The sequence below is a fragment of the Theropithecus gelada genome, chromosome 9 (assembly GCF_003255815.1).
Source record: "Theropithecus gelada isolate Dixy chromosome 9, Tgel_1.0, whole genome shotgun sequence".
NCBI classification, from domain to species: Eukaryota; Metazoa; Chordata; class Mammalia; order Primates; family Cercopithecidae; genus Theropithecus; species Theropithecus gelada.
The window spans coordinates 14,664,707-14,808,885 of record NC_037677.1 but is presented as its reverse complement, the minus strand read 5'-3'; the positions used below and the strand labels follow the sequence as shown (position 1 = coordinate 14,808,885).

At 42.1% G+C, this 144,179-nt stretch overlaps 1 protein-coding gene and 1 pseudogene across 6 annotated transcripts; one reads left to right on the top strand and one right to left on the bottom strand.

The window, feature by feature from the left end:
- The first annotated feature begins 6,699 nt into the window (after positions 1-6,699).
- On the top strand, positions 6,700-7,884 carry LOC112631986 (annotated as a pseudogene).
- A 34,396-nt stretch (positions 7,885-42,280) lies between these two features.
- Positions 42,281-131,392, bottom strand: CUL2 (cullin 2). 6 transcript variants are annotated; one of them, XM_025397105.1, is made up of 22 exons: positions 130,939-131,123; positions 130,656-130,663; positions 111,278-111,418; positions 102,304-102,406; positions 99,973-100,067; positions 93,271-93,376; positions 89,558-89,640; positions 79,226-79,322; positions 79,018-79,128; positions 72,712-72,874; positions 68,908-69,032; positions 66,299-66,406; positions 65,580-65,639; positions 64,634-64,762; positions 64,443-64,529; positions 62,293-62,445; positions 61,621-61,698; positions 58,165-58,231; positions 49,919-50,121; positions 47,408-47,509; positions 45,561-45,677; positions 43,571-44,155 (listed from the first exon to the last, which is right to left on the bottom strand). In XM_025397105.1, the coding sequence occupies exons 3-22, from the start codon at positions 111,394-111,396 to the stop codon at positions 44,024-44,026; spliced, it is 2,238 nt and encodes a 745-aa protein (XP_025252890.1). In that variant the 5' UTR covers positions 111,397-111,418; positions 130,656-130,663; positions 130,939-131,123; the 3' UTR covers positions 43,571-44,023. The 6 variants fall into 6 exon arrangements, with proteins under 6 accessions (XP_025252888.1, XP_025252889.1, XP_025252886.1 ...); XM_025397107.1 differs by lacking the exons at positions 130,656-130,663; positions 130,939-131,123 and adding exons at positions 93,561-93,675; positions 113,835-114,087; XM_025397103.1 differs by lacking the exons at positions 130,656-130,663; positions 130,939-131,123 and adding an exon at positions 131,187-131,392 and having other exon boundaries at positions 42,281-44,155.
- Positions 131,393-144,179: the final 12,787 nt, after the last annotated feature.

Genomic DNA, 144,179 nt, shown 5'->3' with positions numbered 1-144,179 from the left:
TATCAAAGTAATATGCATACTTAGCCCAGGCTGGAGTATAGTGGCAAAATCATAGCTCATTGCAGCCTTGAACTCCTGGGCTCAAGTGATCATCCCACTTCAGCCTCTTGAGTAGCTAGGACTACAGGCATGCACCACCACACCCCGCTAATGTTTTTGTTTTGTTGTAGAGACAGGATCTCACTATATTGCCCAGGCTGGTCTTGAACTCCTGGCCTCAAGCAATTGTCTCACCCTAGCCTCCCAAAGTGCTGGGATTGCAGGCATGAGCTACCACGCTGCATAAAATTCTACTGAATAGTTCCACATATAGTAAAGCCACTTTCCCAACAGAGCATTTAAAAATCACTTCCATTCCCAGCATCTCTCACCACTAAGGGACGGCTTTGGGGGGTGGGTTTCACCTATCACCTGGACCTTTGTCCCTCGTTGATTTGGAACTGAGTGGGGAGGGAGGCAGCGCGACAGGCCTGCGTTTTGCAGGTGTGGGTTGTGGAGTACAGGCTGGCCTGCTGCTGACAGCTGGGGCAGTGACCATCGGGCACAGTGGTCCCTGGTTTTGGTAGTGGCTGTCACTCCCTTGGTGGCCATTTCTGAGTGCACTTAGGAACCTGTGTGGAAGCACAGTCTAGAGTCTCCCTCTTCAGGTCTCCCTATGAGTCCTGCAGCTGTAGATATTTATTTTTTTATTTCTTTTTCTTTTTTTTTGTTTTTTGGTTTTTGTTTTTTTGAGATGGAGTCTTGCTCTGTCACCCAGGCTGGAGTGCAATGGCACAATCTCGGCTCACTGCAACCTCCGTCTCTTGGGTTCAAGCGATTCTCCTGTCTCAGCCTTTCAAGTAGCTGAGATTACAGGCACATGCCGCCACGCCCAACTAATTTTCTGTATTTTAGTAGAGATGGGGTTTCACCGAGTTGCCCAGCTGGTCTCGAACTCCTGAGCTCAGGCAATCCACCTGCCTTGGCCTCCCAAAGTGCTAGAATTACAGGCATGAGCCACCGCGCCCGGCCGATATTTCTTAATAAACTCATGTCTTGCTGAGTGCTGAGTGCGGTGGCTCATGCCTATAATCTCAGCACTTTGGGAGTCCAAGGCAGGAGGATCGCTTGAGGTCAGGAGTTCAAGACCAGCCTGGGCAATGTAAGAAGACCCCATTTCTGTTTTAAAAATGTTTTAAATAAATAAATAAATACGCTTGTCTTGGTGCTCGAGACCAGCCTAGGCAACATAGCCAGTCCCCCATTTCTACAAAAAATAAGAAAATTAGCCAGGTGCAGGGGCACATGCCTGTAGTACCAGCTACGCGAGAGGCAGAGGTGGGAGGATCACTTGAGCCCAGGAGTTTGAGGCTGCAGTGAGCTATGATTATACCACAGCACTCCAGGATGACTGACAGGGGGACACCCATCTCTAAGAGTAAATAAATAAATAATAAACTCCCGTCTTTATTTTTGAGACGGAGTCTTGCTCTGTCACACAGGCTGGAGTGCAATGGCACAATGTCAGCTCACTGCAACCTGCACCTCCCAGGTTCAAGCGATTCTCCTGCATCAGCCTCCTGACTAGCCAGGATTATAGGTTCGTGCCACCAGGCCCGGCTAATTTTTGTATTTTTAGTAGAGACAGGGTTTCGCCATGTTGGCCAGGCTGGTCTCGAACTCCTGACCTCAAATGATCCGCCTACCTTGGCCTCCCAAAGTGCTGGGATTACAGGCGTGAGCCACCACGCCAGCCATAAAAAATATTTTGAGAAGTCCTTTGAGTTCTTATCTGCCTAACAAGCAGAGCCTCCCCAAAAATAACATGAAAAACATTCCCTTCAGAGAAGCGGGCAGGGAAGACTGACTTCTATCACTGGAGACAAAGAGAAGCTGTCACCACACCTAGACGTTGTCATAAAACTCTCCTATTTCCCATCTGTTCTAAGGACCCATATATCTTTCTTAAAAATAATTTGTCACCTAGGCAAACAGATCACCTGAGGTCAAGAGTTCGAGACCAGCCTGACCAACATGGAGAAACCCCGTCTCTACGAAAAATACAAAAATTAGCCGGGTGTGGTGGCGCATGCCTATAATCCCAGCTATTCCAGAGGCTGAGGCAGGAGAATCACTTGAACCCGGGAGGCAGAGGTTGTGGCGAGCCGAGATCGTACCATTGCACTCCAGCCTGAGCAACAAGAGTGAAACTCTGTCTCAAAACAAAAAAAGTCATTGGTCTTCCCTTAAGTGCCCTGCTCCCCTCCCTTCACCTATGAAGGTGGTATTTAACCCCCAAATTCTAACCACTCGCTGGAGTCACATTTTTCTGCAAAATCCCAGATGCACATAATTAAATCTGTCTTTCCTCTTGCTAATCTGTATTGTCAGTTTAATTCGCAAGGCTCTAATTTCTTTTCTTTCTTTTTTTCTTTTTCTTTTTTTTTTTTTTTTTTCCTGAGACGGAGTTTTGCTCTTATTGCCCAGGTGTGAGTGCATCAACGCCACCTCGGCTCACCGCAACCTCCGCCTCCCAGGTTCAAGCGATTCTCCTGCCTCAGCCTCCTGAGTAGCTGGGATTACAGACATATGCCACCACACCTGGCTAATTTTTTTTTTTTTTTTTTGAGACAAAGTCTCACTCTATTGCCCAGGCTGGAGTGCAGTGGCATGATCTTGGCTCACTGCATCCTCCACCTCCCAGGTTCAAGCAGTTCTCTGCCTCAGCCTCCCAAGTAGCTGGGATTACAGGCAACCACCACCACGCCCAGCTAATTTTTGTATTTTCATTAGAGACAGGGTTTCACCACCTTGGCCAGGATGGTCTTGAACTCCTGACCTCGTGATCCACCCGGCTCAGCCTCCCAAAGTGCTAAGGTTACAGGCGTGAGCCACCGCACCCGGCCTAATTTTGTATTTTCAGTAGAGACGGGGTTTCTCCATGTTGGTGAGGCTGGTCTCGAACTCCCGACCTCAGGTGATCCGCCTGCCTCGGCCTCCCAAACTGCTGAGATTACTGGCATGAGCCACTGCACTCAGCCTGGGTTCCAATTTCCAAACCTAAGAGGATTGAGAAAAAGTTTTTTCTTCCCAGTACAACATATTCCTATTTTCCCTCTTTCACTCCCAGTATATTTATACATTAAGGATCCATTTTCCTGGATGTAGTGGCTCATGACTGTAATCCCAGCACTTTGAGAGGCTGAGGCAAGAGGATGGCTTGAGCCCAGGAGTTTGAGTCCAGCCTGACCGACATGGTGAAACCCTGTCTCTACTAAAAATACAAAATTAGCCAGGCTTGGTGGCGGGCACCTGTAATCCCAACTACTCAGAAGGCTGAGGCAGGAGAATCACTTGAACCCAGGAGATGGAAGTTGTAATGAGCCAAGATTGTTCCACTGCACTGCAGCCTGGGCAAAAGAGAGCAAAACTCTGTCTCAAAAAAGAAAAGAAAATAAAATCCTCTTCTGGTGATTGAGGAAATTGCCAGAGAAGTAGGAAATCCTTGAGAGGTTGGATGGATGGTTCTGCAGGGACCCAGGGCGGGTGAGGACAGTTGTGTGAATTTCAGGAACACAGCCCGGGGACAGGGCCACAGAGGGGTGAGTGTTGGGCCTCCAGCTTCTCACACACAGCTATCCTGCCCCAACCTACCCAGGGCATTATTTGCCACCAGCTCCTGCCTCTGGACAATATGTATATATATTGTCCAGGAGTTCAAGACCAGCCTGGCCAACATGGTGAAACCCTGTCTCTACTAAAAATACAGAAAAAATTAGCTGGGCGTGGTGGCGGGGGCCTGTAATCCCAGCTACTCGGGAGGCTGAGGCAGGAGAATCGCTTGAACCCGGGAGGCGGAGGTTGTAGTGAGCCAAGATCGCGCCACTGCACTCCAGTCTGGGTGACAAGAGCGAAACTCCTTTCTTTATATATAAAAAGGAGTTAACTGTGTTGCCCAGGCTGGAGTGCAGTGGTGTAATCAGGAAAACCTCCACCTCCCAGGTTCAAGCAATTCTCTTGCCTCAGCTTCCCAGATAGCTGGGAAGACAGGCAGGCACCACCATAACCAGCTAATTTTTGTATTTTTAGTACAGTCAGGGTTTTACCATGTTGGCCAGGCTTTGATCCGCCCACCTCAGCCTCCCAAAGTGCTGGGATTATAGGCATGAGCCACCACGTCCAGCCTGCCTCTGGGCATTTTGTCTTTCTCCCTCTGTCCGCACTCTCACATCCCACCTCACATGCACAGAACCCATTCCCTCCACCCTTCCTCTGTGCTTATTCTTGGAAAAAGACACAACAAACCCATGTACACTCACACTGGTGATAAGACTGTCACCTGCTCCCCAGCAAAGCCTAAGCTGTGGTCACAGTTACAAAGTCCTATGGAAATCCACACTTTTCTGATTTTCGTCTGTTAAATACGAACCAGTGTGTGTTAAAATGTTTTGTTCATGGGCAGCCTCTGGCCCACAAGACAGGGGAGAATGCCATGTGACAAAAGAAGGTAGGAGAGACCTGTCAGAAGCCAAGGAATGCCAAAGGTGACCAGCAAACCACCAGAAGTTAGGCTGAGTCAAGGAAGCGTTTTCCCCTGCAGGCGTCAGAGGGAGCACGACCCTGCCAACACCTTGATTTTGGACTCCTGGGCTCCAGAACTGGGAGACAATAGATTTATGTGGCTTTAAGCCATTCAGTTGGTGGTGTTTTGTCATGGCAGACCAGCAAACAAACACAGATTTGGTACTTTATGTCCTCTGGCTGAAGGTCAGACTTTAACAGGTCACAGGGAGGCATCTTTGTGTCCCATCTTGGAGGCTACCAGCTGGCAGGATGGCCCCATTCACATGGCCTGCCATTGCAAGGGAGTCCCAGGGCATTCGGTCGTTGAGTGAGCGTGTGTCCCCAGGAGCCAGCAGAGCATCTGGCATCACAAAGAGATCCAGAAGTGAGTTTGAATTCTGTTTTCTTGGATGCCACAGCTCTCTCTAAGGACTCTGGCCCAGACTCTATTGGAGACTCACCTGCTGAGCCAGAATAAAAGTGCAGAAGGTGCCCCCCAGTCGCTGCCGCCCCTGAGCAAAGCAAGCCCATGGAGAGGGTGCTGGCTGGGACTCTGCCTGGCTGCACATGGACTCCTGCCTTCAGAATTGGCTCAGGGCTTTCGATAACAGGATTTCAAGGAGAGTGGCTGGGTTTATGGAAGTAGGGCCTCTGGACTGATAGTGGCTGCTGCTTCTTAAAAACAAAAATCCTCTCTGAGCTACACTCTAACATCAAGTCAGCAGGCAGAACCATTTTAAGAGGACAGGGTAGGGCGCGGTGGCTCACACCTGTAATCCCAGCACTTTGGGAGCCCGAGGCAGTTGGATCGCTTGAGGTCAGGAGTTCGAGACCAACCTGGCTAACATGGTGGAACCCCCCCTCCACTAAAAATACAAAAATTAGCTGGGCATGGAGGCGTGTGCCTGTAATCCCAGCTACTCGGGAGGCTGAGGCAGGAGAATCGCTTGAACCCAGGAGGCAGAGGTTGTAGTGCGCTGAGGTCGTGCCATTGCACTCCAGCCTGGGTGACAGAGCAAAACTCCATCTTTTTTTTTTTTTTTTTGAGATGGAGTTTCGCTCTTGTCGCCCAGGCTGGAGTGCAGTGGCACGATCTCGGCTCACTACAACCTGGTCTTGAACTCCTGACCTCAGGTGATCTGCCCGCCTCAACCTCCCAAAGTGCTGGGATTACAGGCTTGAGCCACCGCGCCTGGCATAAAACTCCATCTTAAAACAAAAACAAAAACAAAAACAAAAACAAAAAAACAGGACAGGACAGATCTGTTGAGAGCTAGGGTCACAGGATCTAGAATCCGAGCAGGGTCTCAGATTGCACGGAATCAGGAATCAGGCTGAATTATTCCTCAGAGCGGACACATAAGAAACCCAGGGGGAAACCAAGTGTGGATGTGTCGCTAAAGAGGGAGCCTGGCAGCCCCAGCAGAGCCACATGGGCGGATCCTAGGCACAGGCAGAGCGGCAGCCGCAGGACTTGGAGGTTAGGCGGGCTCTGGAAGTGGGCGCCAGGCAGGGCGAGGCCCCGTGCACAGTAGAGAGTGCCAGTCAAATCAAGTGCACTGGGGCCTTGTCCCTACAGGGGTTCTCATGTTGTGACCCAGGAGTGGAGAGTTGGGCTAGAGAAGCCAGCTCAGGCCAGATTGGGCACAGTGGCTCACACCTGTAATTTCAGCACTTTGGGAGGTTGAGGTGGGAGGATCATTTGAGGCCAGAAGTTCAAGAGCAGCCTGGGCAACAGAGCAAGACCTTGTTTCTAGAAGAAATTTAAAAAATAATAATAATTAGCCAGGCGTGGTAGTGTGTGCCTGTAGTCCCAGCTACTCTGGAGGTTGAGGTGGGAGGATCGCTTGAGCCAGGAGTTAGAGGCTGCAGTGAGTCATGATCATGCCACTGAACTTGAGACTGGGCAGCAGAGTGAGATCATCTCTAAATAATAATAATAATAAAAAATAATAAGAAAATAAAGAAGCAGGCTCAGGCCGGAGAACAAGAGGAGCGGGCCTCCTGTCTCCTCTGCATGACTCAAGAGAATTCTGCTCGTGTCTTTTACAGGCAGAGTGGCCAGGTAAATAGATACAGGGTGCCCAGAGTGCTGAGAACGCAGGTCCACACATCTGGTTATCCTGCGTCTGGCCTTTGCCCATGGAGCTTTCAGTCATGGCCTCCGGTAACGTGCACATCGGAAAGCTCACCCCTGACTTCAGGGCCACTGCTGTGGTGGATGGAGCCTACAGGAGGTAAAGCTGTTGGACTACAGAGGGAAGCACGTGATCCTCTTTTTCCATCCTCTGGACTTCACTTTTTTTGTTTGAAACAGAGTCTGGCTCTGTTGCCCAAGCTGGAGTGCAGTGGCTCGATCTCGGCTCACTGCAACCTCTGCCTCCTGGGTTCAAGCGATTCTCCTGCCTCAGCCTCCCAAGTAGCTGGGACACCCATGTGCCACCCCGCCCTGCTAATTTTGTATTTTTAGTAGAGATGGGATTTCACCACGTTGGTCAGGTCAGTCTTGAACTCCTGACCTCAGGTGATCTGCCAGCCTCGGCCTCCCAAAGTGCTGGGATTACAGGTTGAGCCACTGAGCCTTGGACTTCACTTTCGTGTGCCCCCACAGAGATCATCGCATTCAGCGACTATGCTGAGGACTTCTGAAAGCTGCGAAGTGCTAGGGACCTCAGTGGACTCAGTTCACCCGTCTGGCTTGGAGCAACAGCCCCTGGAAGGAGGGAGGCAGGCTTGGGCCCCCTGGACAACCCTCTGCTTGCTGACGTGACCTGAAGTGTGTCTGAGAAGTATGACGTGCCGAAAACAGACGAGGGCATTGTCTGCAGGGGCCTCTTTTTTTTTTTTTGAGACGGAGTGGTCCAGGCTGGAGTGCAATGGCACAATCTCGGCTCACTGCAACCTCCGCCTCCCCAGTTCAAGCGATTCTCCTGCCTCAGCCTCCTGAGTAGCTGGGATTACAGGAGTGTGCCAGCACGCCTGGCTAATTTTTGTATTTTTAGTAGAGACGGGGTTTCTTGATGTCGGTCAGGCTGGTCTCAAACTCCCCACCTCAGGTGATCTGCCTGCCTTGGCCTCCCAAAGTGTTGGGATTACAGCTGTGAGCCACCACGCCTGGCCTGCAGGGGCCTCTTTATCATCCATGGCAAGGATGTCCTTCCCTAGATCACTGTTGATGATTGGCCTGTGGGACAATTTGTGGATGAGGCCCTGCGGCTGGTCCAGGCCTTTCAGTACACAGATGAACACCCGGAAGTTTGTCCTGCTGGCTGGAAGCTTGGCAGTGACATGATCAAGCCCAGCGTGAATGACAGCAAGGAATCCTTCTTCAAACACAACTAGGCTGGCTGATGGATCGTGAGCTTGTGCCCCTACACGGGTGCCCTATGTTGACCCAGGAAAGGCCAGATCTGCCCCTCCAAACTCCACAGTTTGGGACCGTGAAAAGTTAGGCCAAGGCCTTCTCATGCCTCCAACTGGGAGCTGGTGAATAGTGACACCCTCCCCCAAACCCACCCAGCTGCACACAGGCCTAGAGATGACCAATAAAGTATTAGGGACAGAAAATAAATAAATAAATAAATTCAGTAAATACAGGACATCCAGTTAAATCTGAATTTCAGAGAAACAGTGAATAATTTACAATGTGAGTATGTACAAATACTCCACGGGAGGCCCAAGCATGGTGACTCACACCTGTAATCCCAGCACTTTGGGAGTCTGAGGCAGAAGGATTGTTTGAACCAAGGAGTTAGAGACCAGCCTGGGCAACATAGAAAGACCCTATCTCCGAAAACCTTTAGAAATTAGCCAGGCATGGTGTTGTGCACCTGTAATCCCGGCTACACGAGAAGCTGAGGCGGGAGGATTGCTTGAGCCCAGGAGGTCGAGGCTGCAGTGAGTTGGGATTATGCCACTGCACTCCAACCTGGGCAGCAGAGTAAGGCCTTGTCTCAAAAAACAAAGGCAAAAATAAATAAATAAATAAATAAATAAATAAATAACTCAAACCAACAGAAAAACAGATATTGCGTGGGACATATTTATATACTAAAACAATAAATAATTTCAATGTATGTCCTAAAAATTGCATGGGACATACTTATACTAAAAAATTCTTCATTACCTGGAATTCTGATGTAACTGGGGATCCTGCGTTTTCATTTGCCAAATCTGGCAACCCTATCCCAGGCAACAAAGAAAGCAGTGGCTCGCGCATGTAATCTGTCTCCAAAAAAAAAAGCACCGCCTTCAGCATCACAGTTTGCGTCGACACTCAATAAATATCCACATCAAGGAGGAAAACAAAAGCCACTGGGCTGCAGAGAAGAGCAGGGTTATTGGAATCAGCAGAAACATGGTAAATTAAGCTCCTCTTCCTGCCTCAAGCATTTTGAAGGTCATAGTGATGACAACTCTCTAGAAACTCAACCCAAACAGCTCCTCATTGCTCCAGACCAAACCCGAGGAAGTCGCAGGAGTTTTCAACTTCTCATAATTACTACCCGAAGGCACCATATTGAATGCAGCTTGGGATGCCAGCAGCGTGGTTTGGGACGAGGCCCAGTGCAGTTTTTCCCAGAGCTATTATAGGGAAGTAGTCATGAAACAAGACGGATGTGCTATGGTTGAGAACTGCAGAGCTGACCCAAAATATTTCTAATGTGTGGAACTAGCTGGCAAGCGGAGAGCCTGAGAAAACAAAAAGAGCTGCTTGGCTGCTTTGAAATGCCCAGATCCTCGAAGTGTGGCTTTTCCTCCTTGCTATTAGCTATGTTCCAACAGGCAGAGAGCCAAGGGAGGGATTCCAGTGGGGGCCATCTTGGCAGGCACACAGTTTGGCCTTGACAGCTTCATTTGGAGGGCAAGAGAGGGTGAGAAGGAGGAGGGCCCAGGGGAATCGGGAGGCCAGAGGACAAGCCCTTACCTCTGTGGGGTGCCTCAGAGGGTCACCAAAGACACTCACATGTCACTCGTTTCTTGCAAAGACTGCCTGAAACAGGTACTGTTTTCTCCATTTTACAGATGGGGAAAGTGATGTTTCCAAAGTTATCTAGTGGCTCAGAATTCAAACTCAACACTTTTGTTTTGTTTTGTTGAGAGGGTGTCTCACTATGCTGCCCAGGCTGGACTCGAATTCTTGGCCTCAAGCAATCCTCCCTCCTCAGCCTCCCAAAGTGCTGGGATTACAGATGTGAGCCACTACTCCCAGCCTCAAATCTTTTTTATTTATACTTTTTAATATTTATAATAAATATATGTATAGTTTTTAATTTATTTTTTGCATAGGTAATACATTCACAGAGTTCAAAATCGAAAGTATAGTTGGGGATATAGTGGAAATCCTATCTCCCTGGGCCCCAGCCTCCTGCCTCTTCTCTGCAGAAGCCTTTGATGTTTTTCATTTCTTATGTAACCTTCCAGATTTTTTTTTTTTTTTTGAGACAGAGTTTTTCTCTGTCACCCAGGCTGGAGTGCAGTGGTACAGTCTCAGCTCACTGCAACCTCTGCCTTTCAGGTTCAAGTGATTCTCCGGCCTCAGCCTCCCTAGAAGCTGAGATTACAGGTGCCCGCCACCACGCCCAGCTAATTCTTTTGTATTTTTATTAGAGATGGGGTTTCTCCATGTTGGCCCATTTGGTCTTGAACTCCTGACCTCAGGTGATCTGCCCACCTTGGCCCCCCAAAGTGCTGGGATTACAGGCGTGAGCCACCACACCCAGCCTATAGAGATTTTATAAATACATATTTTTCTGCTTTTCTTTTTTTAGACAGACGATATTTACTATACACACTACTCTGCTATTCTCACTTAAATCAAGCTCTTTCAGTCTTGATCTAGTGCTCCATCTTTTATTATTATTACTATTATTATTTTAGAGATGGAGTCTCACTGTGTTGCCCAAGCTGGAGTGCAGTGGCACAATCATAGCCCACTGTAACCTCGAATTCCTGGGCTCAAGTGATCCTCCTGCCTCAGCCTCCTGAGTAGAGTAGCTGGGATTACAGGCATGTGCCACCATGCCAAGCTAATTTTCTTTAGAGACAAGGCCTTGCCATGTTGCCCAGAGCAGTCTCAAACTCCTGGGCCCTTGGCCTCTCAAAATGTTGGATTTTAGGATTATAGGCATGAGCCACTGCACCCGGACTGTTCTTTCTTACCAAAAAAAAAAAAGAAAGTATTTTCCCTTTAGAAAATATAGTGAATTTGATAAATACAAAAAAAGGTGGAAAGAATATTGTCTCTTGTCTTGCCCCCGAGAGTCACCTCTGTTAACCATTTGCTGTTTCACTCCAGGCTTTGTTCGTAAATGATTTTGTGTGGACTCTTTCTGCTATACCACAGTCACCTCTTGGGCAGAACTAGGGACAGAAAGACAATGGGGCCAGGTCAGGTTGCTCACACCTGTAATCTCAGGAATTTTGGAGGCCAAGGCGAGAGAATCCTTTGAGCTCAGGAGTTCAAGACCAGGCTGGACAACATAGTGAAACCCTGTCTCTTTTAAATAATTAAAATATTAACTGGGCATGGCAGTGGACACCTGTAATTTTGGGGGGCTGAAGTGGGAGGATTGCTTGAGCCCAGGATGCCAAGGCTGCAGTGGGTCATGATGGTGCCACTGCACTCCAGCCTGGGCAACAGAGTGAGACCCTGTCTCAGGAAAAAAAAAAAAAAATGATGGGAAGAGAAGAAAGAAAGAAGCAAATTTGCCCAGCGGGTATGGGACTGACATGAGCCAGGAGAGGTCAGCTGAGAAAGTGGGTGGGTATTTTATCCATCTTTTTGAGGACCTCTTTTTTTTTGAGCCCCTAGTACCTGCACTGTGAAAATAGAGATGCTAAGATAAAGCCAGGGCTGGGCATGGTGGTGCACACCTGTGATCCCAGCTACTCAGGAGGCTGAGTCTGGAGATAAAGCCAGGGCTGGGCATGGTGGCACACACTTGTAGTCCCAGTTACTCAGGAGGCTGAGTCTGGAGATAAAGCCAGGGCTGGGCGTGGTGGTGCACACCTGTAATCCCAGCTACTCAGGAGGCTGAGTCTGGAGAATTGCTTGAACCTGGGAGGTGGAGGTTGCAGTGAACCAAGATCGTGCTCCAGCCTGGGTGACAGAGTGAGACTCTGTCTCAAAAAACAAATAAGTAAAAAATAAAAAATAAAACCGAGAGCAGAGGAAAAATGAAGGAACTGGCCGCTGTTTCAACACTACGACAGGTGCTAGGACAGACAGTGAGAAGCACAGTGCACTGACGAAGCCCGAGAAGGAGGTGGGAGTCAGAGAGGCCGCTGGGGAGCCGCCCAGAGCTGAGCCGTGGTCACTAGGTGATGGGTGGAGTGGCATTCCTGCAGAAGGGATTGCAGAAGTAGAGACAGTTTGGTGTAGTGGAGCTGGGAAGGGCCAGGTGTGTAATATACAAGGAATTTTGACTTGATCCCAAGGGTAACATGAAGCTCTTGAAAGTTCCAAGGCAGGAAACTGACGCAATTGGATTTGGACTTTGACAACAACTAAGTCTGGCTGCTGGGGGGAAACCCTTAGGAGTGGAGGGGGCGGCGGGGAGTCTGGAGATTGGAGAATTTGTTATGGGACTGTTGTATGTATCCCAGTGAGACAAGGTGGTGGCGTGAACTAAGGTTGTAGGGATGGAGGGACATGGGTGGATTCTTAAGAGGCTACAGATATAAAATTGGTGACTGAGTGGGGATCAGAATGACTCACACATGGAGGCCTGGGCATTTATTGACTCAAGATTCCTCACTGGCTCTCCTTTATCTACAAAGATTTAGGCTTCTTGGCTTGACATGGGGATCCTCAGTGACATCACTTCAACCTTGCTTTGTCATCTCTCTCTCTGTCTTTCCCTTCTCTACTTGTACTTGAAGCACGTTGGAATTCAGTGATTCCCTGGACATGCTGTCCCTTCATCTCATGTCCCTCTCCCCACACCTGGGCTTCTGAAAGCATCTCCATCCTTCAAGCCCAGCCCAATGCCACATCTCTAAAGAAAGCCTTGGGAAGCCTGCTCTCCCCTCCTTCCCGCTACTCTTTTGTAACGAATCTCCTAACAAGTTGCTTCTCCATCTGCGGAAATACTCACCACATTCTGCATTGTACTTTTTGTGGAGAAAAAAAAAAAGTACTTTTCGTGGCTTTTTTTTTTTGAGACAGAGTCTTATTTTGTTGCCCAGGCTGGAGTGCAGTGGCGCGATCTTGGCCCACTGCAACCTCTGCCTCTCAGGTCCAAGCGATTCTCTTGCCTCAGCCTCCGAAGTAGCTGGGATTATGGGCACACGACATCACACCCAGCTGTATTTTTGTATTTTTAGTAGAGATGGGGTTTCACCATGTTGGCCAGGCTGGTCTCAAACTCCTGACCTCAGGTGATCCGCCTGCCTCAGCTTCCTAAAGTGTTGGGATTACAGGCGTGAGCCATGGTGCCTGGCCAGCTGATTTTTACTACAAAGTTAAAGCCTCCTCCAAGGCTGACACCATACCTGTCTTTGAAGCTCAAAGAATGTTTGTCAAATTCAAATGAGCACTCCCCAGAAAACCTAAATTCAGAGCCAAGAAGGTTTGTGAAATAAAAAAGAATCAGGTGGGCACAGGGGTTTAGCTGGGGAAACAGAGTAAAACCGTGAGAAGACCCCGAAGGCAGGAAGGACCAGCAAGGGTAAGGTTGGTGATAAGGTCGTGACCTTGGGCACAGGATACAGGATGATGCCCTGGTTTGAGGCCCCGGCTGTGTGCTGTGGTCCTTAGGATTGTGAGGGCCTCCACCCAGAAGCAGAGACCTCGGATGCTGGTAGACCCCAAATAGCACGGAGGGGAATGTGTGGAGTCAGACCCTAAGCCGCTGGCTTAGAGAACACAGAGGGTTCCTGAAACAGTGAAATCCCATTATCTCCTTCCAGAATAAGAACAATGCCTCCTCCTCCAAACTTCCCTGAGCGTTTGTTTGTTTGTTTGTTTTTAAGACACGGTCTTGCTTTGTCATCCAGGCTGGAGTGCATTAGTGCCATCGTGGCTCACTGCAGCCTTGAACTCCTGGGCTCACGCGATCTTCTTGCCTTACCCTCCCAAGTAATTAGGCCCACAGGTGTGTGCCACTACACCTGGCTACATTTCTGATTTTTTGTGGAGATGGGGTTCTCACTATGTTGCCCAGGCTGCTCTCAAACTCCTGAGCTCAAGCCATCCTTCCACTTCAGCCTCCCAAAGTGCTGGGTGAGCTGGGCAGGAGCCATTGAACCTGGCTCCCTTACTATCAACTTTCACCACATGTAGGGCCCTGCAGTGACCACAGGCCAGGCTGCCACTGTCAGGAGCTCTCATAACTTAGCCTCAAAGCAACTCTTTCAGCTGAGCATCTCTCTTTCAAAATAGAGATGGAGGAAGCAGGTGAGGAAGAGAACTGCATTGAGAGGGTGTTCTAAGGACAATCCTGGCCTGGGTAGAGGTCTGATGTTCTGGGTGTCACCTTATGAGCCATCAGAAACTAAGGTAAACCTTTGTTCTTCTCAGATTGTACCTTCTGAACAGAGAAACGAAGGACCAATTAAGAGAAAAGAGACGTTCCACAAGATGCATTCTAGATAAGAAATCTAGGGCCAGGTACAGTGGCTCATGCCTGTAAATTCAGCTCTTTGGGAGGCCAAGGCAGGAGGATCGCTTGGGGCCAGGAGTTTGAGACCACCCTGGGCAACATTGACTGACTCCTGTCTCTACAAAAAGATATTTTAAAAACTAGCCCAATGTGGTGGTGTGCACCTGTGGTCCCAGCTACTCAGGAGTCTGAGGCAGGACGATCACTTGAGCCCAGGAGTTTGAGGCTGCAGTGAGCTGTGATCACATCACTACACTCCAACCTGGGTGACAAAGTGAGACCCTATCTCTAAAAAAAATCAAAAAATTAAAAATTAATTTTTTTTTTCAAGACAGAGTCTCGCTTTGTCGCCCAGGCTGGAGTGCAGTGGTGCGATCTCAGCTCACTGCAGCCTCTGCCTCCTGGGGTCAAGCAATTCTCCTGCCTCAGCCCCTGAGTAGCTGGGATTACAGGCACACGCCACCACACCCGGCTAATTTTGTATTTTTAGTAGAGATAAGGTTTCCATGTTGGCCAGGCTGGTCTCAAACTCCTGACCTCTAATGATCCCCCGCCTCGGCCTCCCAAAGTGCTGGGATTACAGGCGTGAGCCACTGTGCCCGGCAAACATTTTAAATAATGCTGCCTAGCACTGTGGGTATTATATCACAGAGGCCAGAGGCAGCAACCGAGAGAATGTGGGATTCTGGAGTAGAGATGGGAACGATGGGAATAGAGGAAAGAGTAAGACCATGGCAAAGCGTCCCAAACCCTGCATGCATCAGACAACTGCAGTCTCTGAGCCCCATCCTTGTGGCCAGGCACAGCTCAGGTCAGCAGGAACAAACAGTAAATAAATAACTGCTAAGATAAGGAACCCTGGGAGAAGAGGGGGCACCCATCAAGAGGGCGAGTTGAAGATACAAGAATGGGAAGGAATCCACAGCATGAGAGATGGAAAAATGAATACCCCTTCTATTGTAAGAAAGAGGAGGTGGTGTGAGCCAGGCAGAAGCTGGTAGGGCTGCAGGTTTGGGGGCTGGAAACAGAGGCATCTCCAAATAAGTGCTTCGCTGTGTGGCGTGTTCACTTTTCTCTAGTTCACATGAGACTCCTCCTGTGACTTTGGTTGTTACTGGAGCCCATTCACCCACGTTGCTGCACGTAGCTGGAGTTTATCTTTATTGTTTCCGATGAATACAATTTTCATTGTACCACTTATCCATTCTGCTGCTGATGGACATTTGAGTTCCTTCCAGTCTTGGGATATTTCAAATAATGCTGCTATGTATATTCTTTAATTTTTTTATGTGTTCTTAAATTTATCTTTATTAATTCTTTTTCTTTAGAGATAAGGTTTTGCTCTGTTGCTCAGGCTAGAGTGCAGTGGTACCATCATAGCTCACTGTAACTTCAAACTGCTGGGCTCAAGCGATCCTCCCACCTCAGCCTCCTGAATAGCTGGGACTACAGGTAAGTGCCATGACACTCAACTAATTTTTAAAATTTTTGTAGAGATGGGGGTCTCACTGTGTTGCCCAGGCTGCTCTTGAACTCCTGGACTCAAGCGATCCTGATGACTTGGCCTCCCAAACTGTTGGAATTACAGTTGTGAGTCATTGCACCTGGCTTATGTACATTCTTATACACCTCTTTTCATTGCTACGAGCATATTTTGGGGGGGGGGGTGTATATCTAGGAGTAGAACTGCTGAATCACGGGGTATGCACATTTTCAACTTTAGAAGACAGTGCCACACTGTTTCCTAAAGAGACTGTTCCAACTAACTCCCACCAGTAATGCGTGACATTTTCAGTTGCTTCACTCCTCAAATAGCCTGTTTTTAAAATTCTAACCATTCTGGTGAGTGGGTAATGGTATTTCATTGTGATTTAAATTTTTATTTCCCCAATTACTAATGAAGTTGAGCATTATTTCATAGGTTTATTGACCATCTGGATTTCTGCTTTTGTAAAATTCAGTCTCTTCCCAAAATTTCAGTTGGGTTATCTGTCCTTTTCTTAATGATTTGTAGCAATTCTTTCAATATTCTTGGTATAATCCTTTTGTCAGTTACACCTGTTCTCAGTATCTTTTCCCAGTCTGTGGCAGGCTGGCCTTATTTATTTTGCTCATAGTGTCTTTTCATGATCAGAAGCCTTTAATTTTAATGTAGGCAAATGTATTGATCTTTTTTAAAAAAAGAGCATTAATGCAAGATCATGAAATTCTATATCATCCTCTAAAAGCTTTTTCTGCCTATCACATTTTTTTCTACAGCCTCTCTAGGATCGACTTTTATGCATGGTGTTAGGTGGGGGACAAGTTTCTTTTTTTTTTTTCCTTGTGGATGCCCAGTTATTCCAGGATCATTTATTTTAAAGTATATTTTCCCCCCACTTCTTTGCAGTGACACCTCTGTCAAGAATCAGCCAGGTGTGGTGGCTCACACCTGTAATCCCAGCACTTTGGGAGGCTGAGGCGGGCAGATCATGACATCAGGAGATCGAGACCATCCTGGCCAACATGGTGAAACCCCATCTCTACTAAAGATACAAATAATTAGCTGGGTGTGGTGGCACACACCTGTAGTCCCAGCAACTCTGGAGGCTGAGGCACGAGAATCGCTTGAACCCAGGAGGCGGAAGTTGCAGCGAGCCAAGATCGCACCATTGCATTCCAGCCTGGGTGACAGTGCAAGACTCCATCTCAAAAAAAAAAGAAAAAAGGTATCAATGTCTATGTATTTAAGGATCTGTGTTTGGGCCCTCTATTCTGTTCTATTGCTAATTGTTAGACCATCACAGCATTGGCTTATTATTGTACAATTTTATAAGTCTCGATGCTTAGAAGAGTAACTCTTTCCATCTTGCTTTACTTCAAAGAGGGATCTTCTTTTCTTTTTCCTTTTTTTTTCTTTTCTTTTTTTTTTTTTTTTTTTTTTTTTTTTTTTGAGATGGAGTTTCACTCTTGTCACCCAGGCTGGAGTGCAGTGGCAAGATCTCAGGTCACTGCAACCTCCGCCTACCAGGTTCAAGTGATTCTTTTGCCTCAGTCTCCCGAGTAGCTGCGATTACAGATGCCTGCCATCATACCCAGCTAATTTTTTGTATTTTTAGTAGAGATGGGGTTTCAACATGTTGGCCAGGCTAGTCTACAACTCTTGACTTTAGGTGATCCACCAGCCTCGGCTTCCCAAAGTACTGTGATTAGAGGAATGAGCCACCATACCTGGCACTCTTTTGTTTTTGTTCTTTTAATTGAGACAGGGTCTCACTGTCACCCAGGCTGGACCACAGTGGTGCAACCGCAGCTCATTGCACCCTTGAATTCTTGGGCTCAAGAGATCCTCCTGCCTCAGACTCCTGAGTAGCTAGGACTACGGGCATGTGCCATCATGCCCAGTTAACTTTAAAAAAATACTTTGGCCGGGTGTGGTGGCTCACGCCTGTAATCCCAGCACTTTGGGAGGCCAAGGCAGGTGGATCACAAGATCAGGAGGTCAAGATCATCCTGGCCAACATGGTGAAACCCCATCTCTACTAAAAATACAAAAATTAGCTGGGCATGGCAGCACATGCCTGTAGTCCCAGCCACTTGGGAAGCTGAGGCAGGAGAATTGCTTGAACCTGGGAGGCGGAGACTGCAGTGAGCTGAGATCATGCCACTGCACTCCAGCCTGGGCGACAGAGCAAGACTCTATCTAAAAAAAAAAATTGTAGAGACAGGGTCTCACTATGTTGCTCAGGCTGGTTTTGAAACCCTGAGCTCAAGCAATCTTCCTGCCTCGGCCTCCCACAGTGCTGGGATTACAGGTGTGAGTCACTGTTCCTGGCTGAGGGTCTCAATTATTGTTGGCCCTTTGTATTTCATATAAATTTAAAAATCAGATTGTCAAAAGAAACTCTTGAGATAGAATAGCACTGCATCTATTCATCAATTTAGGGATACCTATATCTTTACAATAGTGAGTCAGTCAGTTCATAAGCATGGCATATCTCTCTCCATTTATTTAGCTGTTTTTAGTTTCCTGAAAAGCTATTTTATAGTTCTCTATATAGGGATCTTACTCATGTTTTATAAGATTTATTTTTAGGTACTTTATATTTTTCATATCACTGTAAGTGGTATTCTATTTCAAATCATTTAACCACCATTTGTAACGAAATTTTTGTATACTGACTTTGTATTCAGCAACTTATTGATTTTAACAAGTTCTCTGTAAATCTTAAAAGATTTTCTAAGTACATAATAGCATTGCCTTCAAATAACAGTTGGTCTTTTCTTTGCAGTTGTGGTGCCTCTGATTTCCTTTTCTTGATTTATGACACTGGCCAAGAAATGTTGAATAGCCATGGTGACAGCAGATATCCTTATCTTGTTTCTGACATTAAAGAGAAAGCTTTCAACTCTTTGCCACTAAGTCTTTGGTATTCCCGGAGATTTACTAGGTCTGGCTGTAGATTTCTTTTTTATTTATCCTGTTTGGATTTGGGGGTTTTCAATCTTCTGAAAACTGTGGCTTTATGTCTTTTGTTTTGGAAACTGTTCAGCTAAAACTCCTCAAATATTGCTTCTGCTCCCTTTTCTCCTTTATTTGTGGAACTCCAATTAAATCAATTTAGACCAGCACTAATACAACCTACTGAATCTGTGTCCATGCTGGGGCTATTAAGCATTTGTGTTATATATCAGTATGTGACTATTAAGCATTTGAAATGTGATTAGTGCAATCGAGAAACTGAATTTTTATATTTTATTTAACTGCAATTAATTTAAATTTAAATAACCACATATAGCTAGTGGCTACCCTATTGAATGGTGCAGATATAGAACCTTCCAACTCTGTCATAAATGTCTTTTGCTCTCTCCTCTGTATGTTCTATCCTTCCCATCTATCTTCCAGTACCCTTATTCTCTTTTCAGTTGTGTCTAATCTATGTTACATCTTTCTATTATGTTCTGAATTTTATCTATTTTACTTTTCACTTCGAAAATTTCTTCTGATTTCTTGTTCTGGTTATCAATGTATTGCTTCTTGCCTCCAAATTCATCCTTTTAGGCCAGGCATGGTGGCTCATGCCTGTAATCCCAGCACTTTGGGAGGCCAATGTAGGCAGATCACCTGAGCTCAGGAATTTGAGACCAGCCTGGCTAACATGGTGAAACCCCGTCTCTACTAAAAATACAAAAATTAACTGGGCATGGTGGTGGGCACCTGTAATCCCAGCTACTCAGGAGGCTGAGGCAGGAGTATCACTTGAACCCAGGAGGCAGAGGTTGCAGTGAGCCGAGATTGTGCCATTGCACTCCAGCCTGGGCAAGAAGCGTGAAACTCCATCTCAAAAACAAAACAAAACAAAGCAAATTCACCCCTTTCGATGCTCTGTGAAAGTGGATCTTGTCCCTTAACTATTTTTTCCCATGCTAGCAGACACCAAGGCTTTCTCAGTGGAGAATGATGGACAGACACTGCAGGTGAAGGTCCCAGTGTACTCGGCTGGGCAGGCTCTTGCAGAGGGCATGGTTTTTCCGGTGCAGGCTTCTGCAGTGAGTGCAGCTTCCTCAGCACCCAGCTCCAGCAATGCACCCAGTACTCCCTCCCCTGGCACTTTTGTAGTAGAGCATCTCATCTCTAGTGACGTCCTTCCCTGTAGACAGCTTTCCCCAGCACCCTAAAGGGCAGTGTATTGGTCTGTTTTCACACTGCTGATAAAGACATACTTGAGACTGGGCAACTTACCAAAGAAAGAGATTTAATGGATTTACAGTTCCACCTGGCTGGGGAGGCCTCACAATCGTGGCAGAAGGCAAAAGACACATCTCACGGGGCAGCAGACAATAGAAGAGGGCTTGTGCAGGGGAACTCCTCTTTTTAAAACCATCAGATCTCATAAGACTTATTCACTATCACGAGACCTGCCCCCATGATTCAATTACCTCCCACTGGGTCCCTCCCACAACATGTGGGAATTCAAGATGAGATTTGGGTGGGGACACAGCCAAATCACATCAGGCAGATTTCCAGCATTTCCACCAGTGCAGCAGCTCAGCAACTTCTCTGCCTTCCAGTGAGGCAGAGCTATCCATGGCCTCTCAACAGGGTCAGAATCTGAGCCCTGGACATGGGCTAAGGTGCTCTCAGTCCTGGAGTTAGCGACTGCTCTTCAAATCTGCCAGTTCTATATTTTTTAGAGGCATTTACTTCTTGCTAGTCAATCCCTTGCTACTCTAATGCTTTTATTTTTGTTGTTGTTGTTTGGAGACAGAGTTTCACTCTTGTTATTTAGACTGGAGTGCAGTGGCACAATCTCGGCTCACTGCAACCTCCGCCACCTGGGTTCAAACGATTCTCTTGCTTCAGACTCCCGAGTAGCTGGGATTACAGGTGCCTGCCACCACACCCTGCTAATTTTTTATATTTTTAGTAGAGACGGGGTTTCACCATGTTGGCCAGGCTGGTCAGGCTGGTCTCGAACTCCTGACCTCAGGTGATCCACCCACCTCAGCCTCCCAAGTGTTGGGATTACAGGCATGAGCCACTGCACCCAGCTCTAATCCTTTGTTATAGTAATTTTTTTTTTTTTTTCCTAGACAGGGCCTTGCTCTGTCACCCAGGCTTGAATGCAGTGGTATGATCATGGCTCACTACAGCCTTGACTGGGCTCAATCGATCCACTCATCTCAGCCTCCTGAGTAGCTGGGATTACAGGCATACATCACTGGACCTGGCTAATTTTTGTATTTTTTTTTTTGTGGAGATGGGGTGTTGCCATGTTTCTCAGGGTGGTCTCAAACTCCTCAGCTCAAGCCCTCCTCCTGCCTTGGCCTTTGAAAGTGCTGGGATTACAGGTGTGAGCCACCGTGCCTGGCCAATAATTCTTTATATTAAGTTTCCCTGTTTAAATTACAATGTGTTTTCTCTCTTGTACTTGGACCTAGGCAGATATAATTTTTTTGTTCAAATATGCATGTCACTTTTTTTTTTTCCTTAAACAGGGTCTCGCTCTGTCCCCCAGACTGGAGTGCAGTTACAGCTTACTGCAGCCCCAAATTTCTGGGTTCAAGTGAGCCTCCCACCTTAGCCTCTCATAATGCTGGGGTAACAGGTGTGAGTCACTATGCCCAGCTAATTAAAAAAGTTTTTTTTTTGACCTGGAGCAGTGGCTCATGCCTGTAATCCGAGCACTTTGGGAGGCTGAGGCGGGCAGATCACTTAAGGTCAGGAGTTTGAGACTAGCCTGGTCGACATGGTGAAACCCCATCACTACTAAAAATACAAAAATTAGCCAGGCATGGTGGTGTGAGCCTGTAATCCCAGCTTCTTGGGGTGCTGAGACACAAGAATTGCTTGAACCTGGGAGGTAGAGGTTGCAATGAGCCAAGATCACGCCACTGCACTCCAGCCTGAATGACAGGGTGAGACTCTGTCTCAAAAAAAAAAAAAAAAAAAAGTAGAGACAGGGTTGCTTAGGCTGGCCTTGAACACCTGGGTTGAAGTGATCCTCCTGCCTTAGCCTCCAAAATTGCTGGGATTATAGGCCTGAGCCACTGTGCCCAGCCCAGTGTAACTTTTTATAGATATAATTCCTTCCTGAAAATGTTGGTTTCCATCTCCATGAACATAATAGGCATAGGGATTTTACAGTTTGTATCTAGTAGTTGCGCTATCAGGAGTAGCTGTGAGTCTGTCCCTACTGTCTGCTGATACTGATTCTCATTATTTGGCCTTGTTCCCTCAAGTAGTAAATTGGATCTGATTTTGTGTTGGTCATTACAGTTTTGTTTTGTTTTTTTGAGACAGAGTTTTGCTCTATAGCCCAGGCTGGAGTGCAGTGGCGTGACCTCAGCTCCCTGAAACCTCCACTTCCCACGTCCCAGTTCAAGTGATTCTCCTGCCTCAGCTTCCCGAGTAGCTGGGATTACAGGCACGCACCACCATACCCAGCGAATTTTTTTATTTGAGTACAGACAGGGTTTTACAATGTTGGTCAGGCTGGTCTCCAACTCCTGGCCTCAAGTGATCCGCTCACCTCAGCCTCACGAAGTGCTGGGATTACAGGTGTGAGCTACCATGCCTGGCTAATTCTCTATTTAATCCTATCTAGACTGTGAGTTACTTGAGGACAAGTAACTCTTTGTGTCCGTGGTGTCTATCACGGTGCCCTGCTCCTAGGAGACCTCCAATAACTGCTACATGAATGAAGGAATGGTTAAGAAAGGATTTATTCTGATTTCTTAAATTTTGACATTTCCTCCAAAAGGGTGATCTTATCTTTGGGAGTAAGAGTTCAATCTGTTTTTCAAGGACTGACTCTTAAGGACTGAACCTACAGAGCCTGCTCAGGCTTGCCGTAGATGCCTTTCTTCCTCTTTCTCATAGCACTAATCTCTGCTTCACAGAGAACTTTTCTTTCCAGGTATTCGTGTTTCAACAAGTCAGGAAGCAAATGATTTGACGTTAATTTGGTGTCAAAAAGACGTCAGCCCAGGATCCCAAAATTAGATTTAAAAAAAATCAACGCATGGAGATTAATTTACTTTAAAATACTGTAACTTTCTTTAAGGTACTTTGGCAAGGATAATGTGATGTGTGTAGGCATGCCTGCTTCTCTGTGTGTGTGCGTGTGTGTGTGTCTGTGTATGTTCATTTAAGATACACTTCAGGGAAGTCAATGTCTTTAATCAGGAACTCGCTCTTCAAGAGTGGTCAGCTAACATTTCACCTTAAGGCCGCACAGCAGAGTCAGTTACCACAAAGCCTTCACTGTACATATGTTGATTGATAGAGCAGGGTTTTAGTAGCAAAATGAATGTCATAAATAGGTTTCATTTGTAAAATTGGTGGCTTGCTAAACAGTATGATGAATGTCAGAAATGGTCTCTTTTTCTACATAGAAAATACCAAGCCCAGTTAGTTTCACAGACAAGTCAACTTTTTTGAAAAATGTCATTCTAATTTTATAGATTTTCCTAGAGAGGAGAGAAAAATAGATTACTCCCCAACTCATTTCATGAGGCCTATATAAATTCCATTAAAATAATTAGTATCCTTTAAAATCAGGAAGAAGACAAAGATGTGCCCCATAGGACCATGTCTGTTCCACATATTCCGGCCAATACAAAGAAAACAAATTCGAGTCAAAGGCCTGAAAGGGAGGAAAGAAAACTGTAATTATTTTGTGATTGTATGAATTCTCTCCTAGAAGACTGAATATATAAGGGAGAGAGTTTAGCAAGATGATAAACAGAAGATCCACATATAATATGCCACAATGCATTCTATTCATTAGCAACAATATTACTAATATTGTTAGTAATATTACGTCTTTACTATTTATTTCATTTATTTTACACTGGCATTTCCTCTCTTTACTTTTTTTCTTTTTTCTTTTTTCTTTGCTGATGTGATCACATCCTCCTTTATTTTACCCTTCCTGCTTGTTATTTTGGAGACTGGCCAGCAAGATGCTTTCCAGCTGGAAAGATGGTGAGGGACCACTCAGTGATGCCGAGGAACTGACCCTGATCCCTACTCCCACTCCAAAGATGTGACCTTCCTGGCTCTAAAATTAACTCAAGAAACTGCAGACCCCCAAAATTAGATTGTAAAAGTTCTCACCACAAAGATCTGGGTGTGATGGCTCATGCCTGTAATCCCAGCATTTTGGGAGGCCAAGATGGGCAGATCACTTGAGGTCAGAGTTCAAAACCAGCCTGGGTAACATAATGAAACCCTGTCTCTACTAAAAATACAAAAATTAGCTGAGTGTGGTGGCGTGTGCCTGTAATTCCAGCTACTCGGGAATCCGAGGTGGAAGGCTCGCTTGAACCTGGGAGGCGGAGGTTGCAGTGGGTCTACACAGCCTCACTGCACTCTAGCCTGGGCAGAGAGCGAGATCCGTCTCAAAAAAAGTTCTCGCCACAAAGGAATGACAGTATGTGAGGTGATGGATATGTTCATTAGCTTGATTTAATCAGTCTGCATTGTCAACATGTATCAAATCATCACATTGTACTCCATGAATATATACAATTATTACTTTGTAAATTAAAAATAAAATTAGGGGCCTGGCGTGGTTGCTCACACCTGTAATCCCAGCACTTTGGGAGGCTGAGGTGGGCAGATCACGAGGTCAGGAGATCAAGACCCTCCTGGCTAACACAGTGAAACCCTGTCTCTACTAAAAATACAAAAATTAGCCAGGCATGGTGGCAGGCGCCTGTATTCCCAGCTACTCAGGAAGCTGAGGCAGAAGAATCGTTTGAACCCGGGAGGCAGAGGTTGCAGTGAGCTGAAATTGTGCCACTGCACTCCAGCCTGGGTGACAGAGCGAGACTCTGTCTCAAAAAAATAAAATAAAATAAAATAAAATAAATAAGATTAGGTCAGGTTCTGTGGCTCCTATCTGTAATCCCAGTGCTTTGGTTTGTTTGTTTATTTGTTTATTTATTTTTCAGACAAGTTTTCCTCTTGTCGCCCAGGCTGGAGTCTAATGGTGGGATCTCGGCTCACTGCAACTTCTGCCTCTCGGGTTCAAGTAATTCTTTTGCCTCAGCCTCCTGAGTAGCTGGGATTACAGGCAAGTGCTACCACACCCGGCTAATTTTGTATTTTTAGTAGAGACAGGGTGACAGGGTTTCACCATGTTGGTCAGGCTGGTCTTGAACTCCTGACCTCAGGTGATCTGCATGCCTCAGCCTCCCACAGTGCTGCAATTACAGGTATGAGCTACCGAACCTGGCCTGTAATCCCAGGGCTTTAGGAAGCCCAGGCAGAAAAAATACTTGAGGCCAGGAGTTGGAAACCAGCCTGGGCAACACAGCAAGACCCCATCTTTACAAAAAATTTTAAAATTGGCCAAGTATGGTGGCACATGCCTGTGGTCCCAGCTACTCAGGGGTTCAGGCAGGAGAATTGTTTGAGCCCAGGAGTTTGAGGCTGCAGTGAACTATGATCATGCCACTGTACTCCAGTGTGGGTGACAGAGGGAGACCCTGTCTCTAAAAAAAAAATGAAATAAAATAAAAACAAATTAAAATTTAAAGACCCTCATAACTAGATGGTACATTTAAACCTAAATAGATCAATACTTTTATTAAACATTAATGTCATAAATACTCCAATAGACATAGATTGTCACACACACACACATACAAACACACACACACAACAAGCAGCCCCTCATGTTTGTATTCGTTCATTACACAGAAGTATTAAGGTCGTTTATATAAATTTTTCCTGAACAGAATGCAAGTCCTAAAAAATAAAGGGCTGTTAAACACCCTAGAATTAAACCTCTCAAATCAGGCAAGATTCTATCAGCACCAAAAAACACATCTTTTTTAGTCCTGCATTGTATCTTTAATTTGTTGAGCTTCTGTGTCCTTGGCTAAAGAAATCAAGAATTTCCAGTGTATGGATGTGGAAATCGGAAGTGGGGATGGAGCAAGGAATGGGTGTGTCATTCTGTCATTCCTTAACAGACCTGAAAAATGCAAAGTTCTGATGTAATTTTCCATTTCACTAATGATTCCATTTTATACTGGATACACATAAACAAATATTTCTCTACCATTACCTGTGAAAAGAAAAACAAAAGCACACTATCAAATATTTCTGTTCACCAAGGCACTCCATTCCTTGGGCAGTAAGATAAAATCTTAAGAATGCTGTAACTATCCTTCTGCTCCCTTACCCAGTATTGCAACACACACACACACACACACACACACACACACACTCACACACACACAAGTTCATTACTCATCATGACAATCTTGTGGTCTTCTTTCTGATTTACTTATCATTTAATTAGAGTTCTTCTGGAATATTTTCATCAAACAGAAGTAGGTGTAGGATTTATTTTCTAAATCTTGTGTAATTTTGAATATATTTCTTTTACCTTAACAGTTACATAGGCTGGGCGCAGTGGCTCACACCTGTAATCCCAGCACTGAGGGAGGCTGAGGTAGGCAGATCACTTTAGGTCAGAAGTTCAAGACCAGCCTGGCCAAAGTGCTGGGATTACAGGCATGAGCCACCGCGCCCAGTTCACCAGGATATCCCTTAAGTGTTTTATTAATCCAGATTGGGATTTGGTGAATTCTTTCATTTTGAATACTCAATTTCTTTTTAGTACATAGGATTTATTGTTATTATTATGATTATTATTGATTTGGTTTAATTATAGCTTCTCTTCTACATTTCTTTTTTTAAAACATTTCTAGGCATTATATCATTTACATGTAAGGTTGTCTGAATCTAGACTTCAAAGACTTTGTCAGTTTCTTCAATATTTCCATCTGCTTGTAATTTTATGTTTTGAGATTTTTCTCTCACTGAATCTTCTGGGCCACTAATTTAGCCTGCAACTATCCTCTTCTTCAATCATCAACTGAAATTTAAAATGAAAAACTCATGTTTCTTATTTATTTTTCTTTCTTTTTTTTTTTTAGACAGTCTTGCTCTGTCGCCCAGGCTGGAGTGCAGTGGCATGATCTCGGATCACTGCAACCTCCGCCTCCTGGGTTCAAGTGATTCTCCTGCCTCAGCCTCCTGAGTAGCTGGGACTACAGGCGCGTGCCACCACGCCCGGCTAATTTTTGTACTTTTAGTAGAAACGGGGTTTCACCATGTTAGCCAGGATGGTCTCGATCTCCTGACCTCGTGATCCGCCCACCTCGGCCTCTTAAAGTGTTGGGATTACAGGCATGAGCTACTGCGCCCGGACTTGTTTCTTATTTCCGCAAAGTATTTTATGCTGTAATAGAATCTCTTCTATTCTGGCTGGGCACAGTGGCTCACAACTGTAATCCCAGCACTTTGGGAGGCTGAGGCAGGCAGATCACTTGAGGTCAGGCATACGAGACTAGCCTAGCCAACATGGTGAAACCCTGTCTCTACTAAACATACAAAAATTAGCTGGGCGTGATGGCATGCACCTGTAGTCTCAGCTACTGGGGAGGCTGAGTTGGGAGAATTGCTTGAACCCAGGAGGAGGAGGTTGCAGTGAGCTGAGATGGCACCACTGCACTCCAGGCCTGGGTGACAGAGTGAGACTCAAAAACAAAATGAAAAGGAATCTCTTCTATTTTATTTTATTTTAGTATATAAATTCAAGGGGTACAGTACGTGCAGTTTTGTTACATAGATATATCTTGTGGGGAAATCTAGGCTTTTAGTGTAACCATCACCCAAATATTCAATTTTACTTTCTTGTTCCTTTTTGGTCCAAGTTATTGAATGCCTTCATAGATTCCTGCTTTTCCTTGGGCCGGTTCCTTTCAGATGGGCCAGTTCCTTTCCTTAGCTCACTCGTGAGTCTATTTATCATTGTGGTCCAGACCGAGCTAACTGGATACTTTTGCAATCTCTCAAGTAGTGCAAAGTCTAGGATTGGCTTTCCCTATGGTAGGTGACATGCCAGCTGGCAGGTTGAAAGGGGATCTGGGAAGCTTTATTGTCCCTGCTGTCCTCAATGGCAAAAGCTAGATCTGTACAGCCTCAGGCCTGTGGGACACCATTTTTTCATCCTTGAAATTCTCTCCTTAGGAGATCAGCAGTGCATAGATTTTCTCCAGCCCAGCTCTCCCCAGAAAGGGAGCTCTGGTCATTGCTCTGGGCTTCTTACTGCTGGTCCCACCCCCATCCTGCTTCAGTCATTCCTGTTGGTTGAACAGGAGGCACCAAGCTTCACCTGCCTGATGGCCACAGCTTTAGCTGCACTCAGGAAGGGGAGTTAAGCTGGTGGTTGAAATAGAGGTAGGAAGAAAAACTTGCCATTGTGTCTCATTGGTTTAGGGATGTGGAACCATGGCAACTTCCATGAAAGGCTGCAGAGAGAAAAAGAGAAATATTTAGAGCAGTAATTTTTTATTGTTGCCTGTGGAGTCTGAATCAACGGGAAGGCAAGTATTATTTATTGAACACTTAAAATAGTATGTCAGGCATGGCGCTAGGAACTTCAGATAAATTATCTCATACAATCTTCACGACAACACTATAGTTTTTGTTCGTTAAGAGATGTGAAGGAACTTGCTCAGGGTCACCTCGGTAAGCTATTCAATGGACTAGAATGATTCAACTTCCAAATGTCTACAGTTCCCCATTGAGCTGGAGAGAGAGGGCAGCCTCCCTAACGAGCCAGCTCTACAGCTTCAGCTCTCAAAGCTTGCAGAGAACCAGTTGCCATGACAACAGGACAAAATGCAGAGACCCTAGTTGCTGGGAGAAAATGACATGAGCCAAAAGATTAAAAACTTACCCCGGTACTGGAATGTACGAGTTACTTACAAAGAATGCCTGTAATTTTGAGAGCTTAAACCACCAGAGGGAGACAGAGATTGCCACAGGCGGGGGAATCTGTATTCCAAATGTAGCTGCCTCCCAGCGCTCCCACCTTTTCCCCACACTAAGGACCTCTGCCCAGTCTCCAGGGTTGACCCTCGCTCTTTCAGAGCTCCTCAGACTATCTCCTCCCAACCAGAGCTCAGGACTTGGGACCTGGCCTCTTGAGGGTGACAGAAAGGTGACTTGCATCTGCTGGGGGAAAAAGCAGAGGCATTCAGAAACGAGAGCCCTTCCAGTAAACCAGTTTGCACAATGACCAGGAACTCTGACACCCTAAACCCATGGGAATCTTGAGTAGAGAAATCTTAGACACTGAGGTAAGGGTGGTGCTCAGAAAGTATTTTCGTCGAGATTTTTCCAGACCCTTCGATTCATAGTGGCATAGATGCTGGCAACCTGCTTGCTAGTCACCCAAGCAATTCCAGCCTGGCGTCAGGGAGGAAGATGCCCTCCGTCCTCGTTCATCTGGAAAAAGCAGGGTAACATGTGTTAACTCTTACATATCAAATTCCTCTAGGAATTCTGGGGATTCCTTTTATTTGGCTCAGAGAGCAAACACCTAGAACATTTATACTCTAACCCAGAGAACTGAGGTGGCTTCCTGGGTATTTCTGCTGTGCATGAAGAAAGAAGCTATTTCATTTCGGCCAGAAACATAAGTGGGGGCTGGATTCAAAAGCAGATTCTCCCCTTAAAACAGCTTCTTTCTTTGCTTCTAGTCATTAAGAGACAAGTCATGAGTCTCTTAAGCAGTAAGCACGTGAACAATTGGTCTGGTTCTAATTAGTGGCCCTTCCAGCAGCACTTTCGGGAGCAGAAGTGTATGCACTGCTGCAGAAAACGAGTTAGAAACTATCATAAAGGAGGAATGTTGCGCTTGCAGGAAAAAAGTTATGAAGAATTACCAGATAGCAGGGGAATGACATGTCTTCACTGCTGCTCCAGAGAACTAGACTAGAACCAAAGGGTGGTCCTGGGCATGAGGCATGAGGAGAACTAGGTAGGGAAGAGGTCTGTGGAGAAGTAGTAGAACCAGATAATGGAAACAAACAAACAAAAATAATCAATGCAGATAGAGTCTGATTCTAGCCAGGGCTTCTAGGCAGCTCAAAGCCTAGTGTCAGAGGATGTAATAAACTCAGCACCATTTGGGACAATCACTGGGACCAGGCACTCCCCTCCAGCAGGCAGGACAAAGGATGCCAGGAAGCTTTCCAAAGATCTTTCCTCAAAGGACCGTCACAGCTGGTGGTGGGGTATGTGGAGGGCAGGAGGCAAAAAAGAGAACGCATGGTACCGGCATTCCATCACCAGGACAAGGCCTGGTGAAGGCCTGGCAGGAAGCTAGGTCACTAAATAGAAACTAAGGGGCTAGGTTCAGTGGCTCAAATCTGTGGTTTAAAAAAAAAAAATTAAAATTTGACTTTAGTCAAATTACATTTAAAGGAGTTTAATTGAGCAAAGAATGACTGGCAATTTGGGCCATCTCCTGAACCAGAGTAGACTCAGAGACGCCAGTGTAGTCACGTGGTGGAAGATTTATGGGCAGAAAAAGGAAAGTGACATACAGAAAATGGAAAAGAAGTGCAAAAACAGCCAGATTGGTTATAGCTCAGCCTTTGCCTTATTAGAACATGGTTGGAACAGTTGACCACATTTGATTGGCCAAAACTGATTGATTGGCACAAGAGTAGGCTATAGTCTGTTTACAATTCCATTTAGCTTATAGTCCACAATGTACAGAGAAACCTTTAGGTTGAACTTAAAATATGTAAGGAGGTAGCTTTAGGCTAAATTTGATTTAATACTTATAATCCCAGCACGTTAGGAAGTTGAGGCAGGAGGATCTCTTGAGGCCAGGAATTCAAGACCAGCCTGGGCAACACGGGGAGACCCCATCTCTATAAAAAAAATTAGCCAGGGCATGGTGGTGTGTGCCTGTAGTCCCAGCTACTCGGGAGGCTGAGGTGACTGCTTGAGCCCAGGAGCTTGAGGCTGCAGTGAGCTATGATGGTACCATTATACTCCAGCCTGGGTGACAGAGCAAGACCTTGTCTCTAAAAATTGAAGAAAGAAAAAGGAACTAGGGGAGTAGATTCTTGTTTAAAGCCCAGCTGGTGGACTCAGCCAATAAAACAGGAGGATTAGGCAGGAAGGAGAAGCACGAGGCACGCTGTGGCTTGAGCTTCACATGGCCCAGGATGCACGAGGCCTGTGGTGCCCTGCCGTGAGAGCTGTGGCAGAGCGTGTGGCATTCTGGAGTCTCTGATCTTCTTCTCACAGTAATGTTTTTCAGTGCTTGAAATAAAATACCCAGGATTATAAAGGAAACCAACAACATTGAAAGATTGTTATCAAAATAGTATTAGAAAACACATTTTTGAGTCCAGGCACGGTGGCTCATGCCTGTAACCCGAGCCCTTTGGGAGGCCAAGGAAGGCAGATCACCTGAGGTCAGGAGTTCAAGACCAGCCTGGCCAATGTGGTGAAACTCCATCTCTACTAAAAGTATGAAAATTAGCCAGGCATGGTGGCGTGTGCCTGTAGCGCTAGCTATTCAGGAGTCTGAGGCAGGAGAATCGCTTGAACCCAGGAGGTGGAGGTTACAATGAGCCAAGATCACACCACTGCCCTTCATCCTGGGCGACAGAGTGAGACTCTGTCTCAAAAAAGAAAAAAGAAAAAATTTTGACTTAGGGACATGTAGCAACAACAGATATTCCTATGTATTAAAGTATCTAGGGGCTGGTGAGAGGTGTGGCAGAACATGTGGGTCTGGGGAATGGAGAGCAGCATGCAGAGCTGGGGAAGACCAGGAAAGACAGAGGGAGGGACCACAACGTGGAGTCCACTGAAGAGGCAACTTTGGAAGGTGATAATGACTTAAATACCAGGAAAGTTACTATAGAGGTCAGAGGACTTGCTGTCGGGCTGCTGGGAAGAGGGTTTTTCGGTGTGTGAAAGGTTAAGCCTTTAAGACTCAACTCAACCTCCATCCTCCTGGGGCCCAGGAGACACAAGACCCAGGAAATACCATCTGTAGATCCTCACTATAGCCACCCAACTGTCTTCCATGCTTTTTGTTTGGGAGCTGAGTGCTTCAGAAGCAGGATTCTGTGGCATTTCTTGTTTGAATGGTGTCCAGTCAGCTTGACTGCCAGATCAGCTTCCCCCAGTCTCCCCAGCCTGGGACCTGCTGACCTCCCTTGCAGGCATTTGTCCATTCTAGCCTCCAGGTTCATTCCCTGCTTTGGGGTAAGAGGCCCATAGCCCAGCACTGCTCATTCAGGCTTATTTGGTGCCCAATGATGATGCATGAATTTCCTCCTGCTTCGGAGACCTACAGGCCCTAGTTGAGTGAACTAGACATCTGCCTTGCTTCTTCCACTTGGATCTCTGTCATGGAAGCCTGCCTGGTGCTTCAGTTCCTCCAGTCCTGTGCCTGGCTTGCCCATTCTGGGCTCAGTAGCTGGGGCCCTGGTAACTGTGGACTTCCTTCCTGATGGCACCTTCTGCTTGTCCACCCTGCTGAACATCCCTTGCCTCTAGTCATCCTGATATATTGATCTGGCAGCCTACTGCTTGACACACATCTGCTATTCTGCTGGCCTACCGTCATTGTCTCTGGTGGGACCTGTCTGCCAGGTGCTGAATATGTTCTGAAAGTAGACCTGGCCATGCATGGTGGCTCATGCCAGTAATCCTAGCACTTTGGGAGGCCAAGGTGGGAGGATCGTTTGAGTCTGGGAGTCCAAGACCAGCCTGGGCAACATAGCCTCCTGAAAAAATAAAATAAGAAAATGAAAATAGAGCCAACAGGGTTTCAAGATGAATTACATGTAGAGTGTGAAAGACATGAGTAAAGAGCCGGGTGCAGTGGCTCACGCCTGTAATCCCAGCACTTTGGGAGGCCGAGGCAGGTGGATCATCTGGGGTCAGGAACTCCAGACCAGTCTGGCCAACATGGTGAAACCCCATCTCTACTAAAAATACAAAAATTAGCCAGGTGCAGTAGCGCGTGCCTATAGTCCCAGCTACTTGGGAAGCTCAGGCAGGAGAACACTTGAACCCGAGAGGCCTTGCACTCTAGCCTGGGTGACAGAGTGAGACTCCGTCAAAAAAAAATGAGTAAAGAAAAACTCCGAGGTTTTTGGCCTGAAAAACTGGAAGGAAGGAGTTGCCATCAACCAAGATGGGAAAGGCTGGAGAAAGATTGTCTTGACTAGCTCAGATTACTGTAACAAAATACCTTAGGCTGCATAATTTATAAACAACAGAAATTTATGTCTTACAGTTCTAGAGGCTGGGAAGTCCCAGATCAAGGCAGCAGTCAGTTCTGTATCTGGTGAGGGCTCATTTGCTCTGCTTCATAGATAAGGGTGCCTTCTCACCCTTATTCCCTATAGCTGCAGGGCTGAGATTGCTGAAAATCAAACACAGAATTTCACCCTGTGTCTGGCTAAATCTCATTGCAAGTTGTACTCCTGGCCTTGCAGAGTGCCCACTATTAAAGTGAGAGCATTGATTGAGAAAGAATGGAGTCTTGTTAGTTGAGGTGGGAATGTATGGCAAGATCCTGGCAAAGCAGGGGGCACTGAGTCCCTAAATTCTGATGAGTCTTTTTGCCAGTGGAAGAGGTCTCTACAACCCTAGTGGTATCAGCCTCTCCTCTCACAGTAGTATCAGCCTTTCCACCCAGTCAGGACTCACAGGTCCAGGAATCAAGGGGTGAAAGTGACAGCATCACTGTTTACTATTACCCCTGGTAACCCATTAGCAAAATCTTTGCTTCCTGGCCCCGTAATCTTATGCTCTGGTGACCTAGAGGTCTTAGTTCCGGAGGGAAGAATGCTTCAACCGGGAAACACAGCAATGATTTCATTGAACTGGAAGAGTATCCCCAGCCACTTTGAACTTCTCATGGCTCTGAATCAACAGGCAAAGAAGGGAGTTCCTGTGATGGCTGGGGTGACTGATGCTGAATACCAGGAGGAAATTGGACAACTACTCCACAGTGAAGATCAGGAAGAGTATATCTGGATTACAGGAGATCCCTTAAGGTTGTCTCTTGGTACCACCTATGATTAGGGTCAATGGAAAACCACAACTCCTCAATTCAGGCAGGACTCTTAATGGCCTAGACTCTTCAAAAATAAAGGTTTGGGTCACCCTACCAGATGAAGAGCTACAACCAGCTGCAAAGGGAATATACAGTGGGTAGTAGAAACAAGGTGGTTACAAATACCAGCTATGGCCATGTGACCAGTTACAAAAACAAGGAATGTAATTGTCCTATTTCCTCCTCATCTTGTTATGAATGTTTGTGTTTCTATTTTTCATCTCTTATTCCCTTACCATATAACATAAATACTGACTTTATATCATAGTATTTATTAATTTTACACCATAGTATTTAAGTTATGGGCTATCAACAGAAGAATAAACATCACTGATGGATTTTACCTCCTCTTTTGGGGAAAGGATTGGTGCGTTTTCAGTTGCATATAGGGTAGTTAGTTGTATCATGTTAGGTGGAACTATGACCTTGTTATTGACTTTTTTTGTTTGTTTTGAGGAGTCTCGCTCTGTCACCCAGGCTGGAGTACAGTGGCATGATCTCGGTTCACTGCAACCTCCACCTCCTGAGTTCAAGCAATTCTCCTGTCTCAGCCTCCTGAGTAGCTAGGCATATGCCAACACACCTGGCTAAGTTTTTGTATTTTTAGTAGAGATGGGGTGTCATCATGTTGGTCAAGCTGGTCTCAAACTCCTGACCTCAAATAATCCACCCTCCCTGGCCACCCAAAGTGCTGGGATTATAGGCATGAGCCACTGTGTCCAGCCTGTTACTGTTTTCATTTGGAGATTAAATATGTTTTACAGCAAGGCATACAGGTGCCAAGTTGACAAGAGGTAGACTTGTGATGGTTAATTTTATGTGTCAACCTTACTAGCCCTCAGGATGCCCAGATATCTGCTTAAACATTATTTCTGGGTATGTCTGTGAGGAGGTTCTGGAAAAGAGTAGCATTTCAATCAGTGGACTGACTAAAGTAGATTGTCCTCTCCAATATGGGTAGGCATAATTCAACGCTTTGAGGGCCCAAGCAGAAGAAAAAGGTGAAAGAAGGTTGAATTCTGTCTCTCCACTTGAGTGCTTGAGCTGAGACATCAGTCTTTTCCTTATCTTGGAATGTGAGTTATGCCATTAGCACTCCTCCTTCTCAGGCCTTCAGACTCAGACTGGAATTCATGCCATTGGCTTTCCTGGGTCTCTAGCTAGAAGACAGCAGATTGTGGGATTAGTCAACCACCAATATCTTGTGAGTCAATTCCTTATAATAAATCTCATTTTGGGCCAGGCATGGCGGCTCATGCCTATGAGCCCAGCATTTTGGGAGGCCAAGGCAGGGGGATCACCTGAGGTCAGAAGTTCGAGACCAGCCTGGCCAACATGGTGAAACCTCGTCTCTATTAAAAAAATAAAAAATTAGCCAAGTGTGGTGGCACACACCTGTAATCCCAGCCACTATGGAGGCTGAGGCAGGAGAATCGCTTGAACCCGGGAGGTGGAGGTTGCAGTGAGCCAAGATTGCGCCATTGCACTCCAGCCTGGGCCATAAGAGTGAAACTCTGTCTCAAAAATAAATAAATAAATAAATAAATAAATAAATAAATAAAAATAAGTAAATCTCATCTTACATGAACAGTCAGCCCTCTGTATTCATGGGTTCCACATCCATGGATTCAACCAACTACAGATCAAAAACATTTAAAAAAAAGAACAGAACAGTTGCATCTGTAATGAACATGTACAGACTTCTTTTTCTTCTTATAATTTCCTAAACAACACAGTATAACAACTACTTACATAGCCTTTACCTTGTGTTAGAGATTATAAGTAATCTAGAGATAATTTAAAGCATACAGGAAGATGTGCATAGGTTCTATGCAAATACTACATCATTTTGTATAAGGGACTTGAGCATCTGTGGATTTTGATATCCGTGAGGGGTCCTGGAAGCAATCCCCCATGTAAACTGAGAGACAACTGTGTGTGTGCGTGTGTGTGTGTGTATGTGTGTGTGTGTGTGTGTGTGTGTATCCTGTGGGTTCTGTTTCTCTGGAAAACTCGAATACACAGATGATTTTCATAAAAATGAACATTCACACCCATGCAAATACCCTAATTTTGAGTTCATATCACACTTCACATTACACTTGTATTTTTCAAGTGTATTTTTGGAAACCACAGCACTACAATACTGTGTTCTGCTGCATCCCAGGAGATTCCTTGGTTGGTCACGTACTTGCCCTTTTATGGATAGTCCCTGGTGGGTTTGATGATCTAGCAGGGATCAAAATGAGCTGGTTGTCTGACCTTTCTCTGCTTTCTCTCCCCTCATCTCTGCTTCCTAAAGAATCCCACATTGGTTGCTTCAAGGACTTCCAATTGCTGTCAGAACTTTCAGATCTAATTAGATTGAACTTTAATTACTGGGTCAGCAGTGAGCCTGATCTGACTTTTGGAGAGCTAAGGTTGACCCCCACTAAGGGTGCAACTGCCCAAGAAATGCAAACTGGCTCACTCCATTTAGACTTGGAGGTCAAATGCCAGAAATAGTTCAGAAAAGTAGTGGTGGCTGGCTATTGAAGCCTCTTCCTTAATTTGAGTAGCTCTCTTCCCTACTTTACGGAGCAGTGGAGATGGCAGCCCAAACCAGAGCCAAGTAAGTAACTTACAAGTGAAGGCACATGCACCTTCCTGACGGCTGACACCATGTATTTCCAATTTACCATTACCAAGTGGCTGGAGGTCCTCATCTTTCTTGGCTGTCAACAGTTAGACACGATTATTTTAAAATATATAATCTAGGGTGGGTGTGGTGGCTCAGTCTATAATCCCAACACTTTGGGAAGCTGAGGCAGGTGGATCACCTCAGATAAGGAGTTCGAGACCAGCCTGGCCAACATGGTGAAACCCTGTCTCTACTAAAAATTTAAAAATTAGCCGGGGTGGCCAGGCACAGTGGCTCATACCTGTAATCCCAGCACTTTGGGAGGCCGAGGCTAGTGGATCACTTGAGGTCAGGAATTTGAGAGCAGCCTGACCAACATGGAGAAACCCCATCTCTATTAAAAATACAAAATTAGCCGGGCATGGTGGTGCATGCCTGTAATCCCAGCTACTTGGGAGGCTAAGGCAGGAGAATCGCTTGAACCTCAGAGGCAGAGGTTGCAGTGAGCCAAGATCGCACCACTGCACTCCAGCCTGGGAAACAAGAGCAATACTTCATCTCAAAAATAAAATAAAATAAAATAAAAATTAACCGGGACTGATGGCACACGTCTGTAATCCCAGTGACTTGGAGGCTGAGGCAGGAGAATTGCTTGAACCCAGGAGGCAGAGGCAGCAGTGAGCTGAGACTATGCCACTGTACTCCAGCCCGGAGGACAGAATGAGACTCTATTTCAAAAAACAAAAAAAATAAAATGTACAATTTAAACAAGGTGTCTCAGATATCTACTTTGCAGCACTGCATTGATATGCATTTGGCAAGTTTCCTTTAACATCAGTATACTTCTCCTGCATCACTGACCTCCTCAGGCCAAAATTTGGTCCACCTGATGCTAGACCAGCGTTCTTTCTTTCGTGTGTGTGTGTGTGTGTGTGTGTGTGTGTGTGTGTGTGTGTTTTGAGACGGCTCTGTCACCCTGGCTGGAGCACAGTGGCAGGATCTCAGTTCACTGCAGCCTCTGTCTACTGGATTCAAGTGATTCTCATGCCTCGGCCTCCCGACTAGCTGGGACTACAAGTGTGTGCCACGCCCTGCTAATTTTTGTATTTTTAGTAGAGACTGGGTTTCACCACATTGGCCAGGCTGGTCTTGAACTCCTGACTTCAAATGATCTGCCCACTTCAGCCTCCCAAAGTGTTGGGATTACAGGTGTGAGCCACTGCGCCCGGCCACTAGACCAGCTTTGTTTCTGCTAAAAGTAGATCTGAGCTTATCATACCTGTTTTTTCCCCTAAAGACAAACAGCCTGAAAACCATCCATTTAAGAATGCTGAGGCTCTCGGCATAGGATTGAGTACTACTGAGCTAGGGACAGTCCCATAAGCTAGTTGATACCTGAACAGGGCTGCTTATGAAAGTCACAGAAAATTTTCATCTTTTTTTCTGCAACATCAAAGTTCCTCCAAGGAAAATATCAGTCTGGCCATCGAAGTACAAAAATAGCAACCCACTAAGTTTACTCCTTACCCAAGGCTGCAAACTTCAACACAGTCTACAATTCTTCAATTACTAGAACTATAAATAGCAAGCTACTAACAATGGAAAAAAGGAAAACAATAACAAAACATCTAATACCGCCCTTTGTTATTCAAATTCTTTTCCACATGTTGGTTTCCAAAGGTTTCTTCCTTTGCTGATGACTCATTTTAAGCTTGCCAGGAGTACAGTGCAAAAGCAGTAGTGAGCAAAGATTTATGAATATAAGAAAGAACCAGCCGGGCGCGGTGGCTCACGCCTGTCATCCTAGCACTTTGGGAGTCCCAGGAGGGTGGATCACGAGGTCAAGAGATAGAGACCATCCTGGCCAACATGGTGAAACCCTGTCTCTATGAAAAATACAAAAAAATTAGCTGGGGGTAGTGGTGCACACCTGTGGTCCCAGCGACTCGGGAGGCTGAGGCAGGAGAATCACTTGAACCTGGAGGTGCAGGCTGCAGTGAGCCGAGATCACGTCACTGCCCTCCAGCCTGGTGACAGAGAATCCGGCAGGTTCACCTTGGGCTCAATGACCCCGCTTCTGTAAATGTGTCCTCACCTCAAAGCGGGGGTGAAAAGACCACTCACTGAAACACAGGAAGGCAAATCCTAGAATGTATTAATATATAAATAACTAAAGGAAAAATCTCATTCCTATTCATTCCCATTTTTATGACTTAACATGTCTGCAACACATTCATGTGGTAGTAAATGTTTGTTATTCTTTAGTCACAATGAACCTGGAAAGTGTTGACTCACGGGTTAGGGTCAGAGAGGAGAATGGTTCAAACAGCTTCTAAGGATTGGTTTCTAAGAATCAGGATGGGAATAGGTGCACAGTGAACTTTCAGCCTTTACAACCAACCACCTGCTGCACTTGGACATCTCAAAAGCACATCCAGTGCACATTGTCTAAAACCCACCCTACTAACTTCCTTCTCCATTCTGGCTTCTAGGATCCTCCTAACTCGCTAAATGGTATTAGTTGTGAAAGCCAAAAATCTAGGTTGCCATCCTTGACTCATCCGTTCCCCTACTCACCCTGTCTCAAACCATAACTCACTCCGGTTCATCCACTTGATCCCTCTAGAAGTAGCCACTGTCATTAAGATAACTCCTGAGCTGGGCACAGTGGCTCATGCCTGTAATCCCAGCACTTTGGGAGGCTGACGCGGGCGGATTGCTTGAGGTCAAGAGTTCAAGACCGGCCTGGCCAACATGATGAAACCCTGACTCTACTAAAAATACAAAAATTAGCCAAGCATGGTCATGCAAACTAATCCCAGCTACTTGGGAGGCTGAAGCACAAGAATCGCTTGAACCTGGGAGGCAGAGTTCGCAGTGAGCTGAGATGGCACCACTGCACTCCATCCTGGGCGACAGAGCAAGACTCTGTAAAAGATTACTCCTGCCCAGACCTCCTAATTTCTTCCGATCCATTTTCCCTTAAAATATACAAATATTGGCCAGGCGTGGTGGCTCACACCTGTAATCCCAGCACTTTGGGAGGCTGAGGCGAGTGGACCACCTGAGGTTGGGAGTTCAAGACCAGCCTGGTCAACATGGTGAAACCCCATCTCTACTAAAAATACAAAAATTAGCCGGGCATGGTGGTGTGTGCCCATAATCCCAGCTACTAGGGGGGCTGAGGCAGGAGGATCAGTTGAACCTGGGAGGCGGAGATTGCAGTGAGCAGAGATCGTGCCACTGCACTCCAGCCTGGGCAACAGAGCAAGACTCTGTTTCAAAAAAAAAAAAAGAAATTTACAAATATTATGACATAGTTCACAAACGCCAAAGCAAAATAATATATAAATATGTACACCATAAAGCATGTTAACAAAATGAATATTCACACACTGACTAGCCAAGTTATGAAAACATTGCCATCATCTTTTAAAAATGTAAATATAACTAAATCACTCTCTGCATAAAATGCAAATAATTCGGCCACACTGGTCTTTTTGATTTCCAGGTTCTGGATGCCTCTTATCTCAGGATCTTTGCTGTCACTTCCGTTTAGAATGTGCTCTCCCACCTTCATTCTCCACCCATTAACCTCTCTTATGAAATCCTCCTGAGCAGTCAGGATTTCCTTCACAAGCACTTACCACATCTGGAATGACACAGCTCTGACTGACTGTTAAAGACCGGAAGCTCCATGTGAGCACAGACCGCATCTTTTCTGCACATCATTGCATATCTTGCACCCAGCGTAACGCCCTGGCACCAGTACCTGTTTGCTAGATGATAAGAGGAGGAATTTCCTGGGTTGCGGATAGGGGCCAGGGGAAGAAAAAAAAATCTCTTACAATTTCATAGGTAGTACAGCCATTCCTTATGAAAATTATCATTTTTCCCCATTAGTAAATCCTACCTTTAATAAATTCTGGCCTATGGGGCCACATATTTCAAAGGAGTGCCTAATTTAATTGCTTTGGCCTTGATATGCTCCAAGAACACAGCAATCTTCTACTAGTGGGTCTCTCCACATTAATTTCCATTCATTTTGCTATGGCCCATGTGCAACAGCCCTTAGGACTAGTTTGTTTGTTTATTTATTTATTTGAGACTGAGTTTTGCTCGTCGCCCAGGCTGGAGTGCAATGGCGCAATCTCCACCTCCTGGGTTCAAGTGATTATCCTGCCTCAGCCTCCTCAGTAGCTGGGACTACAGGTGCCCGCCACCACGCCCAGCTAATTTTTTGTATTTTTAGTAGAGACAGGGTTTCTCCATCTTGGTCAGGCTGGTCTTGAACTCCTGACCTCAGGTGATCCACCGACCTCAGTCTCCCAAAGTGCTGGGATTACAGGCGTGAGCCACTGTGCCCAGCCACGGACTAGTATTTTTAAAGTTCGCATCCTGACTTTGACCTTGCTCAACCAAGAATTTATTCTTTGAACCAAAAATTAAGTACATAGCTCAACAAAATTAACTGGTAACAACTTTTAAGTATATATACACTGTGAAATAAATGTTTTGTAATAGTACATGTGAATGTAAAATACTAAATTCACAAATACCCTTTGTCATGAATCAGCTATGTGCCAAGACAAATTCCTTAATCGTGTGTATTTACATCATCTTAAATAAGTATCTTAAGAAAAATATGAAGTGTTTATCATACATTATTTAACTGGAAATAAATTGTTATTCTAAAAAGTCAGGAAAAACTATTCTTTATGTATGAAATGAAGTTACTTCTACTTATTTTAGAGGCTATATACATAGAGAGGCCATACTTATAACATCCATGGAATTGACTGGCATTTAAATTCAGGTTCTGCAGTTTACAATAGTAACTCCTGGAAAAGTCTCATTTAGCTTCCTCACCTATGAAAAAAGCAGCATTGCCTACCAAACAGGATTACCTGAAGATTAAATAAAATAACATAGGTGGAAGCACCTGTCATCAGTTATACTCAAAAAGTTTTTTTTAAAAGTGGACATGGGATAGCATGGTAGCATATATAGGTTACAAAATCCTAAGAAGATAGTAAGTTACAAAGAAAATAAAGCCTGGCATGGTGGCTCACACCTCTAATCCCAGCACTTTGGAAGGCTGAGGCAGGCGGATTGCTTGAGCTCAGGAGTTTGAGACCAGCCTCGGCAACATGGCAAAACCCTGTCTCTACAAAAAATACAAAGATTAGCCAAGTGTGGTGGCATGTGGCTGTGGTCCCAGCTACTTGGGAGCTGAGGTGGGAGGATCACTTGAGCCCGGCAGGTCGAGGGTGCAGTGTGCCGTGATTGCACTGCTGCACTCCAGCCTGGGTGACAGAGCAAGACCCTGCCTTAAAGCAACAAAATAAGCACCCAACCCCCAGAGTGTTTGTTTATATTAAAGCAAATGGTCATAAAATATTGGAGTAAACCTTAAAATAAGTCTGCACCTTCATTAGCAATTAAATATTTGCTTTCCAAGGGGAAGGATATTGGCATGTTGACAAGGCCTCATGCGGACTGGCTATAAAATGCATCACTGACTCATACACGTAAACTACCTTAGTATTAATGACTTCTAAAAAACTTCTGAGGGTTTTGCTCACTTGTGTTTTCTGCAGTGAAGCATAGAAAATCCTCCTCTCCTTGCTCCTTTTTCCTTTTCGTAGCTCTGGGCTATTTTGTCCACTCGCACTAGTTATTGCACAGCAGGGCAGCCAGGTCAGAGCTCTGGGCTGTGTGCTACAGCTTCTGCAGTGATGACTTCAATCTCCTGACCTAACTTGACAAGACGGCAACACCTCCCTGCACTCTGCAGGGGAAGGCGTGTGCTGCAGTGAATTCCAAACATTGCTCATTTTCTGAATGGTGCCTTGGTTGAATGGATCTGGCCTCTTTTCCTCCTCATGGGAGAGACGTTTCCTTTCAGGTAAAATGGAGAAAGGATGTGAAGAAAACTCTTGGAAGCCATCTCTGTAGACCTTCGCGCACGTACTTTGTCCATTTTTCGGTATATTTTCTTGACAATTAGATACCAGGATGAGTCTTAATTTAACACTTATAAATATTTAAGAAAAAAGGAATCAATTTGGAAAACTTTTATCAATCAACAAGTTATCAAAACAAGGGTTTTCTTTTTGACAGTGAATGTACAATATTATATGGTTTGCCATTATTTCCTCATTTGGAAGAAAGGTAAAATGAGAAATACAGTATATAAGTCATTGTAAGTTCAGCAGATTTTTAAAACACTTGAGACACGAGTTAGAAAAAATGCAATCGAATAAACCAATTGTAAAAGCCATTTCAAAACAACAACAAATTTAAATATGAACCACCTATTAGATGATACTAAGTATTGTTTTTGTTAGGAGTAATATAAAATTGTGGATTTCTTTAAAGGTCTTATTTAAGTATTATAAGTGAAATACTTTCTGTGTGATTTGCTTTAAAATATTCCGGATTTTAAAAATTGTGTGTTGGATGCATGCAGTGGCTCACGCTTGTAATCCCAGCACTTTGGGAGACAGACAGGATTGCTTGAGGCCAGAAGTTCCAGACTAGCCTGGGAAACATGGCGAAACCCCATCTCTTATTTTAAAAAAAAAAAAAAAAAAAAAAAATTGTTTGTCTGTCAAGGGAGGAGGGGTGTGGTGGTGGTGACGGCATGGATAGACAATAAACATGATAATAGATCGCAGTATTCTAACACTGCTGTTGAGATATATATATATATATATATAATAAACAAAATAATGGGATTTATATATGTGGCACCCAGTACAATGTACAATTTCCTTTTTTAAAAAAAGTATTTAAGTTATGCATTGCTAAGCACATCTGTAACTGATGAGAGTGACTCTAGTATCTAAACTGTTGGAGGAGGGCTATAAGGGTAACAGGTAGGGAAGGCATATAGAAGGAATATGTTGGTATCACAGATTTCCTAAGACTCAGGGAAGGCCATAGAGCTAGGGTACTAGTCTATGCTAGAACTAATGGATTATGCAACAGAAGAAAGACAACTTTTGAATGAAAAGCTCTCTTTGTGCCAGACTTGAGGTCACCACACATCCTGCTCACACTCTGCGATGTCTGTAGGGTAGCACACCACCAGAAACTGCTGATGGAATTACATCTTCAAGATTCAAAATGCTTAGATCCAGTATATCTAATCCATAAAAATAAAGCATTCTTTATCCTGAATGCAGTTCTATGCATTCAAGAACAATAATCTAGACATTTTTCATGTAGGATTTAAATAGGAGTACAAGTGAATTAAACCATTCAGATAAAAACGCAACTAAAGATGCATTAGCTGCTTTGAGTCAATATATTGTGTGGTCAACCTGATACTCCATCCACATAAAAAAGGCATTCTATTTCTTTATTTTTTTTTATTTGACAAGCAGCAGTATCATGTTTGTCATTTTAATGTAGATACAATTATTAGGTTATCTGTCATATTACAATATTTAAGTTTTTAAATTTTATGTCCTTTAAGATACATTAAAAAAAAAAAGACACATCAACTGCAAACGTGAAGGGGAGAAAAAGCATGGTACCCAACCGAATGTCCACATTTCAGCAATACTTCACTCATTCTTTTAATAAAGTTTTAAGAAATGTCATAATGACATGAGCTTGAAATATCTCTAGGCATTTTCTTTGACGCTCATGACGTGGCACTGGTGATGTTGTAAACAGCAGAAAACAGGGGCTGCCAAATGACCAAATTATGGAGGCACAGGCCTGCTTTTTCCCACAGGAATACACCAAATGGTGATGGCAATGATCTTCTCACACCACGCTGGAGGAGAGCGACATCACGCGACGTAGCTGTATTCATCTGCCGATGCCTGGCTGCGTTCGATGTACTGTTTGTCTATCAGAACTTCAATACACTTCTTAATCATGCTGATACTGGGATTAAACCTAGCTCTTGACTGACTAATCACCTGTGGAAGAGAGATGTCGAAGTCAAAGTACTGCCAGTTCTTCAGCTATAAGTAATTACTTTTAACCAATCAGTTTAAAGTGCCTCAAAGGTACTGAGGTTTCAACAAATGGGCCAAATTAAGTATGAAAATAGGAACTAAATTGTGGAAAATGGATACAGCAAAATCTAATAATGATACATAATTAAGTGAAACAATAAACTAATCTAAGTACTCACACACAACCCCAAGCTTCTATTTAACTTTAACTCAACTCTCAGTTCTTAGTTCAAACACCACTTTCTCAAGAGAGTTTCCCCCAGCAGACCCCAGGCCAGGATATTTAAATACATTCCTACAGTACTGCATACCTTTCCTTTAGTGCATGTTAATACAATTTTATAGTTATTTGCATATTACTTCAATAGTGTATTTCTTCCCCCATTAAACTGTGAACTCCAAAACAGCCTGCCACATCTTCAGCTGCTCTGTACTACATCCCAGGCACCAGCCCAGCTGTCTATCACATGGTAGGCTCAAGTAGTTATGGAATGAATGATGGGTCAACTTCCTTCAATAACTGGACAGAAGACTCAGTGAATCGGTAAGTTTTAGACCTCTAAAATAAAGCCAAAGCAAATATGAATTTATTATCATTTGTGATAGCATCTCACTGTGTCACGCAGGCTCAATCCCTGGGCTCAAGCAATCCTCCCACCTCAGCCTCCCAGGTAGTTGGTACTACAGGTGTGCCACCACACCTGGCTAATTATTTATTTATTTATTTATTTATTTTTTAGGTGAGATGGGGTCTCCCTGTGTTGCCCGGGCTGGTCTGAAACTCCTGAACTCAGGTGATCCTCCTGTCTTGGCCTAACAAGGCATTCAGATTACAGGTGTCCACTGAGTATGGTGGCTCATACCTGTAACCCCAGCACTTTTGGAGGCTGAGGCAGGTGGATCACCTGAGGTCAGGAGTTCGAGACCAGCCTGGCCAACATGGTGAAACTCTATCTCCATGACAATACAAAAATTAGCCAGGTATGGTGGTGCATGCCTGTATTCCCAGCTACGCGGGAGGCTGAGGCAGGAGAATCACTTGAACCTGGTAGACAGAGGTTGCAGTGAGCAAGATCACGCCACGGTATTCCAGCCTGGGCGACAGAGCAAGATTCTGTCTCAACAACAACAACAACAACAACAACAACAACAAGAATTACAGGCATGAGCCACTGTGCCCAGCCTGCAAATCCGAATTTAATACTGAAATTATAAGTGAGTACAATTCTGATTAAGTATAAAACATTTCTTTATGCTATCTGAGGATCAGGTTATTTCTATATTCTCTTTAAGAAGAAAGAGATTGAATCTGTACAATGACAATGCCCTCTATCCTAAGAAGCCCTGAGGACTGCCCTCTTTTTACCTCTTGAATAAGGGCATTGTGCCGAAGCACTTTTCGTGCTTTCATGATACGAACTATAGCAGCTTGGAGATACATTTTCCGGTCCTCATCGACTGCACTTCTAGTCTGCTCCATTTCCTGTTTTACAGAAGAAAAGAAAAAAGACCCAACAAGACATTAAGTCACTGAACTTGTTTTAAATTCATTTTATCAGTGAGTGCAAATACTTTTTTTTTTTTATTTTGAGACAGGGTTTCACTCTGTCGTCCTGGCTGGAGTTCAGTGACTCGATCTCAGCTCACTGCAACCTCCATCTCCTGGGTTCATGTGATTCTCATGCCTCAGACTCCTGAGCAGCTGGGATTACAGGCATGCACCACAATACTGAGCAAATTATACAGCTATGTTGTGCTAATATCACATAACCACTGCTAAAACATCTACTCTACAATTTCTAGGGTTAAAGTTGAAAGGTTATTAGAAAAAAATTTTACATTATTATAAACTGTACTGTTAAGGTAAACAGGTAATAAAGGAGGACACAGCAATAATTTGCAAGATCATTTCTTATCAGTGATTACAGAATCTGTATCACGATGCTTTTAGATGGAGTTGTGTCAACTGCGGTAATTAGCTCCAAATGCATACTGGATCAGGCTTCAAAGAGAACAGCTGTGAAGTGCCATTTTATGTGGCTCAAGCAGAGAAGCCAGGAGAGGGGGCCTATCTCCATGGAGCTCAAGAAACACAGGAGAAGCAAGGCATAGAAGCAGGCCATGCCACACTAACAGGAACTCCTCATAGCTTTTCAAAGACAAAATACAATCTATATATTTATGTATTAGCCTGGAGGAAAATGGAATCTTGACCATTTTAGGTTTCAAAGTGAATCGCAATTAATATTTGTCTCCCCCATGGGGAATTACGTTTCTGGAGAGGGTCTAATGTCTTATATTATCTTCACATCCTGCACCAGCCCAAGGACTGCACACGGAAGGCAATCAGGAAGCATGAGTGATAGTAACAGTCTATCCTAGACCAAAGCAACAATCACTGCTAAGTTAAAAGAATGAAGAGCAGAAGTCCCCTCCTCACACTGGCCTGTTAGGACCTCACTCCACACCCACTAGATCACAATCTGCATTTGAACAAGATGCCCAGGTGGCTCATTTGCATATAAAAGTTTAAGAAGCATTCTCTACTGACAAGTTTTCTTTGAAACAAATGAGCTGTAGGCCACGCTCGGTGGCTCACACCTGTAATCCCAGCACGTTGGGAGGCGGGCGGATCATGAGGTCAGGAGATGGAGACCATCCTGGCTAACACGGTGAAACCCTGTCTCTACTAAAAATACAAAAAGAAAATTAGCCGGGCGTGGTGACAGGCGCCTGTAGTCCCAGCTACTCAGGAGCCTGAGGCAGGAGAATGGCGTGAACCTGGGAGGCGGAGCTTGCAGTGAGCCGAGATCACACCACTGCACTCCAGCCTGGGTGAGAGAGTGAGACTACGTCTCAGGGAAAAAAAAAAAAAAAAAAGCTGTAGAACTTTCCCTTATTTTACAAATGAAAAACATGAAATTTTATTACTTCTCAATGTGGGAATTTTCGGAGAGAATGTAAAGTTACACATTCTAGTGGTTTAAGAGCAAATACAACAAAACCATACTCTTTTCCTTAGAAAAAACTAAAATACAAGTAGAGATTTCTGTTTGATTGTAAGGTTAATAAATGCCAACAACAAACCAGAAAAGACATACCCCACTATTAATTTTGCTGTGCAATGTTTTGCACAATCTCAGTGTAAACACTTGTAAAGTCCAATGCTTAAATGTTTCCCCCTCAAAAAAACTTGACATTAAAAACACTTACTTGTGGTGTGTCTTTCTGCATTGATGTAGTAATTTTAAATTTTGTTCGTTTACTGCTAAAGTTCATATTTAATGAAAATGAAGATTCTGCATCAATATCTTCCTACATTTAAAAATAAAACATTTATATTTACAAAAACCAAAATCTTATAAATAAGAGCTTGCTGCAAGCAATTCCACTAAATTAATGACCAAGCAAAAAAGTCTCCACTCTTATAACTTTTATATTATAGATTACCAAATTTAAGAGAAAAATAATTCTTTTGTTCAAACAAACAGGAAAAACCCAATTTTATTTTCTACTTTTACATCTGCCAGAATCTTAAGCAGTTTATATTTGGCAATAAGATATTTGCTGGTCCTACTATTACATACACACTACTTTTTGATAAAGAAAGAGTCAAGCTCATTGCCTAGAGTTTGACATTTTAATTTTTATGAAACACCAAAGTTCATAATTTTTCCATCACCCCATTCTGAAAAACCAACCAAATTTTTTTTACAAATGCTGCAATAACAAAATACCCACTGTAAATGGCCTGATGGCAGGAGAAAGCTGTGCCTCCAGTAGCACACAGCATCAGTTTGCCGTGACCTGGGGTGATGGTGAAAACGTTTACTTCAATCCATCTTTTATTCACTCTTCAAGAAGCAAGTGGCCTTTGCTCAGAGGAAAACTGTTAAGCCAATTTTTAGAATAACAACTTCCATATCAGGCTTAAGAAAGCCACTGATATCACAGGGTGGAATTTCTCTGGCAGAAGGATCAAAAGGCATTTGGAAGATGAACTAATTCTCAATAATAACCTAAGACATTCTGCTAAGGAATGGACAGATTCATAATTAAATTAAAAGGCCAGGCATGGTGGCTCACGCCTGTAATCCCACCACTTTGGGAGGCTGAGGTGGGCAGAGTGCTTGAGCTCAGGAGTTCAAGACCAGCCTAGCCAATACAGCAAAATCCGGTCTCTACTAAAAATTTAAAAATTAGCCTGGCATAGTGGCTCACACCTGTGGTCCCAGCTACTTGGAAGGCTGAGGCGGGATTATCACTTGAGCCCAGGAGGTGTGGGTTGCAGTGAGCTGAGATGGCACCACTGCACTCCAACCTGGGTGGTACAATGAGATCTCACCTTAAAAACAAATAAAAATAATATAAAATAAAATTTAAAGTGCAAACAAGGAATCTATGTTTACCTTGTCAATTTCTGGGCAGCATGTTTTAGAAAAAAATATAAAACCTTTAAGCATTTACTAGCCTAAAATTAAAAACCATAATTAATTAACCTTAAGAAATCCCTATTTTGGCCAGGCACGGTGGCTCACACTTGTAATCCCAGCACTTTGGGAGGCCAAGACGGGTGGATCACCTGAGGTCAGGAGTTCCAGACCAGCCTGACCAGCCTGGCCAACATTGTGAAACCCTATCTCCACTAAAAATACAAAAGTAGCTGGGCATGGTGGCATGTCCCAGCTACTCAGGAAGCTGAGACAGGAGAATCATTTGAACCCAGAAGGTGGAGGCTGCAGTGAGCCGAGATCACGCCATTACACTCCAGTCTGGGCAACAAGAGTGGAACACCATCTCAAAAAAAAAAAAAAAAAAAAAAAAAAAAAAAAAATTCCGTATTTTGCTAAGATTCTGATGCCAGAAAAATCATTTCTCAAAATTATGAAAACATTGATTTGAATTTCAGAATATATGCCTTTTACAGTTGTTCAATTGTAGACTATAAAATGTCATCATCATCTTCGGGATGTCAGCAAAATGAATTGATGAGAGAAATAAACCGTAGGCTATTAACTTTACCAAAATAAAAACAAAACATTATTTATAGAAATTTTTTTCTTATAAGCACAATAATTTGAAGGAGATATAATCCCACCTCTGTTGCATTTTTAACTATTTAAACATCTAGGATATACTATGACAACAAAACAATGAAATCTTGTAACTAGAAAAAAAGTTACAGAGAAAAAAAGTAATATACTAATGGCTTGTTATTCTTGTGACAGGTATCAAAAATATATGGTGGTTAAAAACAGATGATAGTTAATTGAGTGCTGACATTAAGAACACTTGGAATGGAGTTACACATATTAAATATGTGTACAAATAGACGTCAACAGGCTGTCATTTCCTGGTATAGAACCATGAAATTAAGCACATTTATAAAACCAAAAACCCAGAAAGTCTTTAAAGGCTAGTTTCAAAATCTCAATTAATCAAAATCTTCCAGATGGCAATTCTTTTACAATTATTCAATAAGCTTTAACAGTATAGGACAAATAAAATCAAACTATAAAGGGCACATGGCACCAACTCACACAGCACGCTCTGTGATGCCTTACGCTTGCAGCTCTATGGAGCGTGCAGTAATGTAGTGAATGCAAGTGCTTTCCAGAGCACAAGGTGCAATGACAATTACAGCCTTACTTTAAAACTGCAAATGTCTCATGAAAAAGCTTTAATGTTGATAATGCTTAAATTCTTTGGAATATTACTACATACCTTTTCTGAATCATGGTTAATCATTTTCACATCAAGTAATGATTTGATTGTTTTTGTCAGTTCCTTTTCATTCATCTGAGTGCTGTCCTGAAGCTCCTTATAACTGACAGTTTCACTGTTGTTAAAGGCAAGAAGAACTGCCATTTGGTATGTAGTAACCATGGCTACATATGGCTTGCCCAAATAGTTCATTTTAACTTCACCTACAATTAAAACAAAAACTGACAGTGAAATGACCATTCAAAGAAACATTTCAAATTTACTCTATTTCAGACATTTTCCTCTGAAAGAGTGAACCAATAGTTTTATTAAATTGTTGTAAAGCCACTGCTGTTAACAAGGTAGTCATTTTGTTTCTTGGGGAGGTGAAGATGGAATTCTATTAGTTTTGAGTATATGGTATAAATCAGTTAAGCTATCATAACTTCACCAGTAGGTTAAAACAGTCTTTAAGGCCAGGCACAGTGGCTCACACCTGTAATCCCAGCACTTTGGGAGGCCGAGGCAGGCAGATCACTTTAGGTCAGGAGGTCGAGACCAGCCTGGTCAACATGGTAAAACCCTGTCTCTACTAAAAGTACAAAAATTAGCCAGGCGTGGTGGCACATGCCTGTAATCCTAGCTACTCGGGAGGCTGAGGCAGGAAAATCGCTTGAACCTGGGAGGCCGAGGTTGCAGCAAGCCGGGATCACGCCACTGTACTCCAGCCTGGGTGACAGAGCGAGACTCTGTCTCAAAAAAAAAAAAAAAAAATCTTTAAGTACTAATAGAAACGCTAAGACTTAGGCAGAAAAAGAAAAAAACAAAAAATCCAAACAATAAAAGGAGGTGGGTGAAGGAGAAATGGACGGACAAAGGGGAAAGTGATACCAACAACTGACACAAGTCTCCCATGGAAGGTTCAAGCCTCCTGGGAGGTCTACAGCCATATGGAAAATGCTTTTACCGTCCTGTCCAAACTGTAATTTCGGCCAAAATTAATGCTATTATGTCTTATAAATAACATTTTTCTTTCCAGTAACTTCCTAGAGGCAAATAGGTAAGAAAGGAGAGACAAACAGGCAGACCCATTCTTTTTTTTTTTTTTTTTTTTTGAGACGGAGTCTTGCTCTGTGCCCCAGGCTGGAGTGCAGTGGCGCGATCTCGGCTCACTGCAAGCTCCGCCCCCCCAGGTTCACGCCATTCTCCTGCCTCAGCCTCCCAAGTAGCTGGGACTACAGGCGCCCACCACCTCGCCCGGCTAATTTTCTTGTATTTTTAGTAGAGACGGGGTTTCACCGTGTTAGCCAGGATGGTCTCGATCTCCTGACCTCGTGATCCGCCCGTCTCGGCCTCCCAAAGTGCTGGGATTACAGGCTTGAGCCACCGCGCCCGGCCAGACCCATTCTTTTGCTGAAATAGTTGATAGCAAAAGAATTTAATTTAATCTGAATGTTTTCATAAAAATGAAAAACATTTAATCTGAATGTTTTCATAAATATGTTCCATATGGGCCAGGCACGATGGATCATGCCTGTAATCCCAGCACTCTGAAAGGCTGAGGTGGGCAGATCACTTAAACCCAGGAGTTCAAGACCAGCCTGGTCAACATGGCGAAACCTTGTCTCTACTAAAAATACAAAAATTCGCCGGGCATGATGGCATATGCCTGTAATCTCAGCTACTCGGGAGGCTAAGGTATAAGAAGCACTTGATCCTCGGAGGCGGAAGTCGCAGTGAGCCAAGATCGCACCACTGCACTCAAACCTGGGAGACAGAATGAGTATCTGTCTCAAAAAAAAAAAAAAAAAGAAAGAAATTCTGTATGCTAAACGACCCTGAGCTCCAAGAGATAGAGCAAGTATTATGTATACTACAGTTCTGTAACATCCTGGGAGACAGCAGCATGACATCAGCACACAGAAAGCTCATGACACACACACACAGCCTGCATTATTTGACTGCTGAACGGACTATAAATGGAATCAACACGAGATTTGATTTTAAAGCTCTTCATTGTTAACTCAAGGAAGTTGTATTTCTCATGAAATTACCCCAGAGACTGCATTTTCCCTCTTAAGGAGAATTAGTAACTCCGATTAAGGTTTTCTGCTTTATGTATTCATTACCTCATTAAAGATTTTAGGCTGGGCACGGTGGCTCAAGCCTGTAATCTCAGCACTTTGGGAGACTGAGGCGGGCGGATCACCTGAGGTACGGAGTTCGAGACCAGCCTGACCAACATGGGTGAAACCCCGTCTCTACTAAAAATACAAAATTAGCCGGGTGTGGTGGCGCATGCCTGTAATCCCATCTACTCTGTAGGCTGAGGCAGGAGAATGGCTTGAACCCAGGAGGCAGAGGTTGCTGTGAGCCGAGATCGCGCCATTGCACTCCAGCCCGGGCAACAAGAGTGAAACTCCGCCTCAAAAAAAAAAAAAAAAGGTTTTAAAGGCCATGAGTGAATTCATTAGCTTAATATCACCGTAAATGCAATACTATCTTGATTATCATCATTTATGCCTTGACTTATTTTAGATAAAACTGATATTCAGAAATATTTTTCAGAATTATTTGGATGGGAACACCAAGAGAAAAAATTCATAACCCTTTAAATTTTCACAAAAGGAGGTTTATTATATTAAACTCAATATCCAATTCATAGAAACAGCTTGTGTAAAAACTTATCATTTGGCATACACTATTAACACTTTCTATAAACAGGGCTCTTATCAACATTAAATTTGGAAAATGTGGTAAGAAGTAAAACATTACATAAATTACATTTTGTTATTTCTGCAATGATGAATTAAACATATGCAGAAACAAACAGAATTATGCATCAAGCACCAAGATGATTAAGTGGCACCATCAACCAGGATGTCACTGATGCTGTAATATGCTGCCATGGGTTTGAAAACAGAATGAGTCTTCTGCCACACAAAAGTTGTCGTTTAGCACCATGAGATCCAAAGAGCATTAGGAGATTATGTGAGGGGCCAAAGTATCATGTACTTCTTATTGAGTTCATTCTTGCATTGTGCCTTTTCTTGCTATTTTTCAATACTTTACCAGGGATTGGGATACACTGACCTCTTCCCACTTTTCTTAGCACCATACTCTTGCTGAAAAGACTGGGGAAGGGGTGGAAAGGCACGGGGGGCGGGGGGTGGGGGGAAAGAAAGCCCCAAACTTGGATGATTCATTTAATTATTGTGATGTAAACACAAATGAGAAATGACAAGAGTGGTGATTTACCCTGCAGAATAGGCTGGTGAACCCTAAGAGACTAAAAACTAAAATAAAACATTCTGATATATGATACTTAAAGTAAGCCAACAATAATTCAAGCAGTATTTACATGACAGGAAATAAAGAGTGGGCAGAACTCTCATAATAGTTTCATCCAAGTCACTACCCAGTATCTGTGTCAGCTCTCTACTCTCTCAGGGAATGCCGAAGGCATGATAGAATATCACCATTTTGCAATCAGTTGTGAAGCAACTGATTCTGGCAAGGATCATCAGTGGAGGCTAAAACTATATTAGGTTCCTGGAACAGGGTATTCATGCCAAAGTATCATCCCTCAGATTGTCTGCTAAGCTAACCGAAAAGGGGAAAGAGTGCCTCTACAATGGAGAAAACTGGTGGTTACTGCCTTCCAAATTTAGCATCTCTAATATTGAGACAACCTGACATTAGATGCCTTTGAAATACGCAATATGAAATACACAGGACCACCTATGAAATATCCTTGCCAATAATACTTAACTGAATATAATCAAACCTTTAGAACTAATTTCCACTTTCCAGAACATACAAGGAATAGAAAACAAATTAAAAAGTAAAAAATTTTAAAAATCCCAAATAAGTAATCCAGAGTACTGGATACTCTACAAGACAAATGGCCTGGTCTGTTCAAAACGGTATGTCAGAGGATGCTGAGAAGTGGGGCGGTGGAAGGGAAACGTAACAACCAAATACAATTAGTGACCCCCGACAGTCAAGCAAGTCAACTTGGGACAATCAGGGAAATTTGAATATAGACTGGACATTAGACAATATTAACACCCCTGCCTATTTTTAGCTGTTGGAAGTATTTGAAAACAAAAGCGAGACAAATTTGGTCAATAGAATCGTTACCTTTTAAGGTATGCACAATTATATGGTGTTACTTTTATTTTGGCAAACACTAGTAACTACCAAGACATACTATGATGTAGGGTTCACAAAGTTCTAGCTTGATCCATACTATGTACTGTCTGGTGAAGTTTTATCTTCTTTGAGTTCATCATTTCTCAACGTGTCTTTCAGCAACTGACCAGGAATCTCGGCAACTTCTTGCTCTGCCACAAATAAAACTTATTTATATGCAGACAGTGTAATAGTTTCTGTCACACTGTCTGGTCATATCTCTTTATCAAGTATCTGTATGTCTTTATCAAACTGTTCCTTATGGTTAATTCTATCCAAAGCCCTAGTCATAAATTCACTGGAATTTTCAGGATTTTTCTCACTCTGTCACATCTGGCATCACAGATTGCTTCTTAAAATTCTTACCTCTGTTGGTAATACACTCTCAACACTCTCCTTTACCTAGCTTGGTTAAGTCCTATTCATTATTTTTATTTTATTTATTTATTTTTTTTTTTTGAGACAGAGTCTCGCTCTGTCGCCCAGGCTGGAGTGCAGTGGCGCGATCTCGGCTCACTGCAAGCTCCGCCTCCCGGGTTCACGCCATTCTCCTGCCTCAGCCTCCCGAGTAGCTGGGACTACAGGCGCCCACAACCGCGCCCGGCTAATTTTTTGTATTTTTAGTAGAGACGGGGTTTCACCGTGGTCTCGATCTCCTGACCTTGTGATCCGCCCGCCTCGGCCTCCCAAAGTGCTGGGATTACAGGCGTGAGCCACCGCGCCCGGCCTATTTTTATTTTATTTTATTTTTTCAAGACAGGGTCTCACTATGTTGCCCAAGCTGATCTTGAACTCCTGGGCTCAAGGGATTCTCCTGCCTCAGCCTCCCAAAGTGCTAGATTACAGGTTTGAGTCACTGCACCTGGCCCTATGAGTTCTTGAAAACAAGTTGAGATGTGATTTCCCCAGAAGCCCTCCCTCGCCAGGACCTGACTGCCACCACCATTCTGTATTACGCCCTGGGCTGACCTCTACCACGTTCAAAACACTGTACCGTAACTATGTGCTTGTCTGTCTGCCTACTAGACATGAGCTTTTTTTGAGGGCCAAGGCTCTGTATTTTATTTCTGTCCACTTGGTGTTTAGAAGTACTTGAGACACAGAAAATGTTCTTTGAATTGATCAATGAATTTTACAACGATAAAGACGAGGAAACAGCCTCAAAGGAGTTAAGTAACTTGCTCAAGATTACACAGCTAGTAAGTTGTGAGCTAATAACTCCGACCACAGGTCTTCTAATACTAAATTCCCCCAAATACCACTTTGTGTAGCATCAACCATTTGTAAAGACTCTTCATTTACAATAGAAAAATTAACCTTTTCTGGGGTATTCACTGAGCTGGAAATATAGCAATGGACTAGGAAGGAATAATTTTCATTCTGTGTTTAAGTGGAAGTAACAGCGGTTCTCAAGAAACAGAACTCTGAGCGATCTGTCCAGCCTCAGAGCCAGTGTTTTAAAGAAGTCCTGGAGTCTTAGGTCATATATGGGTAATCTAGAACAAGCATCTTCAATACACATGGTGTGTGAGAACCTTTTTGTTAAATGAATAAATGGAGAACAAAAATAAAACGAAAAATGTTGGTCAAAGGGGACAAAGTTTCAGTTAGGACCAGTAAGTTCTGGAGCTCTATCATATAGCATGGTGACTCTTAATCACACTGTGGAGTAAACTTGAAAATTACTGTGACAAGGCCAGGCACAGTGGCTCACGCTTGCAATCCCAGCACTTCAGGAGGCCGAGGTGGGTGGATCACGAGGTCAGGAGTTCGAGACCAACCTGGCCAACATGGTGAAACTCCGTCTCTACTAAAAATACAAAAATTAGCTGGGTGTGGTAGTGTGTGCCTGTAATTCCAGCTACTCAGGAGGCGGAGGCAGGAGAATCACTTGAACCCAGAAGGTGGAAGTTGCAGTGAGCCCAGATCGCGCCATTGCACTCCAGCCTGGATGACAGAGCAAGACTCTGTCTCAAAAAACAGCAACAACAACAAAAAAAAAACAAAGAAAATTGCTGTGACAGTAATTGCTGTGACAGTAGATGTTAAATGGTCTCACCACAAATAGATAAGTGAGATGCTACTTATGTTAATCAGCTTGAGTTAATCATTTTACAATATAAACATAAAAACAACTCTAACTCCTGGTTTCACTGATACGTCACCGGTGTTTTCAGTACCTTCAGTGATTCAAAACAAAAAATAAACTTATAATGTTCTCTTTCCAAAGGATGTAACTATTTGGTTTTAACTAAAACACAAATAATATTAAATAAGATAAAAGAAATGAACAAACAAAAGAGCTCCCAAATCAACTTATTATGTATCAGCCTAGAAATTTAGTATAGCTCAAAAACAGAAAGAAAGTTATTCTCCTTCCTATTTAGGTGATACTGGTGACTATTTTCGAACTAAATTCCAATGGCTAAAAAACTATGTGCATAAATTTATTTTCTTCTTATACACCACTAGTTGTTATGAAAAAAATGAGCCCCTTATTAAAATTACTGTAGGAGACATGATTATTGCTGAAATGAGAATACCCAAGGAAGTTTAAACTCCCCTAGACAGATATTTATGCAAAGTAAAAGCAAGCTAAATTGAACTACACTAAGATATATTAGCTTTCTTAGAAAAAAAAATATATATATAAAACCCTGGTCCAGCATTTTTTTCTTAAAATCAATTATATTTGCTAAATGAAAATAGAATATTTGTAAAATTAAAGGTCAACTTACTGACTGACTGACTGAGATAGAGTCTTGCTCTGTTGCCCAGGCTGGAGTGCAGTGGCACGATCATGGCTCACTGCAGCCTCCAGCTCCTGGGCTCAAGTGATCCTCCCATCTCAGCCTCTCGAGTAGCTGAGACTACAGGTGTTCCACCACGCCCGGCTAATTTTTGGATTTTTAGTAGAGATGGGGTTTTGCCATGTTGCCTAGGCTGGTCTCGAACTCCTGGGCTCAAGTGACCCGCCTGTCTCCGCCTCTCCAAGTGCTGGGGTTGCAGGCGTGAGCCATTGCGCTTAGTCAAAGGTCAAATTTTAACCACCACTAAGAGTATCAGTGAAAATCTCCTTATTTCAAAAATTATTTTAAAAATTAGAATGTCCAACATGCTCAATAAAGATCAACTTACATAAGTAATGCAAAATGTATTACTAATACAATGAGATACAGAAATGTTATACTAATGTATTACATTTCCCAAGGTATAAATCAGTCAAATAAACAGCAAGTATCATAGTTACTTGGATGAAATCTTCCTTGGGGAGGAGACAGAACACATTTCCTAATAAAGGTTTGGCAAATGATTTTCTTGTACCATTTCTAAGAAATATTAGCATATATACCCTTTCCTTCTTGTACAAAGGAAAAGTGATTCAATGAACTTGCCAAAGCATAGTTTAGTTAAAAAAAAAAAAAAAAAAAGAGAGAGAAAAAGAAAATTCAAGTATTTGCTTTGGCTTACATCTTCAGGTAACTCCACACACAGTCCACAATAATTCAGGTATTAATCCCACTGTAAGTAAGTGGACCTCATTGTTCCAGAAAGAAGCAAAGGAAATTAGATTGTGACTAAAGTTTTTTAAAATTGGAAACTATTGAAAATTAAGTGGGACTTTCTGCAAAAAGCTTTACTATCTATTGCATTCACTCCAGTATCACAAGTAAAAATGAAATGGTTAGGTCTCCTTATGATGCTTTAATAATGAAATTGGCAAGGGGATCTGGCATATTTAGAGAACAAGTTTCTAAGTGTGTCTGACCCATCAAATCTGAGTTTCTAATAAATTTGCTAATGTAGTGGTTGGCTACAGAAATGTAATAAATCAGTATAAAGTCAGAACATTTCTTTAAAAGCAGAAAGATTATAAACAGTATAATTATAAAATACTATTAAAAAGTGCTATACTTTCATTTGAATTTCATTGTTAGTTGCTTTAATGGGGAAAAAGGTTGATGGAAGAGGAAAGGTTAAAAACTGTAATTGGGCCACAGAAAATCTGTTTCTAAATTAATATAAGCATCAGGTAAATTTCATTAAGTCAGATGTAATTAAATGCATTTTACCTGTACACAGATAATGTAACCATGTAAGTTTCCTTCCACTGAAATGTTGGCTATAAAATAATTCAAACTGTAAAAAAAAAAAAAAAAAAAAAACACATTATTTTTAGCTACTATAACTTGCCTAGTTAATTAACACTATACTACAAAAGCAATAAAAACCATTCATATTAGAAAAGACATTATAGCCAATCTGATTTACCTCCTTCTTTTGCAGAGGAGAAAGCATGTTCCTGTGGTCCCTAATCAAGGCTATACACATGTTATTCCAGCTCTTTTAATTGACAACCTGTTCTAGAGCTCTCTCCACTAAACCACAGCACTACAAATTTGACTTTCTGAAATGACACAGTGATTATCATTTCTGAATATTAACATGGACTTTATAAATTCCACTTACTAACCAAACACAGCAACATATATGTTTCACCATGAAAACAGCAACCCCATCTTCATTTCTAATCTCCCATTTGCCAACATATAGCTTCCACATTCAATCAGACACAAATACGAAGTTTTAGAGTATGTCTCTGGATATTCTTTTGCTGATATTATTGTGAACAATTAAATTTAAATTCTATTAATGTAGCCTTGAAATTTTAAACATTCCTCCCTGGACTGAATGTGTAATTACAGGACAAAAATACGGAGTTCCTTTTTCTTTAATAAAGAGCTAGTATACAACAAAAAGAGGAAAAATGATGCTGAATGTGAAAAAGATAAAAACTCAATTTTTTTACAAAACTAAAAAATAAACTGCATTATGCCAGTTCAGAATTCTGGATAAACTTTTAGCATGATGTACCATATATAACATACTTAAAGCTTTTATTTATATATCAAACTTTACCTTTTGTACTTTAAAAAGGAAGTTCACATAAAGCAGTCAGCAATGACTGACCTATCAGCTATAGTATGACCACTCCTTAACAGCAAAAGTTAATAGCTCCAGCCAAGAAAATGAGTCAGTTCTTTCAGTAGTTACTCTTAAGTTTGCCTAGTCCTGGGAAGCTGAAATTTGTTGAGCCTATTTTCCCTCTAATGGTGTAGAATCCTCCTCTACCAGCAGATCCACCAATCCCTTTGCAGGATGAACAGGAAATGACTAGCACCTGGAATACTTCAGCTTGCCTGCTTAGTTCTAATCCAGACAAACAGCAAATTGAAATACATCATAAGGGGATTTCAGAAGTATGATCTGACTAATAATCCCGAGGGATATCAGTAAAATTCAATCACTACTATATAATTCACAATTGATCTATAACACATTTACAATGAATCTCTGGACAAAAGCAAAATAAAAGTTTTTAAAAATCTGTCATTTTTTCTCAAAACACTTTTGGAAATGATAAATTCCAGCTTTAAAATGCTCATAATTTAAAGTGCAAAACTGGCTTTAAAATGTATATTCCACGCTCTAAAACCTTTTTTTACCTCTTCAATACTACTATTTGGTAAAATTTTATTGATGATAATATCAATATGCCAGAAGAAGATAATGACTCATACTTACATTTAAAATCTGACTACAAAGACTCTCATATCTATAGCTAGTCATGAACAGAATCCAATAAATTCATCAATTCATCTGGCACTACAAAGACCAAAGTTATAAAACCTTCCTTGGTTATGTCATTAAAATAATTGTGTTAGCAAAGTTTATTAATAAGAAATTAATGCCCTTTAAGGGCATTAATTAGATCTCAAAGAGCCTTAAAATTTCAATGAGTTTATTTACCTTTAATAGATAGCTACATTATTATACTCTACGTTAGATACTTCTTCATTTTATTTTATTTTTTTTGAGACGGAGTCTCGCTCTATCGCCCAGGCTAGAGTGCAACAGCGCAATCTCGGCTCACTGCAACCTCCACCTCCTGGGTTCAACCGATTCTCCTGCCTCAGTCTCCCGAGTAGCTGGGACTACAGGTGCATGCCACCACACCTGGCTAATTTTTTGTATTTTTAGTAGAGATGGGGTTTCACTGTGCTAGCCAGGACGGTCTCAATCTCCTGACCTCGTGATCCGCCCACCTTGGCCTCCCAAAGCGCTGGGATTACAGGCGTGAGCCACCGCGCCCGGCTACTTTAAATACTTCTTAATATTATTCAGGGTTTTGGCCTAGGTAAAAAAGAAATGTAACAATTAAGATTTATTGGCCTAAAGTATAAAAGAAATTACTTTTAATTACATCTTTAATTCCACAGTTTTGAGACACTTTGGTGTAAAATAAAGGTAATTCTTGATAAATAGTCATATTTAAGATTAAGATGTAAAAAAATGCAAATCATCACTAAGGCAGGATGAATTAATTTACATGTGAAAACTGTACATTATTAAGTATACAAATGGATTTCAATCCTATGTGTCTGAAAACTTGGACTTTACTAGAAAAAAAATAAAGGACAAACTCCCTCTACTGGTAATTGGAGACAATTCAAATGGAGAGAACAGTCTTTTTGGAACCAGAATTTTATAGACAGAAAGAAACTCACTTCCTATTTGTAAATGGGGAAACTAAAACCTGATGAAGGCTATACATTAATAAAGTTTAAGCAGTTAAAAACTATAAATGGAAAATAATTATTTCAAGGAAAGAGGAAAGAAAAAAACTAAAGGAAAACTTCATTTCTGTCAGCTCCTATTCTCTCCCTTAATTTCAATCAGGGACACAGGATTTTTAAAAAGAAATGTAAAAGACTGCCAAGGCCAGGCATGGTGGCTCATGCCTGAAATCCCAGCACTTTGGGATGTATCCTTTCTGCAAAATTTGTAATAACCTTGGATTATGGTCTGCCTCATCCAATGAATGTCTGCACAAATAAATGGTCTTCTTCATGGTTTCTAAAACAGTCTGTGCTACAATCTCTTTTCAAAGAAGATGTAAGAAGTCCTAATTTAGCCTCCTATTCTGAAAGTCTATCATGCTTGCCTTCCTGAAACCTACCTGACTGGTTACAGCACTCTCCTCTATTATTACCACAAAACTATAACCACTGTCGATCACTGTTACTACTTACTCTACTAGCAGTTACACTTCACATATACTCACCTACATTACAGGACAGAAATAAAAAATATTACAAGGGTTGAATGAGGTATTTGGTCAAAATTCAAAAGGAAAACTGGTAAGTGATATTTTAAGTGTTGAATTCTAAGCTTTCTTCTGATATCAACATTTTTATAATTTAAAACTGCTTAATAGCAGATGACAGATTTATTCAGAATAAGAGACATGGTTTGACAAAGAACTGTATGACATTCTTAGCATTTTAGTTTTAATATTAGTAACTACAACAACTTACATTCTTCCCAAAGGGCAGACTGACTATAATTTGTGAATCTATTTTTATCACATGAACCCTTAAGATTTTGAAAAAATATTAAAGGTGATACAATATGAAGACAATTATTAAAATCCCTTTAGTCTTCTAGTATATTTCCTGCAAACTTACCATCTGTACACTTTTTTCTAATTCCTGGGGAATTGCAAACGTAGATGAAGGAGCCTGAGTAAGTGGCCACGCACCAGCCTAGAAGGAAAAAATAAAAAGCTAAATGGATCAACATCTAAATTGAAAGTAAATATTTATTAAATAATCTAAGCATCTAAAACATTTTTTTCTTCCTCAAAATCCTGATAAAATTTGAGTATTTCTATTATGGCACATTTCATTCCAAATCAATAGGACTTTTATTTATTTATTTTTCCTGAGATAGAGTCTCACTCCATCACCCAGGCTGCAATGCAGTGGCACCATCTCCACTCACTGCAGCCTCCGCCTCCGGGGGTTCAAGTGATTCTCCTGTCTCTGCCTCCTCAGTAACTGGGATTACAGGCATGCATCACCACACCTGGCTAATTTTTGTATTTTTAGTAGAGATGGGTTTTCACTGTGTTGGCCAGGCTGGTCTGGAACTCCTGAGCTCAAGAGATCTGCCCGCTCTGGCCTCTCAAAGTGCTGGGATTACAGGCGTGAGCTACCACGCCCAGCCCAAATCAATAGGACTTTGGAAGCCACGATCTACTGACAGAACCAAAAGTAATCAGGCATCCATTTATGAATCCTTTGTATCAAAGTCCTGAAATGATTAGTAAATGCTCATAGTAAAACACATATTCATACCTGTAGAACATATATTTGAAAACTAATTCCCAAATCTATTACTGTGTCTTGGTTTTTGATAAAATTGTTGAACTTATTGTTGAGATCAGCGCTGACACTCATATCTGTATACATCCGATGTAGCTTGCTGGTAAACTCATAACCACAGGCTTGCTATAAAAAAAGTTTTAGAAAATACATGACTTCAAAAGAAAAATAATAAGTCATATTGGTTAATAAGAATGTGTCAGTATTGCTAGGTCTTTGATCAAGAATTCTTGCATGTACACTTATACCCAAGGACTAGTAATATATTCTTCATAAGTTAAAGCAACTAATCAAAACCTTTCCAACTTTCTTTCTTTTTAAAGGCATATTTTAAGTAAGTGAATAAAATCCACCTATCTAGGAACAATAAATCTCCCCGTAAACAAAAACTTTTTTATACATTCACCTCTTATTTCAGCACTGCAAAACGCCCCATTACTATACATAAGATACCTTATAAGGATTTTATGTTGTGTTTTGTTTTAAAGACATGGCGTCTCACTGTTGCCCATGCTGCAACACAGTGGCTATTCATTGGAGCCATCGTGGTGCACTACAACTTCGAACTCCTGGGCTCAAGCCATCCTCCTATCTCACTCTCCCAGTAGCTGGGACTATTGGCACATACCACAGCTGCTGGCTCTTATAAGGTTTACAGATAGTATCAAATGAAAGATTACATAAATGATTACTGGGAATACTCTAGCCAGTAGTCAATTGAAAAAGGTCTACTTAGGCATATTTTTAATAGCATCTACTGAGTGATGAAGAAAATTATTTCTTTAAAATTATTCAAAATTATGTTGTTACCAGGTCAGAAAATCTGAATCTCTAATCTTGAAATATAAAAGCTCATTAACACTACTATTTTTCTGGTAATTAATCTATTTAGAGGCAGGGTCTTGCTCTGTCACTCAGGATGGAGTGCAGTGGTGTGATCATGGCTCACAGCAGCCTCGATGTCCCAGGCTCCAGCAATCCTCCCACCTCAGCCTCCTGAGTAACTGGGACTAGCCACCAAGCCCAGGTAACTTTTGTATTTTTGGTAGAGACAGGGTTTTGCCATGTTTCCTAGGCTGGTCTCGAACTACTGAGCTCAAACAATCTACCCGCCTTGGCCTCCCAAAGTGCTACTATTACAGGCGTGAGCCACCACACCTGGCCAACTCTACTGTTAGAAATTAAAAACTAATGGCCGGGCGCGGTGGCTCAAGCCTGTAATCCCAGCACTTTGGGAGGCCGAGACGGGCGGATCATGAGGTCAGGAGATCGAGACCATCCTGGCTAACACAGCGAAACCCCGTCTCTACTAAAAAATATACAAAAAACTAGCCGGGCGAGGTGGCGGGCTCCTGTAGTCCCAGCTACTCGGGAGGCTGAGGCAGGAGAATGGCGTAAACCCGGGAGGCGGAGCTTGCAGTGAGCCGACATCCGGCCACTGCACTCTAGCCTGGGTGACAGAGCGAGACTCCGCCTCAAAAAAAAAAAAAAAAAGAAAAAAAAAAGAAATTAAAAACTAAGTTTTTTTTTTTTCTTTTTTGTAGGTTTCAAAAAGAGCACATAGCAACTGGGTGCAGTGGTGCACACCTGTTGTCCCAGCTGCTCAGGAGGCTGAGGCGGGAGGATCGTTTGAGCCCAGGAGTTAGAGTCCAGCCTGGGCAACATAGTGAGATCCTATCTCTTAAAAAAAAGAAAAAGGAAAAAAGGAGTGCATATTATATTCAAAATGTCTACTATGCAGGAAAATTTATTGAATAACGCAGGAGAAATAAGAACCTGCTACCACTTATCGGTGTGCAAGCAAGCTGAAATGATGTAAAAATAAACTGAAATGGAATTGCACTCCAAAATTTGTACTTAAAGGAATATTTATTTTAGGTGTATTCATTTAAAGTAGTAATAATCTTTTATCGTTAATACTGATTATCCAGTGAATCTTCATATATAAGCATATATATTTTGTCCTTTTAATATAGTATTTGTATATCCCACTGTGTGAATATAAAAATATACATTTAACCGGATGAATTGTTTCCTGTTACTGCATACAGTGCTGCAATGAACATCTTTATATGCTTGTGAGTGAATTTTTAGGACAGTACCAGATTAAAGACTTATATTACCTTTAATTTGTTGATCATGGCTTCTTCAGAGTCCATAGACATGGATAACCCATGAATTAAACGTTTTGCCAGCATTCTTGCGTAGAACTGCATTTAAAAATATTTTAAAAGATCACTTCCTTTCTAATGATTTAGCATTCAGAAATAAAGTTGACCAAAACACAAATGAAACTTTTCTGTTCACAGCATACCTTTTGAAAGACATCCTTGTCATCAATGTATTTGAACACCGTGATGAAGCTCGTGAGCCTGTCTTCCACTTCATTCTCTGTCATCCCTTTCGCTGACTTCTTCAGTAAGTTGTCACAGTACTTAGCAAGCTCATGTAGAAATTGATAATAAATCTTACAAAGGGTGCTTCTGTATATATCATGCCTCAAAGGAGGCAAAGTGGTGATACAAGATAAGATCAGTGGACAGAGTTTTTACTGTTTTTTTAAGAGACTGGGTCTTGCTCTGTCGCCCAGGCTGGATTGCAGTGGGCAACATCATAGCTCACTGCAGCCTCAAACTCCTAGGCTCAAAGGATCCTCCTGCCTCAGCCTCCCAAGTAGTTGGGACTACAGGCATGCACAACCACACCAGGCTTCTAAAGCTTTATGTAATAATCATAAGTGTAACCTAAATAAAATACACATCATAAGGTATATTTTTTAAAAGAACAAGTCAAATATCGAATTATCACTTATTGACCAATAAAGCAACTGATATGGGTAATATAAATTTTTAAAAGAACACCTGGGTGAGTTTCGAGCGGTTTTATAATTTTTGACATTGAATAAGTACTTTAAAAAAAGTTACAAAAACCTTGTAAGCAAGTTTCCTTCAAAGGTTACCCAAACTTTATCATCAGACTTCCTTTAGATTTCAGATATAACAATCTACATGAAAAGTATTAAAATTATTTCAAAATAGACATACATTAAAACCCAAACTTTGTAAAATGATTATTTTTTAAGAAAAGACACACGGTATGTTGCATTCCTTACATAAATGCCAAACTATGTACAATGTAGATAATTTTCCTTTTGTTTTTCTGAAAAATGCTACAAAAACCAAATTGTTTTGATATTCTCAGTTTTCATGTTCTAACACTGACTTTTCATAAGATTACTTTTCAGCAAACACCAAACTTACCAGTTCAGGTGCTTTGCAAACAGACTTAGGTTCTCTGTAATTTACAACCGACGTAAGGGCCTACATAAAAAACAGGCCATAATTAACCACCAGCCATAGGGAAAAAGTACAGCTAGTTCAACACAAGCCATAATCCATACATCCAAAATTACCCCGCCACATACAACACAGCATTGCCAGTAGTTTGTTAATATTTTCGCACTTAACACAGTGGACTCCTCTGACTTTATTCTCTAATTACAAAATATCTATACATCCTGTTGCTATTGCAAGATACTCTGTAACTCATTACCAAAATTTGAACAGATAAAATAACACTACTTAAAAAGAAAACTTACAATCTTGTAAGTAACTTTCCTTTAAAGTATACAAAAGTTCACGTAAAACATATCTCTTCTCTTTTCAAATATTATTCAATATAGCCTAAGTATTATGGCCAAAGAAAAAAATCAGTACTAAAAACTGTAAAATTATGCATGTCTATCCAGAAGATATCAGATTAAAAATTCCCCTTATATAGCATAATCATGGGAAATTCTACAAGCATTCAATTTACTATTCAGTTAATAATTTAAAAGTTATATTATTTCCATTTTGAATTTCATATTTAATCTCCATGTCTAGGTCAGAAATCTCATACTAGGAGTCTCATCCTGAAACTGCCTAAAGAATGACAGAGCTTTATGTACATATATAGTATAGACGTATTTAAAACTTACCTTATCCAACGCACTCATGAAGTGCTGATCACCATTCAAAACAGTGTTGATAAGCTGAACAAATTTACCATGCACTTCCAAAACTGACTCCACAAATAGTGTTGGCATCTAAAAACATGAAATATAAGTACAAAACCACATTTTAAAAGGTTCAAGGATAAACTACTAGGTTTATTAGACTTGAGTAAATTTTTCCTCAAGGAAATTATGTTCTACACATGCACACTTCTCAGAAAATGGTTTTAAAAATTTAAAACTTTGGTGTTGAAAATAGCTTGTCGGCTGGGTGCGGTGGCTCAACCCTGTAATTCCAGCACTTTGGGAGGCCGAGACGGGTGGATCACGAGGTCAGGAGATCGAGACCATCCTGGCTAACACGGTGAAACTCCGTCTCTACTAAAAAAATACAAAACAACTAGCCGGGCGAGGTGGCGGGCGCCTGTAGTCCCAGTTACTCCGGAGGCTGAGGCAGAAGAATGGCGTATACCCGGGAGGCGGAGCTTGCAGTGAGCTGAGATCTGGCCACTGCACTCCAACCTGGGCAATAGAGGGAGACTCCGTCTCAAAAAAAAAAAAAAAGAAAGAAAGAAAGAAAATAGCTTGTCAGCCGGGCATGGTGGCTCACGCCTATAATCCCAGCACTTTGGGAGGCTGAGGCAGGGGGATTGCCTGAGGTCAGGAGTTCGAGACCAGTCTGGCCAACATGGTGAAACCCTGTCTCTACTAAAAATACAAAAAAATTAGCCAGGCGTGGTGGCATGCGCCTGTAATCCCAGCTACTCGGGAAGCTGAGGCAGGGGAATTACTTGAACCAGGGAGGTGGAGGTTGCAGTGAGCAGAGATCGCACTACTGCATTCCAGCCTGGGCGACAGAGCAAGACTCCATCTCAGAAAAAAAACAAAACAAAACAAAAAAAACAACAAAAAAGAAAGAAAATAGCTTGTCATTCAACACAACAAGCTAATGTCATAGACTGTCTAGTACCTGCCAGAAGAACCCACCAAAAGCATACTTTTCTACTGTGTTGGAATAACTTAAGGATAACAAGACCTGAACTACCAGGTCTATCACTTTCATAGAGGCTTATATAAGCAAAGACTGCCTGCAAAGTCACTGAAGGCTGACAGAGAGGAGAGTTAAAAAGCCAGTAACCCTGAGAACAGAGACCCCTTGAACTCAGCAAGACAATCCCTCACATCTCAGAGAGAAGAAATACCTAATAGTGCAAAAGTGAGTTTTCCCTCTTAATGGAGATAACCATGAAGAAATTACTACCTAAGACTTAACTAAGTCAGCTGGATTTGAGTCTACTACAAATGTATTCACTTATGTTTCCATCTCCCAGCCTTGACACAAAATTCTATGCTTCTATGCCCCATGTCATTGGACATGGAATCTATAAACGTAATAACATAAACTAGTAAGTTTGACAAATAATAGAGTAATAAATCTGCATAATACAAACTAATAGTTCTACAAAAATAGAAAACTGTGGTAAAAGGAATTTGAAGAAATTAAAAAATAGAAAACTTACACATTATTGTGGCAGAACATAAAAACTAAAAATTATTACTTGCCAAAGACCAATCTGTCGCTAAGGTAACAGCCTCTAAAAAGTGCTCCTGAACAGTGACGGCTACACACATACACACAGATACTATCTTTTTTTTTTTTTTTTGAGACGGAGTCTTGTGCTGTCACCCAGGCTGGAGTGCAGTGGTGTGATCTCAGCTCACTGTAAGCTCCGCCTCCCGGGTTCACGCCATTCTCTTGCCTCAGCCGCCCGAGTAGCTGGGACTACAGGCGCCCGCCAACATGCCCGGCTAATTTTTTGTATTTTTAGTAGAGATGGGGTTTCACTGTGTTAGCCAGGATGGTCTCGATCTCCTGACCTCGTGATCCGCCCGCCTTGGCCTCCCAAAGTGCTGGGATTACAGGCGTGACAGATACTACCTTACAGATTAAGTCAAACAGCTCTACTTAAGAAGAGATAGTAACAGTTGAAGTTACGTCTCTCTTGCTCATCAACCGTCACCAGTAATAACAAGATTTGGTGATAGGAAAGACAAACTGTTACAGTTATGTGATTGGTAAAGTACTCAAGGAAGATGAGTATTAGGGACACGAGGGTTATTGTTTCGGGTATTTGGGGCAGCAAGCATATACTTACAGAAGATTATTTGAATCTAAATTTGCTTCCTAGACAACCAAATTCACAGAATATGGAAAGGAGGAAAATTACAAGTTGTCTATATTACCGCTGATTAATACTACTACCATGACAACAAACAATGTTATCAACGCCAATTACACAAAAACACAGTTACTTAGAAATGGCAAGCTTATTTTTCTGTGAAAAGTTAACAACTGTTCAATGGACACCTCCGTATGGCTAAGCAGCAACCTATCTCATCAATAGCTTTCTAATAATTTGATAATTCCAAAATGAGTCCAACAAGCTCTAGGTTTAAAACATTTGAATAAAGACATTTCTTTTGTTGGCATGGTAAGACTTTTTCTTTCATCTTTCAAAATAGTAAAGTCAAAGGAAAGACTCCACGATGGATCTGATTAGGAGGAAAACACTGCAGTTCCCCACACAACTCACATTTTCCTGAGTAAGGTTGCTGGTTGCTCGAAGGCCCTCATCATGGATGTGGTTTTGTAGCTCCTGAATCATATGAGGTAAACCAGTGGACACAGCACGGAGTAAGACGTACATATTTGCCATGTCTGAGAGGAAAAAGACATCTGAGGATTAACTCCTAAATATTTTCATTTATTAGGTAATATATGGATCCAAGTGCAGGAATACAATCCAAGTGCAGAGTACCCAGAGAAAAGCCCCCCCATGCCCACCTCCCAGCCACCCAAGCCCCTCTCCCCACAGGAAAGGGATGTGGTTATTTAACATCTTCCCAAAGATATTTTGTGCGAATTCAAGTGAATACATATATTCTTCCCTTTGCCCCTTTTAATACAGTGTACTGTATTTTGTATATTATTTGTAGCTTCAGAACACATTTTAACTTAGTAGTCTTTTCCTATCAGTACACAAAGCATTTCTATGTATTTTACAGCTGCACAGTACTCCATTATGTGGATATATTATAATTTCTTAACAACTAATAGAAATTTAGGTGGTTTCCAGTCTCTTGATATTGCAATGTTACAATCAATAATCTTATACATGAGCAAGAATATATGCAATATAAATTCCCAAAAGTGAGGTTACTGTGTCAAAGTTTAATCTTATAGACAGATCTTTCTAACCACGGCTGCCAACAGCAGAGAGTTCCTTTGCCAACAATGTGTTACCAAACATTTTGATCTCTAACACTGGGAGGTAAATAATGATCTCTCAGTGTAGTAGGTTTTATTTTAAATGTTTTATTAAAGCATCATACATACAGAGAAAAGTATACAAACCATAAGTGTGTATCTTACTGAATTATTACAAGTGAACACACAACACACCCATGTAATCACACGCAGGATAAGAAATAGGCATTACCTACACCCAGGAGTCCCCTTCATGCCTCCTTCCAATCACACACTCTTGCTCCTCTGCAAAGGTAACCACTGCTGTGACTTCTAAATCACAGATGAGTTTGAACTATATATAAAAATGGGATCACACAATTCTTTCACAACTGGCTTCTTGTGTTCAACAAAATGTGTATAAGGATCATCTATGTTGTTGTACCTGGCTTTAATTTGTTCATTTCCACTCCTCTATAATATTCCATTGTATGAATATACTGTACTATTCTACAGTTACTGGACATTTGAACCGTTCCAGTTTACGGAGCTATTACAAATACTAATAATATGAACATTCCTGTAAGTCTCTTTGTACATATGTCCAGGCACTGGTGGTCAGAAGGTACGGTGGGGTGGTTATACGTTTAGGAGAACTGCTGGATCATAAAATATGCATAATATATCCCACTTAGCAGTCAATGCCAGTTTCCCAAAGTAGTTGCATCAATTTATACTCTCACTTCAGTGTTCGAAAAGCTCCTGCTGCTTCACATTTCTTTTTATGTTTATTGGCCATCTGGGTATCTTCTATTCTGCAGTGTCTGTTTTTTGGCCATTTTATATTTTGGATATAAATCTTTACTATTGCAGCTACATTACCCTATAAGTGTCTTCTGATGATCCAGTGGTTTTCATGGCTTTTTCTTTTTTTTTTTTTTTTTTTTTTTTTGAGACAGGGTCTCACTCTGTCACCCAGGCTGGAGTGCTCTGGCAGGATCTCGGCTCACTGCAACCACCACCTTCCAGGCATGAGTGATCCTCCCACCTCAGCCTCCCAAGTAGATGGGACCACAGGTGCATACCACCCCACCTGGCTAATGCTTGTATTTTTTTGCAGATGGGATATTGTCATGTTCCCCAGGCTGGTCTTGAACTCCTGAAGTCAAGCAATCTTCCTCCCTCTTAATGGCCTTTTAATAATCCAAAGTTTTTCATTTTAATGTAGTTCACTGGATCAATTGTTCCTTTGTGGTTAGGGCTTTTTGTGTCCTATTTAAAATATCTCTCCCTATCTCAAGGTTATGAAGATATTCTCCGATATTATCTTCTAAAAGTGTTATTTTTTTTACCTTGTACATTTAGATAAAAACTCTAGTGAACTGATTTTGTATATGGTATCTGACGTAGTGATCAAATTTCATTTTCTTCCAAAATGGATATCCAATTGACTGAGCAATGTGTGTTGAAAACACCATCTTTTACCTGCTGCTCTGCAGCGCCACCTTGGTCTTACATCAAGTGGCCACATATGCATGGGTTGTTTCTGGGGTCTCTTATTTTATTGTGATATCCGTCTGTCCTTGTACCAATGCCTCACTGTCTTAATTACTATAGGTTTTACAATAAGTCTTGCTGGCCATTAAAGTCTTTCCATCATACTCTTCAAGACAGTGACTTCCGGAATTAAAATAAAATTATTGTGTTTTGACTACATTGTCCTGGGTCTACGAAATCAATGTTGCTTTAAAAAACACGGGGCCGGGTGCGGTGGCTCACATCTATAATCCCAGCACTTTGGGAGGCAGAGGCGGGCGGATCACGAGCTCAGGAGTTCGAGACCAGCCTGGCCAACATAGTGAAGCCCCATCTTTACTAAAAATACAAAAATTAGCCAGGTGTGGGGGCAGGCGCCTGTAGTCCCAGCTACTCGGGAGTCTGAGGCAGGGGACTCTCTTGAACCCGGGAGGTAGAGGTTACAGTGAGCCAAGATCGCGCCACTGCGCTCCAGCCTGGGTGACAGGGCGGGACTCCATCTCAAGAAGAAAAAAACAAAAACAAAAACAAAAAACCTGATTAATGGCCAGGCGCGGTGACTCACACCTGTAATCCCAGCACTTTGGGAGGCCGGGGCAAGTGGATCATCTGAGGTCAGGAGCTCGAGACCAGGAGGCCAACATGGTGAAACGCTATCTCTAATTAAAAAACGCTATCTCTACTAAAAATACAAAAATTAGTCGGGTGTGGTGGCAGGCACCTGCAATCCTAGCTACTCGGGAGCCTGAGGCAGAATTGCTTGAACCTGGGAGGCGGGGGTTGCAGTGAGCCGAGACTGTGCCATTGCACTCCAGCCTAGGTGACAGAGCGAGACTCTATCTCAAAAAAATAAATTAATTAAATAAAACATACATATTTATTATCTTTCCTCCTTATAAAATTAATGCATGTTTTTTGTTTTTTTAAAAAAATCAGAGAGGCTGGGCGTGGTGGCTCAAGCCTGTAATTCCAGCACTTTGGGAGGCTAAGGCAGGCAGATCATGAGGTCAGGAGTTCGAGACCAGCCTGACTAACATGGTGAAACCCTGTCTCTACTAAAAATACAAAAAAATTAGCCAGGTGTGGTGATGCACGCCTGTAATCCCAGCTACTCAAGAGTCTGAGGCAGGAGAATCACTTGAATCCAGGGGGCAGAGGTTGCAGTGAGCCAAGATCGCATCACTGCACTCCAGCCTGGGTGACAGAGTGAGACTCTGTCTCAAAAATAAAATAAAATAAAATCAGATACTGCTGATTTTTCATGTTATATAAATGATTACTTTTGTTATATAATATTTGTATTTCCTTTTTATAGTCTTTGTCTTTATTCCTACTGTTTATCAGGAATTCTAAATGTATTAAGGAAATTAGCTCTTGTAATATATAAAAATGTATAAACACAATTTCCCACTTTTTCTTCTGATTTTAGAACACTCTTTGAAAACACTTGCCCAAAATAGTCTTTCAAAATAAAGTATTAATAATCTGTCGAAGTTTATTTAAAATATTTTAAAGACTGTTACTAAAATATGCATTAAACCAACGGTGACTGGAAGATGATATAAAAGGTAGATGTATAATTTAATTTCTACTCACATGTTTGGTAGAAACTTACCATTTTTTTTCTCTTGTCGAATGATATTATGACATTCTGCATGTAAAAACTGTAAGTGGTCTGCTACCATTCGTTGCTGACATTCATGAATCACTTTAGTATATGAACTTGGATGTAGGTATTTTCGACATCGAATTTCTTCATCTTTTAGTCTACCTAGAACCTACAGAAATATATTCTTACAGTCATGAACACAAAGTTTTACTATGAGGAAAAATCTGTAATATCAGCAAGTAACTCGGCCAAATTTTAATGGCTAAATTAAACATGGCAAAGGTAATAAGGGTTACATAAGCAATTTAAATCCACATTCCATAAATCATTTCAAATTTTTATTTAAGCTACTAGCTGTCATCTACATTCCACCAGTCTTATAAGCAAGAACTAAAGTTAAAGAGTCTGCATTTTGTCTTCATTTACCTATACCATCATCCAATTACATGGACAACATAACATGTAACAGGAAAAGTGGGTACAGATGATTAAAAATCAGAACAGGTGATCTCTGTATGAATAACTATCAAATTAAAAAATAAATTATATTGAGATCAAGTAGATGAATCTAATTATTTTACGTTGGTTTCTCTTCTTGTAAATGGAACTGTATGTGCATGACAGTTAACTATCATATTAAAGATTTCATTAAAATGTTTGAAAGTAGGAGCCAGACACGGTGGCTCACACCTGTAATCCCAGCACTTTGGGAGGCCAAGACAGGTGGATCACCTGAGGTCAGGAGTATAAGACCAGCATGGCCAATATGGCGAAACCCTGTCTCTACTAAAAATATAAAAATTAGCTGGGCATGCCTGTAATCCCAGCTCCTCAGGAGGCTGGGGCAGGAGAATCACTTCATCCCGGGAGGCGGGGGTTGCAGTGAGCCGAGATTGCGCCACTGCACTCCAGCCTGTGTGACAGAGAGAGATGCTGTCTCAAAAAAATAAAAATAAGGCCAGGTAAGGTGGCTCATGCCTGTAATCCTAGCACTTTGGGAGGCCGAGGCAGGCGGATCACATGAGGTCAGGAGTTTGAGACCAACCTGGTCAACATGGTGAAACCCTGTCTCTACAAAAATACAAAAAATCAGCCAGGCGTGGTGGCAGGTGCCTGTAGTACCCAGCTACTTGGGAGGCTGAGGCAGGAAAACCGCTTGAACCCGGGAGGAGGAGGTTGCAGTGAGCCGACATCGCGCCCCTGCACTCTAGCCTAGGCAATAAGAGCGAGGCTCTGTCTCAAAAAATAAATAAAAATAAAAATAAAAAATAAAAATGTTGAAAGTAAATATACATTTAGTCATAGTCAAGTGAGTCAATCACGACTTATTAAAGTTTATCCTACGTAAAGTGCTGAGCTACAAATAACAGTGTTTAATATTAACAAAAACTAGCCAATAAGGAAAATACCAAAGAATTTGACTAATTTCTGTCTCAAAACAAACCAACAATATATACACAGACAAATGCACAGGCTTGGAAACACTCTGTAACATGAAGCTGTGTAATTAGAGTTTCTGAAATTAAGTGTGTCCGGGAAACTACATACACCTGGCACTTTGGAGAGTGCTGCTGAGGTGGCCTGGGCACAAGAAGTGAAAATCATTCCTGGAAAGCATATCAGAAATTTTCAATAAAAATGAGGCTCTAGGCCGGGCGCGGTGGCTCAAGCCTGTAATCCCAGCACTTTGGGAGGCCGAGACGGGCGGATCACGAGGTCAGGAGATCGAGACCATCCTGGCTAACACGGTGAAACCCTGTCTCTACTAAAAAATACAAAAAACTAGCCGGGCGAGGTGGCGGGCGCCTGTAGTCCCAGCTACTCGGGAGGCTGAGGCAGGAGAATGGCGGGAACCCGGGAGGCGGAGCTTGCAGTGAGCTGAGACCCGGCCACAGCACTCCAGCCTGGGTGACAGAGCAAGACTCCGTCTCAAAAAAAAAAAAAAAAAAAAAAAAAAAAAAAATGAGGCTCTAGACAGCAGGGTCCCACAGTCCTGTCTTTCTTATTGTGCGACCCTTTGAAGCCAGGAGCTCAGGGCAAAGTCATAGACTCAGGTTGGGCAAGAAGGGGTCTAGAGCAGCAGTCCCTAATCTTTTAGCCACCAGGGATTGGTTTGGTGGAAGACATTTTTTCCACAGACGGAGTGGGGACGGCATTGTTGGGGGCAGGTGGCTTCCAGATGAAGTATTCCACCTCAGATCCTCAGGCATTAGATTCTTCTACAGAGCGCACAACCTAGACCCCTCGCATGCAGAGTTCACAATAGGGTTCACACTCCTGTGAGAATCTATGAGAATCTAATGCTGCTGCTGTGACAGGAGGCGGAGCTCAGGTGGTAGGTAATGCTCACACAGTGGCTGCTCACACAGGGGCTGCTCACTCCCTGCTGTGCGGCCAGGTTCCTAACAGGCCACAGGTCAGTACTGGTCCTCCCCGGTTCCTAACAGGCCACAGGTCAGTACTAGTCCTCAGCCTAGGCGTCGGGGACACCTCGTCTAGAGGACAAAAGTGTTCCCCACATATCACATCAGCTAAGAAAGGCACTTCGGTTAACAATAAATCCTTTAAGGGCTATTTTTATAACAAATAAAAAGGATTAAGCCTATTAGTCATTCAGAGCATACTACAGTGACTTTAACCTGCTTGCTAAAATTAACTTAATGCAACAGGAATTACAGTGGGTCTGAGAGAGGTGAAAGAGGATGAAAGAAGGAAAAAATAAAACTGATAACTTAGGGGAGAGAGGTGCATATCAAGAGAAACATAGACAAAGTTGGACTGCCCCAGTGCAGGGCTTCAAACAGCTGTAAAACCGCTGGGGGAAAGAAAAGCCAAAGCTAGAGGAATGCAGCAAGGGAGGCAGGAAGGCTGTACTGACTCATCTCCCAATTAACTAAATGGAGAACAAAGTCCAGGATTTTGCCCTTGAAGCTAATATGGTCCAACATTATTTCCTGAAATGAGCTTTTCTTTTTCTTTCTTTTTTTGTCAGACAGGATCTCGCTCTGTCGCCCAGGCAGGAGGGCAGTGGTACAATCTTGGCTCACTGCAACTTACGCCTCTCGGGCTCAAGTGATCTTCCCACTTTAGCGTCCCAAGAGCTAGGACCAGATGACCACGCCACCATGCGTGGCTAGTTTTTTAACTTTTTGTAGAGATGGGGTTTTGCCACGTTGCCCAGGCTTGTCTTGAACTCCTGGACTCACGTAATCTGCCCGCCTCAGCCTCCCAAAGTGCTGCGATTACAGGTCTGAGCCACCGTGCCCGGCCTGAAATAAGCTTTCCTAATAAACACTCTTTTCCTTTTTTTTTTTTTTTTTTTTTGAGACGGAGTCTTGCTCTGTGCCCCAGGCTGGAGTGCAGTGGCGTGATCTCGGCTCACTGCAAGCTCCGCCTCCCGGGTTTACGCCATTCTCCTGCCTCAGCCTCCCAAGTAGCTGGGACTACAGGCGCCCACCACCTCGCCCAGCTAATTTTCTTGTATTTTTAGTTGAGACGGGGTTTCACCGTGTTAGCCAGGATGGTCTCGATCTCCTGACCTCGTGATCCGCCCATCTCGGCCTCCCAAAGTGCTGGGATTACAGGCTTGAGCCACCGCGCCCGGCCTAAACACTCTTTTCCAAACATAATTTATTCCAATGCCCCTCTCTCCCTTTTAACACCTTGAGATGTAATTTACATATTATATAATCCACCCATTTAAAGTGTGAAATTCAGTGGTTTTGGTATATTACATTATCAGTGCTTTTAAACTGTGGTAAAAACATAGATAATAAAATTTACATTAGCCATTTTTACATGGGCAATTCAGTGGCATTAAATAACTTTCACTGTGTTGTGCAACTACCCCCATTGTCTGCTTCCAAATATTTTTCATTACCCCATCAGAAACTTTATAACCATTAAGTAACAAATCCCCACATCCTCCTCCCCTGATAACTTCTAATCTACTTTCTGTCCTTTTGAATTTGTCTGTTCTAGATATTTCCTATAAATTGAACCACAGAATATTTGCCCCTTTGTGTCTGGTTTTTTTCACTTAGCATAACATTTTCATGGTTCATTCATGTTGTATCAAGTATCATAATTTCAATCCTTTTTTAAGACTGTGTGGTATTGTGATATACATGTACATTGGTTTTCTTCTGTGGTTCCTGGTTCATAACTCCCTTAGCCCTAGTTACAGTCTTTAGTTATAATGTTGAGTGTGTTAGGTCTCAGGAAACAGAATTTCTCTCCTACTCTCCTTTCATCTGCTTCAAGGCAGGACTCTAATCTTGCCCTACCTTTCTGACTGTGGGTCATAAGACCCTCCCCAGAGAAAGCCCCACCCTATAAGCTGGGGGAAAGACTACTGACATCATGAAGCTTCCACAAAAATCGAAGAAGACTCAGTTCCACAGGGACAGAAGCTCCTGCACTTGGGGATGATTTCAGACCTTGCCCTATGTATCTCCTCAAGTGGTTGTTTAATTATATCCTTTAAAATATCCTTCTTAATAAACTAGTAAACACTGAGTGTTTCCCTAAGTTCTGTAAGCTGCTCTAGCAAATTAATGGAACCCAAAGAGTGTATTGTAGGACCTCAACTTGAAAGTCAGTCAGTAGTCTAGAAGCCCAGACTTGTGACTGGTGTCTGGGGGTGTGCAGGGCAGTCTTGGAGACTCAGCCCCCGATCTGTGCGATCGGCCACTATCTCAAGCAGATGGTGTTAGAGTTGAACTGGAGGACACCTGGCTGGTGTCTGCTGCTTGGTGTGTGGGAGAAAAGAGCCACAACTTTGTTTACAGAAGCCTTCTGTGCTGATGATCGTTGCTGCGATGTCAGAGCAGAGGAAAAAACATGGTTTGAGAGTTTTTCACTACACGGGATGAATAATATTCCAAAGGACGTACGTATCACATTTTGCTTATCCTTTCAACTTCTGACAGACATCTGGGCTACTGCCAGCACTTGCCAGTGGCATCTTTTTGAGAGCCAGATAGAGCAAAGTGTATGTATCACAGATAATCTGTGTGCGATTCTTAGGGCTGGATCTAGAGATTTCAACAAGACTCTAAGGTGCAATAAGGGCTAAGAGCTTAGAACCACTGATCTAGTATAACCTGAACTTAATTGATTGGGGGAAAGTTCCAGATAATTTGCTGAGGGGACAGAGCTAATTAGTAACAAAAGCAGGAAGAGAGTCAAACAACTAAGACCTTTAGATCTGGGCTTTGTGGATGACAGAACAGTATATCGGTAAGCACTGATGCTTTGTAACAACTTGGGGCCTACAGATGTAGGACGACAGCTCATCCACTTACACTACTTGACCTTTCCCGGCTACATAAACTAACACAAATCATCCAAAATAAAATGCTTGAAATACAACACTGTAGATAAAAAAAATGGCTAGAAATTCTAATATCTCTTATATATGGTGATTTAATTTATATGACCACTTTTTTTTCTTCTACTACTGAGAAAATATAAATGGAATTTAACATATGATAACCAATATGTACTGGTTTAGTGATCAATTAAAATTTCTTGGCTGGGTGCAATGGCTCACTTCTATAATCCCAGCACTTTGGGAGGCTGAGGCGGGAAGACTGCTTGAGTTGAGGACTTCTGAGACCAGCCTGGGCAACATAGCGAGACCCCATCTCTATAACAAATTTTAAAAGTTGCTGGGCGTGGTGGTGTGTGCCTGTAGTCCCAGCTACTTGGTAGGCTGAGACAGGAGGACCACTTGAGTCTGGGAGCCTTGAGATCAAGCCACTGTACTCTAGTCTGGGCATCAGAGCAAGACCATGTCTCCAAAAAAAAAAAAAACCACCTCATGTGGGGTTGTCTCTCAGCTTTCCAAGAACTTAACAGACCAAAAGAGTGACTTATCCAAATGTCATTCGAGACATTACTATATTTTCCCTCATATTTTTCCTCTCATTTTAAAGGAAGAAAAAAACCTCAACACAGAGCTTCTGCACTTATCCTATTCTCTAAACAAACCACTAAGCATGAAATCCAGTTTATTATTCTGCCAAGAATGTGCATATATATTAATTTCAAGGACAACTAAACCAGGCAGTCAGGATTTATCAAAAAGCATCAGTTACGACGAAAACTGGAAGGGTACTGTTTTCTCAGGAAAATGTTACAAGAGCAATGACTTAACAACGATATTATATAATAACTATAACTCAGAGTTAATGATTAAATAAACAATCTTTGTCCACCAAAAAACCCCCCAAAACAAAGAATGATGTTAAATAAAACCAGGCCAGATACAAAAATAGATAAACATATTTAATATGTTTTATTTCTTACCTTTTCCATATACTGTGAGCAGTTTGATTCTTGTAATAAATTTGAAGCTTCTTGTTTATAATACTCTCCTGTTTCAGTCAGAAAGGGAGACTCAAAGATTTCCTGATAAAACTGAATAAATCAATTACATCATATTAGAAGAAATTAGAACAAGCAGTTTAAAAAATTAACAGTCTGATTATGTATATTTTTAAAGGAGGCTATTTACCTTTAAGGGGAATTTTTTCTTATACTGTTCAACATGAACAAAGGAGTTAATAACCCCATGGATTACTTTCTGGTTTGGGTCTTCTCCACCACGATCACTAAAACAAGGCATAACACAAAACATTCCTCAGAATACAAATTATCTATGGAAATATACCAAAGTATGCCAAAATATGGCTCCTTATTCCATTGGTCTAATCAAAGTGTAAAGAACTATAAAAAGGTACATGCATGAATCTTAACGATTTTTTTCATATTACAGCTGAGATAATATTCATGATAGTTATTAACCGTAGACATTAGATGTTGTTTCGAGAAATAAAAGGAAAACTGATTGTAAAGTTCGAGATACTATGCCAGTACTAAGATAACACTTCTTTAATTTTAACAAAGTAGATACGAGTCCATCAATTCAAAACTTTAATACTGGTGGTTAAGAATGCTTGAATTTCACTCACTACAAACTACAATGTCTTAATCATATTAAGACATGTAGGTGAATGTTAGATTTTCTGATTAAAGGAATATGAAATAGAGCCAGGCACCGTGGCTCACGCCTGTAATCACAACACTTTGGGAGGCCAAGGTGGGAGGATCCCTTGAGTCCTGAGTTTGTGAGCAGTCTGGGCAACACAGCGAGACCTCATTCGGAAAAAAATATTAGCCATGCACGGTGGCACGCACCTGTGGTCCCAGCTACTCTGGAGGCTGAGGTAGGAGGATCCCTTGAGTCCTGAGTTTGAGACTAGCCTGGGCAACATAGGAGACCCCATACAAAAAAAAAAAAAACACAACAACTTAGCCTTGCACGGTGGCACATGCCTGTGGTCCCAGCTACTCTGGAGGCTGAGGTGGGAGGATCGTTTGAGCCCAGGAGGAGTTGAGGCTACAGTGAGCCATGATTGCACCACCGCACTTCAGCCTGGGTGACAGAGTAAGACCCTGTCTCAAAAAAATTTTTAAAAAGAAAAATAAAATAGAAAAAAAAAAGTTTAAAGCCATAGTAAAATAATCTAGCTCTAAATTGGGATTTTTTTGACTCTAGTACCAATGCTCAAATCAAACCATTATGTTTTATCTCACTACACGCACTCTTCCAACCTACTTTAAAATAATTTCTTCTTTGCATTAATGTCACAAAGAGAGCAACAGAAAACACATTATCATCATTCCCTAGTAAGAGCGTCTTGCTCTTTATATAGGATGTAAGAATTTTCTATCATTTAAGAAAGGCATCAAGGAAAAGCATCCAGGCAATCACCTTTACATACTAGAGTCCCTCCCTGCCTCTGAAGCCCTCTAGTCCTCTTTGAGTCTTCCTTTAATTATTTTGATATTCTGGGAAACTTTTTTTGGACATGAATTAACATGGCTACAGTAATTCTGTCATTCATAGAGAATCCTGATATCTTGATATTGCTGATTAGTTCATACAATAAGGTCACACATGTGAGCTCATTTCCTTGGCTTGAGTCACATGTGTGACCTTACATAAGCCCACATTCAATCTGGTGTAATACTGATCTGAACTGTTTTCTCATGTTCTGCTTGTGGTGGAAGAACAGATACTTTGGAGGACATACTGGCAAAACTCTAAGTGTACATACTCTATGACCCCAAGCAAACATCTGCATGCGTGCACAACAGAAACAAGAGTGGTGTTAGTGGAAAAACTGGAAGGAACCTAATATACGCCACTAGGAGAAGAGTTTAATAAAGTGAGGTAGGCCTCACTAGTTTAAGTCTGAGTTCATTCTGGTAAAGTTTAAAAAGCTAACTGGTCAGCCAGGTGCAGTGGCTCACGCCTGTAATCCCAGGACTTTGGGAGGCCAAGGTGGGCAGATCACCTGAGGTCAGGAGTTGGAGACCAGCCTGGCCAACATGGTGAAACCCAGTCTCTACTAAAAATACAAAAAGTAGCTGGGCTTGGTGGTGCATGTCTATAACCCCAGCTGCTCAGGAGGCTGAGGCAGGAGAATTGCTGGAACCTGGGAGGAGGAAGTTACAGTGAGCCAAGGTCGTGCCACTGCACTCTAGCCTGGGTGACAGAGCAAGACTCCATCTCAAACAAAACAAAACAAAAAACCCCAAAAAACTGGGTTATTAAAAAGGAAAGAAATAAACATTTATTTTGCTTTTCCTATATGAACTTACCATTGGGTAACTAAACAGCAGGAGAGAAGCAGCATATCTTGATAAAATTTTCAGGTAATAAAGAAGAACAAAATGATCGATAGCTCTAACAAGCAGTTCTATAATATGCTGACTAAATTACTAACTTCTTTATTTCCTTTAACAGACATTCCCACCTAGAAAACAATTTTAAATATACAGAATTCTATTCACTATAAAAGAAAGATGTGACTCACATCAGAAACCCTACCTCAACCTCCATATTTGCTTAATTCTCTATGATAGTTGCTCAATTCTGTGAGTGAATACATTAGATTACAATAAAAAATAATTTGGTTAAAGATTTCTAAATGTCTCCCCCTCCAAGGGTTCTGCACCTATTTCAGTCTAATCTAAAAACACTTGTCTCCCAGAAGAAGGAAAGAAAAAAATAAGAGCAGAATAATGAAAGAGAAAACAACAACATACTAGAGATCATTTAAAATCAAAGTTAGGGCTGCGCACGGTGGCTCACTCCTGTAAACCCAGCACTTTGGGAGGCAGATCATTTGAGGCCAGGAGTTCGAGACCAGCCGGGCCGACCTGGTGAAACCCCATCTCTACTAAAAATACAAAAGTTAGCTGGGCGTGGTGGCAGGCGCCTATAATCCCACTTACTCAGGAGGCTGAAGCAGGAGAATTGCTTGAACCCGGGAGGTGGAGACTGCAGTGAGCTGAGATCACGCCATTGCACTCCACCCCAGGCGACAAGAGTGAAACACCATCTCAAAATAAATAAATAAAACAAATATAAAAAATAAAAAATAAAGCCAAAGTTAGTTCTTTAGGGGGAATAAAATCCAACAAAATATATACGCCTCTAATAAAAGTGATCAAAAAAAGAAAATGTGAATATGCAATATTATGAATGAAAGGAAGACATTATTCCAGGTGAAAATGAAAACAATGTCTTCGCCAAATCATCATGATCAAAGTTATCACCAATGAGAAGTCATGTTGACACCATCTATTCCTTGATATAATCTGATAAGAAGGGTACATTACCTTCTGGTATTTTTCCAAAAATCCATAGTCTCAGTCTAATCATAAGAAAACATCACAAAAAACAAAATTGAGGGACATTCTATAAATACCTGACCACTACTCTTTAACATTTTTATGGTCATATATGAAAGGAAAGGTTTCCACAGAATAGAGACATAATAGCTAAATGTGATTTTGTGATCTGGATTGAACGAGAACATCAGTGCAAAAGCAAATGCAAATAAACTGTAGTTTTAGTTAATAATGATATACCCATTTTCATAAATATACTAACAGTTGTAACATTAGGGGAACCTGGGTATGAATCTAAAATTACTTCAAATAAAGTTTTTAAAAGAGAACACTGTTACACAACAACTTCCCAATGATTTTGCAAAAAAAAAAAAAAAAAAAAAAAATTCACAACTGATTTAAGAGGAAACACAAGTTTGACTAGTCTTAAGATCTGAAATAACAGAGGCATTGTTAAAAATCTTATACAAACAAATCATCTTACAAAGAAGCCCCAGGCACAGGTGGTTTTTCAGTTTTACTAAACATTTAAGAAGCTGATAATCCCAATTGTATGCAAACTTTTCTACTCAAAAGAAAAAGAGGGAAATACCCAATAGTTCATTCTGCAAGGATAAGCTGGATGCCAAACCCAGACAAAGACATTACAAGACAGAAAAATTACAGGCCAGTTCCACTCATGGGCATAGATGCAAACTTCCAAATAAAGCATCAGCAAATCAAATTCAACAGTCTATAAAAACTATAATGGACAAGGATCAACCTAGCCTTTATCCTAGTTATACAAGCATAGTTTAATATTAGAAAATCCATAAACAAGCTAGGCACAGTGGCTTATGCCTATGATCCCAGCACTTTGGGAGGCCAAGGGGAGCAGATCACCTGAGGTCAGGAGTTCAAGATCAGCCTGGTAAACATGGCGAAACCACGGCTCTACTAAGAAATACCAAAAATTAGCTAGGCATTGTGGCAGGCGTCTGTAATTCCAGCTACTCGGGAGGCTGAGGCAGGAGAATTGCCTGAACTGGGGAAGCAGAGGTTGCAGCGAGCCAAGATCGTGCCACTGCACTCCAGCCTGGGCGACAGAGCGAGACTCTGCCTCCCCACCTCAAAAAAAAAAAAAAAACCAACACACTTTTTTGTAGTATCAGTGAGTATCAAGTACCCTGAAATAAATCTAACAAAAAGCACACAAATCCCTTACAGAAAACTCTATAAAAGTTAACCAGGAGATACTAAAGAAGGCATAATAAACAGAAAAAGATGCTATGTTCATAGATAAGAAGACTTAATACTGTGAAGACGTATATCAAACTCTCTTCAAACTAACTTATAGATTCAATTCAATATCAATCCCACAGAATTTTTTTTTTCTTTTGAGACAAGGTCTCTGCTATCCAGGCTGGAATGCAGCAGCACGAACATGGCTCACTGCAGCCTCTACCTCGAGGCGCAAGCAATCCTCTCACCTCAGCCTCCCATGTAGCTGGGACTACAGGTGCACACCATCACACCCAGCTAATTTTATTTTTATTTTTGTAGAGACAGGTTCTTGCCATGTTGCCCAGGCTGGTCTCAAACTCCTGGCCTAAAGTAACCCTCCTGCCTCGGCCTCCCAGAGTGCTGGCATTACAAGCATGAGCCACTGTGCTTGTCTCCACAGAAAATTTTGTTTTAGGAAAGGGGTCTATAACACTTACATGAAAGAGCAAAGGGCCAAACAACAGCAAGAACACTTCTGGTTTCTGGAGGGCAAACTTATCTTGCCAGATAGCAAGCCTTACAATAATAAGCACAGTGAGGCATTGGCACAGGATAAACAAATTGATAAAGAGAACAGAAAAGAGTTCTGAAACAGAACCACTTTTGTAAGAAACAGAGAGAGGGTGTGTATGTCATGACTGTCTTGCTCTTGAGTTATTACTTCAGAACATCAAAAACTTTTACTGATTCATCAAATATTAACTGCAGAGACTTATTTCAGATTAAAATTTGCTAAGCAATTCCCTGATTGACTGGGGACAGAGAAACCCACTAAGTAAATGCAAAAACAGCAATTCTGGCCTTGGGATTCCATAAACCTTCTTAAAATTATGTGACAATTTTGTGTGCCTATGCATACCAAGCATTTTTATGTCGGGAGGCTCCACAGCTTTCATCATGATCCTAAAGGAACATAAAGGTCCCCCCAAAAGAGATGAAACCACTGCACTTAAATAAATACAAAGGTACAAGCAGTTTTCAAAAGTTACAAGGAGGGGAAAGGAAGTCTACGGCAAAAGGAAGAAAATAAAAAAGGGAACATTGATATTTTGTACACTGTTTAAACTGAAAAAAAGCTATTTTATTTTGAAATAATTATAGACTCAAGGGAAGTTGCAAAAATAATAAAGAGAAATCTGATGTACCCTTCACTTGGCTTTCTCCAATGGTAGCATCTTACATAACTATGGTACAGTATTTAAACGAGGAAACTGACATGGGTGCAATCTATAGACCTTATTCAGATTTTGCCAGTTTTTACACACAATCATTTGTGTTTATGTGTGTATGGTACTATGTAATGTTATCACATGTCCATATTCATCTCACCACCACCATATTCAAGACAGAATTGTTCTACCACCATTAAGGAATCTCCCCATACTTCCACTTTATAGTCTCACACCAACCATTAATCTCTTCTTGTTTAAACTTTTAAAAAGAATATATTTTTAAGTATTCTACCTACTTTTGTAACACATCCAAAGGAAAAAAGGAAACACTCCAATAAAAGCTTTATGAAATACATGGAGAATTATTTATTGCAGACCAGTACCTCACAAATACTGGTCTGAACTGGATGCATAAAAACATCTGGGGAGCTTTGTAACAATATAAGTTCTTACTCTCCCTGGAGTGTGCATCAGTAGCTATGGGGGAGAGCCAGATATCTATGTTCAAAATGCTCCCCAAATGTATACACATATGAACATGTGTAATACTATACGTAAATCTGTATGCAGATATGCATGTCCATATAAATGTATATGTACTAGTGTGCACACATACACAACTGTAAATGCATAGAAAATTTTTATTAGAACATACTGTAAATCCTTTATAGCAGCTGCCTTCAAATAGGAAGGTACGAGGAGAAACCAGAATGTTTTTTTTCTTTCCCCCGAGATGAAATCTTGCTCTGTCGCTCTGTCTTTGAGGCTGGAGTGCAGTGGCGTGATGTCAGCTCACTGCAGCCTCCGCCTCCTGGGTTCAAGCAATCCTCCTGCCTTAGCCTCCCAAGTAGCTGGGACTACAGGTGCATGCCATCATGCCCAGCTAAATTTTTTGTATATTTGGTACAAGCGGGGTTTCACCATGATGGCCAGGCTGGTCTCGAACTCCTGACCTCAGGTGATCCACCTGCCTTGGCCTCCCAATGTGCTGTTAGCAACTGCGCCCAGCCCTCCCCTCCCCTCCCCGCCTTTTTTAACACAACAAGAAAATGGGGGACTGCTGAAGGTTCTCTGTGTTCCGGCTAAAGTCTCTATGGTCCTCTTAACATCGCCCAGAAAGGTTTCTTACTTTTTAACCTTCTATACATTTCAATTCTTTTTTTACAATCAGCATATCTTACTCTGTAATTTTTTTGTAGAAGGAAAATTGTTTCTACTAAACTTTCATTTTCATTTGCCACATTTGAGAAACCATTAGCACAGAGTAATGTATTTTTGTTTGTTTTTGCAACGGAGTTTCACTCTTGTTGCCCAGGATGGAGTGCAATGGCGCAGTCTCGGCTCACTGCAACCTCTACCTCCTGGTTTCAACTGATTCTCCTGTCTCAACCTCCTAAGTAGCCGGCACTACAGGCACCCGCCACCACGCCTGGCTAATTTTTGTATTTTTAGTAGAGACAGGGTTTCACTAGGTCTAGTTTCACTAGGTCCAGGCTGGTCTCAAACTCCTGACCTCCGGTCATCCGCCCGCCTCAGCCTCCCAAGGTGCTGGGATTACAGACGCGAACCACTGCACCCGGCCAGAAATGTTCTTTACAGACTTATAAAAGTATCTAGGAACCCAGGGATTCATATGGGAAAAGGAAAGTGTCAATACATCGACAGGAAATCAAATTTGTGATAAGCTCTGCTAGACCTGAAAAGAATTTATTCTGTAAGTCTGGTTAGCACCTTCTACAACAAAGTAAGTTGTAGGTATGCACAATAAAATACTTCTCTTTTAGTAGAAATGGCAATAAGATGCAACTTGAATGAACTATTTCTAAAAATGTATGAATATATGGGTAAGACCACAGACTTACGGACCAAAAAATGACCTAAGTTTTAATTCCAGTTGTGCCATTTACTACTTACATGACATAGGTAAGTTGCTTACTCTCTCATGTCTCATTTTCCTCACTTTTAAAATGAGTTTATAACATTCACCATCATATCCTCTTATAAGGATTAGATAAAATACACATGGAGAGTTTCTACTACAGCTTCTCAGACATAGTAATGGAAGTTACGGTCTGACCATATTAGCTCAAACAACAAAGCGTAAAGAGTTAAAGCAATGCAGTGGAAAGACCCCAAGTGGAAGGCTAAAAGCATGAAGTCCATTTCATTAGCTATATTCAAGTTTTCAACTCATTTCTCTTTGTTGAAATTCAATTTATCTACCTGTAAATAAAACTTGCTGTTTCCTTAAGACTGAATGAAAAATGTGTGTGAAAACACTAGAATATTCAAAGCATTATAAAACTGAAATGTACTCCCCACTGAGTTAAAGGTATTGGAGCCAGGAGTGGAAGAAATATTCTGTGCATAAAACACAGGCATAGGCTGGGCGCAGTGGCTCACGCCTGTAATCCCAACACTTTGGGAGGCCCAGGTGGGCAGATCACAAGGTCAGGAGTTCGAGATCAGCCTGGCCAACATGATGAAACCCCATCTCTACCAAAAATACAAAAATTAGCCGGGCATGGTGATGCACGCCTGTAATCCCAGCTACTTGGGAAGCTGAGGCTGAAGATTCGCTTAAACCCAGGAGGCAGAGGTTGCAATGAGCTGAGATCATGCAATTGCACTCCAACCTAGGCGACAGAATAAGACTCTGTCTCAAAAAAAAAAAAAAAAGGCATAAAGGTGCGCATGGTGGCTCACTCCTGTAATCCCTGCACTTTTGGAGGCCGAGAAAGGCAGATCACTTGAGGTAGGAGTTCAAGACCAACCTGGCCAACATGGTGAAAATCGGTCTCTACTAAAAATACAAAAATTAGCAGGGCATGGTGGTGCCCAGGTACTCGGGAGGCTGAGGCAGAAGAATCACTTGAACCCGGGAGGCGGAGGCTACAATGAGCCGAGATCGTGCCACTGCACTCCAGCCTGGGAGACAGAGCAGGACTCCTATTTCAAAAAAGGAAAAAAGGACAGGCATAATGAATTCAGAGTTAGATTAGCCCAGATGTGAATCCTTAGAATTATTATTAGATGGAGGCTGGAGTCAAATGATCTGAGTCAGATCACCACCACTGACTTTGCATGTCAAGGATGTCATGCATGTAAAATGGTGACACTAATAGTATTAGCCTTCCAGTGTTGTAAGGATTAAATGGGAAGATGCATGTAAAAATTTTAGAACAATGCTTGGTATGCAGTTCCCATGTTTAATTTCTATTATTAATATGTCTTAGTTTCCTCAACTTTAACATGCAAAACCTTACCTAAGAGAGCTGTCATGAAGAATAAGTGAGATCTCAGTAAAGTATGTGAAACAATGCTTTAACGGAAGCTGATTATAACAACAAAAATAAGACAAGCAGACCAGATAATCTATCTTTTCCAGAATTAATATGCTATAGTTGTATCATTTTTCTTACATATTTTTCATCACATTGATTTTTAGCAAACTAACAATCACACTTAAGAAAAATTTACCAGGTTGGTACAAAATTATATTAAAAAAGATATTTCATAAAAGTACATTTGGAAAGTATAGCAGTATTGTCATTATACTTTTAAATACTTGAATTCCAAGTCAAAAGAAAAGTTAGTATATTTTAGCAGAAGGAATTATATTAGAACTTAGAAGTTTTGTTGGGCATGTTCTTTTAGCTCATAGTTTTGTAAAGAAAAGAGGAAGAAAAACAACGGGTTACACCCTAGTGCTTCACTATTGCCTTTCCTCTCCAGCTCTCAATCTCTAAAAACAATGAAATCATTCAAATGGTCAGTGACAATTTTTAAAAATCAAGTTACCAGTTGCTACCACCTACTTTCTATTTGGTATTAAAAATTTAAAAATATTCTCTTATCCTCTTATGTGAGGCGTGGTGGTGGGTGTGTGTGTTTAATCCCTTACTTCCTCCCAGGAGTCCCATACTAAGTACCATGGCTTTGACAAATTATTCCTCATATAAAAAAAGTCCTCATTTGGGTCTTCTTGAAGAACACAGATATAGGTGGAGTGGCCATTATTACACCACAATTCACTGGTCTAGATAATTCCTGTAACATCAGTCCCAGTAACCTGGAATTTATTGGATATGTATTTGTGTGACTGACAGAGTGCTTCTGAGAGTCTTTGAGCCAGAGCTGATCCAAGGATGTTCTAGACTCCACAGGAAAATATTCTTTGTACTAAATTGCATTCACACAGCACTAGGGTAAAAGCATCAACCACTCTGAGCCATGGGTAGAGTGGAAAACCATTTTCCCATAAATTTGTATCACAAAATTAGGCAAGTTATTGATTATAACACTGAGGCTAAGAGGTAACCAACTAACTAGAAGAATCTGTCTTCCTGAATAGGCAGTCCTCACTGGGATTTAAACAGATAATATGTACAAGCGACTCAGGGTGCTGCCTAGAAAATCTAAGAGGTTTCAGCTCTGAAAAGCACATGAATCACTTCCCTCAGACACTTATTTATATACTAAGTATATTAGGGTATAAGAAAAGACCAGAGCTCCCTCCACCAAAAAAAGAAGAAGAAGAAGAAGAAAATGAAACAACTTAAAAATGCTGGCACTTAGAAGTAAAATGAGGCTCATTATGGTAAAACCAGCCCCAACGCTAGCCACTGGCTATGCAACTGTACAGTATTTTAAAATCATATCAAACAACAAAATAAAATTTACTCAGCTAGATAAATGTCCGCACTCACTTTTTGATTTCTCGGAGCAGCATTCGGATAAGAATGGCCTGAAGTGGTTCAACCATCAATTTCCTCCACATATCCAAAGCTAGCTGCCAGGAAAAACGAAAATCATCAGGGTTGAATTACTTAGTATATGTTTTTTACATTTGTTCAAGGTTTTTTTTAACTAAAAATACTTATCAAAAGAAGTATTTACACTAATAGTTCAAAATTCAAATAAAACCTAAACAAAAATTTTAAAATTCAAAGAAAATAAATTTCTAATTTGAAATATCAATGACCATTCTACTAGCCCTATCAACATTATTAAGGCTTTATTATTAATTGAAAATCTTAATTTTAGGCCAGGTGCAATGGCTCACGCCTATAATTCCAGCACTTTGAGAGGCCGAGGCAGGTGGATCACCTGAACTCAGGAGTTTGAGACCAGCCTGGCCAACACGGTGAGACTCTGTCTCTACTAAAAACACAAAAATTAGCCAGGCGTGGTGGCAGGTGCCTATAATCCCAGCTACTCAGGAGGCTGAGGTAGGAGAATCACTTGAACCCAGGAGGCAGAGGTTGCAGTGAGCCGAGATCGTGCCATTGCACTCCAACCTGGGGGATAAGAGTGAGACTTCGTCTCCAAAAAAAAAAAAAATCTTAATTTAGGCCAGGCACAGTGGCTAACGTCTGTAATTCCAGCAATTAGGGAGGCCGAGATGGGCAGATCACGAGGTCAGGAGATCACACGGCAAAACCCCGTTTCTACTAAAAATACAAAAATTAGCCTGGTGGGGTGGCGTGCGCCTGTAATCCCAGCCACTTGGGAGGCTGAGGCAGGAGAATTGCTTGAACCTGGGAGGTGGAGGTTGCAGTGAGCTGAGATCTTGCCATTGCACGCCAGCCTGGGACAGAGCAGGGCTCCGTCTCAAAAAAAAAACAAAGAACAGGGTCTTTTTGTGGTTTTAACTCTCATTTTACTGCGTGAAGCTGGGGATTCTTTAATGTTTATTGTCCATTTTGGTTTCTTTCCTGTGAAACGCCCATTCCTAATTTTGCCCATTAGTCTGTTAAAGTTTGTCTTGTTCTTAATAAAAGCTAGAGTTTTTTTACATACTGTGGAAATTAATTCCTTGAAAGTTTCAGTCTGTCCCAGTAAATCAACTGCTCAGTTTCTTTATTATGTTTTGGTAAAAATACATATTAAAGTTTAATATACTCAAATTTACCAATCTTTTCCTTTATCATGGGTATTTTTTTTTTTTTTAAGAAATCCAGAGGCATGTGTGTGCTCCTACTCTGCCTTCCAAGTTTTCAAGCTCTGCCTTTCACATTTCAGTCTTTAAACTTCAAATATATTTTCCCCACATAGAGTATAAATTATTCCAGTACTGAAAACCAGTTTTTTTTTGTTTGTTTGACTCTTCTCTTTTTGCACCCTAACTATATCCAGATAGGCTGTTGCTAGCCTCTCTATTGTTTCCCTAGGGTAATTTTATTCTGATCCATTGGTAATTAAGCATCTGTCTTCTCACAAGGAACACTGTTCAAGTTTTGCCTTTCTTTCTTCTTAAATAGCATGAACAGGGGTTGGGGAGGCAATATATGAAAAACTGGTATTTTATACATGTGGTAGAAGGGCAAACTGGTAAAGGCCCTTCTGAAAGGCAATGGGGCAGAGCTGTGAAACTTCAGGATGTGCTTCAACAGAGGCTGTACTTCCTGACACCCAGTCTATAAAAAGTTCTGCTCATGTACCAAGAGATATATATATAAATATAACTCCATGAGCATAAGATTTTTCTCTATTTTGTTCACTGTTGTATTCAACATATATAACACAGAGAGGTTCAAAAATAATGAATGAATAAATGAATAGTGGTGTTCACTGCAGTGTTGTTTGTAATAACAAAAACTTAAAAATTGGCCGGGCGCAGTGGCTCACGCCTGTAATCCTAGCACTTTGGGAAGCCGAGGCGGGCGGATCACAAGGTCAGGAGATCAAGACCATCCTGGCTAACACGGTGAAACCCCATCTCTACTAAAAATACAAAAAATTAGCCGGGCGTGGTGGCGGGCGCCTGTAGTCCCAGCTACTCAGGAGGCTGAGGCAGGAGAATGGCATGAACCCGGGAGGCAGAGTTTGCAGTGAGCCGAGATCGCACCACTGCACTCCAGCCTGGGTGACAGAGAAAGACTCTGTCTCAAAAGAAAAAAAAAAAAAAATTAAGGGGATAGTTTAAAAAATTACTCTGTATCTCTACAGAATATTAAGCTTTCATAAAAAACAAACTTATGTAAAAAAAATAACGAAAAAGGGAAGAAATATAGGTTGTAGAACTTTACGTGTGCCATTATATTGCAGTTTGAAAAATAAAATGAAAACTGCTGCGCGTGTGTGTGTATGTAAATATTTGTAAATACACTGGTAAAGTTCAGAAAAGATGCAGACTAAATCATTTACAGTGATTTCCTCCGGGAAGAGAAGCGTGCTTGACGGTTCTGGCGATAAGGGAAAATTTTAAGTAAATCATTCACTTACAATGCTACTAACTAAAAGCAACTACTGTTAGTATTTTGGTATTTCTCATTGATCCTTTTCTCTACATCATCTTTTCCCTACAGTTGTATTTGTATTCAACATATACCTATAATTTTGTGTGCAAATTTTTTCATAAACTATGTCCCCTTTGTTAAAGTTTCTATGAACAATTTTCTGCTATTAATTTATCCAGTTGCCTATTTTTATAACAAAATCATATATATAATACATTCTTCTTTCATGCTTTTTATTGCTGAATGTTGGATGCTGAAATTTTACACTGTTCAGCCATTAGGCACCCTATTAACAATGATTGCAAAGAATACTTTTAAACATTAAACACTTTTATCATATTTATTATTTTCCAAGTATGGATCACTAGGCTTAGGACTTGGGATTACTTGGTCAAAAGTTATTAAGTATTTTAAATTGTAATGAAAGAAAGACACTGATCAATTTCTTTCAGAAAGGATTACACTAACTTAAATGTCTACTAATGCTGGCTCTTAGCCTCTTAGCCATTTATTTCCTTCATTAATACAAATCACAAGTTAACATTAATTTCCTATTTGGCATCTGCTTCCCTTACATGAACTTATAAGTTTTTGTGTGCAGGGACCTTCTGTCTGTTCACCATTGTATCCCCAATGCCTGGCTACTCAATAAAGATGTATTAAATGAATAAACAAGCTTGTACAATAATATTTCTTTCACAATCAGCATAATTTTCCATATTTCAATTTGCACTGTACCTCAAGAACTTGAATGAACTGACCAAACTGCTCATTTTTGTTTTACTCTGAATTTAATTACTTTTATAGTAAAGTTACAATAAATTTGTTAAATTCATAAATTTGTGTTTCCTCTCCTCTAGCCTGTCTTTTAAGTACTTGTCCCTTGTACTTTTAACTACAGGGCCATCAACACTTTATACTTGTTTTTGAGTTTTTTCACAATGCAGAACCATTAACCCTATCATTCATCCATTATAAATTTAATTATCAAAAGAGTAGTTGTCACATCTTTTTCATCCCTCTAAGGATTCTTAGGAAATCACTATAGCATTTTATTTAGGATATTTTAAATCTTGACCATATTAAGCTAGCCAAATCAGTGTCCTTAAAAAATGATGCACAAATTACCTCAATGTATAAAAACATACTTATGTTTGCTAGTCATTTAAAGAATTTCCTACCTCTCCTATTTCCATAAGTGGTTCATTCATATCTACACCACCATAGCCATACTGAAGGTCCGCTTCTGTTAATTTATTCTTTTTAATAAACTGGGTGTTGAGATACCTGGAAAATAAATGTAATATCAATGGATATTAAGTTAAAGTCAGTAGGAAAGCAAATAACTTGCAACTTTAGAAGAATATTTTTAAGGTTACATATCAACCATGGAATAGCCTACTAATAAATCCAAAAGAAATGAATTAGGTAGAGATTAGAAATATAATAAAAATTAAAATTATCAGCCCACCTTTCTCTGCAAGCCCTTACCCTTCTAGCCAACAGCTCTTATCCAAGTTTCAGAATTTCTACAATCTCGTTTGCTACTTCCCAGACTCTTCTTGGGAAAGTCAAGATAAAGTTCACTTTCCAAAAATTAAACAGAGAACGGTTAAAAGATCAAAGTCAAGTTAGCTTTCTAATTTATATTCTAATCACCAGGAAGAAATGCAATTTTTCATTTTTAAACAAAAAAGATCACAATCAGTAGGTAAGAAAATGGAACAGAGTGTTACAGATAGTAAGTATGGGCAAGATTGACAGATATAAGATGACTTTGTCTACCAAAGGAAAATGAATTATAATAAAAATGTTTAATATATTTTAAGACTAATAAATGTGATTAGCCTTAAGAATAACTGAGATGAATACAGAATTCTAAAATAAAACATGGAGAAAGGACTCATAACGTTGAAATGTGTACTTTTTAGGATCCCAGATTTCACTCTAATGCCTTTAATGATCACCACCTAAAACTATTCATTTGAAAGGCTCCGCTTACAGCATTTTAGGCAACAACCCATGAAATCTATATGTGAATATATACACTTTTCAAAGTTCACTATACCAAAATGAAGCGTCCACTCAGACAATTTAAAAACAAAGACAACTAAAACAAGACAAAAATTTTGGGAAACAAACACATAATTCCTGCCAGGTGTGGTGGCTCACGCCTGTAATCCCAGTTCTTTGGGAGGCTGAGGTGAGAGGATCACTTGAGGCCAGCAGTTTGAGAGCAGCCTGGGTAACAGCGAGACTGTTTCTAAAAGAAATAATGACTCCTAGAAAATTGACTCCGAAGTGGTATATCCACAACCATTTACACAAGCTCCACCTCCATATTCACTAGTGTCAAGGCTCTAGACTCCATGGCTTACAACCTTGATGTACCATTTGACATTTTAGTGTCCTCTGACCATAAGTTACAAAATCATACTCCTTTTTTTCCCCCTTTAAAATGCCATTTATTCCTTCCTCTCTATCCTCACTGTAATTCTCAAAATTTCATGCTGAGTTTCCAACCATGCCTTCCAGCTGAGGAAAGAGGAGTAAGATTGAGAGACAAAAGTAAAAGGTAGAGACGGGATGGCCTCTCCACCTAAGTGCCCCATCCCAGATATTCTAAGGGTAGTCCCCTTTCATCTGAGTCTCACAGCACAGACCCACCTTTCAGGCCCACCCTGAACCGCAGAGGAGTTAGCCTTCACTTCCCAGCCCTAAGCAAGTAACTATTTAACGCACAACTGTTTTACTTTCTTCACAGTAATTGCTACTACATGAAATAATCCTATGCTTTTATTGGTTTCTTTTTTTGTACATTCATCTCCTCTCTAGAATGTAAAGTCTACAAAGCAAGAACCCCCTCTTGTAGACAGCATCCACAGTAGTGGCAGGCAAAAGTCAAGTCCTCAAAAAATACTTACTGAATGAATTACTGAATAAATAAACGGATAACATTCCAGACAGCCAGGATAGCAAAAGCTAACAGTAGAACACAAACTTGGAAAAGCAGCCTGCAGCCAGATCATAAAAGCCATGAATACCAGGAAATAAAAGTAATCACTAAATTTATTGAGATCACCTGTCAGACACAGCCCTAAGCATTTTATGAGGCTGAATACTATAAGACAGATGTATGTGGTACTCCTATGATCATTTTATACATAAGAAAGCTGCAGCCTAGAGAGGTTAAAGAGCTTGCCAAAGGTCAATCAGGTCCTAAGTGGCAGGGCTGGCACAGAAACTCAGGAGGTCTTCCACTCCCACTCAATACGCATCAGCCGAGGGTGTACTGTGTGCCAGGTACAATATGAGGCACGCAAACACAAAGATGAAAAGCAAAAACATGGTCTCTGCCCACACAGAGCTCACTCTGTGCTAGAATATAGAAACAAATGTAAGATTTCATCAAGGAGGGGGGCTCCCTCAGTAGAGGGTACTTAGTTGTCATATCATTACCATTTACATATGCCTTCCAATATGGAATCTCTGCTCCAAACCGGTTTTCTTTTCTGGTCACTGGAACCAAGACCATTCCGGTAACCTCATCTAAAACATCAGAATCCCTTATCTCATCCTTTCATTTTGCCTGCTTTAATTAGTCAGTCTTCCTGTCTTCCTAAAGTATTCGTCACCTCCTCCCACTACTTCTTTTGACTTCCAATGTACTTGCTTACCCTCTGCCCCGATCATGTGAAACACTTTTATGACTGGGCTCTACTTCAGTTTCTGGCATCTTTAATTCATCTAAAAATTCTGCTGTCAGGATGTCACTTCCCTATTCAGAATTCTACAGGAGCTTTCTTTAACTATGTAATAAGTGTAAACTGCTTAGCATGGAAGCAGATGCTAGATCTGCAGATCAGGCGTGAATTCACTAATCCATTCCAAAGATCTGGATGTATATTCTCGAGCCAGGTTACTAATTTAGTGCAGCTTTACATGCTTTGTATCTGCTAGGACAAACCAGTATTATCTTTTCCTAACAGAATAAAATTTAAACTAACTTACATTAACTATGTCTTTCTTATTGCAGATTGCTACTCTTGGTAAATTTAAGCTTGAAATACAACGTTTTAAAATCAAGTCATGGCCAGGTGAGGTGGCTCACGTCTGTAATCCCAGCACTTTGGGAGGCCGAGGCGGGCGGATCACCTGAGGTCAGGAGACCAGCTTGGCCAACATGGTGAAATGTCACCTCTACTAAAAAAATACAAAAATTAGCCAGGCATGGTGGTGGCTGCCTGTAATCCCAGCTATTCAGGAGGCTGAGGCAGGAGAATCACTTGAACCCAGGAGGTAGAGGTTGCAGTGAGACAAGATCGCACCATTGCACTCCAGCCTGGGCGACAGAGGAAGACTCCGTCTGAAAAAAATTAATTAATTAAATTAAAGTCATGATTTAAAATATTAACAGTGCCATTTTTCATTTTAATATGGACACCATTATTAATTTTATTTTATAAGTCACTGTAGTATTTTACAATCAAATTTATTAACCACATATTTGCTTCCTAATAAAGACATGCGGCTGGACACGGTGGCTCATGCCTGTAATCCCAGCAGTTTGGAAGGCTGAGGTGGGCAGAACACTTGAGGTCAGGAGTTCGAGGCCATCCTGGCCAATATGGTGAAACCCCATCTCTACTAAAAAAATACAAAAATTAGCCAGGTGTGGTGGCACGTGCCTCTAATCCCAGCTGCTCAGGAGGCTGAGGAAGAAGAATCACTTGAACCTGGGAGGCAGAGGCTGAAGTGAGCCGAGACTGTGCCACTGCACTCCAGCTACGGCAACAGAGCGAGGCTCGGTCTCAAAAATTAATAATAAAATAAAAGAACATTTATGATTCATGGGAGAAGGTCTAAATATCATTATGAACAGGTGATTGGAAGATGCCAATTCTGTAAAGGGAAATAAAATCTCAGGATTCCCAAAATTCCTATGCCAAAACAGGAATTTAACCTTGGAGGCTGAGTCATGCTAAATGGTCATCCTTTTCCTGGACGGACAACTGTTACAACTTTGTGTGGAAACATTATATATTAGCCAGACCCCTGGGGTAAGGCAAAAAACCTCAGCCATTTCCTTATGACTACCCCCCCTCAAAAAGTCACTCATACGTAAATTCTTTGCCAGCCTCAAAACCGTTAAAATGTAAATCCTCCCATAACACATGGACAGGTCAATTATAACTCCAGATCTGTAATCTAAAGTCTAGTTCCTAAAACCTAAGGTCTGTTAGCAACCACCTGGTAAGTGTCAATTCTTAGCTGATATTCCCAGGCACAGAGCAAAGGCAAGATGACAGTAATCATTCTTCACCTCTCCGTGAGATGTCTGAACAACTGTTTTCTTCCTCTATATCCTTTTTCTTCAAAGGTTTACCTTATATAAAATGTAGATTTACTGGGCATTAATTAGTCTCACAAGTAGATAATCATTTGCCTCACTGCCACCACCCCTCATGTTTTAAGGAAAATGTACAAACACTAAACCTCCTAAGAACCTCTTTGGACAAAACAGCCACAGATGCATCTGTGCCTTGCATTTTCCTGGGTGCATCCTTAAGCTGGCTCAATAAACCTTGATTGAGATACCTGCCTCAGTCACTCATTTTAGTTAACACTTCCAACCCTCATGGATGACTTAGAGAGGGTCAAGACTCCAGGGGAGGAAGTGACTGGAGATGTTGTGGAAACATCAAGAGAACTCAGAAGTGGATCCTGAATATGGGACTGAATTGCTGCAATCTCATGCTATAACTTGAATGGATAAGGAGTTGCTTCTTATGGATGAAAAAGTGGTTTCTTGAGATAGAATCTACTCCTAATAAGATGGTATGAACATTGTTGAAACGACAACAAAGGATTCCAATATCATGTAAGTCTAGCTGGTAAGGTGGTGGCAGGGTTTGAGAGGACTGACTCCAATTTTTTAAGAATTTCTACTGCAAGTAAAATGCTATCCAACAGCATTGCACCCTACAGAGAAATCTTTTGTGAAGAGTCAACTGATGCAGCTAACTTCATTGTTGTCTTATTCGGACACATTGCCACACACTGCCTCCCCAACCTTCAGCAACCACCACCATGATCAGTCAGCAGCCCTCAACACCCAGGCAAGAAGACTGGCAAAATGATTACAACTTACTGAAGGCTCAAATGATCAATAGCATTTTTTTTTTTTTTAGCAATAAAGTAATTTTAAATTAAGTTGTGCACATTTTCTTAGACAATGCTACTGCACACTTTGACTACAGTATAGCATAAATATAACTTATATGCACTGGGAAACCAAACAATTTGTGTGACTTGTCTTATTGCAATATTCCCTTTATTGTGTGGTGGTCTGGAACTGAACCCACATCATCTCCAAAGTATGCCTATACAAGAAAAAGATTGGCCGGGCGCGGTGGCTCCCAGCACTTTGGGAGGCCGAGACGGGTGGATCACGAGGTCAGGAGATCGAGACCATCCTGGCTAACACGGTGAAACCCCGTCTCTACTAAAAAATACAAAAAACTAGCCGGGCGAGGTGGCGGGAGCCTGTAGTCCCAGCTACTCAGGAGGCTGAGGCAGGAGAATGGCGGGAACCCGGGAGGCGGAGCTTGCAGTGAGCTGAGATCCGGCCACAGCACTCCAGCCTGGGCCACAGAGCAAGACTCCGTCTCCAAAAAAAAAAAAAAAAAAAAAAAGATTGAGAGTAGAATCTACTTAAGTGAAATAGCATGTTTCTGGAACAAGATTATGGTAGAATTAAGTAGTTAAATGGATGGGCTTCGGATTCAGACTGATCTGGGTTTAAATCCTGCCTTTGCGACTCATTAGCTGAGTGACCTTCAACAAAATCATGCTCTCAGCATTGCTTTCTTCCTCTGTAAACAATGGAGATACTAACTACTCATATCATTTTACACACACATACTAAATATGCTGCAACATTGACTAAAAGTTCATAAGTAGCACCAATTTAATAGTACTAATTTAGACAGACACAGTGGCTCATGCCTGTAATCCCAGCACTTTGGGAGGCTGAGGTGGGAGAACTGCTTAAGCTCAGGAGTTCAAGACCATCCTCGGCAACATGGTGAGACAGCATCTCTACAAAAAATAAACAAAATTAGCTGGGCATGGCGGTGCACACCTGTTGTTCCAGCAACTGGGGAGAAGAGGGTTTGAGGTGGGAGGATTGCTAGGGTCCAGGAGGTTGAGGCTGCAGTGAGCTGAGATCATGCTACTACACTGCAGCCTAGGTGAGATCCTGCCTCAAAAAAAAAAAAAAAAAAAAAAGGACAAAATAAAAGAAAGAAAAATAGAAAAAGAAAGAGAGAGCAATCCAGGCAGATGGAACAGCACCATGAAAGGCAGGAAAATGGGAGAGACCATGGGCCATCATGAAACTACAAGTAATTCAATATGCCTAGAGCATGGGGAATGCAGAACTTCAAGGGGAAAATAACCCAGTAATTTATCTAACATCGTTTGCATCAAACATAAAATACCGAATGCTAGAGCCAAATAAGAACATATTGAGGGGACATGAGCTGAGATTTTCCCACTAAGTTTCATGCAAGTTGAATTATCACATTGATCTCTGTTGAGATTAAACACATGCTACAGGTTGCAAACAATCAGAAGAAACAGAGCCATGCAATTGAGTACAGTTTTACTTTTCACAGAACATTCCACACACTCCCTGGCTCCTAAATACCCACCTTACCCTGACTACAGACCTTTCCCCATAGCAGAGAAAAGTCCATGTCAGAGAGGATGCTTTAGTTCTGCACATGTGAATGAGAAATAGATAATAAAAAAATTATCCTGTCAACTATTGAATGCAGGCAACGCTGCTTAGCTTATCTAGACTTTAAAGGCACACTCACCTATATAAGCAGTCCATATAGTCTGCACCCTTGCTATATTCTTCCCAGTACCTATGATACATAACAAGTACTTGTTCTTCTGACTCCAGAACTCTCTATATAAAGAGGAAAAATATTTTTACTTGAAAAGCAATAATCATTTTCACTGTGAACCATAAAATGTATCAAAATTAATGTTCTAAAATAATTTACATAATTAAAACTGTATAATTTACATTTACACAATACATATTAACTACACTTATTAAAAATGAAACAACTGGGAAAAATGTGAGTCTTCAATATGAAAGTGAAACATCCATAATAGAGAATAAAGTGAGCCGGGTGCAGTGGCTCACGCCTGTAATTCCAGCACTTTGGGAGGCAGAGGCGAGCGGATAACCTGAGGTCAGGAGTTCAAGACCAGCCTGACCAACATGGTGAAACCCCATCTCTACTAAATACAAAAAAATTAGCCAGCCGTGGTGGCACACGCCTGTAAGTTCCAGCTACTTGGGAAGCTGAGGCAGGAGAATCACTTGAACTCGATCACGCCAAGATCCTACCACTGTACTCCAGCGTGGGGAACAGAGCAAGACTCTATCTCTCAAAAAAAAAAAAAAAAAAAAAAAAAATTTCACACAATGTAACCTAAAATATAAAATTGCAAAAAAATTATTAATGTCTTACATAGTTATCATTTATGGTGTAACCAAAGCTCACTAGCTGACAATAGTAGAACTTTAAATTAACATACTAAACATACATACTTTAAGACCACTTTAACACACTTGCTATCAAAAGCGCTTTCATAAGTGGATAAACGATCACATTAGAACACTAAAATGCACATGCCATATACAATCAAAAGTAGAGCATTTTCCAGTATTTTCAGGGAAACAGCACACAATCAATTGTGCCTTACTTACAAGTTTTTGGGTTTTTTTTGTACAGATAGTGTCTCATTATATTGCCTAGGCTGGTCTTGAACTCCTGGCCTCATATGATCCTCCTGCCTCAGCCTCCCAAACTGCTGAGATTACAGGTGTAAGCCACCACACCAGGCCAATTCTTACTATTTAAAAAAGTATCTACTCCTGACCATGTGCAGGGTTAGACAGCTTAAATAAACTGTGTTGTTTTACTCCCATTTTATAGATAAAGAAAGACAAAACTCAGTCCATAAGGTAGTTGTTAAGTGAGTTGCCTGTGGTTACAACAGCTAATAAAAAGCAGAGTGAAGATTCTTACGCAGGCACAAAATTATCTCACCCAGTTCCTGATTAGATCAGTAGTCTAAATTAAGTTAGAAATGCTGTCTATAGCAAAATACTGAGAAATTCACTGTTTATACACAGATCATGTCTGTGATGCTGCCCCTCTATGTGTAGCATACTAATAAAAAAACTGGTCACAGAGACAGCTTCTATCATCGTTTACCATTTCTTTTTAATTTTAGATTTTGGGAAGACTTTATATAGCATATGAAAGGCAGCTAAAAAGCTGAAAATAATAAAGACAGAGATTTACCAAGAGATACGAATAAAAAACAAGGGAAAATTTGGCTGTGTTAAACAATATCCAGAGGAATAGGATATTCCTATGAGTTTTAAAACTCAACAAACTCTGAGCTGACCCTCTCCTTCATTTACTAATTACAAGATGCTGAACAAGTAAACTGATTTCCCTAACAACACAGTGCTTGACTCAAAGATCTTAATATGTATATATTTTTTAAATGCCGATTAAGAAGCAAAAACAAGGGAGGCCAAGGTGGGAGGATCACTGGAGCCCAAGAGTTTGAGACCAGCCTAGGCAATATAGTGAGACCCCTGTCTCTACCAAAAAAAAAAAGAAAAAAAAATTGCCAGATGTGGTGGTGTGTGTCTGTATTCCCACCTACTCCTATATTTAAAAAAAGCAGGCCGGGCACGGTGGCTCACATCTGTAATCCCAGCACTTCGGGAGGCCGAGGCAGGCGAATCACGAGGTCAGGAGATGGAGACTATCCTGTCTAACATGGTGAAACCCTGTCTCTACTGAAAATACAAAAAATTAGCCAGACGTGGTGGCGGGCGCCTGTAGTCCCAGCTACTCGGGAGGCTGAGGCAGGAGAATGGCGTGAACCCGGGAGGTGGAGCTTGCAGTGAGTAGAGATCACACCACTGCACTCCAGCCTGGGCGACAGAGCGAGACTCCATCTCAAAAAAATAAAAAAATAAAAAAAAATTTAAAAAGCAGCAGCAGCAGCAAAACAAGCTCACCTTGATAAAAGTTCTACACTGGAAAACAGTATACTAGTAAGGTACACAACTATCAACATATTTATATCATGTATGTATCATTGCTTACCTTGTGCAAATGCCGAACATGATTTTCCAAAAAAACCTTAGTTTCTGTATAAAGTCTTTCTCCAAGGGGTTCAGGATAGGCCACACATAAAGCATAGATGTCTCTAGTTAAATTATTAAGGTTTTCATATTTATTGGAGACAAGTTTAAAACATAATGAGATTTACCTTGTTTGGCATTAAAAAATGAAAAAACATTACTTCTTTCCATGGTTTGGTTTATAATATACATAATACTGTTATATATATGACAAAGATAGAATACATAACCATGCTTACTTTAAAAAGCACTATAAGATTCATTCACTTATTTGTTCCACAAGTATTTACTGAGAATTATTTGAAGACACTGTAAGGAAAACGGTTCTTATCAGAGAGGTTAAAATCCAGAGGGAGTCTCTGGAAATTCAAATTACCCAGAATCCTACAAAATAAGATTTATATTAGAACGGATATTAGCATAGTATCAATGAAGGGCTATGGAATATGACAAGAGGCAGATATGTCTAAGCAATTCTGAGAAACTAAACAAAAATTATTCATTTGACACAGCCTCCTACATCATAGCAGTTAGGATACTCTACCGTTATTCTATCAGAAGAAATATACCATGAATAGGAATATCAATTAAGTTTCTGAACATCAACTAAGTACCTTGCTAAGTCTCACTGGAGGTAGATAACAGGAGTGGAAAGAAGTAAGACCTGAGACTTTACCTTTCACTAGCTAGTGATCTTCACCAAGTTTCCTAGCCTCTCTGGGGTGGCATTTCCTTTTTCCTTTTTTTCTTTTTTTTAATATTCTTTGCTTTATTGGATCTTCTCAACAATGTTTATAATTAGAAACATTATAGACCAAGAAGAACAAAAGATAAGACTTAAGGCAAAGCCCATTTACAAGTTTGGGGCCAGACACGGTATTAGATTATGATTCTGGGAACTAGGTGTTTCATATGCTGCCTCCAACCACTGTGACAAGGCATTTTGGGGGTAACAGCTCATTTGTCCACAGGAACACTGACACCAGTACAACACAGAGGTCAGGACCTCCAGGTGGTTACACTCCAGGACTATTCCATGATAAAGCTATGCCATCTGATCGGTACGATGACCACCACCAAGTGTCTCCAAGGAAAAGATAAGGAACCTTTCCCTGACATCTCCATAGTTTACCCAAATAAACTCAGATATGTTAAAGTACTTTATAAACTGCCCATCACTAACCAAATGTAGAAGATAAAGGACCTATGAGCAACCTGAGATCAGCCTAACTAAAGATGCTGATACAAACTGATAATAAGGCTGATGATTCAGGATGAAGTCAGGTGTTTACGTTTAATAGAAAGATTAGGAAATACTGTGAAATAAAAACATTAACTTAAAAATAAGGATGCAAATTCTTCCTCCTCTATGTCCCCCCCAGCACTTTATCTATTATTCTACAAAATTTATTTTTATACAGTAAAATTTACTTATACTTTTCCCATCCACATTAGCCTATCCTTCATCAACTCCATACTCCCAGCTCCCAGGCACAGTTCCTAGCGCATGACGATTTATTAAATCCTACCGAAGGAAAGGAGATGGAAAATCAATCTCACATGCTCCCTTACCCCAGAAAGCACAAGCAGCCCTCTCCACATTTATTTACTTATTTATAAATTTTTGATCGGTTCTATTTATATATTTTTAAACTTTATTTATTTATATTTTTACTTCAAAAAATTTTTTTGTAGAAACAGGGTCTCACCATGTTGCCTAGGCTGGTCTCAAACTCCTGGGCTCAGGCAATCCTTCTGCCTTGGCCTCCCAAAGTGCTGGGATTATAGGTATGAGCCACCACACCCAGCTTTACTTATTTTTAGTAATAATTAGTAATTAAATCATTTTAACAAAGATTACGTAGACTTTGTAACAAAGACTATGTGGACATTTTAACAAAGATTATGTCTTATGGTTCTGAATACCTACTTCTAGAATTGTCATACAACATAATGATGTTATTTGCTCCAACTATGTCTTCCTAAAGCCATATACACACTTACTTCTAAAAGATATGACTTAATTGGTACTGAAAAATTAAAACTATTCAATACCATGATTTTTGCATATGTTAATTATATGCCCAAATGTCTCACAACGCCAAAATTAATATATCCACTGCATGTAAATGTAAACAAAATCTACTGGAAGGATTTGTGTCACATCTCCAGCATAAGGAGAAAGGAGCTACACAAGAGAGGTGGTACAAGTAGACTCTCCTACTTCATTCCATACATAGTACTTCTGCACTGTTGGACTCTTCCAGAATATACGTATTTTTTTAATGGAGTGAATCCACCTTAATAAAAATTTAAAGTTCATGTTTTAACTCACCATAGTTTTGGGTCTCAAACCACTGTATAATTTTAACCAATTAAATATGTTCTTTTTCTCTAACCTATTTAAATATCCAACCAACCAGGAAATGTTTAGCCCTTATGAAGAACACCTATGAAAATGAGCTTTTCAACCTCCAACACTCAGCTATGATTCGATTATAGACAAGACACTTTAAAAGACAAAAAACGTTCGCTGGGCATGGTGGCTGACACCTGTAATCCCAGCACTTTGGGAAGCCAAGGCGGGCGGATCACAAGGTCAAGAGATCGAGGCCAGGCGTGGGGGCTCACGCCTGTAACCCCAGAATTTAGGAGGCCAAGGTGGGCAGATCACGAGGTCAGGAGATTGAGACCATCCTGGCTAACATGGTAAAACCCCATCTCTACTAAAAACACAAAAATATTAGCCAGGCGTGGTGGCATGCATCTGTAGTCCCAGCTACTGGAGAGGCTGAGGCAGGAAAATGGCGTGAACCCAGGAGGCGAAGGTTGCAGTGAGCCGAGATCGCGCCACTGCACTCCAGCCTGGGCTACAGAGCAAGACTCCATCTCAAAATAAATAAATAATTAATTAATTTAAAAAAGAGATTAAGACCATCCTGGCCAACATGGTGAAACTCTGTCTCTACTAAAAACACAAAATTAGCCGGGTGTGGTGGCACATGCCTGTAATGCCAGCTACTCGGGAGGCTGAGGCAGGAGAATTGCTTGAACCTGGCAGGCGGAGGTTGCAGTGAGCCGAGATCACGCCACTGCATTCCAGCCTGGCAACAGAGTGAGACACCATCTCAAAAAAAAAACAAAACACAAAATAACTAGAGGTCAGATTTCAACTTAAACATTCTTTCACTAGACTTATCTTTTCCTAAGTCATTTTTTAGGGAGCCAGAATACAAAAACTCTTCTATTTATGAACTTTCCAGTTTAAAAATGTCTCAGTCAGAAACTAAGCTGTTCCAGAATGAAAGCTCTTAGCTGCAACCAAAAGATAGTCCTAATCAGCAGCAAAGTTATTTATTTTATTTCATGTTCTCTATTAAAAGGTGTTTCCTATGATTGGGCTTAATTTTGAGATTTAACAGGATGAACTCTATTATGCTGTGGGTCAAAAACAGTAAGAGTTTTGCAATGGAGTAAAAGTAAAGGTTATCTAAAAAATTGAAAATGGTAAGACAACCAAAAAAGGATTTGACAATTAAAAAATTAAATTAAATTAAATTAACAGTAAAAAGGAATTTGCTGACTTTTTTTTTTTTTTTTTTTTTTGAGACAGAGTTTTGCTCTTTTGTCCAGGCAGTGAAGTGGCACAATCTCGGCTCACTGCAACCTCCACCCTCCAGGTTCAAGCAGTTCTCCTGCCTACCTCCCGAGTAGCTGGGATTATGGTTGAGCGCCACCATGCCTGGCTAATTTTTTTGTATTTTTAGTAAAGATGGGGTTTAACCACGTTGGCCAGGCTGGTCTCGAACTCCTGACCTCAGGTGATCCATTCGCCTCAGCCTCCCAAACTGCTGGGATTACAGGCGTGAGCCACTGCGCCCCGCCAGATTTGCTGACATTTCTAATGAGAAAGAATACAAACGCGGTATCTATGAAATCATGAATTAGCAAGCAAGGATAAAAAATGACTAATTAAATCAAAAATTTTCAAGTGTACAGCTAGTGAATCAATGTGAACAAATATCAATTAGCCTGATACAATTTAGAATAGGGTGAGGCAGTTGCTGATGCACCAAACACACCTGACTATAGATAAAATCTTTCCCCATTGGTAAAATCCAAGAAAGAATGATGGGCTGCTATGTACAGACTCCATGGCTAAGACCTTCTCCTTCTAACACTTGTGAAAAGTGTCAAGGATACAGATTACCTGCCTCAATATTTTCAAATGACATCAAAATTGGTCTATGTTTGAAAGAGATGCCTGATAGAATATAAACTAGAAATGATGGCCAGGTGTGGTGGCTCACGCCTATAATCCCAGAACTTTGGGAGGCCAAGGTAGCTAGATCACCTGAGGTCAGGAGTTCAAGACCAGCCTGGCCAACATGGTGAAACCCTGTCTCTACTAAAAAAAATACAAAATTGGCCGGGTGTGATAGCACATGCCTGTAATCCCAGCTACTTGGGAGGCTGAGGCAGGAGAATCGCTTGAACTCAGGAGGCAGAGGTTGGAGTGAGCCAAGATCACACTATCGTACTCCAGCCTGGGCAGCAAGAGTAAAACTCTGTCTCAGAAAAAAACAAACAAACAAACAAAAACAAATGAAGATAACAGTATGCCTGGGTTTAAATGGTGGGAGGATGAACTCATTTTTCTACCTGGAAGAAATACGTTGAGGGAAGGCAATATTAAGTCTCCCCTAACAATCACTTTGGACCTACTATAACCTTTTAGATGCCACTTCTCCTCAAGTAGGAAAATGTCTACATTATGCTGCTGGAGTCTGGAAATCTGTCCTAACAGCTACTAAAAGAGAGAAAACCTTGAGTAAAAGTAAACCAGAACAGGGCCAGGTACAGCCTATTTATACATAGTCCAAAAATCAAAGAATTCACCATTGGCTGGTCATAGTGGCTCATACCTGTAATCCCAGAACTTTAGGAGGCCGAGGCAGGGGGGGATCACTTAAGATCAGGAGTTCAAGACCAGCTTGGCCAACATGGTGAAACCCCGCCTCTACCAAAAATACAAAAATTAGCCAGGCATGGTGGCATGTACCTGTAATCCCAGCTACTCGGGAGGATGAGGCATGAGCATCACTTAAACCCAGGAGGTGGAGGCTGCAGCGAGCCAAGATCACACCACTGCACTCCAACCTGGGCAACAGAGACCCTGCCACAAAAAAAAAAAAAAACAAGATTCACCATTATTATTAATTTTATTTATATAAAGTCCAAGAATCAAAGAATTCACCATTTAAGAACCACAAAAGGCTGGGAGCCATGTCTCACACCTGTAATCTCAGCACTTCGGAAATGCCAAAGTGCCTGGATCACATGAGCCCAGGGGTTCGAGACCAGCTTGGCCAACATGGCAAAACCCCATTTCTACCAAAACTACAAAAATTAGCCAGGCATGGTGGTGGGCACTTTTAATCCCAGCTACTCAGGAGGCTGAGGTATGAGAATCACTTCAACCTGGGAGGTGGAGGCTGTAATGAGCTGAGATCACTGCATTATGTCTAATAAAAAAAAAAGAACCACAAAAACAACAGGCACAAAAATCAAGATAGTAGTTAGTTCCTAGAGAAACGGGTGGGATTGTGAACTTAGAGGGTCACGTGTTTCGGGGGGGGTTATAGTGAATGTTGACAATGTTCTATTGTTCAATGTTCTATTGATAACGTAATTGCTTGCATTATAATTATTTGTGCAACAGTGTATTTTATGAATTTGTCCATATTTGTGTTATATATATACCCACACTCCCCACAAATGTATGCTAAAAGTTCAAATAATAATGCATATTTGAAACAATGTGGGGGGACCTGTTTTTTCCTTTTCAAAATATTTACATTGTATGGCCCTTAAAATTTCTACTTAAGATATTAAGGGGCCGGGCGCGGTGGCTCACGCCTGTAATCCCAGCACTTTGGGAGGCTGAGGCGGGTGGATCACAAGGTCAGGAGATCGAGACCATCCTGGCTAACATGGTGAAACCCCGTCTCTACTAAAAATACAAAAAATTAGCCGGGCGCGGAGGCGGGCGCCTGTGGTCCCAGCTACTCGGGAGGCTGAGGCAGGAGAATGGCGTCGGCCCAGGAGGAGGAGCTTGCAGTGAGCCGAGATCGGGCCACTGCACTCCAGCCTGGGCGACAGAGCGAGACTCCGTCTCAAAAAAAAAAAAAAAAAAAAAAAAAAGATATTAAGGGTCAGAAGTGAACTTTATATTCTTGGGCAAAATAACAGGGAAAATGATGGAATTTTACCTTATAACAATCAGTAACATAGCCTTTTATTTATTTTTGAAATGGAGTCTTGCTCTTGTTGCCCAGGCTAGAGTGCAGGCCCAATCTTGGCTCACTGCAACCTCTGCCTCCCAGGGTTCAAACAATTCACCTGCCTCAGTCTCCCGAGTAGCTGGGATTACAGGCACCCACAATCACGCCCGGCAAATTTTTTTATTTTTAGTAGAGACAGGGTTTTGCCATGTTGGTCAGGCTGGTCTCAAACTCCTGACCTCGTGATCCACCCACCTCGGCCTATCAAAGTGTCGGAATTAAAGGCATGAGCCACCGTGCCCGGTCTATACTCTTTAATCATTACTTTTGCAGACTTTTTTTTTATTTTGGGGGAAAAGAAAATTCAGGATCAAGTGAAGAATAACTGGCCCAGCCACCAGCTGGGCAAGGTGGCTCACACCTGTAATCCTAGCACTTTGGGAGGCCAAGGTAGGAGAAGTGATTGAGCCCAGGATCTCAAGACCAGCCTGGGCAACATAGTGAGACCTCATCTCTAGAAAAAAATTAACAAAATCATCTAGGTGTGGTGGTACATGCCTGTAGTCCCAGCTACTCAGGAGGCTGAGGTGGAAGGATCTCTTGAGCCTAGGAGGTTGAGGCTGCAGCGAGCTGTGGTCACACCACTGTACTCCAGCCTGGGTGACAGAGTGAGACCCTGTCTCTAAAAAGTAAAGATTAAAAAAAAAAAAAAAGAATAACTAAACCATATTAGATGGACCAAACAAATAATATCAGAGAAATAAAGTGACTGAAGGGGTCACTTTCCAGGGAAGTAATCTATTTCAAAACTACTTAAAAACCAAGAAATTGTCAATTCTGTACAACGATGAGGAACACATTTTAATTACTTTTTATTTACCTCCTGTTCATTTTCCCTCCTCTTGCTCGTCTTGTAGTCATCTATAACCAATTCCTCTTCCCTCTCTGCTCCTTTAGTTACAATATCCTTAAAAGCACCTAAAAACATGCCTAGACCAATCTCACAAGTAGCAACACTTATACAAGTGGCAACACTTTTTCAACTTTTATTAAGATTCTTGCCCCAATCCATAAGGTTCCACAGAAAGATTAGCTATCTAATTCAAACGCAAAATCTGCATTGGTTATCCTCTAGATATACTAGAAAGCATGGGAAATTGGATGTTTAAGATACTATATTCAAGTCTGTGCTCCATCAATTACTACCTGTGTGACCCAGGACAAGTAAGTCCCTTACCTCTGACATCAGTTTCCTCATCTGTTACAGTCAAGTAATTATTTTTGCACCACTGATCTGATGGACTTGAGATATCAAATAGCATAAAAAATATAAAAGATCTTTGCAAACTATGAAGCCTTCCGAAATGTCATCACCCTTTTACATGTCTTCAGTGCCCAGAACATAGTTGGCTTAATAAACTTCCCTTACTGCCTACTGGAGTTGTAAGGAATTAAATGGTTTTCTGTTGGTCTAAAGAACTTTACTGTTCTTGTATCCACATTCAGCTTAATATTAACAACTGAATTAGGCATTGAGAACAAGCTGAACCACTATCTTATGAAATCAGAGCTTTTCTAAAGAATGTATGCCCCATATAATGAGGGCAGCCCTTCTGTAGCCCCAGAAGATTACTAGAGAGGGCAGCACTAGTTAGGTCCAGCAGATCACTGTCATGAAGGAATGCAGGAAATTAGGCTTCAGGGTATCCTAGAGAAATCACCAATCTGCATTGTTACATAAAGCTCTCAATTCAGAAATGTAGGCAATCTAATGAAAAACACACTTCCAGCTGGGCGTGGTGGCTCATGCCTGTAATCCCAGCACATTAGGAGGCCCAGGCAGGCGGATCACGAGGTCAGGAGATAGAGACCATCCTGGCTAACATGGTGAAACCCCGTCTCTACTAAAAATACAAAAAAAAATTAGCCGGGCATGGTAGTGGGCACCTGTAGTCCCAGCTACTCAGGAGGCTAGGGCAGAAGAATGTTGTGAACCTGGGAGGCAGAGCTTGCAGTAAGCCAAGACTGCGCCACTGCACTCCAGCCTGGGCAACAGAGCGAGACTCCGTCTCAAAAAAACCAAAAAAACAAAAAAAACACGCTTCCACCCCAGTCACTGAACTTGCTGTTCACTCTCCACCAAGCGCACTCTTCCCCCCAAAATCACATGGCTTGCTCACTCGCTGCATTCCAGTCTCTGCTCTAATGTCACCATCCTCAGGGAGGCCTTCCTTGGCCACCCATTCTAAAAGAGCAGCACACACACAGGTACTCCAAGCCTCCCCCACTTCCTTATCCTGCTTTCATTTATCACGACCTCTTCTTAAAAGCAATGACATTAGATTTTTTTTTTAACCTGCTTAGTGTCTGTTTATATTTTTATAATAGAAAGGAATTTTTTTTGTTCACCAACTGTATTCCCAAAGCCTAAAGTAGTCCTTGACAGATACTAAGTACTCAATAAATACTTGTTGAATGAAAGGTTATCAAATACTGATTTCCATAAAAGAGGTGACAAACTTGGAAATGTAGATAATAATATATTAGAAAATAGTTACATGGGAAAGTTCCTCCATAACATTGAACATCTTCTCACTTTTCAACAAGTTTATCAATTTTAGAACACTGATCGAGCTGCCATTAAAAGGATACGAGAAGCGGTCATTCCATGTTGCTCTTTCGACATATTCCAACATGACCACAGCTTTTATTGTCGTCAAAAGTTTGTTCCATGTTTCATCAAAATCAACTACTCTTGGTTTCAAAGACATTGTGCAAGTGTAGTGTTGAAATCTGTCAATTAAAAACAATAACAAAGTTAGCATTAATTCCATAAGCTTAGTAATTTGTTTTTAAAGCACTACATAATTAAATAGCATGATATATGCAAGGAGTGAGAAAGCTACCATCTTTTCATGACTATCCAGACAAGAAATTTCATAGACTATTTACATTCATTACAAACTCTAGGAAATGGAAAGCTTCTAGTACAAATTATTTATGATCAAGGGTATAATTTCAAAGAGTTATAGTCCTCATTTAATATCTCGAGGGAAAGAAACGGGAACCCACTTAACAAGCCAACTTCCATCATGGGAAATAATGCAGGACATTCAACTGAAAGGTTTTGGCCCCAAATCCTTGTGGTCTGCACTCCTGAAAGTGGGGAATGAGGTAGCGTGCAAGGGAATATGAGAAAACACAAGAAAATGAAAGGTTTTACCTTCCTGGAGCATCAGTTTTGGTATAAGATTAGGGAAGAAATTTACATTTATATTAAACCAAACAGGGATGAATTACAGAGTAGAATATAAAATTCCCATGACCTTTTAAGATTAAAAAAAGATTCCAAAGAAATGTCAGGTTTATAGTGGAGAGCTTAAGGCTCCTTCCCAGATTCTTGGGATATCTACTTCCCAGGTCTAATGAAAAGCATGGCTCTAGCATGGAACCCCTGGCTCCAGTGAACCTAACGGGCTTTTTTTTTTTGAGACGAAGTCTCACTCCGTTGCCCTGGCTGGAGTGCCGTGGCACAATCTCGGCTCACTGCAACCTCCACCTCCCAGGTTCACACCATTCTCCTGCCTCAGCCTCCCGAGTAGCTGGGACTACAGGCACCTGCCATCACACCTGGCTAATTTTTTGTAATTTTAGTAGAGACGGGGGTTTCACCGTGTTAGCCAGGATGGGCTTGATCTCCTGACCTCGTGATCCGCCCGCCTCGGCCTCCCAAAGTGCTGGGATTACAGGCGTGAGCCCTGAATGAGCTTTTAAGGGAGTTCAAAGACTCCTGCCTCACAGACAAACTGCATTTAGGAATTAGCTGGTTTCTGGAACAAAAGGGTCCCAAGGTTACAGAAATTTGGTTCAAGCTAGATTCTAAATCTTTCTCAATATCACATCAGATGATCAGAATTAAAAGAGAAACTTTGTAAGTTAAATTTAATTGCTCAAAGGAACATTTTTCTGGCAAATGTTTTAACAACCTCCCTCAAGTCTCCCCTCATTAGCAGGATTGTGAGGCACCAACCTAGTCTGTAGCCAAGGCCAAAAAAGGATGAAACATCTTTTCTCTTGTCCCCCACCATGGGGGAAAGGGGAGGCAGAGAATGGGAGGAGGGAATGATGCATAAAGAGAACGAGCAAAGGGAGTGGGGAGGACGGCGGCCACACCACCAGTCACGGACTGGGAGAGGCCCTTCTGCGTTCCCAGCTGAGAAGACAGTTCAGGAACAGACTCCATGGAAAAGAATGAAAAAGATCAGAGAAAAACCAAATATCCAAAAGAGGGTAAGCCATGTTGAATCACATCCTCTTTCCTCAACATACCAAAGCCTCCACCTCCTGGCCTTCAACTCATTCCTGAACTATCTAGAACAGATTAGGAGTGATTTTTTACCGTGCAAAGTTGGGAAGGTGGGAGAGGAGGTGGTGGGAGAACTTACTGAGTTTCCTAAGCTCTATATAAGGGAATTAACCATGCCTCCTTCCCTTCCTTGTTTACCACATCCTATCATCAACTGTGCATATGAGTATTTCCTGAATCCATCCATACCTGTGTAGCCCCACAAATGTTTTTCAGAATCAGGCCCTCAGCAGAAATAGTAACAGCTGTTAATATTTACATTGTGTGTACTGTGAGTCAAGCACTAGTCTAAGTACCCTGTGCAAACTCATTTAATCCTTCCAACATTCTGACAGGTAGGTCCCACCGTTCTCCCCATTTTCTTTTCTTTTTTTTTTTTTTTTTTTGGAGACGGAGTCTCGCTGATGTCGGCCTGGGCTGGAATGCAATGGTGCAATCTCGGCTCACTGCAATCTCTGCCTTCCAGGTTCAAGTGATTCCCCTGCCTCAGCCTCCCAAGTAGCTGAGATTACAGGCATCCACCACCACGCCCGGCTAATTTTTTATTTTTAGTAGAGACAGCGTTTCACCATGTTGACCAGGCTGGTCTCAAACTCCAGACCTCAAGTGATCCACCCGCCCTGGCCTCCCAAAGTGCTAGGGTTACAGGCACGAGCCACCGTGCCTGGCGTGTTCTCCCCATTTTCTGAATAAGAAATCTGAGTCACAGGTGATTCAGAAACTTGCTTAAGGTCACAAAGCTATGTAATGGTGGCATCAGGATTCAGACCCGCGCTGCAGCCGGTGCTCTTGGCTGCTGTGTGCAACCATGCTGCCTCACTAACATACTTGGTGAATACTTACTCCTTGCCAGGCACCATTCCAAGCGCTGAGGATACAATGGACAAAAACAAAGTTCTTGACTTCAAGATCAGAATCTCAGACCTTGCCCTTATCAAAGACACAAAAATAACCTACCTAAGTCAAAAAGTTGGCCATGTTACTTTGTACATAAAGTATGAAGTTTGTTGTTTCCTTCTATAGACAGTATTCAGTTTAGGCTCAACTGCAACATGGCACCCAAGCTTCCTCTCCTCCTGGTACTCCCTACCGTGACATCATAATCCAGGAACTTCTCTCTGCTTAGAGATCACTGAACACATCAGCCTGATTCATACACTTGCCTTTACCCTTCCTATTTTCTCTACCTGAAGTGCTCTTCTTTTCCTTAGCTGCCCCCTCCACCCATTCCACCTAACTCCCACTGACAGTCTTGGGACTTGGTCCATTAGCTTTTTGTTGTTTTTGTTCCTGAGACAGAGTCTTCCACTGTCACCAAGGCTGGAGTGCACTGCAACCTCCGCCTCCCGCGTTCAAGTGATTCTCCTGCCTCAGCCTCTCAAGGACCTGGGATTACAGGTGTGAGCCATCACACCCTAATTTTTGTATTTTTAATAGAGACAGGGTTTCACCATGTTGGCCAGGCTGGTCTTGAACTCCTGAGACTCAAGTGATCCGCCCGCCTTGACCTCCCAAAGTGTTGGGATTATAGGTGTGAGCCATTGTGCCTGGCCTACATCTGCTTTTAAAAAACTTTCTTGGGCCGGGCGTGGTGGCTCACGCCTGTAATCCCAGCACTTTGGGAGGCCGAGGTGGGCAGATCACAAGGTCAGGAGATCGAGACCATGGTGAAACCCTGTCTCTACTAAAAATACAAAAAATGAGCCAGGCGCAGTGGCGGGCGCCTGTAGTTCCAGCTACTCGGGAGGCTGAGGCAGGAGAATGGCGTGAACCCAGGAGGCGGAGCTTGCAGTGAGCCAGGATCGCGCCACTGCACTCCAGCTTGGGCGACAGAGCGAGACTCCGTCTCAGAAAAAAAAAAAAAACTTTCTTGGACCATTTAAGCTAGGTAAGGTGTCCTAGCATAGGTATTATCTGAGAACTCCACACTTTCCTCTATCAGAGCACTTCATCACTCTGAACTGAAATTACCTGAGTGTTTCTGAGAGTGGGGACAATTCTGTAACTGCATACTAAAAAGCTGGCAATGCTCCCCTCACGTTCACTTTCTCCTCTTATAAAATGGAATCATTTTTTTACATACTGCTTGTAAATTAGTTTAACAGTTGCAGAGACTTTTTTTGCTTTATGGAATCAGACTGACACTGACTTCTCTGTTGAGACTGATAGATTTCTGGTACTATAGGAAAATACACAGTTACAATACATGCTTGGATGGACAGAAAATCTGGAAGCCAAGGTGCGAGAAGCACCAGCCTCCTGAAATACACCAAAAACTGACAAACCAATAGCAGGAAGTATGCTAAGACAGTCTATCAGATTCTCTGCTTCCCCAGCAGAAAGCTCACATAACTAGGAAAATTAAGTTTATTTGTTTCCTTGAAATTGCTTAGTAATAACATTTAGGGAAAGTTTACATAAGGATGTGAAAGAGACACAGCAAAGAAGAAAGAGGACAACAGTCACACTACTTCTACCTCCCAAGCTGTCAAACAACTCCTAAATCAGTCTTGTTCTTCATTCCTGTGCCTTAATAAGATTCCCATGAGCACTCAGATTGTGTCCCATCAAGTAACTGCAAAAATCCAAATCTCCTGAAATCACCACAGTCCCCTTTAGCTTTCTTGTGAGTTCCACTCTTCCAACAATGGGGTTTTAGGCACACAGGTACAGTGGCTAGGGCCACTTACGGGCCCTAAAACACACACACACACACACACACACACACACACACACACACACACACGCTCCACATTTTAAAAAATTACAAAATAAGGCCGGGCGCGGTGGCTCACGCCTGTAATCCCAGCACTTTGGGAGGCCGAGGCGGGTGGATCACAAGGTCAGGAGATCGAGACCATGGTGAAACCCCGTCTCTACTAAAAATAGAAAAAATTAGCCGGGCGCAGCGGCGGGCGCCTGTAGTCCCAGCTACTCGGGAGGCTGAGGCAGGAGAATGGCGTGAACCCGGGAGGCGGAGCTTGCAGTGAGCCGAGATTGCGCCACTGCACTCCAGCCTGGGCAACAAAGCAAGACTCCGTCTCAAAAAAAAAAAAAAAAAATTACAAAATAAAAATTTCTATTTAATTACTTGTTTCCAGAAAACATATGTCAACGTTAATATATTTGCAACATTTTTGTTACATTTGAAAACACCTGTAGATTTGATTTCCTCACAGCATAATTTCTAAATATGCATGATTGTCAGTAATAATTACAAAAGTGAATTATAAAACACAGTTACCATATGACCCAGTAATTCCACTCCGAAAGTATAAAGAGAAATAAAACTCCCAAGAGAAATACAACACATTCACATAAAAACTGGTACACAAATGTTCACTGCAGTATTACTCATAAAGGACCTTGAAATAGCTCAAGTGTCTATCAACTGATAAATGGTTAAATAAAATGCAATATATCCATACAATAAATTGTTATTTGGCAATACAAGGAAATGAAGTACTGATACACACTATCACATGGATGACTCTCAAAAACATTCTACTAAGTGAATGAAGAGGGCCACAAAATAGCCACATAATGTATGATTCTATTTATATGGAGTATCAAGAATAGGCAAATCTATAGAGACAGAAAGTAGACGAGTGGTTGCCTAGGGAACTTGGGGGGAAAATGGGAAATGACTGCCAACGGGGTGATGAAAATGCTCTAAAGTTGATTGTGATGATAGTTGCAAAACTCTGGGAATATACTAAAAACCACTAAATTATATATTTCAAATAGGTAAATTGAATGGTATGTGATGTATATCTCAATAAAGCTGCTATACATTTAAAAATGAATTATAAAAATCCTACCAAAAATTTTAGAGCAATTTAATGGGGATGAAGTGGAAATAAGTATTAATACATCCCCATGGTCGTTTAGCATAAAATTCTGAAATCTCAGTCTCTCCCCCACCACTCCCGTGTACACCCTGGCTGCCACCTCCCATCACCAGAGGCAATAAATGTTATATGTTCCTGGGCGTATTTTACACATATATGTGATTTGTTATTCCCTTTTACATAACACAAACATGATCTTTTTTTCATCTGTTTTACATAAATGGTATACTATTCAGATTCTTATGTATCTGCCTTTTTCTCTTAAGAGTATAGTTGGGGCCAGATGCAGTGGCTCACGCCTGTAAGCCCAACACTTCAGGAGGCCAAGGTGGATGGATCACTTGAGGTCAGGAGTTCGAGACCCGCTGGCCGACATGGTGAAACCCTGTCTCTACTAAAAATACAAAAAAATTAGCCGGGTGTGGTTGTGGGCGGCTACTCCAGAGGCTGAGGCAGGAGAATGGCAGAAACCCAGGAGGCAGAGCTTGCAGTGAGCCGAGATCGTGCCACTGTACTCCAGCCCGGGCAACAGAGCAAGACTCCGTCTCAAAAACAAAAACAAAAACAAAATTAGCCGGGTGTGGTGGTGGCTGCCTATAATCCCAGCTACTTAGGAGGTTGAGGAGGAGAATCGCTTGAACCTGAGAGGTGGAGGTTGTAGAGAGCCGAGATCATGCCACTGCACTCCATCTTGGGCAACAGAGCAAGATCCCGTCTCAAAAAATAATAATAATAATAAAGTAAAAAGAAATAAAAATCAGGCCAGATGTGGTGGCTGACACCTGTAATCCCAGCGCTTTGGGAGGCCAAGGCGGGCGCATTACCTAAGGTCAGCAGTTCGAGACCAGCCTGACCAACATGGAGAAACCCTGTCTCTATTAAAAATACAAAATTAGCCGGGTGTGGTGGTGCATGCCTCTAATCCCAGCTACTCAGGAGGCTGAGGCAGAAGAATCGCTTGAACCTGGGAGGTGGAGGTTGTGGTGAGCCAAGATCGTGCCACTGCACTCCACAGCCTGGGCAACAAGAGTGACACTCCGTCTCAAAAAGAAAAGAAAGGAAAAGAAATAAAAATAGTATTAAAAATATATATTTACAGATGTACTGATATGCTGTCTGAAATCTGCTTCACAATTAAACAGCTTGCTCATGAGTTGATAACTGTTAAGGATGAATAACAGGGACATGGGGATTTATTACAGTATTCTTTTGTTTGTATGTGTTTACAATTTTCCATAATAAAGGAATTTAAAAATCCTACTCCTCATAAACATCATTAATATTTTCATAAATTTAGGGGAGAAAGCACATCATTTCTTACTAACTGAAAGGTGTTACTGACCTTCTTCCCTTCTGAGAATCTTAACTTTCCTGTGAGTTTTAGGTTTCCAAAGTTGTAGGAGAGCTCACAAAACACATAGTACTGTCCCTAAATATGATATGTTAACATAGCCTGACAAAATGTCCACCTCCCAAAAATTTAAATTACTAATAGCAGAAATAAAAAATATATATATATTTTTAAGATCAGATGAAATTTTTTTTTTTTTTTGAGATGGAGTTTCAGTCTTGTTGCCCAGGCTGCTGGAGTGCAGTGGCACAATCTCAGCTCACTGCAACCTCCACCTCCCAGGTTCAAGCAATTCTCCTGCCTCAGCCTCCCGAGTAGCTGGGATTACAGGCATGCGCCACCACACCGGGGAAATTTTGTATTTTTTTTTTCTAGAGACGGGGTTTCTCGATGTTGGTCAGACTGGTCTCAAACTCCCAACCTCAGGTGATCCCCCTGCCTCAGCCTCCCAAAGTGTTGGGATTACAGGCGTGAGCCACTGCACCCAGCCCGACTTTTTTCATATAAAGAGATTTGTTCCTGTGAACTCACTTGCTGGAGCAAAAATAAACAATTTAGATAACTTCAGCAGGTAAAAGTTACAGTCTCTCAAAAGATTGATTTTGGTGTTTCGTATTTTACTTACCTTCTAAAAGTATAATTATCAATAATGTAAATGGCTAACCTCTTACTATTTTGATTCTCTTTATAGTGAATAAAACTCCTGAATGATGATTTATTTCAGTATTGATCATCAGCAGCAATAAAAATCTGGCATCCAAAAATTACCAGTAAGATGTAATAGAGTGCTTTAAACTGACTTCAGATAGTTAAGACACCACAATTTAAATGCCACTCGATAGGCTTAGAGCAGATTTCCTTCTAAATGCACAAAATGAGAAAATACTTAAGATCCAATAAAGAGCCTTACAGTAGTCCCCTGCCTTATCCAAGGGGATAAATTTCAAGATCTCCAGGGATGCCTGAAACTGTTTTTCCATATACATACATACCTATGATGAAGTTTAATATATAAATCAAGCACAGTAAGAGATTAACAATAACTAGCAATAAGATACAACAATTACAACAATATGCTATAATAAAAGTTACATGAGTATGGTCTCTCAGAATATCTCATTGTGCTGTACTTGCCCTTCTTGTGAAGGTGTGAGAAAATACAATGCCTATGTAATAAGATGAAGTAAGGTGAGTGACACAGGCATCAGAAGGTCGGCATTAGGCTACTTACTACTAACCTTCTGTATTCCTGAATGTGTTACCGTCCCTGACTTAGACTACATGGCTTGGTGTCATTCGTTTCTGGGGATCCCTTGCTGAGTCTTCAAATAGGCTCAATGCTTTCTGGCACAGTATGTTGCCATCAAGTGGAACTTGTCTCTGCTCATGTCTTCCACCCACCAGTGTGATGCCTTTTCCAAATTAACTAAGCACTTATTACACAATGTAACTATCACTTTTACAGTTTGAGGTTTGACAGCAAAACTAGTAAGAATGTCTTTCTTCACAATTTCTTTTCCTTCATAATTGTGAAGAAAGAAAAAAATTCTTACTAGACCTGTTTAGTAAGCTTAGCAACCTCAGCCTATTATTAAGCCTGTTTAGGGCTTAGCAACCTCAGCCTATTATTTTTTTCTTTCCTTATTGAGAACTTTCAACTTTTCACATAAAGGAAGCACTCTATGGCAGAAGCCTCTCTGGTGTATCTATATTGCTAGGATCACTACTCCTGTACTTTGGGGGCCCTTATTAAGTAAAATCAGGGTGACTTGAACACAAGTACTGCAAAACTGCAACAGTCTATCTGATAATCAAGACAGCTACTAAGTGAATAATGGTAGGAGGCATCGACAGCGTAGAGATGCTGGACAAAGGGATGATTCATGTCTTTGCAGGACAGTGCAAGATTTCATCACACTACTGAGGACAGTACAGAATTTAATTATGAGTTATTTCTGAAATTTTCCATGTAATATTTTCAGACCCCACTGACCACGGGTAACTAAAATGCAGAAAACAAAACTGCGAATAAGGGAGGCAGGCAGGTGGAATACCGTATTAACTTGGCATTATTTTCCATTTCCATAGGTGGACCCAAAGCTCCCAGTGGTGCACACTGACCAAACATGTTGCCATCATTTAATATTAAAATAAGCTCCAAGAGGCCGGGCGCGGTGGCTCAAGCCTGTAATCCCAGCACTTTGGGAGGCTGAGACGGGCGGATCACGAGGTCAGGAGATCAAGACCATCCTGGCTAACACGGTGAAACCCCGTCTCTACTAAAAAATACAAAAAACTAGCCGGGAGAGTTGGCGGGCGCCTGTAGTCCCAGCTACTCAGGAGGCTGAGGCAGGAGAATGGCGTAAACCCGGGAGGCGGAGCTTGCAGTGAGCTGAGATCCGGCCACTGCACTCCAGCCTGGGTGACACAGTGAGACTCCATCTCAGAAAAAAAAAAAAAAAAAAAAAGCTCCAAGAATGCATCTAAACATTTTCATCTTGCTGTATCAAATGAGCAAGCCATTGGATGTAAGAAAGAATTCCCTTTCTTACTTGGAGATTAAGGGTGCAATGTTTTTTGTTGCAGTAAGGTTTGACCCACAGAGCTCTAAGTACTCCACAAACATCATTTCCATCATGACTCTCCTGCTTTAGAATTCCTACTTTTATTTATTTATTTATTTTTGAGACAGGGTCTTGTTCTGTCGCCCAGTGCAGTGGTATGATCCTGGCTCACTGCAGCCTTGACCTCCTGGGCTCAAGTGATCCTCCCGCCTCAGCCTCCTGAGCAACTGGGACTACAGGCACACCCACTGCACTGAGCTACCTTTTTGTATTTGTAGAGATGGGGTTTCACTATGCTGCCCAGGCTGGTCTTGAACTCCTGAGCTCAAGCTTCCAAGCTTCCACCAGCCTCAGCCTCTCAAAGTGCTAGGATTATAGGCATGTGCCACTGCACCCAGCATGGAATTTCTAGTAGTACGTTTTTTGCTTTTTTTTTTTTTTTTTTTTTTTTTTGAGACAGAGTCTCGCTCTGTTGCCCGTGCTGGAGTGCCGCGGCGCAATCTCGGCTCACTGCAATCTCCGCCTCCCGGGTTCACGCCATTCTCCCGCCTCATCCTCCTAAGTACCTGGGATTACAGGCGTGTGCCACCACGCCCAGCTAATTTTTGTATTTTTTTTTAGTAGAGATGGGGTTTCACCATGTTGATCAGGCTGGTCTCAAACTCCTAACCTCGTGATCCGCCCGCCTCGGCCTCCCAGAGTGCTGGGATTACAGGTGTGAGCCACTACGCCCGCCCAGTAGTATGTTTTTTGAAAAAAGAAATGAGTTGGGAAAAAGAGTGAACAGACCTGGTGAGAGGTCTGAGAGACCTGGTCTTTACAAAAAATAAAATTACAGTAGTTGGGCCCCTCTGGTTACACATGCCCGCAGGGAGTCTCAGCTACTCAGGAGGCTAAGGTGGGAGCTTGGCTTGAGCACAGGGAGAGTTCAAGGTTACAGTAAGCTACAATGGCACCACCGCACTCTAGCCTGGGCCAAAAGTTCAAGATCTTGTCTCAAAAAAGCAGCTACCTGCTTCCAAAAATAAACCCACTGCACCAGAATAAAAGACCCCTCTCCGCAATGAACTTTAGACTCCCATATAAGCCGGCACAGTCTGTACTTTAACTTTTCACATCGCTCTTATCAGCTTGAAGTTTAATGCCATTTTCACCTGCTTTCTCATTTTTTGTTCAATAATCTAGTCAATGAATTTAAGAAACCAACCAACATTTTTTTAAAAACTATTCTCATATATGTATCCCCGATCTCAGGTAAGTTAGAGAATTTGAATTTCTGAGTCCCTCATGACATGCAAGCCCATTTTGTATGAATACTAGACAAAGCTAGAACCAACCAGCCTTTACACAAATTATCGAAACACTGAGAACACATTTTTTGGCTGTGTGCAGTGGCCCATACCTATAATCCCAGCACTTTGCGAGGACAAGACAGGCAGATTGCTTGAGCCCAGGAGTTCGCAGCCAACCTGAGCAACATGGTGAACCCCGCCTCTACAAAATACAAACAGATTAGACAGGTGTGGTGGCATGCACCTGTAGTCCCAGCTACAAGGGAGGTTGGGATGGGAGGATCGCTTGAGCCCAAGATGTGACCGCACCACTACAATCTACTGTATTTGCTGGCTTCTATATAATACATTAAAACCTATGTCCTGACACTGCTATAGAAGACACAGGCACGGAAGAATAATTAAACAGGGGATACAGTTATGGCAGATGCATATCAATTATCCCTCTAGCAACTTTCTTGACACCTCCTGTTTATAATCCCAAAGAGAGCCAGTGAGGCGGCTCAAGATTGTAACCTCAGCATTTTGGGAGGCCAGCATGGGAGGATCACTTGAGCTCCGGAGTTCAAGACCTGCCTGGGAACACAGCAAGACATCATCTTGACTGAAAAAAAAAAAAAAAAAAAAAAATGTGCCTGCAGTGAGTTATGATCACACCACTACACTCCAGCCTGGGCAACAAAGCCAGACCTTGTCTCTCAAAATAAAAAATTCAGATACATGCTAGAACAAGGATTAACCTTGAAGACATTATGCTAAGTCAAATACACCAGACACAAAGTGAAAAATATCTTATGGTCCTACTTAAACAAAAGTATATATGTGGGCAAATTCATAAAGACAGAAAGAAGATGAGACGTTATCAGATGCTGGGGGAAAGGGAAATGGGGAGCTACTGCTTAATGGTTGCACAGTTTCTGTCTAGTAACGAAAAAGTTTTGGAAATGGTGGTTTTGGAAATGGTGGTGAGGGTCACAATGACTCTGTAAATGCAATTAACACCACTAAACTATACACTTAATGACGGTTAAATTGGTAAATTTTATGTTATGCATGTTTTAAGTGCTTAAAAACTAGATCACAGGTACAAAGTTCTGATATCAGAGAAGTATCTGAATCTCACTGCAAAATGCTCTCTAAAAATTTTTAAATGGATGCATTCTAATCAAAACAATACTTGGAACTATGATGATAAAATATTTTTGGTTCAGACAGACTATTATCAAATAAAAGAGAAATATTATTTTGAGATAAAATTTTTCTGAAGGCTCAGGACTACTTGGGGACCTTTCTCTTGATGTCACATTATTCATTATTTTGGTAACCATACACTACTTACATAATTACTATGACTATTAGAAAGGTATCTTTGGCTGAGAGCAGTGCCTCATGCTTGTAATCCCAGCAGTTTGGGAGGCCAAGGCGGGCAGATCACTTGAGGTCAGGCGTTCGAGACCAGCCTGGCCAACATGGTGAAACCCCGTATCTACTAAAAATACAAAAATTAGCCAGGTGTGGAGGCAGGAGAATTGCTTGAACCCAGGAGACAAAGGTTGCAGTGAGCCAAGATCGAGCCACTGCACTCCAGCCTGTGCTGGACTCCATCTCAAAAAAAAGAAAAAGAAAAAAGAAAGTTATCCTCTATTTCCCACTGTCAGAGAACAGCAGTTATAAATAAAGGGGCAAGGCAAGCATTAATCCTGTGGTAATGAATTGTAGTCAAAGGCATCATTTACAAACTCATGGTTTTGAATACACAAACACACATATACATGCAGATAAAAGGATATACACATAGATGTTTGTGTATGCATGGATGAATATACCTATATTTCTAGCTCTGTTCACTGAGAAGGGCCTAGGAGCAATGACACCACAGTGGCAATGAGCACACATAGAACTTAGATCTTGGTTTCTAAATATTATTCTCCAATAAAAGGAACCAGAGCTCCTCCTTGGAAAAGTGATTGATTCCAAGGCTGAAGCAGGAAAAAATACAAGTTGAACCTAGAACATCTATGATGCCAGAAAACAGAAGGTGCTTTCCCCCCACAAAATGAGGGTGGGGGGCATGTCGAAAGGACACAGGCTAAACTAAAGGTCAAAACTGGAACAAATCAGAACAAGAAAATACTGATAGGATTAGATTATAAAACATAGGCGGGTCACAGTGATTCATGCCTGTTGTAATCCCAACACTTTGGGAGACCAAGGCAGGAGGAATCCTTGAGCCAAGAAGTTCAAAACCAGCCTGGAGTATAACCTGTACTTTCTCTCCTTCAACTGAATTAAAACAAGGCTAAGATATTTTTTAAAATTTACATATGGTAAATCCATGTTTCATTCTTTGAAAAGCAACCTACAATATAAAAAGACTAAGTCACTGAATTAATAGATATAACTAATATTATTTATAATGTTAAACTATATAAAAGAGGCCAGGTGTAGTGGCTCACGCCTGTAATCCCAGCACTTTTGGAAGGCCGAAGAGGGCGGATCTCTTGAGGTCAGGAGTTCAAGACCAGCCTGGCCAACATGGCAAAACCCTATCTCTACTAAAAATACAAAAATTAGTCAGGCTTGGGGGCAGACACCTGTAGTCCCAGCTACTTGGGAGGCTGAGGCAGGAGAATCACTTGAACCCAGGAGGCAGAGGCTGCACTGAGCTGAGATCGGGCCACTGCACTACAGCTTGGGTGACAAGAGTGAAACTGTCTCAAATAAACAAGCAAACAAGGCAATACCCCACCTTAAAGCAAAAGAAAATACCCCACCTCTCCTTCTCCAAAAGAAAAATCAACAGGGTTCAAGACACCCCAAAAATTTCTACAGATTCAACACGACAATCTTAACCTAACATACTACTGTCTCAAAACTTTTAAGAATCAAAGGAATTGTCTCCAATAAGCCTTTCCCAATGAAAAGCCAAATATAAAGTACTGACATAGAAATCTATACATTCTTAAAGGTAACCCAGAGATTATGCTAACTGCAATATGACAGATACATTACTGTTAAGATTCAAACCCAGGCACAGAGCCAAATCACTCTGAATAGATATTGTGATTAACTGATGACTGAGAGAGGGTTCAGTCATACATCTCATAGATCAATAACTTGTAATAAATCTCACAACATTCCAAATCACTGCCTGTTCTTCTAAGATTTAACATGAGCCAGTCATAAGTCTTCCTAATATTAAGATTCCAGGGCCGATCCTGTCATCAATTTACTTAAAAATAACTGATAGTAGGACGGGCGTGGTGGCTCACACTTGTTAATCCCAGCACTTTGGTAAACTGAGGCAAGTGAATCAAGAGGTCAGGAGTTCAAGACCAGCCTGATCAACATGGTGAAACCCCGTCTCTACTAAAAATACAAAAAAATTAGTTGGGCAGCCTGTAATCTCAGTTACTTAGGAAGCTGAGGCAGGAGAATCGCTTGAACCTTGGAGGCGGAGAATGCAGTAAGCTGACACTGCGCCACTGCACTCCAGCCCAGACAGTGCGAGACTCCGTCTCAAAAAATAATAATAAAAAATAACTGGCTGGGCGTGGTGGCTCACACCTGTAATCCCAGCACTCTGGGAGGCTGAGGCGGGCAGATCACGAGGTCAGGAAATTGAGATTATCCTGGCTAACACGGTGAAACCCCGTCTCTACTAAAAAAATACAAAAAATTAGCCAGGCCTGGTGGCGGGTGCCTGTAGTTCCAGCTACGTGGGAGGCTGAGGCAGGAGAATGGCGTGAACCTGGAAGGCAGAGCTTGCAGTGAGCTGAGATCGCGCCACTACACTCCAGCGTGGGTGACAGAGCGAGACTCCGTCTCAAAAAAATAAATAAATAAATAAAAATAAAAATAACTGATTGGGCCAGGCACGGTGGCTCACGCCTGTAATTCCAGCACTTTGGGAGGCTGAGGTGGGCAGATCACAAGGTCAGGAGATAGAGACCATCCTGGCTAATGTGGTGAAACTCCGTCTCTACTAAAAACACAAAAAATTAGCCGGGCATGGTGACGGGTGCCTGTAGTACCAGCTACTCGGGAGGCTGAGGCAGGAGAATGGTGTGAACCCAGGAGGTGGAGACAGAGCGAGACTCCATCTCAAAAAAACCCCAAAACTGATAGTGCATATGAAACATTGCTTTCAATCATAGCCAGACATTTTTCCAGAATACACAAAGAACAGGCAGATAAGGTAGAACACAAAAGAAACAGTGCAAACTTTTGTAAAGTCTCACAAAAAGAAACAGCTTTTTGCAGTGAGGGAGGAAAGGCGTAAGGGTGGAAAACCGTTTGGGTACTATGTTCGGCACCTGAGGGACGGGATCATTGTATCCTAAATCTCAGCATCACACAATATACCCAGCTAACAAACCAACGTGTGTACCTCCTGCATCTAAAATGAAAGTTCAAAAAGATAAAAATAAAGAAACAAGCAGCCTGGCCAACATGGTAAAACCTTGTCTTTACTAAAAATACAAAACTTAGCTGGGAGTGGTGGAGGGTGCCTGTAGTCCCAGCTACTCGGGAGGCGGAGGCTGCAGTGAGCTGAGACTGAGCCCCTGCACTCCAGCCTGAGCAACTCCGTCTCAAATAAAAAAAGAAAAAAGAAATAAGGCCGGGCACAGTGGATCACACCTGTAATCCTAACACTTATGGAGGCTGAGGTGGGAGAATTGTTTGAGCCCAGGAGTTTGAGACCAGCCTGGGTAACACAATGAGTCCCTCTTTGCTCTGACACCCAGGCTGGAGTACAGTGGCTCACTGCAGCTCCACCTCCCCGGTTCAAGTAATCTTCCCATCTCAACCTCCCTAGCAGCTCAGACTACAGGCATGCACCACCACACCTGGCTACTTTCTATATTTTTTGTACAGACAGGGTTCGCCATGTTGCCCAAGTTGGTCTCAAGCTGCTGGGCTCAAGTGATCCACCCACCTCAACCCCCCAGAGTGCTGGGATTACAGGCCTGAGCCACCATACCTGGCCGGAAACAGCTTTTAAACAACTCCACACCTGTAGGTCAAAAACTTAATGAGACCAGCCTGGCCAACATGGTGAAACCCCATCTCTACTAAAAATTCAAACTCCAGCCTAGGTGACAGAGCAAGACTCCATCTCAAAATAAATAAATAAATAAACAAACAAACAAATGAACTTAACAAGGGCAGGGACCAAATCAGAATACACTGCAGTACTCCAGTTTTCTCCTCTTCTTTCTACATTCTCTGTGTTCTCATCCTATTTTGTAACTTAAGTACTACTTAACACTCTAAAAAATACAAATGTCAAACCCATTTCTGCAAAGTGGGGACAATATTTGCTTATATGTCCACAAATATTTTTTCCAAGGATATCTAAGAAACAGCTAACAATGTTTGGCTCCAAGGAAAGCTGGATGACAAGGGTACAAGAAGTGGAGAGAGATTTTCATTCTATTCCCTATTAACAGTTGTATATTTTGGTTTTCTGTTTGTTTGTTTTAGAGACAGGGTCTCACTCTGTCACTCAGGCTGGAGTGCCGTGGGGCAATCATAGATCACTGCCACTTCCAACCTGGGCATCTGGCCTCAGTTTCCCAATAGTGGGTACTACAGGCATATGCCACCATGCCTGGCAAATTTTTTTTTTTTTTTTTTTTTTTTTTTTTTTTTTGAGACGGAGTCTTGCTCTGTCACCCAGGCTGGAGTGCTGTGGCCGGATCTCAGCTCACTGCAAGCTCCGCCTCCCGGGTTCCCGCCATTCTCCTGCCTCAGCCTCCGGAGTAGCTGGGACTACAGGCGCCCGCCACCTCGCCCGGCTAGTTTTTTTGTATTTTTTAGTAGAGACGGGGTTTCACCGTGTTCACCAGGATGGTCTCGATCTCCTGACCTCGTGATCCGCCCGTCTCGGCCTCCCAAAGTGCTGGGATTACAGGCTTGAGCCACCGCGCCCGGCCGGCAAATTTTTTTTTAATTATTTTTTGTAGACATGTGGTCTCACCATGTTGCCCAGACTAACATTTTAAATTTTGAGTCACGTGAATATAGTTTTTGTTAAAAACATTAGCGTACCAATAAATAAATGCTGAGGACTCTCCATATCCATCTTTCTCTCTTCACTAGAAGTTAAGTTCCATGAAGCCAGAGATTTTTAAACTACTATATCCACACATCTAGTTTAAAGCTGGTGCTTGAGAAGCCCTTGTTGAATGAGTGAATCACTCCTCAACCTCTCACTAAGTTCTACACTTCTTTCCAATCACCTACTTCTCACCTCCACTTGAACAATGAGATCCAACTTAACATGTCCAACCCAACCCCATCCCATACAACAGCCTGCTTCCCCCCACCCTTCTTCATCTCAGTACACAGCATCATCATTCTTCAGCGGAAGCCAAAAACCCGGGAATGATCCCTGTCCCACTGCATGCTCATCTAAAACATGACAATTTCAATAAGTATCTTCAACTCCAAAATAAATCTCAAAACCTTTCAATTGTACCTTAACCCTCCACAGCCACTGCTCTTCTCACTGGTCTCCTTGCATCTCTCCTCTTCTCCAATTGAGTCTGATTCTCAATCAGACCTTATCACTCCCAGTTTAGAAGAGTTCCAAAAGCCTTTTAATGTATCATAAGAACAAAAGCCAACATGATCCAGCCCCTGGCTAGGACCCACCTTTAATCTCTATAAGGGTCCACCTTAAGCCAATTTCAGTTTGTTGGATCCAAGTTTGATAGCACCTCAGGGTTTTTCCATTTGCTCCTCCCTAAAACAGGAAAACTTTTCCCTCAGAATTTCAAACTTTACCTCAGGAAGGTATTTTCCGGTTACAGTATCTGAAGTAATCCCCCAATTACTACCACAACTCCTTACCTTATTTCCCACACAGCACTTATTCTCTGAGATTACTTCTTATTTACCATCTGTCTCTCCATCCCAAGCCAGAATTGACACTCCACGAGGATAGAAATTTAATGGGTCGGCCAGACACAGTGGCTCACGCCTGTAATCCCAGCACTCTGGGAGGCTGAGGAGGGTGGATCACGATCTCAAGAGATCAAGACCATCCTGGCCAACAGGTTGAAACCCAGTCTCTACTAAAAATACAAAAATTAGCCGGGCGTGGTGGCATGCACCTGTAGTGCCAGCTACTCAAGAGGCTGAGGCAGGAGAACTGCTTGAACCTGGGAGGTAGAGGTTGCAGTGAGCCGAGATCGTGCCACCGCACTTCAGCCTGGTGACAGAAAGACTCCATCTCAAAAAAAAAAAAAATGTAATGTGTCTTGTTTACCCTTGTATCTTTAATGCCTGCAGCACTGCTTGACAAATCAGGTACTTAATAAATACTTGTCAACTGACAGACAACACAAAAACGACTTTAAAGAAGGTCCGTAACATTTAATCTAGTGACAAACTGCTGAGGGTAAAAGACATGGATAATCTTCACAATTATAGAACACTTAAAGCCACCAGAAAGGATGGAGAATGGAGAGTATTTCAGATGCAGGAGAACATCCAAATACTCAAAAGGCAATTGAAAAGGAATTTTTCCTACGCTATGTGCATGCACATTGTAGAAATGTTCCCCCAACTCATAAACAGCAACTGAAAAAAACAAGTAATTCAAAACACTGTGGGCTGGGTGCTGTAGCTCAGGCCTGTAATCCCAGCACTTTGGGAGGCCTAAGCAGGGGGATCACCTGAGGTCAGGAGTTCGAGACCAGCCTGGCCAACATGGTGAGACCCCCCCCCGTCTCCACTAAAAATACAAAATTAGCCGGGCGTGGTAGCATATGCCAGTAATTCCAGCTACATGGAAGGCTAAGGCAGAAGAATTGCTTGAACCCGGGAGGCGGAGGTTGCAGTGAGCCAAGATCGCACCACTGCACTCCAGCCTGGGCGACAAGAGCAAAACTCCATCTCAAAACAAAAAAACTGTGTACTTCTGTTACCTCACGTGACTCTTTTGGAAGCATCTTCCAGATACTGTATATGGGCAAAAGAAGAAAAGTATAGCTAATTTATGTTCATGTGTTTGTCTTGAAAAGGGATGTAAGATTCTAAAGGGTAGGCAACAGTGTTTTGAATGTTTTTAAGCGATTATTATGTAGTCAGTTGTCAATCAGATCAAATTGATTACTTCCCATACTTTACTACGAAGGTAGGCTTGGGCCAGGTCTAGTTCAAAGACGTTTATGTTGAACAGTCACAATCTATAGCGAATGTTAATATTTTGCATCTTATCTTCAAAATTTAAACGCCCAGGGTACTGGCCTTCAACTGTGGGCTTAACATTAATAACAGTCTGCAATTCACAGATGTTTTATTTGCTTGCACGTAATGGTAGGGAATGGTCCAGACTCCCTAGAGGGTAAGCAAGTGCTAGAAAGCCTGTGAGGATCTTATTTCACCAGACCCTAAGTGTTGAGACAAGAGGTCTTAGCTAGCATGCACGTAGGATACTCCTCCCCAAAGCTATCAATCTTTGCAGTCTGCAGAAACAAAAGTGAAAACAGTCGTGGTAAGGATGCATGAGATGCCCCCCCCACACACACACAAACACACAGAGTTGTGTATTCGTGTGAGCACGTAAATATTTAGAAGAGTACACGCACTCTCACCTTCCCTCCTTCGGAGGAAAATGGGGCCGCGGGAGAGGCGGCCAAGATCGGGTTGGGGAGGCCCGGGATCCAGTCCAGGGGGTGGCAGGGCTTAGGGGTCAGCGCTCTGGGGAGCCGAGGTCACTTACAGGATACCATCTTACCGGGCCTCCCCGTTTCATCCCTCTCCCCACACCTCGTCGCCCCCAACTCCTCTCCTCCGCCCCAGCCCCGCCACCCATTAACCGGGAAGGGAAGTTTCCCGGCGCCTGCAGCCCGGCTCCCCGACCCTCAGCGGGGTTACCTTCTGCAGAAGCAGGGCAAGGGGCAGGGGACAAGGGGAGGGGGAGGCAGCCCGAAGGAGTGAAAGACGAAGCCCCGGCGAGGAAGGTGGGCGGAGGCGGTGGCGGCGGCTGTCAGCTCGCGTTCCCCTGTTCACAGCGCTGCCATTACTGTGCGCCGAGGCCGCCTCCCCGGCCGGCCGCCGCCACCGGCCCTGGAGACGCGGGGGGTGGGGAGCGAAGCCCGGAGAGCCCGCGCGCCGACACTCACCTGTCTCCGCGAGGAAAGACAGCGAAGTCCAAGGCCGCCACCGCTGCCCGGCGGGACAGGGGCGGTAGGGAGGGGGGAAAGGGGAGAAGGACGGGCCGATCACGGGATTCGTAAAACAGTCGTCCTCCTCTGCCTCCGGCTTTCCCCAAAACACACCCTCCGGTCTCCTTCTTCCGCTGCTGCCAAATCCCCCCCCGCCGCCGGAAAGCAATGGTAGAGGCCGCATTACGGCAAGCGCAGGGAGCCAAGCTTCATGTGATTGCGAAAGGCCACGAAAATTAATATTCCAAGTGATTCCTTGCTGGGCTTGCTGTCAATGAGGCAATTGCGGTTCGCTGAGCTGATGGACACAGTACCCACTCACTACCCGTTAGTCCAGGGACTGATAATAACAATATGTTGGAATGGTGCTTTCAACAGAAGTATGTTTTCCTTGTTTCAGACCTCTGTGAATATCCTAAGACACCACAATCGTCTTGCCACACACTTCCATGGGCTTTGCAAATGATCAAAAATATATTAGTAAAACTACTCCTCTCTGACAAACTCTTTTTCTAGTTAGTTTTTATCTACAGAGAACTTCTTGGACATACATGTATTTTCGATAAAGAAACTTCACATCTTTGTCACTAATAGCCCACCTTCACCAAGCCCCAAGCCTATCAGTTTGAAGCGTTTTCCTCCCTTGGAGTTTTAAACGGTAAAGTTGACAAAAATGTAGAATTACTCATCACCTCCTCTTATATGCAGGGCCATAGGGGAACAAAAGCCCCTCCGTAGTGCTTTTTTGCCTTTCATATCCTCAAGAGCTCACCATCAGGGTCTTGTTCATTTATACCATTCAGCAAGCTTTTCCCTCCCATCCCTTCCTTCCAAACTGCACCAACCCTTCAAGGCCCATTTAAAACTCTGCCTCCTGACCTGATCAATCCCTACAGTCTTCTGTAGGGACTGTAGAGATCCCTCCTCTTCTAGCTTCTCTTAGTACTTGAAGTCTATACTCTTTATTTCATTAAAGAGTTTTTATACACTAAATTCAATTCAACAATGTTTCCATCATGTGACCTTTTTTTCCTCCCGTGTTTCCTCCTTTTTAATCTAGTGATTCTCAAAGTGTGGTCCCCAGACCTCTGGAAATCCCTGAGACCTCTACAGAGGTCACAAGGTTAACAACTAGTTTGTTAACAATGCAACATGTCTGGTCCTTTTTTGTTTTTGTTTTTTTGGATAGAGAGTCTTGCTCTGTTACCCAGGCTGGAATGCAGTGGTGGCATGATCTCAGCTCACTGCAACCTCTGCCTCCCGGATTCAAGTGATTCTCCTGTGTCAGCCTCCCAAGTAGCTGGGATTACAGAAGCCCGCCACCACACTCAGCTAATTTTTTGTATTGTGTAGAGACAGGGTTTCACCATGTCACCATGTTGCCCAGGCTGGTCTTGAACTTCTGAGCTCAGGCAATCCACCCACCTCGGCCTCCCAAAGTGCTAGGATTACAGGCCTGAGCCACCGTGCCAGGCCCCCCCCCCCCCCGGTTTTTGTTTTGTTTTGTTTTTGTTTTTGACACAGGGTCTCCCTCTGTCCCTGAGGCTGGAGTGCAGGAGTGCGATGGCCTGATTATACCTCACTGCGGCCTCAAACTCCTGGGCTCAAGCGAGCGCCCCCTCTCAGTTTCCCAAGTAGTGGGGACTACAGGCACCTGCGCCACCACACCCAGCTAATTTTTGTATTTTTGGTAGACGTGGGGTCTCACTGTGTTGCCCAGGCTGCTCTGGAACTCCTGAGCTCAAGCGATCTGCCCACCTCAGCCTCCCAAAAGTTCTGGGATTACAGGAGTGAGCCACCACGCCTGGCCTCCTCTGTCTTTTTGACTGAGTTTGTTTTTATACTGATGGTACAAAGGAATAGGGACACTATTGATGCCTTAGCAGGGATCAAGACAGTGCCACCAACCTGTCTGGGTGGTCATTGGATCACTGTATTCACTGCCACACATTCCCAGTTTTTAAGACTATTGATTTAGGAATATCCTGGATGAAGCAGAAGCATTAATTTTATTAAATTTTGGCCCTTGAATACAAGTCTTTCTAACACTCTAGGTGAAGAAATGGTACATACACATACACTTCTGCATGCCAAAGTGGGATGACTGTCTTGAAGACAAGCACTTGTGTGGTTGACTTACAGGCTGAACTACCTGCATTTTTCATGGTGAAACTGCCTTTGCAAAATATGATAGTAAGAGGAATCTGACCTCATTGATTTAATCTTGCTTCTGACCTCCAAGGTGTTCCTGGTCATTCCTGGGCATAGGCCAACTTAATTTGGGGAGGAAGTTAGTTTATGGTTTAACTTGAAAGCTGAGTTCCTCCCTAAAACTACCCCTGCTCTTGCTTAGGGATGAAAAACCACCTTTGGAAGACTAATGAAAAGCAGCAAGAATAGGATTATGGGAGGGGTGTGAACTTTGCTAAAGTGTAGGCATATTTCTATTAATATACTCCCTTACTGCTCAGGGGTCATATGGCCAGAGGTCACAAGATTTGTGACTTCCCCAGTTGCTCCTATAAATAACATCAGTATTGTATAACTGAAGATCGCTTTTTGAGATATTTTTCAGACTGACCCCACCTGGACTCGTGACTTGTGACTCAGAACTGGTCCTATAGCCCCACCCAGAGGCAGGCTCAGCAATCAAGGACTGTTTTCCACACCCCCATGATTCCATCCCCAACCCATCAGCAGAACCCATTCTCTAGCCCCCTGCTCACCAAATTGTCCATAAAAACCCTGACCTCCAACCCAGGGGGAGACTGATTTGAGTGATCACTCCAGTTCTCCTATGTGGCTGGCCTTGGGTCAATTAAACACTTTATCTACTGCAATACCTTGGTGTCAGTGAATTTTGTCTGTGCAGTAGCCAAGAAGAACCCATCTGGTCATTACAATGGAAGGCCATTTTTACTTGAAAGAACAATGGACAGATTTGGTGACTCATGCCTCCCAGCACTTTGGGAGGCTGAAGTGGGCAGATCTCTTGAGTATAGGAATGTGAGACCAGCCTGGAAAATATAGAGAAACCCTGTCTCTACAAAAAATACAAAATTTAGCCAGGCATGGTGGTGTGTGCTGGTAGTCACAGCTACTGGGGAGGCTGAAGTGGGAGAATCACTTGAACTCGGGAGGCAGATGTTACAGTGAGCCAAGATCACTCCACACTGCACCCAGCCTGGGTAATAAAGGAAGACCTTCTCTCAAATAGAAAAAAAAAAGAAAAAGAAAAAGAAAAGAAAAGAAGAAGAAATTACCACTTGTGGAATTTCATTATAGTATTAAAGAAGAATATCCGTAATTATCCAAAAGGACTATTTAATTTTCTTTCAAAGTCCTGAGTTTCTTCATATACTTCAACCATAGAGAACCTAGCTATCTTCTATTAAATCAAATACTTAGAGAGTTGCAAAAATACAAAAGCAATCCTTTTCTTCTGATCAAAATTTTTTTATTTTGGAAAATATGGTCATTTTTCATAAAAGCATGCAATTTATGTCAAAATGTGTTTGGTTTATTGTTTTTAAAATTAATCAACAATTTAAAAAAGTTTTATCCTTTAAATTTCTAATACAGTAGCTATTTATAGATAGATAGATAGTTTCCTAAGTCCTCCCTAGACACTGAGCAGATGCCAAGATCATGCTTCCTGTACAGCCTGCAGAACCATGAGCCAATTAAACCTCTTCATTTCATCAATTACACAGTCTCAGGTACTTCATTATAATAATACAAGAATGGCCTAATACAATAGATATAAACCACATGAACATAAGCTCTTCGAAGTCCTCAATAAAAAAAATTTTTTTTTTTGAGATGGAGTTTCACTCTTGTTGCCCAGGCTGGAGTGCAATGGTGCGATCTCGGCTCACTGCAACCTCCACCTCCCAGGTTCAAGCTATTCTCCTGCCTCAGCCTCCCGAGTAGCTGAGATTACAGGCACGTGCCACCACGCCCAGCTAATTTTGTATTTTTAGTAGAGGCGGGGTTTCACCATGCCGGTCAAGTTGGTCTTGAACTCCTGATCCCAGGTGATCTGCCTGCCTGGGCCTCCCAAAGTGCTGGGATTATAGGCGGGAGCCACTGCACCCAGCCAGAATAATTTTTAAGCATGTAAAGAAACTGAAGAGTTTGAGAACCCTGCTCTAACTCATGAAATTCCTTCACTCTCATCACTTTTCTCTTAATTCTGGTTGGAAATGTGATCGAGCATGAAGGGTGCCAACCATGAATCACTATAACAGCCCCCTTTATTTCTAAATTCCAGAGATTGCCCCCACCTCTTGACAGTTTACCCCAACTCTATAGTAGGGAAATAATATTCGTAAAATAGTTATTAGCATCCAAGCCCTTAATATCAAAGTGAAATTACTTCCTTTTTCCAGAAAAAAAAAAAATATTTCTGGGTAACCCTTTAAGTTACCACTTTTAGCATTAGTTGGACCTTACTCCCCAAACAAACCTCAAATCCTAGTTCATCTATGATTGCTTTCCTTGTTTTACTTTATAGCAAATGCTACATTTTACAAAACTGTGTTTTGGCCTTGTATGTTTATTTAATTCCTTTATAATTGTTTCTGACTTCAAAAGTAATGTGCTGGCGGGGCACAATGGCTCACACCTGTACTCCCAGGACTTTGGGAGGCTGAAGCTGGTGGATCACTTGAGGTAAGGATCACTTGAGGTAAGGGGGATCACTTCGAGACCAGCCTAGCCAATATGGTAAAACCTTATCTCTACTATAAAAAAATACAAAAATTAGCTGTGCATAGTGTTGCTATGGGATTTCAGTGTTGCTGAAATCCCAGCTACTCAGGAGACTGTGGCAGGAGAATCACTTGAATTCAGAAGGTGGAGGTTGCAGTGAACCGAGATCGTGCCACTGCACTCCAGCCTGGCAACAGAGCAAGACTTCAACTCAAAAAAAAAAAAAAGAAAGAAAGAAATACATACTTTTTGTAAAAACTACCTCTATTACAGAAATAGAGAATCATGTTTGGGTTGATGTACATAACTCACAATTTATTTCTATGAATATAATCAAATATATTTTTATACATATCAGAACATATAATATTTATGCTATTTTGTAGTCAGCTATTTCTACTTCTCTGCTTTTGACCTTTATGAACATGCAAATAATTATTTGTGTGTGTGTGTGTGTGTGTGTGTGTGTGTGTGTGTATGTATGTTTTTGAGACAGTGTCCCTCTGTTACCCAGGCTGGAGTGCAGTGGCATGATCTTGGCTCACTGCAACCTCCGCCTCCCCAGTTCAAACCATTCTCATGCCTCAGACTCCTGAGTAGCTGGAACTACAGGCATGTGCAAATACACCCAGCGATATTTTTTGTATTTTTAGTAGAGACAAGGTTTCACCATGTTGGCCAGGCTGGTATTGAACTCCTGACCTCAAGTGAGACACCTGCCTCAGCCTCCCAAAGAGTTAAGATTACATGCACCACCAAGCCCGGCCAGTTAAGTCATGTATTAAACATTTTTCTACCTTTTATTTTGGGAAACTAAAGAAATAGATACTGTACAACAGTTTTAATGTTTGGAGTGGCTCATTAAGGGTCTATTTTGAGGTTGGGCGTGATGGCTTAGCCTGTAATCCCAGCACTTTGGGAGTCCGAGGTGGGTGGACTACTTGAGGCCAGGAGCTTGAGACCAGCCTGGCCAATATGGTGAGACCCTATATCTACTAAAAATACAAAAATAAGCCCGGGTTGGTGGTGCGGGTGCCTGTAATCCCAGCTACTCAGGAGGCTGAGGCAGCAGAATCACTTGAACCTGGGAGGCAGAGGTTTCAGTGAGTTGAGATTGCGCCACTCCAGCATGGGCAATAGAGCAAGGCTCTGTCTCAAAAAAGAAAGAAAGAAAAAAAAAACCCAGCTATTTCGAGCTTACAAAAGTGCGAGTCTCTTTAAAGAAGTGGCTAACATGATAGCCGGGTACAGTGGCTCATGCCTGTAATCCCAGCACTTTGGAAGGTGGGGATAGAAGGGTCACTTGAGGCCAGGAGTTCAAGACCAGCCTGGGAAACAGAGCAAAACCCTGTCTCTATGAAAAATAAATACAACAAAATATCAGTTGGGTATGGTGGTGCATGCTGGTAGTCCCAGCTACTCTGGAGGATCACTTGAGCCCTGGAGGTCGTGTTTGCAGTGAGCTGTGATTATGCTACTGCACTACAGACTGGGTGATAGGGCCAGACTCTATCTGTAAACAAACAAATAAACAAAACTGTATAGGTTAAGAAAGTAAGGAAGTACTAAAAAACAAAACAAAACAAAATCTGCTTCCATAAGAGTATTTCAAAGGGGCACAGGAGCCAACTGAGAGACAGATGTTGTTGTTTGCTGAGACTAAAGTGCTCGTGTTAGTTAGGTTTTTAGTAGTAGAAAGATGTAGCTTCAGGTCCCCTCCGCCTTTTTTTTTTTTTTTTGAGATGGAGTTTCACTCTGTTGTCCAGGCTGCAGTGCAGTGGTGCAATCTCAGCTCACTGCAAACTCTGCCTCCTGGGTTCAAGTGATTCTCCTGCTTCAGCTTCCCAAGTACCTGGGATTTCAGGCACCTTCCACTATACTTGGCTAATTTTTGTATTTTTAGTAGAGATGGGGTTTCACCATGTTGACCAGGCTGGTCTCGAACTCCTGTCTTCAAATGACCCATCCACCTCAACCTCCCAAAGTGCTAGGATTACAGGCGTGAGCCACCGTGCCCAGCCTCATGTCCCTTTTCTTCAAAGGTTCACCTTATCTTATGTAAAATGTAGATTTACTGAGCACTAACTAAAGTGTCACAAGTATGCAACTATTTGCCTCACTGCCGCCCCCTTGATTTAAGAAAAATGTATAAATACTGAACTTCCTGCGAACCTCTTTGGAAAAAGCAGCCAGATGCATCTGTGCCTTGGATATTTCCTAGTTGTACCCTTAAGCTGGCTCAGCATACCTCAAGGAGGGAGGATTGCTTGAGGCCAGAAGTGCAAGACCAGCCTGGGGAGGCTGACGTGGAAGGATTGCTTGAGTTCAGGAGACTGAAGTTGCAATGAACTGTGATCATGCCATTGCCCTCCAGCTTGGGCAACAGAGCAAGACCCCCTGTCTCAAAAAAAACAAAAACCAAAAACAAACAAACAAAAAACTTATAGTACCTCTCAGCCAGGTGATCAAGCTCAGTATTAACAATGTACCCTTGGCATGATGTGATGAGAATGGCACTTTACCTCTGTGATCACCCTCCCCAAACCTCTAGGCCCAGTCTATCATGAAAAGAATATTAGACAAATTCCAGCTGGGCACAGTGGCTCACACCTGCAATTGACACTTTGGGAGTCCCTGGTAGGTGGATCACTTGAGGTCAGGAGTTTGAGACTAGCCTGGGCAATACAGCAAGACCCCATCTCTACTAAAAATAAAAAACTTAGCTGGGCTTGGTGGTACACGCCTGTAGTCCCAGCTACTGGGGAGGCTGAGACATGAGAATCACTTGAGCTCGGGAGGCAGAGGTTGCAGTGAGCCGCAATTATGCCACTGCACTCCAGCCTGGGTGACACAGCAAGACTCTGACTCAAAAAAAATAATAAATTAAATTAAATTAATAAATAAATAAAAGAGAAAAAGTACGAGGTCTCTAATCAGAAAAGCTCAGAACTCATATCATATTCTGTGGGTGATGGTGGTACTAGATGAACAGGTTATATCTTTGCCTCTCCGAGACAATTCTGGTTGAAAGCTATTTAAAAAGGAAATATAAAAAGTATTCTTTTTTAATAAAAAGAAATTACCAGTGGATCCTTTATATTTCTTTGCAGTCACTTTTAGACAGGTAATTTAATAAGATAAAAGCTGCACTGAAAAATAACTCATTTGGAGGAAAAACCCCCTATTTGAGATAGATAGCTCACTATTTGAGATAGATGATGCATTTATGATTTCTCAAAATTGGGAATACAGAGTAAATCTCGGTAATGGATTGCAAGGACTTATACATGATATGTGAAAGAAGGGGAGATGACATTTTTCTGAACTGTTACATCATATTGAAAATACCGCACGCACGGTGGCTTACACCTGTAATTGCAGCACTTTAGGAGGCCAAGGCAAGAGGATTGCTTGAGGTCAGGAGTTCAAGACAAGACCTATTTCTACCAAGAAAAAAAAAAAAATGTGTGTTACCAAGAGCAAAATATGAATTGTGACCCACCCAGATAAGGATGATGACAAAGAAGATGGAATAACTTGTAACTTAATAAAAATAAGCAGGCGGGGCACAGTGGCTCATGCCTGTAATCCCAGCACTTTGGGAGGCCGAGGCAGGTGGATCACCTGAGGTCAGGAGTTTGAGACCAACCTGGCCAACATGGCAAAACCTCGTCTCTACTAAAAATACAAAAAATTAGCTGGGCATGGTGGCGGGCGCCTGTAATCCCAGTTACTTGGGAGGCTGACGCAGGAGAATTGCTTGAACCCAGGAGGCAGAGGTTGTAGTGAACTGAGATTGCATCATTGCACTCCAGCCTGGGTAACAGAGTGAGACTCTGTCTCTAAATAAATAAATAAATAAAATAAGAAATATAGGCCATCTCATTTGAGAAGACAGGAACAAAGAAAGCAGAACAAGTCAAATGTGGCAAGTCTGGAGGGAAGCTAATTCACAGAAATAACAAATGAACTAAAAGACGTAGTTCCTGGGCTAAGGAAGGTGGTTGATTAATAATATTAACCTGGGCCGGGCGCGGTGGCTCACGCCTGTAATCCCAGCACTTTGGGAGGCCGAGGCAGGTGGATCACGAGGTCAGGGGATCCAGACTATCCTGGCTAACATGGTGAAAACCTGTTCTACTAAAATACAAAAAATTAGCTGGGTGAGGTGGTGCACGCCTATAGTCTCAGCTACTCGGGAGACTGAAGCAGGGGAATCACTTGAACCCGGGAGGCAGAGATTGCAGTGAGCCGAGATAGCATGACTGCACTCCAGCCTGGCGACAGAGCGAGACTCCATCTATAAATAAATAAATAACTTGTACCAAGTGGGTCCTGAGTACTGGGTATGCTCAACATCAATGTTAGAAGTAGAAACTACCCAAGATTATACAACCAGATTTCTAAAATAGCACACTTAGGCTTAGCAAGGCTGAGGCAGGCGGATCACCTAAGGTCACAAATTCAAGACTAGCTTAGCCAACATGGTGAAAGCCCATCTACTAAAAATACAAAAAAAACCCAAAACAACAACAACATTAGCTGTGTGTGGTGTGCACACCTGTGATCCCAGCTGCTTGGGAGGCTGAGACATCAGAATCGCTTGAACCTGAGAGGCAGAGGTTGCAGCCTGGGCGACAGAGCAAGTCTCCACCTAAAATAAAATAAAAAAATAAAATAGCACACTTAGGTATGGATGGCAAGGTTAAGAATCTTAGCTAAGTGTCAATGCCTTTTCCAATAAATAAAATATGTGTTAAGCCAAAATAAAAAAATTAAAAAGTGGACTTTTATTAACCTTATGGTTTACTTGACTAGATCTCTGTGGGCAAGTGAATAAAACTAATATACTAAGAATTGTACAGTGGGGTTTTTGTTTTCATTTTTTTTTTTTCTAGAGACAGGGTCTTGCTGTGTTGCCCAGGTTGGTCTAAAACTCCTGGTCTCAAGTACTCCTCCTGTCTCAGCCTCCCAAAGTGCTGGAATTATAGGCATGAGCTGCTGTGCCTGGTCTTGTACAGTCGTTTAATATTTAATAAACATTCTATAAAATAAAATATTCTGGTATAACACCAACCTAAAAAAAGGTTAGCAACATCTTGCTTCCAAAAAATCATCATTTGCTGTTAGAAAAGAAAACAAAGAAAAAAAAATTCACAATATGAACTCTCAGATCAGAGTATGCACCAAACACTCCACTAGGAATAAAAAAGGATAAATTTGCTGGGCCTTTTGTAACCTGCATTACACGTAACAAGTTACTCACTTGAAGCCTACATCCTCATCACATTTCCCTTATTAGAAAAGATGGGAGGCATGGCCCCTATTGCACTCTTATACTTTATTTTCTGTTTTTATTTTTATTTTTAAATGACCCAGGCCAGGCGTGGTGGCTCATGCCTATAATTCCAGCACTTTGGGAGGCCGAGGCAGGCGGACCACTTGAGGTCAGGAGTTCGAGACCAGCCTGGCCAACATGGCGAAACCTCGTCTCTACTAAAAATACAAAAATTAGCTGGGCATGGTGGTGCGCACCTATAACCCAGGTACTCAGGAGGCTGAAACAGGAGAATTGCTTGAACCTGGGAGGCGGAGGTTGTAGTGAGTCAAGATAGCACCACTGCACTCCAGCCTGGGCGACAGAGTCCATCTCAATAAAAAACAAATTACCCTACAGTAAAAATTGACTGGGGAGAGGGGTGTACCTTCTGTCCATTTCAACCCATTTACGGCCATGCGTGGCCATCACCACAATCAGGACACAGAGGAGTTCCATTCTCCCCAACTCCTCTCTTGTGCTCTTCCTCTATATATCACAGGGTTTTCTTTCCATGTCACCATGGGTTTTTGTCCATGTCCTTTGCCACCTGAGTTTTTCTCCCTTCTTCCCAGTCATTTCTGAGCACTTGAGCCTTGGAACAATCGGGAATGGAGAGTGCCTCTAGTGAGAAGAGGGAGAGGGAATTAGAGGAGAGGCCTTCTGGGTTGTGGGAATACAGGAACCTTATTCAGATCATGAGGTTTCAGCCTTCTATCTGGAAGAGTCTCACAGCCAGTTGGGCACTTAACTTAGCTCAACTAAAAATCTTAAAGGTGAGAGGTATTGACAGACATTCACTTGATGTCGCTGGCAATAGTGGCTTATAATTGCAGGACAGCTCAAAGCTATAGAACCAGTTGCTTTCAGCATGGAGACAACTGGTCTACCATTGGAGAAAATCTGGAGACCACACTTTGACCTCATTAGTACCAACATCTAGCCATACACAGGAATCTGTTTTAATATCACCAGATTAACTCACATCAAAACAGCTGCTTTGATTTTTAGGGTCCATTATTATTCCTGTTTTACCGGAAGCTACAATGAAGACTTAAGTGATGGAAGCGTCAACACAATAGATTCATGCCTACTAATTCCTGCTGTAGAACCCCTGAGACTAAGATTAGTTTCAAACTGAAGAGTTACAAGTGGGATGCTAGGTCCTCTTACAGCTCAGTCACCACACACACAAGCACTCGTTTCTTCTGAATCAACTCCTGTAACTCTTCAGTTCCAAACTAATCCTTTGCATCATTCAATTCTACTGGATATCAAAAGCATAATTAGAAGATGTGTTTCACCCAGAACTACAGCAGTTGCTATTGACATGTGTAGTATAGTACAGCTTGTGCTCGGCTCCTTGCTCTAATTCTACTGCACCAAAGGGGAATGGTTTCTAATTAGAGGGAGTAGAACTAACAGAGCATGAAAAACATGATATCCGTGACATAACCTAAGTTATTTAGTGTCTGCACTTGACTAATAAAATAAGAAACAGTCTCCCAAAGTGCTGGGATTACAGGTGTGAGCCATTGCAAGGCGGGCCAATCACCTGAAGTCGAGAGTTCGAGACCAGCCTGGCCAATAAGGCAAAACCCCGTCTCTACCAAAAATACAAAAATTAGCCAAGCATGGTGGCACACGTCTATAACCCCAGCTACTTGAAAGGCTGAGGCAAGAGAATTGCTTGATCCCAGGAGGCAGATGTTACAGTGAGCTGAGATTGTGCCACTCCAGCCTGGGTGACAGAGGAGACTCCATCTCAAAAAAAAAAAAATAACATTGATAAAAATAAAAACAAAATAAAATAAGAAACAGGCTGGGCGCTGTGACTCACGCCTGCAATCCCAACACTTTGGAAAGCCAAGGCAGGCGGATCACTTGAGGCCAGGCATTCGAGACCAGCCTGGCCAACATAGCGAAATCCCATCTCCACTAAAATACAAAAATTAGCCAGGCATGGTAGCACATGCCTGTAATTCCAGCTACTTGGGAAGCTGAGGCATGAGAATCACTGGAACCTGGGAGGCAGAGATTACAGTGAGCTGAGATTGTGCCACTGCACTCCAGCCTGAGCAACAGAGCCAGACTCTGTCTCAAAAAAATAATAAACAATAAATAAAATAAATTTAAAGGCCAGGCATGGCGGCTTACACCTGTAATCTCAGGACTTTGAGAGACCGAGGTGGGTGGATCACGAGGTCAGGAGTTCAAGACCAGCCTGGCCAAGATGGTGAAACCTTGTCTCTACTGAAAATGCAAAAATTGGCCGGGCGCGGTGGCTCAAGCCTGTAATCCCAGCACTTTGGGAGGCCGAGACGGGCGGATCACGAGGTCAGGAGATCGAGACCATCCTGGCTAACACGGTGAAACCCCGTCTCTACTAAAAATACAAAAACTTAGCCGGGTGTGGCGGCGGGCGCCTGTAGTCCCAGCTACTCGGGAGGCTGAGGCAGGAGAATGGCGTGAACCCGGGAGGCGGAGCTTGCAGTGAGCTGAGATCCGGCCACTGCACTCCAGCCTGGGTGACAGAGCGAGACTCTGTCTCAAAAAAAAAAAAAAAAAAATGCAAAAATTAGCCAGGCACAGTGGCAGGCGCCTGTAATCCTGGCTACTTGGGAGGCTGAGGCAGGAGAATCGTTTGAACCTGGGGGGCGGAGGTTGCAGTGAGCTGAGATCGCACAACTGCACTCCAGCCTGGGCAACAGAGTGAGACTCTGTCTCAAAAAAAAAAAAAAAAAAAAATTAAGAAGAAACAACTGAAGTGACAATGTTAGTTCCAGCCACAATAATACTCCAATTATTAAAATCAAAGTTGAACAATGCTGCCTATCTATTAAGGGGAAGAGCCAGTTGTAACATTAGTATGAAGAGCTCTCTAATTTAATGTTTTCATTGTGTCCAATCTGTTATATATT

Excerpts from the sequence above, each read along its gene's own strand:
- CUL2 (XM_025397101.1), bottom strand. Across the intron at positions 64,530-64,633 it reads ACAAGGATGTCTTTCAAAAG|TTCTACGCAAGAATGCTGGC; the intron begins GTATGCTGTGAA and ends TTTTAAATGCAG. Across the intron at positions 62,446-64,442 it reads CCATGATCAACAAATTAAAG|CAAGCCTGTGGTTATGAGTT; the intron begins GTAATATAAGTC and ends CTTTTTTTATAG.